At 42.9% G+C, this 136,646-nt stretch overlaps 1 protein-coding gene across 1 annotated transcript; it reads left to right on the top strand.

Moving 5' to 3' along the window:
* The first annotated feature begins 16,779 nt into the window (after nucleotides 1–16,779).
* tjp1a (tight junction protein 1a) lies at nucleotides 16,780–118,390 on the top strand. The gene is made up of 31 exons (XM_071525742.1): nucleotides 16,780–16,934; nucleotides 30,220–30,433; nucleotides 84,961–85,017; nucleotides 86,177–86,301; nucleotides 86,534–86,636; nucleotides 86,882–87,209; nucleotides 87,961–88,064; nucleotides 88,833–89,001; nucleotides 89,195–89,330; nucleotides 93,841–93,980; nucleotides 94,649–94,754; nucleotides 95,161–95,311; nucleotides 96,841–96,949; nucleotides 97,094–97,313; nucleotides 99,156–99,340; nucleotides 100,038–100,133; nucleotides 101,621–101,647; nucleotides 104,613–104,695; nucleotides 105,526–105,736; nucleotides 106,977–107,077; nucleotides 107,307–107,657; nucleotides 108,606–108,863; nucleotides 110,145–110,993; nucleotides 111,213–111,295; nucleotides 111,571–111,747; nucleotides 112,159–112,268; nucleotides 112,444–112,703; nucleotides 113,292–113,446; nucleotides 113,540–113,757; nucleotides 114,385–114,528; nucleotides 117,314–118,390. Exons 1-31 carry the CDS (start codon nucleotides 16,780–16,782, stop codon nucleotides 117,406–117,408), a joined length of 5,520 nt encoding a protein of 1,839 aa, XP_071381843.1. The 3' UTR covers nucleotides 117,409–118,390.
* Nucleotides 118,391–136,646: the final 18,256 nt, after the last annotated feature.

Raw genomic sequence — 136,646 nt, 5'->3', positions numbered from 1 at the left:
TTGACCTTTAACCCCAGTTGGGTCAACAGGGTGTGTTGGTGTGCTGAGGAGGGACAGGAGGGTACATTGCTCCCCAGACCGTTAAGAAGCCATGTAGGGAACAGCTGAGCAGCGTCTGACAGTGGGGTCAGAGGAAACGTCACAGGCTCCACAGGCTTACCTTGAGGGGAACAGGCTGACTCTAAGGACAGGAGTAGGAGGACGCAAAGCATATAGACTCATACATGCGTCACATTCGCAGTGCAAGCACAAACGTGCATACACATGCAGTGTTTATACATGTGCAGGGCCAGACAGAAGTATTGGGAAGACAACAGAACGGACAAAAGAAGTATTTCAACATTGGACACTTGAGAGAGACAGAAACTTTGTCATCAGAGTAAAAGTTTTGACCACTAATTTCAGCTAAATTTGCATCTCACAGAGGACTGTCATGCTGATATACCAGACCATGTGTGAATGCTATTTGCCCTCTTAGTTAATTGGCTCCACAATGACTCATCGCTTTGAGTAGGAAGATGGCATCACTAAGGAATGGCCACTTCCTGGGGTTAACGCCCTGCTGAGCAGCAGCCATTTAGATTAATGGACTGACTGCTGCAGCCCACTTTTCAGTTTCCCTCCCTCGTCTTCTCAGACTGTTTCAGTTCTCTCTCTGTTTACATTTTGCCACCTGAATGGAATAATACTTTTAATCCTTCACAACTGAGGGCATGTGAAAATTATCTTTATCTTTTTATTATGTTTAAGATGACAGTCTAACATTCAGATCTTCATATCAGTCACTCCGGTTGTTCTGACTTTTACCCTTTAAGCGTAATTGCATCCGGTGGGTTATAAGCAAGAGACCAGACACCATTATCCATGACTGATAGCCTTTTAAAGGCTTGAAAAGTGCTCTTCTTAACTTAACATAGCCTACATACAACATGACTGAAACGGAGACTTCATATGGAGTGTCAGGTTTTTCCATTTATTATGGACTAATGTAAACAGAAGACATGGCTGAAGAATTTACAGAATATTATTGGATGTCTGGCTTCTCTCTTACTCTCCTGTGTTGCTGTGTTTCTGAGGCCTGTTCCTCTTCGTTTCACCAGCACAGGATGCCCCTGTCTAAACACAGGCCACGTTCTTTTCTCATAACACACACACACACACACACACACACACACACACACACACACACAAACACACACAATTTGTGTTTTGGCATTGGCTCTCAAACGTATACTACATCTCTGTTTTCTGTAACTTACTGTCACAGACAGAACAAGCTTAAACGGTGTCAAACTTAAAGTCACTGAAATGAAAAATGACGTTTTCGCCTTTTTAGCTCATTCTAGCCATCATACAAAAATGAGAGTTAAAGCACAGGTGCAGTCTTGAAATCACTTCTAGTGCTCAGTGGGAAAAGTTAAATTATACAAAGTTAACATGAACAATAAGCTTAAACTTATATTCTAGTTCATCTTTATATAAGGTTACATAGTTTGTGAGTTTTCTCTTGCTTGCCGAGGCCAAATAGGGGGAGGGCCGAGGCTATGATTATTGTGGCAAATTCTAAACTGTTAAGACTAAACTGCCAGTTTGCGTTACTGTTGTAGCTCTCCCCCAAGAGGTAACAAGAGGAGGGGACAGGCTGACTGGAGTTTTACACAGAGGAGCTCCATTCGGCTAAAGTGTTCCTGACTGTTGCTGTGTGCTCTGTGTGCTTCCGTAGGGCAGGAGCATGCAATGTGAGTCAGACCGCAGTCAAAAACCCGGACAGAAATGGCCCACAAATTTACCTAGGGTCATTTATGATTGCATCAGCAACCTGTCACTCAAAAACTTTAACTTTCTGCTCATGACCTTGGTGGTGATAAAAAAGCTGGTGCCCTCTAGTAAGGTCCTGGTGTCCCCAACTCCTCCAACTGTGACGGCTCTACTGTGGAGAAACTTAAACTAGTATAAGGCCTAAATGGTTCTAAATGGGACAGTAGAAACCTGGACAGAGCTACAGCTTGAAGCACCCCACTGACTTAATTTGCCATTTTGTCTTCTCTGTTTTATTTGAACTGTTGCAGTTTATAGGAATCTGAGGTCTGAATCTGAGTTTTGTTTAAATACCAAGCCTTGGTGGCTCAGTTGGCTGCCATATATCACAACGCTCTGGGGCTAAATCTGACCTGGGACCCTTGTTGTATGTCAGCCCCCTCTCTCTCCATATGTTCCCTGTGTCTATCCACTGTGACTATCACATAAAGGCAAAAATGCTCCCCCCATCCCCCCAAAAAAATCCTGATGTAGAAACTTGGAGCTAGTAGTAATGTGGTTGATAAGATGAACTTTTTCGATCATTGTTGTAACAATCACTTCTGGACACAAACAGACTCAGTGTAAATTTAAATTATTTGCCGACATTTACCAACCAACTAGTCACATCATTTGAGCATGGAGCGAGTATGATTGGTGGAGCAAGAGCTCAAAACCCTCCTTGCTAGACAGACATGTTACAGTTTGCTGAAAGGAAGCTCTTGCTGAGCCACGTCCAACATCGCAAAAGATGTTTGGGTCAGTGCTTCACTCTCTGCTTCCACACATGCTGTCTCCCTTCTGTTGGCTCCTCAAAGCTCTCTTGGATCCTTTCACTGTAATAACAACACTTAATAGAGCCAGTTCATCAAAGCTGTGCTGTCAGCTATGTTACTTGTAGCCTCAGCTTATAGATGTTAACTTGTAACTGTACCAGATAAAAGCACATAAATCTGACTCTTTGATGACAGCAGAGCCTGACAGTAATATGCTGTTCTGCAGGATGCACCGCCCCGAATGATGCTATTACTTTACACACAGGTAATGCTATTAAGTTATCTAATAGGCTTAGTTCTGTGCGGGGTAAATTGATAGGTGTGAGAGATTTAGAAAGCCTTAAAAGCTGTTACACTGCAGTAATGAAAGCAAAAAAAACAACAAAAAAAAACAGGGACAGAGCCACAGCGAATCTACGAAGCCAATACCTGCAGGGCCATTTCAGAACCAGGGACAGCTCCTCAGGTTTAGGCTGGGTGAGGCACTTGAAGCGAGGTGCGATCCAGTCCAAGTGCTGCAGCCAGTTGGCACGTGGACCTGGACACACCTGAGGTAAATCAACTAATCAGTGCAGCCTCAAATCACCCAGCTTGCTGACAGGACAGTTGGTCAGTTGGGAAAGAGAAAGCCAAGCAGACAACAGCTCTAACACACACGAAGGGACTGGTAAAGGATTGCTGAGAGTGCAGTCGAAACTTTTGTGTTGTTGGGATGTCGTAGGTCCTCCTGGTGTTTTGTGGCTCACCTGGTCTTTCTCTCTCTCTCTCCTCCGCCTAGGAAGGACAAGACCAACAACCAGGGCTGGTGGGGGACAAGCTGGGCCCCTATGTCTACGTGTATATAAAGGCTCACCACTCTCTCTGCTCTCCTCTGCAGGCAGAGAGGAGCCTGTCAAATCAATGCTCCAGGATGGTTGGAGTGGCGGACATTTTTGTGTGTCATTGGGCTAGCTTCCATATAAACCTCGGCAGGAGGTACAAGGACCAGCTGAAGACTTCACTGAGGAAGTGCAACGTCAGACCCGAGGACCTGGAGGTTGCTGCTGCTGACCGCGACTCCTGGCGGCAGTGCTGCCTAGATGGAACTCGCAGGCTGGAGGAGGAGAGGACTGCCAGAAGACAGCAACAGAGACTCAGGAGGAACACACCCATGGTTGCCAGTACTACCACCACCACTACAATTTACACATGCCCCACCTGCAATAAAATATGTGGTTCCAGGATTGGACTCTTCAGCCATCAAAGAACCCACCGTTACAGGACATAAGTGGACGTTGTCATCGGATTCGATGGACAACCATAAGCAAGCAAGCAAGCGTGTGTGTGTGTACAGGTTCTTGTAAATTACCTCATGAGTTGGACACTGTACAGTACTGTAATAAAGAGCTTTATGGTATTGATGCTTCACGAGGAGCCTGTAAAATGACAATCAGTGGGTTTTATTATGATTATCTCACCTGTGAGTTAATTAACATGGTAATTAATTACAATGGGAAGAAGGCACCATTTTGCACAAATGCAAATACAGGACACATGAATTAAACCCTGCAACATGGAAAGCATGAGAAGCTGAAGGCAAATTAATCATCTCAAACACAAAGAAAACAAACCACTGCATCATTAAGACAGTCCAACCTCATTTCACATCCTTAGTATCTGCAATAAAACCATTATCTGTGGATAGAATGCTGTTCAAAAATTATCATTCAAACCTGCATATGTTTTCTCAGATCTCTATTCACACCAGCACAAGCGCACAGATTTTTCATTTCACACGCAGGCTGGAGAGTGTGAGAGCTCTCTTCCGTTGCAGTTGTTGGTTCAGGTTACCTCTGCCGCTGGCGGGAAGTAAACCTGCTGTGACCTTGACCTTGGCCCTGCAGATCTGCTCAGTGCAGCAGAATCCCACTCCTCCTCCCTGCATCACTCCCTCTCTCTCTCTCTCTCTCTCTCTGACACACACAAAAACACTAAGTCACCCACTCCTTCACTCCCTCCCTCATTGTGGGTGTCAATATTTTAGCATATCATAACGCTTCTTTAGTGTCCCTCACGCAATGAGAAACAGGGGGAAGGGGTGAACCTTTTCTGCATGTTTGATGTATGTCATTGTGGACACAAGGACAGACCCCAGATTGGTGCACAGTCGCAACAGAATCCAAAGGAGTAAAAAAAAAAACAGCAAATGGACGACAAAAGCCTCATTGTTGCCATCTCTGGCCATCCATGTCTCTATCAAAACCAAAATGCAATAGTAAACATTTTGGAGGCACGATAACCAAGTGGTTAAAAAAAGCAAAAGAATTCTCCCTCATGTAATCCAATTCTAAGGGAAAATGTTGGAAAAAATATTAACATTTGTTTAGCCCACAAAATACAACTTCTGGCCAACCTTAGGGATGATGGAGCAGTTGAAGATTTGCACTCATCCGATCCTTCATTGTGTATGCAACTTCATTATTGCGTTAATCTCGCCGTCAAATTTGTCGCCCATATGAATGACTTGCCGTATCGTTAGCTAACGTTGCGAAAAGATGTGAACGAGGCGTCAGGCTGTGTCCAACTGTTTGACAGCAAATATTATAGTATCTCAGTTGACATCTCAGACAACACTGGTCTAATTTTGACAAAACTTGGAGGGATGAAGCATCTTTGCACTGTGTTACAGCATTTTAAAAATTATACTGACTGTCCTAATAAAGCTATAATTAAAGGTCACAATGCCCTAACTGAATGGCCCATGAGTTGCCTGCATCATGCTTCACTTGTTTTCTTATTGTTAAGATCAAGACTTGGTTGCCAAAGACTCCACATCCACCGTTATCCCCCTACAGCTGTAGCGAAGTAATAAGACTCTCTGACATCCCAGTGTCAGGTTGCTGATATAATAGGCGAGCTACTGTACATTTTTGTTCGCCTGCTGCCTTGTTGCATGTCATGGCCTGAGAAGCTTCTTGCTAGAGGTGTGTGTTGCTCTCTAATGCACACCAGGAAGTGCGGGCAGCTGTGTGCATGGGGGAGTAAGGTTGAAAGGCACTCGCTGAAGTGTATGTGTTGTTATATAAGAATTGCTCCACAGCAATAGGAGGTAATGCACTCCATGATGCACACACATAGAGACGTATACACCGTAAGGCTTGCACGCTCCTGTCCAACAGACTTTCATAGGACTGTCTCATCTCTCCCTCTTTGTGTTTCTTTTTTGACATGCAGTCTGACTCGCTTAGCTGCAGCTTGGTAAGATTTGGCCGTTCACTCCATTAATTAGCTGGCTAACCACAAAACATCACAACTTGAAAATATCAAGCACATCTTGGGTACTTAGAATCAACATTAAGTTTCAGCACTGGAGCAAGACAACAACATAACAAATAAACAAACATTTTATTTGTCCCCCAATTGCTTATTTTTCTTAACAGCTAACTATTAAAACAATGTATTTTTGGCAATATACAGGAAATATTCATTTGAGAAAATAACCTTTATGCATTTATGTTGTAGATAATGGCCAGTTTTGGCCGGGTGAAACACGGCTTGCTGAGCTTCAGTCCAGCCAAGTAGGGACAGGCTCTAAAATCAGAGATGTTTACTGTGAGCCAGCCAAGCCACAGCAACAACTAAACATTGGCCAGTAGAGACAAGTCATTATTCATAGAGCCTATTACAGTAGTTAATGCTAATAAACAACCAACTAACCCTGCTATATAATTGTAGAAAGTGGATTGGTATGATCATGTTTGCAGCTCGCTCTCTGACCAATAGTAGAGCCTAATGATTCATCAGCAGACCATCTTAGTGAGGGACAAGCTTAATTTGTGTGTGTGTGTGTGTGTGTGCGTGTGTGTGTGCGTGTGTGTGTGTAGTTTGCTCATGTAGCTCAGTGTCGAGAGGAGGGCTCCTGCTTTATGACCCTACAGTATTTCCAAACATCTTATTCAGACTCTTCACCAATATAAACCTGCTCTGCCCTCATTCTGTATGATCTTTGCCCACTCAGAACTATTCTTTATTGTTAAAGTTAGGCTAAAATTTTATTTGAACTATGCTATTCAAGGATAGAGTGTTGTAGCCTAACTGTATTTTAAACAAAATTGGAAAGTAACTAAATACTGTTAATTAAACATTCTACTTAAGAACAATTCAATATTTCCTTTTTAGGGAAATTAAGGGGCAGCAGAGTGGAGTACAGAGTAGAGAGACTGGCAGCAGTCTCAAATATCCCAGTTTTTACTCAGCCACATTTAAGCTATCTAATGCATCTAGTTTATAATTACCTGATGGAATAAATAATGCAATTTTGACTATGAGCCAGCCATCTTTAAGAGGGAGCAATCAATGTGTGCAAATAGACTTTAATATTTTGAAGATGGAAAGCTTCCTAGCACTGAAGTACAATGATGTTATATTGAACACATGCTTTGGCATTTGATACCCAAGTGCATGTTATATCAATGTACAGTAATATCAAATTCAATACTTTTGCTCATGGATACTCTTTTACCAGATTGGTATTACACCATAGTATTTCTACTTTTACTTAAGCAACCAAATTGTATCGTCAAATTGGGAAATAATCTGTGTAACCAGTAGCTTTGTTACACCGGTTAAATTTGGCACATTTCAAATTCACACTGTATGACACAAAGTAAACAAACTCTTCCACAGAAGCATAAGGTCACCACCATTTAGTTCAAAGATGAACTAGAAGTAGAGATGACTATTCACTTACAGTTGAAACAGTACAGCACATTAAGCAGATTGCCCCTCTATACGTGCCTTGTGCCATACATAGATGTGGGCACACACAGATGGTGTAATATTCTGTCTTCACTCTTCACTGAGATGGGCTGATGAGATGCAGAGTGACAGCCTACACGGCACACACATGTAAAGCCACATGGCACATACAGCACTCTACTGTGGGCAAACACACAGCCAACTGCATGCATGATGTGTGGAAGAAAAAAAATCTAAATTCATTTTCGTTTGAGGATTTAAATTCGAGTCAGTTAATTTTTGCCAGTGACAGAAACAAAATAGATATAATGGGGATGATTGAAAATGCAGTGCCTAATGTTTTTCCCAACAAACCTCTCAAAGAAGGAGTGGTGATCTGAGATTGTCTTATTCCCTCTAGGATGAAATGGAAGATTTATGCTACAAGAGCTCTCTTACTCTGAGACGCCTGATACATCCCAGCCCTCATCTAGAAAAACTGTATCTGACTACAGTCTGTGTCTGGAGACTGTGGTTTTACTGGGCAACTCCCAGGTGTCAAGGTCTGCAACTGTGTGAATGTCAAGCGGGGCGGCGGTGGAAAAGGGCATGCATGCTCAGTCAACCTTCGCTGAATGAATAAAAAAACAAAAGATTAAAAAGTCTCTTATGCCAGTCATTCAGCAGATTCCTCATGAGTTTTAATTTAAACGTACAGCTGAAGGGGTTTTTGACTGAAGACTGAGGAGCTTAACCGATAACGTGTTCCATAACCTGTCCTCGTCTCTCTTCAGGTCTTTTCCCACTGGTGCTGCCTAGATCTTCCGGCTGCGGCTCCCCAGAGCGCCACACAGATTTCTAAATGAGGAGCTTTCACCAGCCCGGGCTTTCATGGACTTTACCCCAGCCGTACCCTCTAGGTCAGGGATTGATTTCTCTCCCTTTGTGATTCTACTTCCTATGGGAGCTGCAGAGCATCCTCACATTTTTGTATCCTTTCACAAGGTATTAGGATCTAAATTGGCAGGAAGCAATGAGAAAATTTAATCTTTTCAAATTTAATTAGGCTAGCTTGGTCTTAACCAATTATGTCACCCTCTGATCCCATAGCTGTGCATTCATTTGCTGCTAGAACATTTACAGAAAACCGTGTCTAACCTTTGGATGGCAAACTTAAAGCAATATTCCATTTTTAACATTGTCTGGGAGGTTATTTGGCACTTGATTGCCATGAAAACCATAATATAATCTAGTAACCAAGACCAGATGCAGCTGGGACGAGTTTGTAGCATTCAAAGTTTTACTCCCCATTCATTTGAATGAGGCCACAAAAATAGCCTGAAAATTTACATTTAACACGTTCATGAACAGATTCAACAACAGATCCTGCTTTTAAGACAACAAAGCAGTCCTGGGTCCGTCGTCATTTTGTTGGACCCACAGTCAGTTGAAAATCACAACAGTGGGATCTGTTTTTGAATCTGTTCACCAACGTGTTAAATGTCAGTTTTCAGGCTACTTTCGTCACCTCATTCAAATGAATGGGAAGTAAAAATCTGAATGCTACAAACTTGTCCAGCTGCATCCAATCTTGTTGAGTTTTTTATATTCTGGTTTTCATGGCGTTCAAGTGCCAAATAACGCCCATGTCAAAACTAAGTGGAATATTGCTTTAAGCCATGTTGTATCACGCCAGTCATGGACGACGACAACAGACTGGCCCTCCCTACACTCCAGTACATGGTAGTGTGGTGGGCAGGCTACACTGCTACTGCGTGTTACCTATAAAGAGGGTTTTTGACAGCAGGGAGAACTGCTCCCTCCCACAGGCTCTTAGTGCCTCTGTTCATCACTACCTCAGCAGATCTGTAGCTACAGTGGGACACTTAGGGGAGAAAGTCTCCACCTGGCAGGCTGTTAATAAAGGTGACAGTGGGAGCAGAGGAGAGGAGGAGGCTGCTGGTGTTGAGCCCCGCTGACTGGAGGCAGAGGAGCACAAAGCTTTGCCTTCTGTCCAGTGACACTCTCTGCCTACTGTATATACAGCATATATAAACACAGACGCAGATATATAGATAGCATGTATACTCTTGTGTTTCTGTCTGACTATAACTGTCAGTCCGTGCGTCACAGTATATCGATCTACCTGTACATTCCTCTTCATACAGAACCGCCCTTGTTTTCTTTCCCTACACCCTCTGTTCTCCCCTGTTGCTGAGCCATAAATCACTGTCCAAGCAGCAACAGCAGTCATTTTGTATCCAGGACTGCTGCTGTTTATTTCTCTCTCTCTCTCTCTCCCTCCCTCTCTCTCTCTATTTGTCTTCCCCAACCCCCCACCCCACGATGCTAGTGCCATTACCCAATAACTATAAGATGCTCAGTATTTTAAAAGTCTGCTGGCTCACCCGTTACTTAGCAACAGCCATGGAGAATGACTCTGGAGCTAACATGGCTGCCACTGAAAACTGCATGGATCCATCTGTTTTCATCTGCAGCTCTGCCCCCCTCTCAGTGGCTTTGACCTGAGGTAAAGCCCAGGCTCCCAAGTGGAGAGAGTAGGAGGAGAGGTGGGGTTAGTGAAAAATAGTGCAGTGTCTGTGTATTTGTTTTCAGGGAGTCGTTTTTCGTGTGTGTTTCACATGCGGTTTTTGTAGAAACAACAGCAGACACATTCACTCAACCACTGTTTCATTTACATATTGCATTACCCTTGGTTGGATTCATATGCTTCATGTATCCTCTGCAGCTTCCATGTCTGGCGGTCCATGTGTGCCTTCTTATCACATCATTGCTCTCTGGCAAGTCTCACACACGGCACAAACGGGTTTTATCATGCAGATACTATTGTGGGTTATTGCTCTTTTCCACTGCAGAGTGCAGCGCAGACCTGGACTCTACCTACGGCATCCTAGCATCAACAATTCCTTTTTTACATTTCCCATTCTCACACAGATATAAAGGTTAACCATTACTGCTAGAATTATCCATTTTACTGGCACAGCATACCTAAATTATATTATAAGATGGTCTTGTATTTCAAATTAACTTGCAATCGCAGCCAATCCCATCTTGGCTCTAATTTTTGGTTGCCATATAAAATCCAAAGTAAAAATGCATGCAATCCATTTAGCTGCTGTCATCTTATATTATTTAATTCATATGATGTTGCTATTTTAGGAGTGCTTCCATGTACATGTAATGCTGTTGCATCTTCCAAGTTATGCTAAATCAAATGCAAACTAAATTTAGAAGTTCTAACCTGATTATAAACACCATTTGATTTCAATTAAATTGAGCATCTTACATTCAAACTGGCACTCACACTTGTGCCCCTAATTGTTTTTTTCCCAAGCCACATGTTTTTAATTTTGAGGAGTGTGTGAAAGCAAAATGCTTGCATTGTTGAACCTGTTCAGCTCTTTTCAGTGCTGTTTTGCTCTTGAGTGTGAAAACATATCTTGTGTCAGCGCCATTCCAGCCAAGCCCAGAGCCAATGTTGCCGTGGTGATGCAAGGTCTGGCAGTGTGAAATCAAAGCGCTGCAGTAGTGTTGAGTTACAGGATGTACAGCAACCATGTTGCACCGAGATGGAGAGCTGTGCAGACCATGAACACCGCAACCACACCATGGGTTGTGACGACTGTACTAGTGACAGATAACAGGTGGACACTGACACACACTGGCAACTCAGTGACTAATTTTTATGCTGACACAGAGATAGGTGTGATTTGTGTGTGTGTGTGTTACCATATGCTGATGTTGTGAATGTGTCTGCTTTTGCTCTGTGCTTCTTGATTATTTGTATGCCTTATGCATGATTGAGAGTGAGTGAGCAAGAGAGAGAGACAGAGAGAGAGAGAGAGAGAGAGAGGGAGAGAGAGGGGACAACAGTCCAAGGCTACAGATTTAATCTGGCTGCTGTGGTCATGTGATTAATCGTGGCCAGGGGCCAGTGGATAGTGTAATTTATGGTAGGGGGGGGGATCAACACATTTGGATGGTTGCTGCTCCTCAGGGAAATCTCACTCTTAAACCAATCCAGTATTCTTCTCCCTCTCTCTGTGACCCGCCATAATATGACAACTGTGACAATTGTGTTTTGGGCAAGCTAGCCAGTTGTTATGAGTCTGACTGAAGCAGCTATATAGGTGTTGAAATATGGTACCAATGTAGCTCTATTAAGAAGATGAGGTAAAGATACTATAGGACATTTTCTGAGACATTTGCCCATGGCTGCTATACTTCATGAATGCAAATGAAGGATCAAACCACTCAGCGATTCTTATGTTTGAGGGCAGGCAAGGGACACAGATTTGAATAGTGAAAGAAGTGGGCACCTTAAACACTTTTAATATTATTGTTTTTAATGTTATTTCATTGTCTTGGGAAATCTATTTGGCCTACAGTGTGATGAGAGTTGGAGTAGTACGTGGTTGTTGAGGTATGAGGACGGAGCAGAGTTTAGAGAGGATGTAGCCAGTGTAATTCTCCTTTCCACATCAGAATCAGTATCACCAAGACCCAGTAAATTACATTGACCAAGATGTGGTGGTGTCATATTGAGAGCCTGCTGAGGACTGTGCGTCATTCACAGTGTCCACTGTCCTTTTGGCGAAAGACCATTTCACTCCTGCTGTGGTGACCTCTCCATCCTCGGTCTCCTTCAGGCCACTGGTGTGTGGGTGTTTGTGTGTGTTTTTGTGTATCTTTGTGTGTGTGTGTGTTTGTTTAATCCTCTTTCCAACCCAAGAACTGTAAATAAACTTGAGAGGAGTCAGAGGAAGGAGAGGTCGGAGGTGTTGGAGATTTTTGGTGAATTTTCTGTTGTTGTCATAGCCGCCAATATCAAGCGGTGCTGATAGCAGCAGTTTCCCACTGACCTTCCCCACCAGCTGCTCACCAGCTTGCCCCATCCAGCAGGAGTTACCTGGCTTCTGCACTGGCTGTCTGCCTTTCTCCTTGGCAATTTATTGTGGTGTTATTCGTTCCTGATAGAGTTTATGTCTAGATTTACTTTCCAGTAGATGGGCCGTCTCAACAGCTCCGTGGTTTATATGCTGCAGTTCTCACTTGTTTGGGTTTGTTTATTAATCTTACCAAATATGTAAATATCATGACAGTGATGTGCTGTCTCACCTCATGTTTTGCATAGCTACATAGTACAAAATGGTGGATGCTCTGCAGCTCCCACTCTAACTGCAAATACGTGTGTCGCGATGTTGCTGTTTTGCTGTTATGTTTATTGTATTGAGATGAATTAGACCGAGACTTGGTTAATGTTTAAAGGATAAGGCTGGTGTTTTTTAATGCATTGCTTACCATCCTATATTAACAAATCCTATGAAAATAACAAAATCAGCAATGATTTTGTTTGGCCAACAAGTCTCGTCCATGTAGCCGGTGTCCAATGAAGCCATGTCCCAGCAGCCATAGAACTCCCTTGTATTAAAAAAACGATTAAAACACATCAAGGAGCCATGCCATTGCTCTGGGCAGCATATTTCATCATCACGATGCACCGGGCCAGCCGACTTTTTCCTCAAACAACTTAATAAGCCGGCTGTAAACACTTTGCGATCTCAGGAAAGTAGTTCCGTAGCACCGAAAATAGTCCCCAGCGTAATGAAGAATTTGTTTCCATTTGAATTTGATTTGGTAGTAACTACAACAGCCTGACTTTTCGTGGTAACAGTTAACGATTTTTAAAATTGAAACTATGTCTTTGTGAGTTGTATTTCAAGGTTTTTAGCTGACAGTTGGAGCCAATTACTTCCGGGTTGACGGCTAAAAACGGTACGTGGGAAGTCAGAAAGTAACGGGAGTAGAGCAAACGCATTGTTGATTTTGTTATTTTCATAGGATTTGTTGACGGTAAGCAATGCATTAAAAAACACCGGCCTTATTCTTTAAGGGTTGATGCCCATTTGGGTTTATAGGAGTCTGTGAACAGTCCTCATGGTTAGATTATTAAACACAAGCAGAATGCAGGAGGCATTTGAACACCAATCTTGTGCTCCTCTGATATCCTCTCTGCCCTTGAGGACTCAGTAAAGACTCATGTTTACTGGGGCTTTAAATTTGACACTGAATCAATAATTGAATTGATTGGCATCTTCACAGAGATTCTGTGACCTGTCAATCCCTGACAATCCAATAAAAGTAACCTGACTCTGTGGGGTATCAGTAAGTGATAGATCGAAAAGAATAAAAAGACATATCAATGAAAGATGTGCATATTCTCATTGTACAGACTTTCGTGTTTTCTCTTTCCACCAAGATGGAGTGGAAACAATATTAAAATTAGAAGGGCACTCAGAGAGCGCAGACCTCCGCCAAGGTTCGTGCTATTATTCAGGGTTCCTACACCTTTCCAAAGTCAAATTCAAGCACTTTTCAAGCATTTTCAAGGTGCATTTTCAAGCTTTTCCAGCACCTTACAGCTGTGGTAAATTACATATTTATATACATATATATACTCAAAATGATTATTTCACTTCTTCATCACATTAAATCAGATGTTATTGTGCTATAAACAACCAAAATTATGTTTCATGACAGCAATGCTGTAACGATTATGTAGTGACCATTAATACCAGAGATAGTATTAGTGGAAATAAACGGGATGTTTTTCTTAACAAATATTGCTACTCCCCTGGCTCTCACATTAAATTTAGAATGATATATTTGGGTTATCCAGTTCTTCTTAAGTTTGTAACGCTTTTTTGTGAAGGTGTGTTTCTTATAGGAATATAATATCTGATTTAAAGGTTTGGAGCTGTAACCAATCAGTTGGTGATAATACGTCTCATGAAATAAAATAAGTGCTAATATGATGATTGGGGTGATCTCAGGTTGGGCTGGAGCTGCATTACGAACAATGGGAGAGGGATTTAAAAAGAAGTGGGCATTTAGGAGGCAGGAGGGTCTACTGAAAGATAATATGGAGCATTACGGAGTACAACACCACCACTAACTATGACCTCAATCAGGGATGCAAACTCATGGAGAGTGAAAAAGGTGACAGATACCAGGGCAGACACATAACTACTCAGAAATCATTCACCTTAAGTGCCCTATAGGTCACTAGTTTGCATCCCTGCTCAATGCTAAACATATAATTGAATTAACACCTCTATGACAGTGTCAAAAAACTGAACATTATAGGCATCATAAAAGTAAACTTTATGGCAGAACAGTTGTATTGGATTGTAGTAGAGTAGTAAGAGATGATGACGGGACAACAAGGGGGGAAATGAAGCGGAGTCTGTAACTTAGTTTACATTTCAAACTACATTACAGTTAACATTAATAGCTATGTCATTTAAAGGTAATGTTAGCTGTTACGTTGCATATTCCATAAAGGAACGTGCCGTAATTGACATGCAATACTAGTACTACTATATTGTATCACCCTCGATCCCTCCTGAAAATCGACTATCATTTGTATTTTTAGTTTTCAAGCCAACGCTCATTGAAACGGCAACCTCCCGGCATGTCGTCTGTTAGCCTCCCACTCACTGTCCCATCAGAGGGCACACATCAAAAAAGACTGACACACATGCGCAGAGTGGCAAGTCGAGCAGAGTCATCTTCATTTTGTGCGAAAGTCAAAAGCAATTAGGCTCTCTCTCTCCGACTTATTTTATTTCTTTATCTAAAAATCGAACTTTTCATTTAGATAGCGATTTATTATGAAAGTAATGCAATTAATGTGACAATTTCAAGCAGTTTCAAGCACTTTATTCAAAATCTAAGCACTTTTCAAACCTTGAAAACACAGCATTAAAATTCAAGTGTTTTCAAGGATTTCCAGCACCCGTAGAAACCCTGTATTATTGCTTGTTTGTGAGTCGGATCCGGATCCGCTTTAATGGGTTGGGTCATGTCTTCCTTGGCCCATGCTACACCCTTCCACGAAGTTTCATGAAAATCGGGCCAGTAGTTTTTCCGTAATCTTGCTAACAGACAAACAAACAAACAAACAAACAGACAAACAAACAAATGGCACCGAAAACATACCCTCCTTGGCGGAGGTAAAAATGTGGAGAGGTGCAGTAAGCCTAGTAATCTCTCAATCCACTTTAAAATTCCTAATCATGCATAATCTGGTTGTAGCTTGTAATTAACCAGCCAGTGAACTTGCTCATGTATTGATGGTGCTGTGCATAATTAGCAAATATAAATCACAGCAATGAGACAACTGAACGACACAATTAAGATTTTCTTTTAATAAGTCACTTTTGTCTTTTTTCAGAGCCGTTTCTCCATTAGCTTTGTGGTTTAGCTCAGTTTCACTGAGCCACTGATGGGATCACGTTGACTGGCCTGGTCGATCAGTCAAACCTGCAGAGCAGAGCTGCATGGCTGCTTAAAGAGATTGAGAGTAAAGCAACAAGGTCCTGTTGTTCTTATTCCCTGGAGTGATGTGTTATTTCTCTGGCTTTAGACTCTCCGGTCAGGGCTTCTGTTTGGAGCATACATACTAAAGTGTGTGCAAACCTGACCAGTCTAATTTGGCTTGCTGAGAGTGTAGACAATCACAGCAATGCTATTAACAAATGGTGCATACATAAAGATTACTGTTATACTGATGATGGATTGATATCTGTCACTATGAAAAATTGTTAACATACAGTCATTGGCTTGACATCTTTAACTCTGCCTGACCTTAGAATTGGTATATCCATTTTAAACACTTTCCTTAATGAAGTTGCATATTATTTTTCCATTTGTACTGGCTGTTTATTATTAAACACCACTGTGGTTTCTGTCCTCCTTTCCATCCTACTTCCCCCTCCCCCTTTCCTCTTCTCATGAGGTCTACACTCCAGTCTTATCACATTATCTATGTTCTCATAATACCCTGGTGTTTTTTATTATGCCTCACGTGTCAGTGCCGAGAAGAGACACAAAAACAATTTCTTTGCCTCCAATTTGCGCTACTGAGATTTATTCAGCAGACAAGTAGGCTACCCCCTCTCAGGCCATTACAGTACATCGCTCCCTCTTCCTCCTCCTCCTCCTCCTCTCCCTCCACCCCCTGTCACTCCCCTGCGCTCTTGCTCTCTCTCTCTCTCTCTCTCTCTCGTTCAACACACGCACCCTCTCCTTCCTACCTCACAGACGTTTGGGTGCCGCCGCCGCCGCCGCCGCTGCTGCTCCTGCAGCCTCTGACTGGGTTTTTTTTTCCCTCTCTCTCTTTCTCTCTCTGTCTGCCTCTTTCCTCCACTGAAAAGTACCACTATAGGCCGAACCAAAACAATGACCCGGTCCTGACTAAAATTGAATGGATTAGCCAATCTATTCTGAGCTCTAATGAGATTAGAGAGTCAGTGCAGACATGGGTTACGGCGGCGTGGTACCTTTTGTTGAGCTCCTTGGGGAACGTTTTCCCTGTCAGTCCTCCAGACGTGGAAATGGCGTTTTGATGCTGAAGCGAGAGCTGCCGGCAGTGGATGCCAGGGGACAATAACAGACATTTGAATGAATGCTCACCTATGCCGCTTTTGTGGCGCGCGGATTCCTACAAGTAGAAGTAGTGGTGGACAAAATGAAGTACCAGAAATATATAACGGTGATGCAGATGGCCATGGGAGTGACAGCCTCCAACAAAGACTGCCTCCCTACTAAGAGACAGCTGTGGTGAGTAGGAGGAGGAGGAAACGTGCAGCGTGTCTCTGCGTGTGAGCGCGCGCGTGTGTGTTTGTGTGTATGAGTGAGTGGCTTTAGAATGGAAAGGTAGTGTGTGTTTTTTTTTCTTCTTTTTTTTCAGTTTACTGCCTAATGTCAGGACAAAGAGAGAGGGACAGGGAAGAACCGTGTAGCCATTGTGTTTGGTCAATAAACATAGCTTAAAAATAGCTTGTTAGCTTTGTTGTCATGGAAAGGGATCTCTCTCTCTCTCTCTCTCTCTCTCTCTCTCTCTCTCTCGTGTTGAGTTAGGCTGAGCAGCTGTTTGCGGAAATCGGCTCCCTCCATCTCTCTTTCCTTTAGCAACTGTCTAATTTCAGACTGGTGGTACCCAAGGCAATTGGGCAGGGAGGAGGTGTTGTGTATCCGCGCGCGTGCGTGCGTAGTGTGTGCATGTGTGCGTGCGCTGATACAAAGCTTTTATCCCCCCTCCTGTTTTCTCTTTGTGGACTGTGTTATGGTCCGTTAGTGAGGGTGAGTTTCAGATGGAGAGGTAGGCTGAGCAAACAATCACGGAGCAGATGTGTATTCACAACAATGCAAAGCATCTGTAACACAATACTGAAGCTTTTCATTGTCATCTGATGACGGGCTGATTTCACATTATTCCATTTTCACCTGGCGTAGCCCTCAGTGCATCTGGGTTTGCGTCTATTCTTTTAATTCCACTACATTTGCCTTCCACACAGTCCATTTATTCCTTCTCATACCAGTTATGATTTATTAACACCCTGTGTTTGAAATGTTAACAGCAACGTGGAAAACACAATCTTCTTTTATAGGACAAGTCTAATTTTGGTGATTTGTAGTGGTATTTTGTCAGTAGCTCCCACTATTCTCAGATCTATTTTGAGATCTCATGTATTGAAAAATGCTGGCTGATGTCTCCACTCTCATCACTTATTCAATAGCTTCATGCTGCAAGCATTTAGACCACAATGTGTAGGAGTAATGCTAAGTGGTTGACTCATTGGTACAGCTCATATTGCATCTGTGTGTGTGTGTGTGTGTGTGTGTGTGTGTGTGTGTGTGTTTACATATCAAGCTTTCCACCTAATTTCATCTATACTGAAGTCTGATCTCATTAACCATCCATACATTTTTCACCAGGCTCCCAGCTGCATCCACCAAACTTACCACCTGCTCCCTATTTTCGTCATAGCCTGCCACCATTATTTCACTTTCACTGTTTACATCAACTACCATCAATTAGTCTTTACTCTAGCCTGCACTTTACTGTGCTATTATCTGGTTATGTTTTTGTGTGTGTATATATTTTGTAAATGAGTTGGTTAATAACACAGAATTACAGATAATATGTCCATACTTGGCTCTTGATAACATGATAGAGATTGTTGCCTTACATCCTTCCATTCTGATTACGCTACCGATTATAAAGTGAACTGGGGTTTTTCTCTAATTAGCTGATTGACAACATGACCTTTTAAAAAGGGACAATAAAAAAAATAGATGACAGTGCAGATTAGCATTCAATCCAAGGATATGTTGTCATCATACAATGGGCACATGCAATGCTTCCTCTTCTATAATCCACATAGATAACATTAAGCATGTGGCATAATCCTCCCAGATTGGCATTACTTTACTGCTAGAAAACAAACATCAGTTTATTGGTTTATTGTATTGAATGGCCAAGCTGATTTCTGTGAATATATATATATTGGACCGGCTTTCTGTATGAGTTTATATGCAGAGTCAGAAATCCTCAGACAGAGAAAAGGAATGAATTTTGCTCTTCTCAGCATGTGTGAATGCTGTCAATTGTGTTGCATGGGACACAACAGCGACTAGGTTTTGACACTTCTCCCTTAAGAGAGGCGCGGCGGTGTGTCCGGGGTCATCACATCATGGTGGGGGAAGGGGCACGGCCATTAAAACAAGATTACTGTATCGCCTCTGACAGACACGTTAACGAAAGGAAGCTGAGCCAGGGCGTGCGTGCATGTGCGTGTCACGGAGTCACCCCATGCGTTTACTTGCATGCTGTGTCTATCTCTATTCTTATGGAGTCAGCTCTAAGTGTAAAAAGGCCCTGACCCTGTATTTCAAGTTGTCTCCGAATGCTTTTATACAGTGTACAGTCCTAGTGTTTTGAAACAAACACCAGGATCCCATTCAGAAGCACAAAACAAGGAAAACACACTGAAATTATACACAATATGCGGTGTGTTTATAACTAATGCACTGTAATTAGCTGGAGACTGTCCATAAATAATAAGTTAGCCTGATGGTGTGTGTTTAAACCGGTCGGAGCTCTTCCTGCAGTGTGTGGGTGTATCGTCCTGTATTGTGTTGCCAGATGTCTGGTCTGCTCCACTCTGCACAGTGACAGCTCCGCCTGGTGTTCTCAATCCACCTGGTTAATGATGCATAAAGTCAGCGTCCCTCTGTCCCAGCTACACCCCCCCCCCCCCCCCCCCCCCCCCCCCCACACACACACACACACACATCTACCCCGACAAACACACACACACACACACACACAAACAGACCCCCGGCCCTGACTCTAACTGCCCTTCTGCCCCCTGATTTTGCCTCTCCACACATCCTCCCTCCCAGCTTCGGGCAAACACACACACAAACACAAACACACACCCTCACACACACACACAGAGAAACACACACTCACTCAGAAACTCTTGTCCCACGCCCTCCACCCTTCCAGTTGCACTCATGGAGCCATGATGCGTAATCTCACCCAAACTGACAATGCCGCGCATTAGTTACCTCAGCAGGAGCCAGAGACCAGGGCTGAGCCTGTCATGATAATCAGTACTCCTCTGAAAAACATGCAGGAATACTCTCTCTCTCTCTCTCTCTCTCTCTCTCTCTCTCTGTCTGTCTCTTTCTGTCTCTCTCTCTCTCCCTAAAGTCAAAAGCCTATTTGTATTAAAGTCAAGAAGTCTGATCTTGAAACATGAGTTATGAATTGACAATCTTGGAACACACAACACTTCATAGTTCTCTGTAGATAGTCTGCGTATCTGCCTATATGTGTGTGTGTGTGTGTGTGTGTGTTTGTATTCGGTGTTTCTGTCCATTAGGAACTTGCATGTTCTTACTTTGGCAGAACGGTTGTAATCTCCTCTCAGATGGTTTATGCCACTAAAGGGAACAGATTACACAGGGTTTATTGACTCGTGGCTCACCCCCTTACCCCACCCGCTCTCCGAGCATCCTGTGGGTGTGTGTGTGTGTCAGTGTGGATGTGTGGGGTGTCTGTGCCAGTGTGGGTGTGTCTGTGTGTGAATATTAGAGTCTAATATCATTGCCAATAATTGGCAAGGAAAATTAACTATATCCAATATCTTTCAGTAAAGATTTTCTTCGGTTATTGTGTGACAGGTAGATGTCTCCTTGGAATATAATATGGATGGTAATCAATAGAGACCTCACAATTCAATTCAGTTTCTATTCAAAGGGCAGCCGTTCAATTCTAAAACAATTTGCATGGCAGTTTTTGGACCAATTCAATACTTTGCTGTTCTCGTTGTTTTGTACAATTTGACCTTGTTAGGCTAAGAGTATATTTGTTACACTTCACTACAGTTTTATAGTTTAGACTAGGGACTTACTGGGCTGTTGTTGTTTGTAAAACATTTTGTAACATTTCCCTTGAAAAATATACAATGATAATATACATATTATCATTTTTTTTGCCATGATAGCAATACAGCATAGAAGGATGCAGCTAAGAAGGATGTAAACAGGTGTGATGCTTTCGTTCAGGCAGAAGTTTGTTGTTATCATTGCATTAAGTAAGTGTATACTGCATGTGTGGGTGTAGAAAGGAGCACTTGAATCAGGCACCATGAAATTACAGTCCCTTCTGGGGTATAGACGGGTAAGGCCTGATGTGAAGCGAGTACTGCTTTATCAACTGATTGAGCAGGACTGGACACTCATACGGCTTTAATTGATTGATTGATGATTGCTGCTTGTCTGTTCTCAGAATCAAAGCGTCCATGAAACATTCAGACAAGCCGCATTTACAACACTTCAGGCCTCCAAGATGTCTTTCTCCTTCAGTGCCTTCCACTTCCATGACACCCCCCCCCCCTCCCTTTTTACTCTCTCAGTAGTCAAGTAACACCAGTGGTATAAAACTTTGACACTCAAGCAGAGTCCTCGCTTAGTCTCACTGCTGTTCCCACACAATGTGGGTCTGGATTCGTGTAGCACTGAGTCTAACTAAGGGCCGGGTAATGGCTGCTTAAAGAGCTTGTTGGCGGCCCTGATGCTAACAGAGGCCTATCAGACACTCATCCCCGCCAGTCAGAGCCAGACGCGGAGCAGCAATGACTTTTAGAATCTGTGAGTCACACGCTCTCGGCCCCCGGTGACTCACGACTGTCGAGATGGCTCACAGGGGGCTGACAAGAAGGAATCCATCACCACCGCCCCGCAAATAGAGGAGGACACGGCAGACGGGATCCACTTTTGTCTCACAGATAACCCGATTCATCCTATTCTTTTCCTCCACGCGGCGATTCTCCATCCATCTGAGATCATTCATGTTTTTGAATCTTCTTTTTTTCAAATACGACAAACCACATTTTATAGCATTATAGTGTAGCAGAAAGTGACAGAAAATGGGAAAGAGATTGACTGCTACTGAAAGTGACTTAAGTCGAAAGTCGGAGCCAGACTCGCAGCTTTGCATTTATATGGTGTGTGCCTTAGCCCACTGGAGCAACACAGTGATTTTGCCTTTTTTATTAAAGGTTCCATATTTTACTAGCAATTTAACACCTTTCCCTCAAGAGGCAAAACTCTTGCCAGGCCGTCCATGTAAATAACAATTTGTTCTTAAGTGACCTGCCTGGTAAAATAAAGGTTAAATTGAATAAAAAAGCAGTTCCTTGTGGTCTTTAAAACACCTTTGTGAAGTGTATAGCAAAACAAAACATCCAGCTTTAGTCTGTTCCAGCCTCTCAGTGTCTCCATAGTAAAGAACAGGCTGTTTTCTGTGGGCGTTGACTTTATGCTAATGAAGCACTGCTCTGATTGGTCGCCTCATCGGAGGGTTGGGCTTTTGGCTCTGAGGAGAAAAGCTAGAAATTGAGACTCGGTGAGTGGGAGTGGCTATTCACCTTGGGGTGGTCGAATGCATGTTTGTTCTTTGTTTTGGTGCGTGCAAAATGGGAGGAGTTTCAGATTTCAGATTTTCTCGACTATAAGATGACAAAATGCGTACATATGGAAAGGCAAGGAACAGCTTTGTACAATATGGGACCTTTAAGTCCAACATGTCAATGTGATGGAAACTGACTGACTAATGAAATGGAGTAGACCACACTGTAAACATTGTCATACTGGAATAGGTTAAAATCCAAGCCCATGCTGTTCACCACAATGGCTTCTGCATCTATAGTCTCATCCTTTGGCTTCCTTTGAGAGAAAATAAAGACAAATAGAGATAACAGAAGTCTGGTGCTTGTAGTTAATGTTCCCATTCAGTGAAATTGCCTGGCAGCTCTTCTCCACATTTGGGTTAGAGTATGGTGTCCGTGGATCTCAAGCAGATGCGGAGCAGATGTTCTTGCCTTGCTGTGTAGCCTCCACCACCCCCAAACCCAACACCGGCAGATATGAGGGTGAACTTTGACTCATTAACTTAACAGTCCATTACCACAGCTAAAGTGTCTGTACCCCTTTCTGGGTTTGTTTATGTATCTTTTAGGACTCCCCCTCCGGGTAATGGGCAGTTACCTTATTAAAATTAATTGTAAATAACCTCAAGTAGAAAAGGTGATTGCTTTGTTTTTTTAGATGCTTTGTTTTTTTTTTTTTTTTTTTACATTTATTGGGACAGTAGGTTTGGTATACAGTAGGGATGGGACAATGTATCGAAATTCAATATATCGCAATACAAAAATGTGACAATAGGTATCGTAAGGCAGAAAAATGAATCGCAATATTAGCTACATTTTATTCTGCTGTAGTCATCACAAATGAGACGGCTTGCCCACCACAATTGCACAACCTCTCCATCGAAATTATATTATTTGCACTTTGTAATGACATTTTTAAATTGTTGTTTTTATGTTCCAGCAAGCCAATGCCACTGCTAGAAAGATTTGTGGCACAGAAATAAACATAATTCTGCACAGTCATACTTTGTTGTCATTAAACTTTTATTTATTACATCATATTGTATCTAGCATAGAGCATCATCTCAGGCTACTTTCCCCATTTGCTTTAGCCTATAGCCTATATCCCCTGTATTCAAAGGATGATCTCTGCTTATACATGTGGGTTTGATATGCTACAAAGTTGTTTGCGTGTTTGATTTCATGTGTGTATGTGTGTGTCACCAGTGTTTTTTGGAACCAGTGTGTGACCCAGTTGTTGCCCTGCCTGTTTCCCCCCCTCTCCACGGGGGTCAGACAGCATTCGGACATGACCGTTGGCCTGCCTTGTTTGATACACGTCTATATGCCTAATCTGGTCTGTCCATCTGTCAGGCCTGTCTGGTCCACCTAATCAGAGACGTGATCCCGCCACAGCTTTCCTGTCCTATCCTCCTCTGCCCAGGTGGCGTTCAAAGGGCTTACAGGCTCCCTCCCTTTTTTTTCTCCTTCTTTTTCAAGGATGTTTTTAGCCAACCAACATGTTAGTCATTTGTTTTGTGCTTCTTATATGGAGAGTTAGTAAGGGTATCTCAATGTTAATGCTAGATAAAAATGGGATGTGTCATGTACCTCTTGTCATCCCTTGTCCCCTGGAGTGGGAGTGGGGGTGGGGGTGGGGGTGGGGGGGGTCGGCCCGTGAGCAGAATGATGCATGTTCAGAGGATGTCATCACTTCTGGCTGAGTGGTCAAGCATTACGAAGCAGTCAGGAGGACCTCCAAGCCATATGCTGACAGTGTCCCTCTGTCCTTTGTCCCCCTGTGTTATGGTCTGTCTCCTTCTATCTCTCTCTGTCTCTCTCGGTTCCTCAGCTCCGTCCATTTCCGCTACGCCTCCACCTCTCCCTCTCCGCCCCATGTCTACATTCTCCTGTCTCCCTTAGTTTCTACTCCTTTGCCTTTCCGCCAGAGGTGGAAGGGTCGAGTCACGTGACCTGGACTCAAGTCAGACTCAAGTCAATTTTAATTGCTTGAGACTTGACTTGATGCATGAAGACAATATTGACTTGACTTGGCTTGGGCTCTGGGGACTTGACTTTGACTTGTACTTTGATGACTTGAAACGGTTTCTTGACAAAAGATCTTGTGTATTTGTGAATTACGTAGATTGAAAGTTATGAGATTTGGTCCACCAGATGACTGAATTTATATTCTGTTTTCTGAATTTGTATGAATTTATTGAAGTTGAAACTGATTAAAGAAATCAAACTCACGATGCACTTACCAAGTTTTTATCCTATTAAAATGATATTGCTTTGAAAAGTCCAAGATATTTTGTTTTCTTTAAGATATTAAATTGATTCATTTGCTTTGACTTGACTTGATGTTCTACATTTAGACTTGAGACTGACTTGGTCACACCTCTGCTTTCCACTCTGATTTATATATATCACACCTGTGCATGGTCACCCTGATTAGTGTGTTTATAAGAAATAAAAAAACAAGTAAATAAACTTATTGGCTGGCTAAAAAAATCCTTGCAAAAAAAATCCTTGCAAAAGTCTGCGAAAAATAAATGAAAAAATGAAACCCAAATTAAAGCATTATTTACCGGTGGGAATCAGTGGGAGCCTGTAAGCCCTTTGAAAGCCACCTGTGGAGAGGAGGATTGGACAGAAAATCTGTGGAGGGATCACATCACTGATGTGTGTGTGTGTGTGTGTGTGTGTATGTGTGTATGAAATGTGTGCCTGGTGTGTGTCCCCTCCAGGAGCCTTGCTGCCTGGGTAGAGAGGTGTCAGGATGGGCGATGAGACACACCTGCTTTTGCCCCTGTAGTCCTCTCTAAGTGGAACGCATTGTTCTGCAAAGTGCGCGCTGTCTGAGGAACTGTCATAACAAAATACCTCTGGAAGATGTAGCCTGGTACTGATGCCCCCCCCCCGCTTCCCCTTAACACACAGAGACAGACAGTATTTTACAGCTTCGAACCTGAATATATTTTTACATCTAAAAGCTTAATGTACCTGACCGTTCTCTGGGTGAAATTAATGTTTGAGTCTGATTCCCTGGTAACATATCACACTTTGATTGCAAATCTACCTGTGCCATGTGATGGAGAAGTTAGAGGGTTGATCAATGCCTGGAAAAACACAGAAACAAATTGTTGAGACGTTTCTTAAGGGCTGTTTTTCACTCTGGGACACAAATGAAAAAGCTGAACAAAATAGATTATTGCTCTTGTCATGTTGGGACCCAGCAGGACTCCTTGGCAAAGTATAAGAACAGGAGACGTTAGGCTTTTGGCTATCCTGGAATTGTTTGGGTGTAATTTAGTAAGTGAAAAACACCAATATGTAATAGCATGGCAGTAAAGTCAAGCTGAAGGACATGCTATGAGGGATCGGTTTTCACTGACTGCTCAGATCGGTCATGTTCACACCGTAGATGAGACATAAAGCTTTTGAAAACCTCCAATTACAGCAGCATGTCACATCTAAGCAGCTTCACTGTTTTGATAGTTTGTTTGTAATTAATTAGATTAAGATAAAATTATCTGTCAGAGGGCATTGGCATTGTTATTGTGCACTGATAGTATTCCACAGTTTTTTGTTTTTTTTAAAGAAACATGCCAGATGTTGCCTAGGAATAATAAAGATCTTAATATTGTTTGTTACCGTTCAAGACAAAAATGTGTTGGGTTCGGTTTATGTGTCATGCTAAGCTGTAACATGTATACAGTGCTGGGATGAGGTAATCAGTAAAGCTTTGCTGCTGACCTCTTTAATCCAGGGTAGAGGGAGATTCTCTATTTTGGGCCAAAGTCTCATGTAATATTCATAAATTTCACCTCTCACTACAGTTAATGCCCAATATTTCTTGTTCTTTCTTTATTTTTGTGCTGTTAGTTTGAGGCATTGTTTGTTGTTTGCACTCATGGGGTCACTTGGGGTGCACAATGTGAGTGCTGCACTCCATCCTGTCTGAGAATTTCACCATATTTCTCCAGAGGCAATGAAAAGTGAAAGTAGTGTCTATCTGCACAGACAGCAAGTTTGTGTCTAATTCACTGGCTTGCATGGCTCCATATATCTTTCTAAAATCCTGCGCTGATGTTAAATCATTGATGGGATCCCAGCAAGTGAGCAGTCATACTTCTCCCTGCTCCTGCTGGCATTCTGTATATTTTTGATGTTTATTACTTTTTTTTCCCAGTGCAAGTTTACTGTGCTTGCCTGAATCAGACTGAAGAACAACACTGAAACTATTCCATGTTCTCGTCTCACTGTGTTCATACCTGGCTCCAGTCATATTTGTTGTAATTCTGTTTGTATCCAGGAGATTTAAAGAAAAGACACTGCAGGATACTGAAAAAATAATCGTCCATCCACCAACAACCATCAAGTCATTTGGTCTAGTTTTGTGTTCTAAAATCTTATTAAGTAAAAAAAAATTTGGCTGATGGGCAGATTATCATCTGCCAAAGATAAATTCACTTTCCATTCACATTTCCATTGCAAATGAACTTGTTTCAAGAATTTTCTCTAATCAGCTGACATGTTGATCCTATTGGAGTGGTCTGCCTTATTTCAAGACATTGTCTCTTGATTCTAGAAAATTCAAACTGCATTAGGAACTTATCTAAGTAAGTACATCTTAATTTATATCGCTCCTTTCAAAACCACCGTTTCAAAAGTTCTTCACAGAACAAAAGGAGCAGCAACAATAAGAGAAACTTAATGGAATAAAATCAGAAACAAACAAAAAACAGAAGTAAAGGGGAAAAAACAGTGGAGTGAATTATCATATTCCATTTGGAGATTTTTTTCCCACTTGTTCTAAGGAAAAGATTTAAAGACTTGAGACTAGACTAAATGACTTGTTAAGATAATTTGGACATTTTTTGCAGTCAACTGAATTCACAGTATTATACAGGGGAACAAAAGGTATAATCATACTCCAGGAGGTTGAGCCAATGATTAGTTTTCATGGCAGAGCAGCATATTGTAGTAGCTAAAACATGCAGCGTGATGCAAGTATTATAAAGTGCTTGAGTCAGATAGTCCATCTCAGTCTCAGTTTCTCTGTATTGATGTGTCTGTTAACATAGGATTGGCATAGAGTGAGGTTGTAAACCCTCCTTGTTTAAGTCACACAAATAAGAGAAACAGTGTTTTTGTCAGTGTCATTCTTAGAAACCGTGTTGTTAAAACCCAGAGAGCTTCATAAGCTGCTGCTGGATGTGTGAATGGAATCCCCTTGCAAAAGCAACACTGAGATTACAGTGACAGAGGCTGGGCTCCTCCAGATAGTGTGTTTATGTGTGTGTGTGTGTGTATATGCATGTGTGGGACTGCTGCCGTCCTGGCTGTAAGTGTAAATCCAAACATGCGTGGGCATTGCGCATAGGTCATGGGAGAGGAGCCCAGCCTGGGTGCCACAGGGCAGAGTGGCTGCCTCTATCCCCGGCTCTGAAAGCTTTTCCATGGGAACATCCCCCAGCACCAGTGCCAGAGTTGGCAGCAGATCAGCATGCATGTGTATTTTGAATCAAAGTGTCTGTTATGAATCAAACAAGATACGAAACAGATCTCCAGGCATATTCCTCTGAAGTGAGAAGTATATTCTGCTGAGACACGTAGTGCAGAAGTACAGCAGCGCTAAGAGGCTCCGTTCTCACACAAGACAGGCTGCGCCGCTATTGATCTGCCTCGTGTTTGGTTGCTCTTTCACATCAAAACATAGTTTAAGTGGTATAAAGAAAAGGAAAAAGGTCAAAAACTAAAAATATGTTTAGGTAAAAGAAATCTATTTTCAGGCCAGTGGAATACTAGGACAAAGACCCACAAATTCAGGCTTAGGTAAGATAGTAGTTACAGTCTCAGGTTCGACTGTTTCAGGTTTGATGCCCACAACAGCTGTGGATCCAGTCTTGGAGCAAGACCTTGAACCGTTACCAGCTCACGCATTGCATCAGCTGAATGCCTAAAATGTAAAATGTTTGCTGTCGAAATCCTGTCCCTATTGTTTTTATTGAACCACCTCTCTATAGACACATTTTCCAATCCATACCCTTTACTGACCATAAAAAGCAAAGGGAACATGTATTGATGCAGCCTGAGGTCTAAGTGCTTACCATACATACCGTGACAATACCTGAATAAGTAATCACTACCTGAAGGGACAGGTAGTCAGCACTATTGTATTACAGTAATGTCACTAAAGTACTCTGCACTTCACAGCATTAGATCATTGCTACAGAAAGGTGCTTGGAAGCCTGTCAAACAGCATTATAGACAAGCATTAGAGCAAGCCTAGACAGCATGTAGTGATAAATCTCAGGATGCCAGTGCTGCATATATTCTCTTTGTTTTTGTTAGGCACTCACATGTTGAGTAGGGTAAACAAGAGCCACATGCATAGTATTTCCATCCAGGTTTTTCCCAGTCTTACATGAATAAATTAAGAGCTTTTTATGAATAGCTAAAGGAAAGTACCTGATATTCATAGTATTCCTGTGATGTCACATGCATTTCCTACCAATGGCGCTTTACAATACACACAGCTCATTGGCTGTGTTTGTCATTTGATTGTAATCACCTGTTAATATATTACAATCACCTGTTATTTTCCTACCAAGATGGCCGTGTGGTGATGTAACAGAATATTATGAATAGTTTGTATCTTTTGCCAGAGCAAAGCCTGCGAATGAATTCCAGCCTTTTCCATTGTGAGGAAGAAATGGAAAAGTACCTTTATTAAGCAACATTCCTATATGCTCACTTAATATGTAACCTTTGACCCATATTTACACCTTAAGTGTCTAAAACCCAAGAATACTGAATCTGCTTCACCATTATAAGATTCAACTCTAAAAGTAACGTCTTGTGTGTTTCTCACAGAATTGGGAGCTTGGAATGTGCATCTCATAGATAATACTGACAAAGTGGACTTGACAAAATAATAACTTGTTGTCTTCTAGAAGAAGGTGAAGGCTTATTACGCATCTCCTTAAAGTGCTACAACTACAATTATCATTGGTTGTTCAGTCTTGTTCATATGACCTTATTCTTTTTGACCAATAGCTTTATTATATTCTATCTGTATTAACATAATCATGAATATTCAACACTATACAACTCTGTGATCATCTGTGTAATCTGTGAAAAAACTGTCATCAGATCCAGATTTTGAGTTCCTTGGCTCCCACTGCAACTGCAGATTTAGTAAACCTGTCAAACTGCCACTCTCTGGTCCTGAGGTTTCTTCCACCACCATGTCCCGGGCTGCTGACTGCCTGTCAATAGCCTTCTCTTTGCTGCTGAACTCCCTGTCCCAGTCTGTTTATAACACTTTTGTACAAGCCAGGGAACCGACTGACGACGCTGTCACATCATGTCACTTTTTAAGCACAAGACATAGCCCATCTTTTCTTTCATAGCCTTTCATGCTATATTTGGAAGGCTGAGCTGAGCTGGTTCCATTGAGTATCATTATGCCTATACTTAATGCATATGTGGCTTTTTGTCTGAATGTCCAGCCCAGGCTGTTTTTAAATCACGTGTAGGAAGCATAGCAGCTTCATTCTGGCTTAATAATAGAAGACAAGTGGATGCTCCATACCTACTCTCCATCCGCAGGCTACACGCTGACATTCAACCCAATTACTCACACTTGCCTTGAATGCCACTACACCCGACAGGGGAGGGTGTCCTTTAAAAAGTAAAGAAAGCGAGAGGAAAGTTATGTCCCTTTTTTTCCTCCAGCCATCTTTATGTTTATCTTTATCCTCCTCTTTGGATATGCAGTAGTGCGCTGTGTGCATCGCTCTTTGGAGAAGGAGTGGTCGTTGTGGATGTTGTGGTATTTAATGGATGTGTGGTTATGTCAGGCAAGTTATGCGAAAACAGAAACAAGGTTCAAGACATACCCAGAAGTCTCAGCCATTTTTGCATCGCCATTGGTCATCACTGTGGTATTTCAGTTACTGTATACTGTATATTTCATTATGTCACTATACAACATAAAGAATAATGAAATGTAACAGGCTAGATCTTTCCGTTACTGTGTAATTATGCATCATTCTTCTTTGTTCACCCACACTGATGTAGTCTTTGTTCCTCTGCCCATCTCTATGTCGCAGGGTGACCCCGGCAGATGGAGACACGACCTCCTCAGGTGCTCCCGGGGATTCAGATGGGCCTATAGGTGCTACTGGTGGCGCTGGTGCTATGGCAATGGCTGCCACCTCCACCCTCTCGTTGCCCATGAGCCAGGGTAAACCGTCTCTGCGCCGCATCAAAGGCCGCATTCACCGCAGCAAGAGCCTGGACAGTATCGACCTGCTGGACTCCAATGTAAGATCCACTCACAAAGATTGTTTAGTTTCGTTTATTACATGATTATTGACATGTAGCTAGTTGAATTCAGAGTTCAGAACGATTAAGTGATCACGCTGACATAACATTCAAATGCAATCACTTAATATGCCATGCACTGAAACTGATATTTTTGAATATTTTTAAAGACGGGTATGATTACATGTGTGGAACAGAAACGGATGGAAATGGATGTAAGATATAATTATAGAAATCTGACTCATTGATGTTTTCCTCCTTAGTTTTCCTAGTTCCTAGTTAAATTTGGGTGTACAGTCTCATAATTGCTATTTAGTGACAAGAAAGTTTCATTAGTTTAGTCTTTGGCTGTACTTAAAAAGAATTATGAATTGTACTACAGTCTTAGGGGGAAGTGCTGGAAGGGAAAACAAATCCACATCCCTGACTAACAGCATTGTTTGGCTTCTTGCAGCAATTAGTATTTTCCATTGTTGTGTGAAAGAGAAGCTGTGATTTCAGTTGCCATATACAGTATGTGAGACAGAAGCTGAACTTGTCAAACATTTTTTACAGGCAGACGAGATTCAAATACATTGAAACAAATTTTCCCTGATAATGGTTTCATCCAAACTCAGTATTTGAACAAAGTGATAACAGCCCTAACACATGTATGCACACTTGCATGTGCACACACACACACACACACACACACACACACACACGCACGCATACAGGATGACCTTTGGTTATGCAATGTTTCTTTGGTTTTCAGATGGGCACAGTTTAACACATTCCATATGTCTCTCTCTATGAGTGGTTTATTCTCATGAAAAGTATTAATCTGATAAATGATTGGATAAGCTGCTTGGACCTAAAAATCCTTGCTAACTCTGGGATTGTCCATTGAGCTGAGAACTGCGTTTGGCCCTCTCTCTCCACCAGTCAACTCATGTGTACATGTGTGTGTGTGTGTGTGTGTGTGTTTATGACTGCTGTGGGTTTGGCTTTTGGGAGAGCAACCAGCGGTTTATGATGTAAAAGCATGCCAGCTTGCTACTAATGCATGGTAAGGCTGTTTTTTGTGGCATGGGACCACAGAGGACACACAGATACAGATAAATCTCTCTCCTGCACAGCATCATGTCTCTCTCTCTCTCTCTCACACTCTCTCTCTCTCTCCCCCCCCCCCCTCTGTTTGTCTCTTTCCTCTCCCCTATGACCTTCTTTATCTCTTGACCCTCTGTACAAGTCTCCTTTGATAAATGTTCACAGTGTGATGTCTCCTCTTCTGCCCTCATCCTTCCTCCCCATGGTGACAGTCTGCGGTGTGTGTGTGTGTGTGTGTGTGTGTGTGTGTGTGTATGTGTGTGTGCATGCTTGTTGAGTGTTCAGTATTTTAGCTGGCCTTAATTGGGAGCTGCCTGGTGCGTCTCTGCAGAGAGTCATTATTCTTCCCCTCCGCGGCGGCCGGCCTGTCGTCTGAGCAGGAGAGCGACTCGTCATGATTACATTTAGAAAAGGCAGCATTTGCAGTTCACACAAGTTAATCCATTATTGATGTGAAGGAGAGTAGAAGGTGGACAGGAGAGAAGTCGCGGGGTGGGGTGACAGTCAGGGACATGCTCAGAGATGACACAGCACGGCCTGGCCAACCTGAGTGCTGCGACACGTACACACACGCGCGCGCACACGCACACACATGCACGCACATGCACTCACGCACATCCAGTCTACCCGAGTTTGTCAGTTTGATTGACTGCTGGCATGAAGTTTCCTGTCAGTTTCTAATTTTGAGACAGAGGCGAAAATATCTCAGATTTTCGAAACAACCTTGAGCCTTCCAGTACATAATATTTTGTGGTGAGCTGTCTAGCCTGAATCAGTGATTTTTCCTTACAGACATGATTGAAACTAGAGCGGAGGTACAGCAGTCATACAGGCAGATGGTAAATGGAAGGTGGGTGTGACTTAGCTGTGGTATCATCTACAATTTACAATTTCCCATTTGGCAGACGCTTTTATCCAAAGCGACGTACACATGAGATTTTAATACAACACAAGCAAGGTTCTAGTCAGGAGAGATCAACAAGAGTAAGTGCCATAAAGCTAAGTAGTTCTGGTCCAACAGGACATAGGTGCTACGAGGCAGTGCTACGAGGCAGTGCATAGAGTGCATAGAGTGCATAGAGGCAAATAATTTTGGTTACACAGTCCATCAGGTGAGAAGGTGTTCACTAAAGAGCTGAGTCTTTAGCCTTTTCTTAAAGATTGAGAGGGAGTCTGCGGAGCGAATGGAGTTTGGTAACTCGTTCCACCACCGGGGAACCACAGAAGAGAAGAGTCTGGCTAGAGACTTAGGGCCTTGTTGTGGTGGCAGCACCAGGCGCCGCTCCTTGGCAGAGCGTAGTGAGCGGGAGGGAGTGTAGACCTGAATGAGGGAGTTCAGGTAGGTCGGGGCCGTTTTGGTTGCTGCTTTGTAGGCGAGCATCAAGGACTTGATCTTGATGCGGGCAGCAACTGGGAGCCAGTGGAGGGATATGAACAGCCGAATGACATGTGCTCTTTTGGGTTGGTTGAAGACCAGACGCGCCGCTGCGTTCTGGATCATCTGCAGAGGTTTGAGCGTACATGCCAGGAGCCCTGCCAGTACGGAGTTGCAGTATTCAAGGCGTGATATTACAAGAGCCTAGGAGGAGAACTAGGAGTTGTGCTGCATGCTCAGACAGGTAGAGTCTGATCTTCCTGATGTTGTACAGGGCAAATCGGTATGACCGAGCAACAGAAGCCACATGCTCCTTAAAGGTTACTTGGTCATCAATCATGACACCCAAGTTTCTGGTAGACTTTGTGGGAATGAGCTGAGCTGATTCGAGCTGGATACTGATCTGTTGTTGTACAAAGGGATTGGCTGGGATGACAAGGAGCTCAGTCTTTGACAGGTTAAGCTGAAGGTGGCGTTCCTTCATCCATGCCGAGATATCGGCGAGGCATGCCGATATCCGTGCCGAGACTGTGGGGTCGTCTGGCGGGAACAATAGGAGGAGCTGGGTATCGTCAGCATATGAATGGTATGAGAAGCCATGTGAGCGGATGACTGCACCGAGTGAGGTGGTGTATATTGAAAAGAGAAGGGGTCCAAGCACTGACCCTTGAGGTACCCCTTGTGGACAAGCAGTGGGATTTAGACACTTCCCCTCTCCAAGACACTCTAAAGGATCTCCCTGAGAGGTAGGACTCAAACCAGCAGAGAGCAGATCCTGAGAAGCCAAGCTCAGGGAGTGTGGAGAGGAGGATTTGGTCGTTAACCGTGTCAAAGGCAACTGATAGGTCAAGCAACATTAAAACAGAGGACTGACCTGCAGCTCTAGCTGATCGCAGTGTTTCCAGTACAGACAAGAGCGCAGTCTCGGTAGAGTGTCCGCATTTGAAGCCAGACTGGTTAGGATCATACAGGTTGTTTTCAGAAAGGAATTCATGACTTGACTTGATTAAAGACTGTACGCTCAAGTGTCTTGGAAAGGAAGGTGAGGAGTGAAACCGGCCTGTAATTTTCAACCTGACATGGGTTGAGTGTAGGTTTCTTTAGCAGCGGGGTAACCTGGGCTTGCTTAAAAGCAGTGGGGAACACACCCGTTGTAAGTGAGGAGTTGATGATGTGCGTGACTGCAGGGATAAGTGTGGGCGAAATGGCCTGCAGGAGGTTGGAGGGTATGGGGTCCAACGGACAGGTAGTGGGACGAGAGTCATTTGGAGACTTGCTCCTCTGTGACATGGGAAAATGAGAGGAGGGGGGCCCTGTTAGCTGGCAGCAGCATACTGAGTTGGTCAGGCTCAGAGAACTGATTACTGATGGTAGAAACCTTATCAGTAAAGAAAGATGCGAAGAGGTCAGCAGTGAGCAAAGTTGAAGGTGGAGGTGGTGGAAGGTTGAGGAGTGAGTTAAAAGCTGAAAATAATTTCTGAGCGTCTTTGCCGCTGCTGAATTTCTCCTGATAATAAGTGGTCTTAGCACTTTTTAGATGGGAGGAGAATGCAGATAGGAGAGTCTGATAGTCACTGAGGTCAGTGGGATCTCTAGATTTGTGCCATTTTCTCTCAGCTGCTCTGAGCCCCGCCCGTTGCTCTCTGATGACACCGGTGAACCATGGACTAGTGGGGGCTTTACGAGCAGGTTTGGATGAGAGTGGGCAGAGATTGTTTAGAGAGATGGCAGATTTGCTGTGGAGCAGTTTCGAGTCACAATCAGATCGAGTGTATTGCCCGCTTTGTGTGTGGGAGTGGTGGAGACCTGTTTGAGGTCAAATGAGGACAGAAGTGAAAGGAAGTCAATCACTTGGGGTTTGTCAAGATGGATATTCATGTCCCCCATGACAATTAGTGGGGTGCCATCTTCAGGAATGGCTGAGAGTAGCATGTCCAGTTCAACTACAAAGTGCCCCAGTAGCCCTGGTGGGCGATATATGACAACCACAAATAGTTTGACAGGAGCGGTAACCATGATTGCATGGTATTCAAAGGATGAGTTATTGCTTAGAGGAGAAAGCTTAGTGAATTTCCAGTCTTTGGAAATGAGGGCACCCGTGCCACCTCCACGCCCAACGGAACGAGGTGTGTGGGAGAAAGTACAGTCAGCTGAAAGCACAGCTGGAGTGGCTGTGTTTTCTGGACGGATCCAGGTTTCGGTCAGGGCTAGTATCTGAATGTCAGATAGGTTTGCAAGTGCTTGGATAAATTCTGTTTTATTTACAGCAGACTGACAATTCCATAAGCCAAAAGAAAAAGCGGCGGAAGTAGCTGAGGCTTTTCTGAGAGAGTAGTGGTTCTCAGGATTGCGCTGTCTTTTATGACAGATGCGTTTTTTTCGGTTGCCCTGGATGACAGGGATATATTGGTAGCACATAGTGAGTGAGAAGGCAGGCCAAGAGAGTAAATAAGAGTAGCTTATCTGTGTCCTTGCTCAGTGGACTCGCACAGGTAGACTTGAAGGTCTTTACCCAATTAGGTCTTCACACAAGAAGGACTGACATACAAGGGCTGACGCGTCCGCTGACGCTACAGCACCGCTTACATGTTTAAATACCAGGAAATGCCACAGCAGTGCCCAGTCACAGCTCGTTACCAGGACTGAACCCGCCCCTTTCATTTCCACAACAAAGCAACAGATAGAGGGCGTGACCCGTGTCAGCTGACCCACCTATCAAAACTCAAAGAGTGAAACCAGGGAGTGCTCAGCCACAACAAAGCCTGACAACAGCCTAAGTCCAAATCTAACCCAGAAACAAAGATTCAAAACACTTACTGACCGACTGCTATCTCCTATGTCCTAGATCCGAGCTTGTTCTACACAAACAACATCTTTTAGGACTAATGGTACAGTTTTGGCTGGAGTGGGTGATACCTTGTCCAAATATAACCCCCCTGTTTTTGGGGCTTTTAAGAGCCATTTTTGGCTGGAGTGGGTGATACCTTGTCCAAATATAACCCCCCTGTTTTTGGGGCTTTTAAGAGCCTCCCAAATAGGGCTGGGCATTGATTGAAAACCAGTACCGGCACCTTAAATTCGATACTGGTACCAAAATGGCACCCTTTTCGATACCTGTGTTGACTAAAAGCTCATTGATATTGAGTAATTTTTGCCATTAGTTTTCCAAAACTAAAAGTAATAACATTTGAACTCTTAAGTGTGAATTTTTTCTTTCTTATCAACAAAGTATTTGTTTGTTTATTTTACAATTTTACAGTATAAAAGAAAATCACACTTTGGTTTCATCAAAACTAAATATCAGATTCACAACCTTATTATAACTGTCAAAACTATTTAATAGCTTAACTTTTAAATGTTTAGAACTCTGCCAACAATATTTCAAATTTAGAGCTATTTCAAGAATATCGTGCTAGTAAATTATCTATGTATTTATGTAAAATACAGTTTAACATATATATATATATTTTTTTTTTTAAAAAGCAACTTTTGTCACCATTTTTACCTGCAGCCAAACATTAGGTTTGAGGTGTTGCTGGAAGCTATTTTCTTGAAACAAGTATGGCACCATGTGCTGTCACCATCAATTTTAGTCAAATGTACAGATCTTGGACTATTTTGCGACACTGTGGCTTAGTATGAGCAAATGGAGAGCTTGTTTTTCCTGTGTGTGTCAAGTAGTTACCTTGCGAGCCAATCAGCAGTCACTTTGGGTTTTGGAACAGGTATGGTGATTGGATAAAATATGATGTACGATTTACCATTAAAGTAGTAAACTTTGGCACCAAATGTTTTAACATATTTCGGTTGTCAGTTGTACCAACGTGTCAAAGAAACATCTTTCTCTAACCTTACAATTCTTGTTCCCTTCCTATGTATGAGATGCAAAAACAATTTGAAGAAGGCGAAGGGGGGATGGTGTTTTTGTCAGCTCAGACTTTCAACGAAGGGATTCTATCCCCGGGCTTCTTCAGCTGCTATCTGCACTGGCACAAGCCTTGCTTGTCAGCAAACATTGAATATGGATCATGCATTGAAGTGAACACTGCAGCAAATATGCCACGCTTCACTGTAGACTAGCCAGAGTTAGGAGGAGGAGTCTGAATCACGGTGATGCTCCGTGGTTTTATCTTTAAAGACCATCCATCAATAAGGATCCTCTTCAAAGACAGCCTCAAGAGAAGATACTCACCAGTGAATTCCTTCAGACGTAGATCTCCCTTCTTCCCTCCATCATTTCATCCTTTATCTCTGTCCCTTCTAGAGCGTGGAATAACAAGAGTACGTGTAATGCTTAGCTTATTTCCATGCAGATTTAATAAATTTTTTGGACTATACCATGAGTTCCACTGTGCCTGACAGTGTCGGTGAACCTCAGTGCAAGTGCAGCACGTTGTATCCCACATAATCGATACACACTATTCAACTGAGGCCAAAGTATGTGACTCTCCACCATTCATTCTCAGTGACCCCTCTCCTTTTCTATCATCAAGGATATGAGAGGTGCAGGCACAAAAAAGCCCTAGTATCCATTTCACCTCTGTGTGCTCTCAGTCGATGCATTAGTATCAGATGCTCGGAGCATTTTATCCAAATACATTAGCTTTCCTTCCCTCGCACCGGGCTGGACCATCACAGGATGTCCATGAGTGTAAGTCTGAAGCATGAATAATAGATGGAAGAAATGATCTACTTCATAATGCAGTGGGTGTTTTTTTTTTTCTTGCCATTGCTGCTATTTTTGTACAATAAAAAAACATCTCCACAGTGAAGGCTATGGAGAGGGGAATCTGAAGAGTCGGTGGTTGAACTGAGAGAACTCACCTGGGATTGTGGCTATTAATTATTCAATACAGACCGATGGCTCCTCTATTTGTCTTCTAATGCAAAGCAGCTGCCAATGTGCGCTTCACTCTGGAGTGAAGGGATCGATTCCCTAGAACAATGTCAACGGGTAGATGTGTGTGTGTGTGTGTGTGTATATGCATATGTGTGTGTGTGTGTGAAGTGTGAAATGTAAACAGTTTTTAATGTGCAGTCCTTGAGCTGTACTGTGCTCCCTCTACTACAATCCAATCCATACATAACCTCCTCAGCGCCAAAAATAGAGCTCATATCTACTTTATGTAGATTTCAGGCATCTGGAGCAAACATTAACAAATAGAATGGCAGATGTCTGTTTGATTGAAATATCCCCATCCAAGTTCTGCAAGAGAGATAATTTCAGAAAAAACACACAATGTATTGAGGAAAAGGCCCTATACCACCGTATTTGTACTGTGTTTTTGTCAGACGGCAGGGGCATTGTGTGTAGTTATTAAAGGTATCTAATTATACAGTCTGTGGTGGGACAGACCTCTCATTTCTCTGCTGTATAGATGCGGAGACAGCAACCACTCAAACACTTGCTGAGAAAGAGAGAGAGAGAGAGATTACAGGACCGAGTGATAAATGATAGGGAGGAGTGGAGGTTGTGACATGGATGGGCCGTATGAGGGATGAGAGAATGGTGTGACAGTGGGGTGCAGAGTGTTCAGATTAGATGAATATATTTCCCCTCCATCGACAGGAGGGTCTGCAGGCACCTTATAACTCATTCTCTTCATGCCTTGTTCTCGGGCCACAACAGGACAAAATTGCATTCCACATACAAGTCGTTCATCTTACCTGAGATGAAGCCGGCCTCTGAAAATTGTCTGCAGCCTCCGTGGTTGTGTGTATGTGTTTGTGTGTGTGTGTTCTTGTGTTCATGTGTGCTTATTTCTGAACAAACTATTAAACCCAATGGCGCTAAGCTTCTGGGATCACACTCATCACCAGGATGGGGAAATTAACACCAGCCATCAGCCAAATGCTGCTAAATTTGTGACATTTGAGTTGGTCTACCAGCCACTTTGGCAGATAACCAACCACACTCTTTCTGTTGTAAAAAAAAACATTTTATGTGTAAAACGTGGAATCCAACAGACATTGCTGGTTTGATGCTTCCAGTTAAGTCACTAGAGCCTGAACATGTGCGAGTGTTACTGCCTGTCTTTGGTGGTTTGTTTGATGCTGTCGTGTGAGAGCGAGGCCCAACTTTCAAGCAGTCAGGACTGGTGTCTTGACTGCAGGGTGGTACTGTAACCTCCAGCACACACAGACACACACACACACACACACACACACACACACACACACACACACACACTCACACACACAGACACACAGTGGGGCTATGTGAGTATACATGACTCCTGTGCCTATATGACACAATATGACACAATATGAGGAAAGCTGCACATGGAGTCTGACCAGCTGCCCTGCTCTGTCCCTACCTGCCTCTAGTGGCAGCACTAACGCACAGATTAATGTCAGTGATAGAAAACCAGGGACAAGCATGTTTCTGTGTGGAACAAAGAGTGACAAAACCTCAGAGTAACAAAAAAAGTAGAAAAAGTAACGACATCCACAATAATGATAATACTAAAAATATACTACTACTACTAATATATTAGTGAATAAGTATATTGTTTATGATTAATTTATTATGAAGATTATTATTGTTGTTGTTGTTTTGGTCAAAATATTTAAACAGATTAATAAACTCTGCCTGCATAATTTACTCTGCCAAATAAAAACCCTTTCATATCAAAAAGAAAATCAACTTTTGAATATCTCCACCGGAGGATTCCCTAATCACAGTATGATAATGGATGTGGCCCCGCCCTTGTGTCCACAATGGATACTTATCTCTCCTAAAAGGATTCAGACATGATGAGGTGCCACCAGTCTGCTGCACAGCCATGGATCTACTCTTAACTACATTTCCCTACAGTATATTCCCTATCAGATTCAATTCTGCTGCAAAACAAAATGCTGCTGTTTGAGATTCCCAGTAGGACCATCATTAACCATTGCCCAACAATAGCTTTGATATGTTGCTATACTACTGCTACTACTACAGCTACAACTGCCACTACTACTCATTTAAACCTTATGAATATAACACTTATAAAAAAAGGCAAAAAAAAACAAGGAATAGCATTAAAAATATTAAAGAATAGTAAAAAATAGTCTTGTGTCTTTGACTAGGAGCATGCTTCCATGCACTTTATTATTTTATATTACATTTTCAAGTCATGGACTTTGATCACTTCAGCTGGTTGTGGATTCATGATTATATGCCCTCCATCAAAGACAGCCTATGAAGTTTCTCTTTAATTGCATCTGCCATTAACCAGAAGAAAATCTATAGGCTAGGGCTTTGAGTTTCCCTATGGCTTTAATTCTGATTGGAGCGATTCATTAGCTGTTAAAAGACACCACCATCTCTCACAGGGCTTCCGCATAATGGCGTGCTCCCTGGCCTTCGTGTTCGCTCGTCCCGCGGCGCTATGCATTTGTAATGTCATGAAGGAAGGGCAGGCAGGATCAATGCCGCTTCTATAGATAGATGGAGCGCTGATCTATGATATCCACAACAGCAGCCTGTAAGTGAGAAGGCCTTATTTAACGCAGGGTCATATGGAACAGTCCACGTGAAATTATATAATCAATCATACTGGGATTTCAGTGTGTGTGTGTGTGTACTGTATGTGTGAGACGCTGGGAGGAGGGGTGAAGGGACGCCTGGCCGCATACATTACGGACGTGTGTCTTCATATTAGTATGTCAGGCAGTCTTCTGTCCTCTGTGAGGTATTGATTGGTCACATTAGGGAGTCTGCGGGTCAGCATTTCTCCAGCAGGGACAGGAGGATGGAGGAGGGCAAGAGATGAGGCATGGAGGGAATTACTGGAGGGCAGGAGGAGAAAGGACGAGTGGGGGGAAAGAGGGGAACGCCATGGAGAGATGGGCGAGAAGAAAATTAAAAAAAGGGAGCAGAATGAGGGAAAGATTGATTGAAGAAAAGCGGCAATATTGATGTTGTTTTTCTCGTATGGCCACAAGCTCAGCCCCACCCTGCTCTGTATTGATTTAGTGTGCTACAGCTGGTTAGAGTTGACCTATTGTTCTCACCTTGATGCGCTTTGTGTACATGTTTTCCCATGATTATTTGCGTTCTTCCACATATGTTTTGTTCAAGACAGCGTAGGATACTGGCAATATCCAAGAAATAACATTCAGTGCAGCGCTTGCCCTGCAGTGTTTACTTAACGGACCAGCGGAATTAATTGTATTGATCAAAACAGACCAGCTGACCCCACAGCCATCCCAACAGGCGAGAAGCCCCGTGTTGTAACAAGGGCTCGTGATTTCTCTCCCATGGGAAGCCACTGTTGCGCTTCTGTTTGGTTAGCTATGCCAGATGAGCATTAATGAAACCACAGTGAATTTAACCAAGTTTGAGCATCAGACGAGCCCAAGAAGGAAGATGTAACATAAAATGCATAGCTTGGACATACAATAGACAATTTCAGCCTCAGAGATTGTTTTTTTTATTACACAATGGCTGAGATGTACGGAAGCGTAATGCATTCACTTGACAAAAAAAAAATTGCCCTGTTTTTCTGAATTAATGAGATAATTATCTCAGAATTCTGAGAAAAGTTTTCATGAAAAAAAAAAAATTCTGCTCTGTTTTTCTGAATTAAAGAGATTCCTCAATCCCAAGAGAAGCTCTCATTCCTACTTGAGAGCTCGATTTCATGGAAGCGAACATGTCCCGCCTGTATTTGTATTTGTATTTGTATACTTTATTATGCCCAGGGGGAAATTTGTCCTCTGCATTTGACCCATCCTATACACACACTAGGAACAGTGGGCAGCCGCAGTACAGCGCCCGGGGACCAACTCCAGTTCATTTGCCAGTGCCTTGGTCAGGGGCACTGACAGGAGTATTAACCCTAACATACATGTCTTTGTCTGTTTAGTTTAATCCAGTTTTATTTTGAATGGGCTTTCCGTCTGAACAACCACACAGTCCTGAGGTACCTGCGCAAAGTCGACAAACTAATAACAATACCATCTATATTACTTAAAGACACAAGTATCTCCCAATGTTTCAAACCAAAAGCAAAATAAAACTGGATTAAACTAAACAGGCGGGACATGTTTGCTTCCATGAAATCGAGCTCTCAAGTAGGAATGAGAGCTTCTCTTGGGATTTTGAGGTATCTCGTTAATTCAGAAAAACAGAATTTTTTTTTTTTTCATTAAAACTTCTCAGAATTCTGAGATAATTATCTCGTTAATTCAGAAAAACAGGGCATTTTTTTTTTCTCAAGTGAATGCATTATGCTTCCGTAGAGATGCAGTGATTCCTCTGTGATTTTCTGTAGCAGTGGTGTTTTGAAGTAATTTTAGTTTCGATTTCACAATCCCTGTTTTGGTCCAAGCTCTACTTCTAGTGCAGCGCTAAAAACGGATTTCTTTGAATAATTTAGCACACTAAAAACCAATTCCAACCATTAGGAATGCAACACTCTGTGGTTTTGAGTTAGATTAGGCTAAATGATATTGCTGTTTTTAATTTCCCATTTTCTGAAACAGTTTTTTTGCTGGGGTTTGCGCACCGCTGCTAAATGATTACAGAGGAAACCCTGAGATGTCACTTTGAACATAATTGGGTCATGACTAAGGTGTGTTGGATTGTGAAAAAGGCGATCAGGCTAATTTATTACTTTAACAGGTTCTACCTCTCTTAGCCGTGGCAGCTGTGTCTAACTAGATGGGATGGATTCTCGGCTCGGGATTTAGGCCTTCTCCTCTGTTTCCATGGCAACACCATTTCTTGCCCAGAGAGTGGGAGGTTGGGGTGATAATATGCATAGGTTAAAGGTAATCTGGATGGGCAGCTTGTAAAATGAGAGGGCAGAGCAAGCAAGCAGGTTGTAGGGTGCAGTTGTATTGGATTTTTATTAGCATTATTATTAGATTAGTATTCCTATTTTAGTGAATCTGTTGGAGAAACGTCTCACTGTAATTTATTCTAGCTCCAAAACGGGTGATTTGCCTGCTGTTCCATCCATGCCAAGCTCTAACTTCATGCCGCCTTTGTATCAAGGAATGACTAATGACTAATAAGTGTAACATTGAATTTCTATCATCTGTTATTTAGCCAGTGTGCTATGCTTACATGGCTAAATTTTGAGAATGCTCTTTCATCTGCCACTTTTGGGATTAACGTCAGGATTAGTGTTATGATTGTGAATGATGCCTGATTGCATGACTTCCTCACAATATTTATGGCTGGCCATCTCAACACGATGTCAGCACAATAAGACGGAGAGTCATAGTGTTTTCCATATCTTATCCAATATTCTCATCCATCGCTTCTCAACATTTAATGGTGCGTCATAGCAACCAAATTACCAAATAAATTTTCGTTCAGTTAATTTTTATCCTCACCCGCTAGTGAAGCAGCTTTTTCAGATTCACTTCATTATAACAAAATTTTAGACATAACTAAGACATAATGAATTAGTTAGACATAGCTAATTCTTGATGACAACTAGACAGATCGAACTACAAAGACTGACTCGACTAAAATGATTTTGCGTTTTTGTCATGCTAACATTTATTAGAGGACTAATGGGCATTCTGTTTAATGAAGCTGTTATGGTCATATGTTTCCCTTTAGAGGGAGAACATGAATGAATATTGTCCGCTTCTCACTATCTCTTTTACCTCTCACACACATACATACATGTCCCATGAAGCACAGAGAGATTCTGAAAACTGTTTAAAACTTTGAACAACATCTACTCTACTCTATATGCTGCAGGTTTGAACGGGCCTGTTACAGCCAACATAGACATTATACAAATGAAAGAGGGTGAAAAAATGACAATAGCCAAATCATACATCAGTCAACAAAAAACGAATAATTCATTAAATAAGTAGAATGTGACTAAAATTAGTGCAAAAATGAACACTATTATAACTGTGAAACCCCCTCCCTCTCTCTCTCCCATACACACGCACACGCACACACACACACGCACACACACACACACACACATAATGTACACACTCACTCCCCATTTCTGACATGTACTGTAGTCTTCCCTTGCTATGATAGCTGAAATTTACACCAAGCAGAGAAAATATACCATATAATAATACCAATAAGTAGGTATTTTCTATGATTATATGAATAATTTTCTGTACTGTAGCATTTTACCACACTGTGCTGGAAGAACAGTTTGTTTGGCTAAGTCAGGTACATTAGGCAGATGATAAATAATGAGATATGGTCCTTTTTTAAAAATAAATATAATTTGTACCCATGGGATGTCTGTGTCAAGTCCATGGCAGTGTCTGCCTAGTACACAAAGTATCATCTGCTTCCTCATACTGCGTTTTTGCCTGTGCTATGTTGCCCTCTCTAAGCAATGTCAATCTACTCAACAGAAAGGTATCTCTTGTGTATGTGCCCGCCCGTCTGCCTGTGTACCTTTCCCTCCATGCAGGCACCTCCAGGGGCTCTCATTTCACATTTGACTTTTACTTTCCCTCTGAACTAAATTGACCACCAGAAATGTGAAACTTTGTAAAGTGAGACGCCCCTGGGGAAGTCCTGATGCCCTGCGACCCGGCTTTGTGGTGTCTGTCTGCAGAGAAGAGTAAAGCAAGAGAAGGAAAAACTGAGAAAGAAAAACAAGGGGAAATGGGTTAATCAGAGCCGACGGGTGCATGGAGATGTGTGTGTGTGTGTGTGTGTGTGTGTATGTGTCTTTCTGTCTGTCACTGTGTGTGTGTCTGTGTCCACGTCTTTGTGTGTGTGCGTGCCTCAGGAGGACGACTTGCCCGGGGACAGGGGGGCTCTCAGGATGAATTCATCAGCAGCCAGGGGCTGTGCTGTGCACCATTAGGATCAAGGTTGCTATTTCAGGATGCTACCTACTGAGGGATGTACTCAGCTCACAGTTTTGCTCGGCTGTGATGGCCCCTCCGCCCAAGTCCATTAAACCAGGGAGAGATTGCCTGTGCCTCTCCCTGACTGAACATTTTCATCATTTAAGGCTGAGGAACCAGAGGACAGGACCTATATTCACAAACTGACCAGTTGGATGCTAAGTCTTATTTTGATTCAGATATCAAGGAGTTAATGGACATTAATGGGCCCCATGTTATTTCTCTTCATTTTTAAATTGAGGGAAAATACTGAATGATTGCAGTTTTTCATCTTATTTATACCGATAGATCTACGTTAGATCAGCAACACCCATTTGATATAATTTTGTCCCAAAGAACTCATCTGTGATGTTTGTTGTTAGATGTGACCTTTTACAGAATTATATAACTGTCTATACAGTAGGTGGGGCGATAACAGTGGGGAGACAGAAACTTGATGACACATCATTTATACATTACATCATTGTGCTAATGTTTAGTGAGTGAGATAAATCTATTGCTCATTTTGCTGTGGACCCCCTAGAACCTGCTCAAGGACTCCTGGGGGTCCCCAGACAAGTGTATTTTTTTCCTTGAGGAGAATGAGTCAGCATTATGTGCCAATTGACTTCCACAGCACAGGGACACAAAGTGACCGCTGGGGTCAAAGCTGTGGGGTTAAAGGTCACATCCAACTGTCAATTACCTGAAGATTTATAAGACATAAATTTAAGAAGGCATAAACCTGTTTGAATAATTGCTGTCAGTTATTTGAATATCTTATTTATGGGAAAGATTTAAGATTTATGCATTTATGCTAGATAAATTCCATTATATAAATGTATGAATAAGTAATAAGTACATAAAATAAATTTACCCTTTATTCAATTTTTTGCACCAACGGAGATGTTTTTCAATTTTGTTTTGATTTGTTAAAACACAGAAAACATATTTGACTATTTTTGAACAGTTACACTCATGCAACCATTACACTCTGCTATGTCCCAGTATCATACTGCAATTAACCATCACAAACCACCTCAAAGTTAAGCTTAACATCATTTATTTATTGATTATTGTTTATTTGGGAAGCTTTAATGTATAGGCTTTGTGTTATTGAGGTTCATAACTGTCTTATACTCTTAGCACATTCACTCCAGGACTCAAAAAAGGAACATAAGGTCTTGGAACAAATATCTACCAGTACTCTCTCTTTATCTTTAGATAACAAATATACCTAGGCTACAACACATGAACTATTTACCCTTTTTCTTAAATTTTGTGCAGTACACCAGCCTGGCCACTACTTGTGCCTCTGCTACACTGAAAAGATTTGCAGAGCGCTGAAGATCTTCAGTCAGCCCTTACTGAAAAACAAATCACTGAGAGTCTTTGTCCTGCAGATGGCAGAGTTTCACCACCAAAGATCCTAACATCGCCGAGGAGAGGACAACTGACCCACTCAGCGCTCATCTCCATTTTAACTGCCCCAATGGGAGAGCGTGCTTTTACTCTTCATAATAAGTGGAAATGTGTCATACCTTACATTTCTCTCTCTAAAGTGTTTCTCTTGAAAATGTTTGAAGCCCTTTCAAAATGATTGTCTGGGAAGTGACTGTTCAGATGGGGAGAGAGAGAGTGTGAGAGAGAGAGAGAGAGAGAGAGAGAGAGAGAGAGGTACAGAATGATCAGAGAGTCGACACGAAACAAGATGAATTCATTCGTTTTGATGGACGCTTTTACATGCATAGTAGTATATTGTGCATTATTACAGTCATACTGAATTTAAATAAGCCACAGCAGGAATTTCAGTGGCTGGCTTGGCTAAAATATGTAAATCATACTTGTACTTAAACTTCCTTCAGGTCTTGTGTTGACGCCTACGCCAATTGTGGCTCCCTCTGGGATTTCGTGGGCAAAGCAGATGCCAGAAGATTTAATTAACTGAAATCGACAGTCCAAAAAGTGCCACAGGGGATCTCGCTGCCAAGCAGAGTGGTATCTGTGTAGCATCAGAGAGAGAGAGAGTGGAAAAGAGAGAGAGCTAGAGCGAAAGAAAGTGTGAAAGAGAGAGAGAGATGGGCACACAGACAGAGCTTGCCCAGAAATCAGTAGTGCCAAATACATTCGTCTGGACCTTGGCAATATTGACAAATATTTGCCAATATACATTTTTTTTTGGCTCTTATCTACTGATTATCTCAGGTTGCAAATTGCCATAAATCCACAATTAAATTTACAAATTACGATTTTAATTGATATTCAAATGGAAAGACATCAGCCATCAGAGCTGGCCATGCTTTTTTTTTTTTTTTTTTAGCTGAAAGGTATATAGGAGTGAGTGGTGCAAGGAAATGTCAGTTTTTCTCCACACTATACCAAAAAAAATAAAAAAAATATTGGCAGGTGAATTCGGAATGTTGCTGCTGGAGCCAAAAATCAGCCAAACCCTTGAAATGAGAGTGTAAGGTTGTTCAGAGATGTTTGTTGAAGCGAGCTGTGGGAGTTTGGACAAAAAAGAACAAAATGTTCTGATGTTTTTGCTCTGATAGAACAGAAAAGGGAGATATGAATTCCCCAGTGTGTGCCTGCTCATATTTATGAGGCAGTGTCACATCTTAGCTAGGAGACATTTTATTAAAGAGAGGGGGAGAGAGAGAGAGGAGGAGATTGCAGGAGGGGGAGCAGAGGGGGGATGAGTGATCAGTCAGGTGATAGGGCTTTGTCATCCATGGGTCAGTGCCTCTCACTTCTCCTGGAGCCTGCCAGCAGGCTGCAAGAAACTGACAAAAGCAATGCTCTATTCTATTCTATTCTATTCTATTCCATTCTATTCTATTCTATTCTATTTCCCATGTAAGCTGGGCTTCCCCCTGCCTCCCATTGTTTTCTCCTCCCTCCTTAACATCCTGAACATGGTCTACCTTGTGCCAGCTGTATTGAGTTGTCAGTGCAGCGGCGATGCAAAGAATAAAGATGGCGTTTGTGTATTTCTTCACAATCCGCCCCGCTTTGAGCAGAGAGAACAGCCAGACGGGTTCTGTACAGTTAAGTCACCCATAGACAGTATATATTTCTGGCTTGTTTTCAGTGGAAGCTCCCACAGACAGAGCCTCAGTGGGGCTGCCAGCGGATTAACTGTCCTCATATCCTTGCATCCAGCCTTGTTTTCTTTTAATAAAGCTGCCCGGGCCTCCTTAGTCCTGAAGCAGGCTGGCTGACGTACAGACAGACGGGCAGACAGACAGACAGGCAGGCGAGGTGGGTAGACATAACAGGTAGGGAATAGAAGGGAGACATACAACCGCCAAGACAAGCTGGGCAGAGAGGACGACACAGAGAGCGGTACTGAACGAGGTCGACAGAGAGGTCACAAGACCGCAGTGAAGTCACAGGTGCAGGAAATGTGACTTCACCACTCTGTGACGTTTTGGATCCTCTCCTCTCTGCGTGAGGAGTCGCAATCTTGGAGGGACGTCAGGAGGACTGTCAGTCAGTCACACACACTCATGCATGTCCTTGCACACAAACACACACACACACACACACACACTGATAGTCATCCGTTTTGTCAGTAGCAAAACTGTGTGGAGGAGGAAACATCCCCTGCTTGCTTACCGCTCCCTCAATACCAAATCAATCCCCTGGTCGCTATCTTGGAGATAAAAGTGAAGCTGTTTAAGCCTATGGAGAGATTTTGATCCAATACGTGAACAAGATGCAGCTACAGTTACTAATAAATGAGCGCAAGGGGCTAACGCTTTCAAACCATGCAGGCTATTCATCACCCTGCTGGACAGTGCCTTGTACCCCCTGCATCCCAAAATACCCCTTTGTCACCCATCTATTAGTAACTGTAGCTGCATCTTGTTCAATTATTGGATCAAAATCTCTCTGTAGCCTTAAACAGCTCTCATTATTTTCACTTTAATCTCCAAGATAGAGAGCAGGGGATTGATTAGGTATTGAGGGAGCGGTAAGCAAGCAGGGGATGTTTCCTTTTCCACACAATTTTGTTACTGACAAAATGGATGACTATCAGTGTGTCCCTTTGGACACCCCCTGCATCCAAAAATAAATTTGTAGCGTGGATTCTTAAATGCTGTTGCTTATTTGGTCTCAGGGGAGGCAGCTGGATGTATTGGTGACCACCCCCCCCCCACCCCCCCACCCCACGCACACACACACACACACACACACACACACACCCCAGCTCCACCTCTCTGTAACAGCAGCTCAGTCATCATAGCCGCTGATGGTTTATCCCTAATGGTGACCCATAAATAAAGCAGCAACCGATGGAGAGAATTGATTTCCAGAAGTATGGAGGAGTGGTGGAGATTTATGGTCCCAGTCTGACTCCGCTGCAGTGCAGTATATCACTCTGTCTGATTTGTTTTGCCCTTCATCTTTTTTTTCCACCCCTCACTCTGCTTCTTGCTGTAATGCCCGGAGCTGAGCGTTCCTTCTCTTTTGAGATCGTAATTTTGCCCAATCTCTCTGTTTTTGATCTTCACATGGTTTGTCTTTTTTTCATCATGTGGTTTGTATCATCATGTCCCGTGACAACTTCTATTTCTCTCTGTCTCTTGTCTGTCTTTCTGTCTGTCTCTCTCTCTCTCTCTCTCGCTCTCTCTCTCACACCCTCTCACCATGGGAAGTTGACCAGACTCTTAATACCCCGGCCTCTGACTTTCTGGAATTTGCTCATTTCGCTCATTTTCTGTTTGAGTGGCTGAGGGTGATAGATAGAGATCAGGATAGTCTTACAGTCAAAGTAGAGATTAAAAACGTAAGGCTATGCAGGCATCCAAAACCACGGTGCAGGTACAGTACGTCACAGAAGAGGTCATATATCAAATAAAAGAAAGACTATGATAAGTTTGTAAGTAAAATTTTGAATTTATTCATACCAACTCTCGTATCTGTGTGTAGTTGTTACTGCCTGCCTCCGTGATTCCTCGACATTTGTTTTTTTTTGAGTAATTTGTTGTTGAATTGGGATTGTAGCAGTACATTGATCAGGCCTTGTCTGATCTTCCTGTTCAAGAAATCCCATCATCTCCTGTAATCCAGCTCTCTGATTCACTTACATGGTTAATCCAACTACACAGCTACATATGGATAGGCTTGCTCCAGTTTTGCACATTGTATGGCAGATGTGCTGTGCTTGCGTGCGTGTGTGTGTGTGTGCATGTGTGTTAGCCCATCCTGCTGCAGGCCTGCAGGTGCTTCAACCACCAGCAGCCATAACAGAACTCAGCTTCTTAATGTCGTTCATTTCCTCTCGTCCGTTCCCCTCTGACCGCCTGGCTGCTCCGCTCTCCAGTCCAACATTCCACACACTCCACTGGAATTAAGGGAGAGGCTTGCGGCGAGGTAGGGAATGAGCTCAGGAATGTCTCTGTTATCACAGGGAGAGAGGACGGAGGGAAGAAGGGAAGGGAAGGTCAGGCCAGGGGGCCCCCGCTGTTGTTAGGTCGACTTCATTCGGGGCTATTAGAGTGGGGGGTGTCCATCATCAAAGCTTTGATCATTACAGAGCGTCCTGCCCACGGGCTTAGATTACCAGAGAGGTGCATGCCTCTGGCCCAAACAGAATGCACAGGAATCTAATTTTAGAGCTGCTGCTTTTTAAATCAATATCTCCGCTCCTATCAGTGGCAGTGTCATGTAGATTATCTCACGGCCTTCATAGATGTCACACCAGGTTTGCTCTGCTCTCAGTCCACAGCGTGTGCTGCTGAGGCTCGACACTCACATACTCACACAGGCGGACGCACTGAGCCGCATACTGCTCGTGCGTGCTGCGGAGGGACACATACACAGGGCAAACCAAACGCACCACTCTGGGTTTACCATAGTTGGAGTCAAACTGTGTGCAGGCATACATGCACACATGTCTGGTGAGTGTGTGTGCATGCATGCTAGTGTGAATGTTCAGGTGTATGGTGAGAGAAGATGAGATATTGAGTAAATAGCACAGGGCTAAGCAAATGTCTTTTTTTTTTTTTTTTTAAAGTTACAGCTTGGCAGACTGGTTTTATTTTGTTGGGTTATTTGATGTTTTAGCTGTGGATGTTTGCTGTGTAATTCATACTGGGCATGTGTAAATGTTATTGTCTGCTGGAGAAAGAGGAAAGTAGCTAGATGTTTTTTGAAGGTAGGTGTTTATTGTAAGACCAAAGGACATGTATTTTTGTTGATCCTCCTGTGCAGTACTTGACATGTAGCACAAGTGGGAGACAGTAAATGTACTGTAGTCTATAGTTTGAACTCAGAAAAATCACATTAGTTCAGTGTTTTGATGATAAGCGAATACTTATATCTGTGATCTGGCTGATTTACATCCATCTTACAGATTGTGCCTGTGTGCTGTAGGTTATGGGATGGTGACAGTAGATTATGAGTGGAGAAAGAGAGCATGGATGAAGTTTAGAGTTTTTACACATATAAAACTGATAAATGTGAAGAGAAAAAATGCAGATTGTGCAGTTGAGGTAAAACAAACAAAAAAACATCAGACTTTACCCAGGGGGGGAAAAAAACAGAATGACAGAGGACAATGACAGAGGACAATAAACATACAGAAAGTTATGGATCATTCTTTTTTTTTAATTTCTGGATTTTTATACGACATTAGTCCAACCAAAGAAATGTTTAATGTCATTACCAGAAAAAGAGGACTAGCAAGATGTAACTTAACAGTTGCACATTGGAGCTTTGCCAGTGAAATATTCACAAATACAGTATTTCTTTCTTGCACTCTTTTAAGGTGCTAGAAAAAAATGCATCTATTTGCATAAAGATAATACATAATGGCCAGTCTTTCTTTAGGCGGAACCACACAGGCAGCTCAGTCCAACAAAGCTTCTATCTAGAGTATACAGTGTGAACTTGCCACTGAAAGGATTTCAGTGTGAAATTCGCCATTTAATCTCGTCCATGCATAATGTCCTGTAGCCTATATAGAAATAAAAAGAGGATTATTTTCATCCTTTTTCTATTCCTGTTGTGGATGCTTTGGGACAAGGCTTACTCTATAAAATATAATGTATTTTGAGACACTTGAATATTATCTGCAACCTGAATTTTCTTCAAATTGGATTGAATTTTGTAAATGTGGCTTAACTTACTACTAAACAATGTATTCAGCCATCGCCGCTATTTGTGTCGAAGTGTAGGTGAACATGATGACTGAAGTCGCATCAAACCAGTACAATAGCTAGAGGTTGTTCTTTCTGTATTTACTTGAGAGGCAACATACAGCTCATCTCTTTCTCTCTCTCTCTATCTAGCCATCCCTCCCTCCATCCGTCAGTCCCTCTAGTCTCTGACTCCAGGGTTAACTACTATGATTCATGCAGATTCTGGTATAAAACGTTGTTGTCCTGCAGAGTCCCAGTGTGTCACACAGTCTGACCTTCCCGCGGGACTGCTGCTCTTGCACATTTACACACTGACTAACAGCATGACAAAAGAACTAATCACAGCCTTGTAGCTGTGGTCTGCATAATGTTCCCTCTGATACACTCTGTAATTAAAGATATGCATGTTTCATTAGCTGCACGCAGTGGATGGACAGCGATGAGGCCATATGCTTGTTTTTCGGTCTCACCATACGCCTTAAGCCAAACTTGACAGATTTTTTTTTTACCCCTTGGTTTTAGATCAGACAAGTACATTTTTGTCTTGGAAAATCAAGTTCATAGCAGAATCAGAATAACTTTTATTCAGCAAGTACGATGGGTGCACAAGGGATTTGACTTGGCTAATAGGTACTGATAGTTTTACAACACGTGCAAGGTGTATGTTCACACACACACACACACACACACACACACACACACACACACTCACACACACTAGGTGCAAGGTGTGTGTTCATATAGCTGTTTTTTTCCAGAAACCATCTTTTGTGTACAGTATTCTTACTCCATTTGCATCCATTTGTGTCTCTGGTACCTCCATAGAACTGTCCTGCTGTGGTGAACCCACAGTATACCTTCCCATGGTTTTCAACATTGCTCTAACCCACACATCTTCAGCTTTGTCCTGTGTGGTTGACTTTGGTTTGGCTTAGCAGCTCAAGTGCTAGTAGTTTTATTTGACTCTGTGTCAAGCCTCTGGTGTTGTTTTCTCCCAGCAGTGCCGTTTCCATATGCTGTTTACTGTACATGTCACATGGTTAGGTGCTTGTTTAACACTGGAGGCCCCAGGTGATACTAGAGCTGCAGGCAAACAGAAGCAGATAACATCTCTACACAAACTATGTAGACTAATGGCAGTACAGCAAAGCCATACACCTAGACTGTCTATATCAAGTGTTGTATGATTTTTCTTTCTTTCATTTTTTGTCTTTACTAGTCAGTTGACAGTAGCGAGAGACAGGAAAGATTAGGTGAAAGAGCGGGGGATGACATATGACAAAAGTCCCGGGCCAGATTTTAACCTAGGACATTGCGGTTACATGGTATACGTCTAAGCCAATTGAGGCATCAGGAAAACCCGTGCGTATGAATTTTTGATGCCACGATTATATGATAATATCCAGAGTGAGAGAAAGAGTCATTTAACAAATAGATGGAGCAACAGAAAGACCTATTCACCTATTATCGGTCAAAAGCAATTTTGTTTTTGCCCTCTTAGTGGATGGATTAGTATTATGCAACCTGAAATTTGTCTGCTATCGAGTGAATAAATACTGTGATTGCATTATTCCTCTAGTCCATCACATCTCTCTGTCTGGCATGCCGGGAAAGGGCCGGATGTGCATTTTTTATCTCTCTCCACATATGAGGACACAGGAACTGTATCTGGGATAGGGCACTGTAAATCCCTGCACCACACGCATGCACGTCCTGCCCACCTCCCGGCTCAGCCCTGACCCAACCCCAGCCGTCCCCCCGCCCTCCCCTCCCTCCCCCCCGGTGCCCACCCCGAGATAGGTGGCTTAGACTGGCTTTCAGGGCGGCTCCTTTTCTGCTGAGTTCATCAGGCTGGCCCTTTGAGCAGGGAGCCGACCCACTGCCTTGTGGCTCTTTCTCTCTTTTCAGGCGACAAATGTGCTAAAACAGCACTCCGTAATCACTTGGCATTAGGGGCCGTTGTGTTGGGCATTAGTGGTTAGAATTGACCGGTGGGACGTTATAAAAATGAGTCTGACAAGAGAACACCAAAGCTGATGAGTCTGGATCCTGGCACTGGACGGCTAGAGGATTAGTTAGCTAACACACTGGCTGGGGCTTCTGCAGGGTCGAGGTCCCATCGCATCTCGTCACTGCCGGGCCTGGAGCCGCCCCTGTGGCTGCCGGCTCCATCATCCTCCTCTCTAGTGGCTGGCTGGCTGTGGCTTCGCATCCTCCGCCGCCTCTCCTGTCTCTCCTTTCCACCAAAAACACAACATCCTCTTCTTATTGGGTCGTGTCTTCGTGGGAGGAGCATATGATGTCACACGCATACGAGTGTGTCAAGTGGCAGCGGAGAGGCATATTTCAGTGGAGTTCAATTGTCACACAGAAAAAGGGAGAGAGTGAGAGAGAGAGAATCAGAGTCATAGAGATGCTAAAGAGAGAGAGAGGAAGAGAGATGCCAAAGCTTTTTGTTAAATGAACTGCCTTAAAATGCAAGATGCTGGAGCATTTTACTCACTGAGGGAGAGAGAGAGAGACAGACAGAGAGAGATCGAGAGAGAGAATCAGAGTCAGAGAGATGCTAATGCAACAAAGCTTTTTTCAAATGAACTGCCTTAAAATGCAAGATGCTGGTGCATTTTTCTCACTGAGGGGAGAGAGTGAGAGAGAGAGAGAGGGATTTGAATTTGAAGTCAGGCTTTATTGAAGGCTATTTTAGTTATTACAGGTCAGAGCTTGTACATATATCCTACTCAATATATCAACCAAACACTTAGAATACATCATACTGCCTCACTCTCATAAAGAACAGATAACAGCAAACAAGAAATTAGAAGGAGAGCGACAGTAAATGAGATAAAGGCTGCTGTTGGCTGTATGCCCCGCTCTCTCTATTCTCGTTTTCCCTGATTGACCCCATCAATGATATTATCCGCCAATAACCATCGCGAGAGTTTACCGGAAATCACATTATCTGTCGTTATCGCCCCAAACCATTAAATCACATTTACTGCTCGGCACCAAGCCGCCGCTTTCCCTTCGGAGTTAACTCGATTGAGTTTACAGAATTACAGCCACTTTTCCTCTGACAGGCACTTTCCTACGTGAAAGGGTTTAACCTTTCCCAGAGCGTGGAGCGCCTGTGCCCGTTTTCTGTGGAAGGTCCTCCTCTTTCCACTCCTTTGCCCAGTGTGAGCGGCCTCATGGTGTTGGAATGTAGCGGTAACAGGCAGTACCATGGGAAGAGTCACCGCCGGGGGTTGAGATGCACGTTGGCCTTTATTCAGGCCAACAAGGCGTTCAGCGGACTTAAAACATTCTGTCATTCAGTGTAGAGTTCCTTTGTGGTTCCTTTGAGTATCAGCTCAGCTCAACCCCTCTTTCTCTCCCTCTTCTTCTCTTCTCTCCTCCTGTCCTCTCCCTTCTTGCCATCTCCTTGTTTCTTTTCTCTTATCATCTGCTTTCCTCTCCCCCTTCACCTCTCCACCTCTCTCTTTTCTCCTCTCCTCCTCTTTTTCTTTCCTACTCTCTCATCTTCCCCTTTCTTTTCATTTCCTTTGCCCTTGCAAAATATGCCTCTTGCCCTTCATCTCTCCTCCACTCTTTTACCCTTTTCTCCTCTTCTCTCCTCTCTCCCCTCCCCCTTTCCTTTCCTCTCATCTTTCCTTTCCTTTCCTCCTCTCCTCTCTTCCACTCTCTTTTACTCTTTTCTCCTCTCCTCGTCTCTCCTCTCCCTTTGTCTCATCTCTGATTTCCTCTCCCCCCTTGCCCTTTCCTTTCCTCTCCTCTCCTCTCCTCTCCTCTCCTCTCCTCTCCTCTCTATCTCTTCAGCATTTGCTACATTATTCACTACATGCTCGATAAAGTTTTGGTGGCACAGCCTGTCTGTAATAATGTCTGCCGTGAAGAGCTGTTGTCATCTCAGTGCCTCAGACAGACCACAGTAGAGTTTCCCACGGTTCTGTGTTGTGGAGGATGTCGGCCAGCGACCTCCTCAGCCCTACATCTGCATCCTCTGGGTTTTTAGGCCCGCTCTGAGCCGCTGCTGTCGCTCAAACATTTTATTCAGAATAAAATCTGTTCAATGCCGCATGGGTATCTAATGATCACTGGGCTGAAATGATGACACGTTGGAAGCCATGTGCACTAGCTTTGGGTCTCGTTATCAAAGTGGACCAGTCTGTACTCAACTATCTCAACTGGAATTCTCCACAGTAATATGAAACATTTAACAGTCTGTGAAACTGATTGAGTCTACTGTCACCACAGTTTCATGACTGTAACGGTGCGTTCAGATTACGGGCTCCAAAGCAACAGCAAGTCATTCATTTTCAATGGAAGCCCGCAACACAAAGTGTGTAAAGTGTTGCTGTGTGTCAGGCGTGTGCAGCTAGAAATTGAAGATCAGCTTCAACTGTTTTCCGATGACACTGTGAAGCACGAACCAGCCAGAGAAGAGGGAACAGTAGGGTAGTTATATTTACTTTATTAATATTTTCTTGATTAATTATTTCAATTAACAAGAACAATTATTTGACAAATAAAATAAAAACGAGACAAAAACAAAGTTATGACAGTATGCCATTTTATTTGGTGTACGCAACCTGATGATGACATGAAACACCAACGACTACCTGGCCTACACTTTGCTTCTCCGTTGGCAACAATGTAGCTTAGTATGCCAGACCGTTTTTGTAGCTTTTGTAGCCCGTAATGTGAACGCACAGTGAGAAAATTCTCTCTGTGGTTTCAAGTAACAAAATCAGAACAAAACGCACTCAAACTGGAAGACTGTTTGTTCCTTTTTGTATCTAGGTTAGATTTGTAACTAGCAACTGGTGTTGCTAGTACAATAACTTGTGTTATTGTACTTTAAATGGAGTCAGTTTGAAATGTTTTTGTCCTAATGTCCATGAAAGGAGATTGAAGTGTCCATTAGGCCTAACTAATAAAATCAATTAAATCAATGTTAGCAACATTAAAAATTTTTTTTTGGTGTGCCTCATTGATTTGGAACATTTGGACTGAGACTTCAGACACACACACACACACACACAAACTATAGTGAATGCCCTTGTTCATCGCAGTGACCTTGTCCTTCCTAGATCCGCCCTTCCCCCTCACCTTTGAAGTAAGTACACATATGACTCTCTGAACCCTTTGCGTTTCTCTCCAGGTGAAAATAAAGATTAACTACAGCAGACCCTCAGACAGTTGCTAAATTACAGTCAGTACAAGGTGGAATGAGCCTTATCCCTTCTAAGATAAACGCTTTTAGATAGCGGTTTTCTTATCGTGTCCAGGCAAAAGCGTTTTGTTTTAGGTCGAGATGTGTGGCTGGCTGCGCTGCTGGAGCGGGTGCAGAATAAATCTTCAGTGACACAAGTTAATTGTCTTCCCAGAATGTGGCAGCCTGAAATCCACAGTTCCTCCCTGCATTAGACTTGTAAATCTTCACTCCTCGCTGAAATTCAATTACATGCCACTTATGTGTCAAATGTCACTTTAACGCCTGCTGTTCGCTGTCGACACTGTAACTTGAGCTGCAGCTGTTCGAGTGACCAGGACATAATTCTGTCTCTCAATGTCAGCCTGGCAGCTCTGGAGCCAGGCAGCATCTGTACAGTATTCACTAAGCCCTAGACTCAAGCTATGCACGGACATTCACACATGTAGACCCAGACGCAGACATGCTAGCACTTGCACACACACACAACTGCCGATACCCTGTAAGGAATAAGTGTAGAGTGACTCTATAATCCCCTCCCTGGTTTGAGCCAACCCCTCTAGCATATATCTGTTTATGTCCACAGCTATGGATTATAGTGTGAGGTTGTGATTCATAGTGTTTTGGTGCAGAGAGAGCAGATTATCCACCTAAGCTGTAAGGTCCCATCAGCAAAACTTGTAACAATTGTATTTCTACACTGTTATTATAGTCTGAAGTGGACAGCTACTGTACAGTAAGTGCTGCCCAGACAGTTTGACTGCTGCTTTTATTACACCCTCTCTTACTCTGTCTCATGTGACAGATAAAACTGTTATTAAGTTGCAGTGCAGCTTCATTGCTGTGCATGTGCATGTGCTGCATGAGTTTGTATTATGCTAATGTGGATATGCTGATGTGTAATTGATAATGTGCCACTGGTAGTAATGTTTTTTATGTCTGTTTCTGTGTGTTAGGCCCATGTGAAAAAACAGACAACACCCCATGTATTTCAATGAGCCCGATGACATGGATTAATGTAGTGTAGTGCATGAAAATAGCGCAAGTCGGTACATCAGAAAAGTTTAAACTAGTTGAAATTTTGAGGGAGCGCAGGTAAAGGTCAGCCGCTAACTGAATTCATCAGCCAATGACATTTGTACAGACTGCTTCAAAAGGCCAACAACAAAGCAACCTAGGTGGTTCCAACGCATACTTGTCTGTGAATTTAAGCAAGGCCAAATGTCCATGTGAATGCTGCCTCACTGTGCCATTTGCTGATTCCCTAGCAGCGGCAGCATGTTATTCTGGAAGGACCCACACACCCATGAGGATTGAGAAAAGAAAAGTCCTTTTTCACAGAAGACAAATCCTCCTAGTTACTTTGGTGTTTTTTGTGGCTTCCAGAAAACCGAAGGCTAGGAGCTCAGTTTTCTTCTTTTATTTATGAAAGGTCTGTACAGAAATACAGTATGTGGTTAAATGGGGGTTTTCCTGTTTTAGCACCCCACACATCATCTCTGCTGAGGCTGCAGTGCCAAGCAGAATAGAGTAGGTGGAAGATGAGGTAGACCACAAGGATTGCAGTGTGTGTGTGTGTGTGTGTGTGTGTGTGTGTGTGTGCATGCGTGTTTATCTGCACCTATAAATGTGTGTGCAAGCATGCGTGTCTGTGAGGGGAAGCTTTCAGGAGCAGCCTGCTGTGGAGTGGTGTGCATCATATGCTTGCCACATCGTTGGTTTGAGTGCAGCTCAGAACCTGTGTCAGGTGCTGTTCCCTCCCTCCTTTCCTACCTCTCCTTTCCTATCTTCCTACTCTCTCAACTGCTGTCTAGCCATACAGCTACAAAAGGAAATTCCCTCATTTGGTGTTCCCCACCATCATCATTTATGATGTTACGCATGCATTGTTCACCTGATCATAGAGAGGCAGCAAACCATTGTGTACACTCGTCAATTTCAAATGCAAACTAAGCTGTATTATCCCTACATTTGAATTTTCCAAGATTCACCCCTACTACTCAAACTTCTTGCCTCAAAGGAACAAGGAGTCGCCAATGTAATCAAAGGCCAATATTTGCATGTACACACCTGTCATTTAAGTCATATTTAAATGTAACTTGGGTCCATGTTATTTGACACATATCTGCAACAACAAAAACACGCATTGTTTTTTTTTCATTTACACGTAAAATCTCTCTCTCTGACTTTGTGTCCCTAAACTGGAATTCATTTAAATGAATCATTTTCCAGGCCTGTTTTTGCCGGCTTGCTAGATAATAGTAATCAGTCTGAGAGAGTGGACCGTTATCACAGAATAGAAGAGAACATGATTATGCCCAGAGTGTGATATGAAACGTTGAAGAACAGTCTGTCCCACCCCTCTGTGTTGTGAACTGCACTGGCACAGCACAGACACATTGTAATAACTTGGCTAAATTTATCCTTATAAATGAATGAGACTGGCACTAACTTAAGTTCCATTAGCATTGTCTCCAAATATCACAACAACAACGAGGGAAAAGGTTGCATTGTTTTTCATCAAGTATTTACTGCCTCCTCCCCTCCACTAGATTCAGTAATGTGTCTTGGGATTTGCACTGTTTTCAATTTGCTCTCTCATTCTGTAGCAAACAATGGGGTCACAGCGTCACGTGGCTGAATGGCAGAGTTAACTGGAGAGACGACCAGGTTTTCCTCTCCACTCTTCTTCTCTTGATTTATACAGTATATTGACTCTACCTGGGTGTGCGTCTCATGCACAGAAAAACCCAGAAAAAAGATTCAAGTTGGCTCTGTAAAGTAGAATAGCTGCCAGAACAGTTTTCTTTATTGAGAAAGTAATCATAGAGGGAAGAAAGTAGTGGGATTTGAAGTAGACCTGCTTGGGTTCTCTGCAACTTGGGCCATTACTTGTTAAGCTACTTGTGCCACTGAGAGGCAGAATGGAGTTCAGTCAGGTTCACCGCAGTATAGTCTCTGGTGCCTGGCTATAAAAGGCTCTGTAAACCTTGTCCATTGAGAAGAGATAGAGGAGAAAAAGGGAAAGAGAGAGAAAGAGAGGGAGGGAGAATTTTTTGGGGGGTTGGTTGATCACAGGCTGCCACTTGGAGTTAATGCTTTCAGAAGATGAAAAGTAGCCCGGTTCACTATCAGTGATTAAAGACCAACCATGGTAAATGTAGTCGTACAAAAGCCTGAAGTTCTCTTCATCACCAGAACTAAGTGGAACTAAGAGTTCCTCTTCAAATAAGAGCACTTCAGACTTTTCTAATTTCTCAGACGAAAGTTGATCTGCGGTCATTTTTGCCTTGAATCTACAAAGTCATCGACAAACTCATTTACTGCTTTGGTTGTTCTTTAACTTTTCTTGAACAGCACATTTCAGCAGTCACTTGAACAGAAGCAAAGAGCAGTGAGAGGGAACAAATTAACTGGGTAAGAACTGACAATAGCTGGATGACTGACTCCAATAATGAGAGACTTTTAATTGTGTGAAAACCACATTTTTATACTACTTTTTAAAAAGTGCTGTTTTCCGGAGCGTTCACAGAAATATGCGCTTTGGTATGCTTGCAATTAACTACAGCTGCTTTATGATGGCAATGCATTTTTGATGCCATTTTGTCTTTCAATTGAAGGCAAGGCTAACTAATCAGCGTGCTCTATTTCATAACAGCTAATCCTTTTATCTGTCTAAACCTCTTTATTGCACTGATCAATATGTGGCCATACTGTAGCTGTCAGTTTAGGCAGAGACAAAAACATCTGCTGCTGTAAACCAGTGGTGCGCTTATGGTCTGGTAGGAAGTGATTGATGAATCGGCTGTGCAATTACTGGATGTGGAACAGAGGAACCGCACGACTGGAAACGGTTGACAGGTTTAGTGGAACATCAGGTTTAGAGGCGCTCTCACAGGATGGAGACCTAAGTTATTATAAGAAGGATATGCGTGTACACCCCTCGCCCTGTCAGTCTTATTTGCACCTTGTGAAAAGCCCAGGCAGCAGTCAGGGAGTATGTTTACACAGCTGATATTTAAGCTGATATGGCGAAGGTAAAGCAGAGGTTAAAAGCTTTGGCCATGTCTGAGGCTTATTAAAGTCCATGTTTCTTGAAATCCCCGAAACCAGATTTGTGTTTTCTATTTGAGTCTCCGCAAGCCTGAACAATGACCTGTAAGGTAGGGGCTAAATTTGAGAGATGCTTACTAATCCTGTCATATGATACTAATCTGGTCACAAACAGTTGGCCTCTTAAGCAGAGATGTGAGACATTTGTTTAGTGATGATTAGCGGGTTACACCACAACCCTTCATGGCTTTCACTGAATAGATTAACATTCCCCGTGTGAATGTTTCTCATGGTGAAATCCTGATGAAAATTATTTTTTTATTTTATTTTTAATTATTTTCCTCTATTGTATGTAGTATTATTCCAAACTGATAAAACAACAGCTACAAAAATAGTTTTTACCCACGCTCCAAAAAGTAGATTACCTCCAGATGAACGACTTCTGGGTCTAGCCTTACTGTACACACAGAAAAATAAAGGTGCGAACTGGAACCGGATATGGTTCTTCGGAGTGATACCATAGACTTCTGGTTCCACAAAGAACCTTTCAAGACCATTTTATTAAAAGGTTCTTAATTCTTAGTTATTGGATGGTGGGTGATGGCATAAATGTGGAAAATAACCAAACTCCTCCATAATATATATTGTGCAATTGCAAATGAGGGCAGATAAACAAAAACACAATGCAAGTGTCTAAGCAAAGGAGTGCAGAACTTGTTCTTTAAAGAACCTACGTCTGAAAGGTTCTTTGTGGAACCAGAAATAGTTTGTCCATGGCATCACTCCGAAGAACCATTGTCGGTTCAAGTTCGCACCTTTATTTTTCTGTGTGTACCTGTCCTGCAGTAATGTGATAAGGACTGTTAGAAGAACTCCCCGCTGGTTTGATCCCTGCGTCTTCAGACGGTTCTCGTTAGCTGTGGAAACAAAGAGTCAGTCCTCTGCTGGAGCTGCGGGGCAGGAATGCCCTGAGTCAACAACAGAGCCCAGGGAGGATCACACAGGCTATCGCAGACGCCAAACTCAGGACAGATGAAGACAGGGAAACAGCATCCACCTATGAACTTCCACCAATGAGAAACAGTTGTGTCAGATCACCCTCGAATTCTTCTCTAATCACGATCATGTGATTGTGTGTGTGTGTTTTTATTTATGTGTGTGTCCCTATGCGGATTCTCAGTGAGCTTTACATTTTCAGGATGTGCGCTTTATGCTGTTTCACTGTACATTAGTCTTTTCTCTGCAGGGGAATCGGGGGTGACTGACCCCTGTGATGTGCTCTTACCAAACATGGGCCTGTATATTCACCTATGTTTTCCATGTGCCTGCTCTTCCATGAGCGCACCTGAGGTCTGAAGCTGTCTGTTGCCCTAAAGAGGTGTGTGTGTGTGTGTGTGTGTGTGCGTTTGTCTGTCCGTTGGTGTGTGAAGCGCACAGGACAAAGATAGCTTCGATCACGCTGGAGTGTCACTAATGCGGCGCTCTTCTCTGTTAGAGCATCAGAGATGCCATCACAGGTCTGGATGAGGCTGAGGAGCGGGCAGCAGGACAAAGCTTCTCTTTATTGTGTCTTTTAACGGTGATTAGCTGTATTTTTTTTAGCTCCAATTTGATTATTTGGATTGCAAATTAGCATCTGCTGACACTTGAGCGAGCATGTTGAACATCCTGATATCCTCACTGGTGGATCCTGACAGGAGTTTAAGGAGCTTCAGAAGGGGCGAGCGCTTTGCATCTATACTCGTACGTAATCATTCATCTTTATAGCATGTTTCATACTGGTTAGTCTTGGGTTTCTTTGCTCTGTTTTGTGTACTCAACTGCACTGCATTTTTCCCATGCATTTTTATTTCAAGAGATTGTGGTGAACCCCTGTGGTGAACCCTAACCCTAACCCTTCCAGTCAATGTCTTCTTTTTTTTTTTTTTTTTTTTTTTTTAAAAAGGATACACGGTCCAAGCAGGGACATGGGTGTATGTCTCCCCAGCTGAAGCACGGCTGTAGGTTTTAGAGTTGTTCATCTGTGTTGATCCTCTTCTAAGAGCGACCTAGCTCTTCTGGAGGTCATCCTCTGCTTGCAACCTTCAAGCCCTGTCTGCTTCTCCTGACTGGCTGTATTTTCGCCTCGCAGGATTATGTCTGGTGGGAATTAACCCTAGGACCACCTACAGGGCTGCCACGCCCCTCCAGCCCGCAGTTGTACAAGAAGGACAAAAAGGAAGGAATCATTAGAGAGCTGCTTTGATTGGAAAAGATAGGGTGTAACCGTGCATTCAGAGTTACCTAATTAACTGCTCACATGAACATATGGACACTACATAGAGGGCTGCATGTCACATGGTTTCATCATTTTGTGCGTTACTCCTATGGCCCACTTTTCTGTTGCATGTCATGTTTGCTGCTCCATGCAAGAAACAGAAGTTGTTAACTTTGAAACAATACAAGCTCAGATTGTTGCATCCTGTGGGTGGGGTTTGGTTTGGGAAGTCATAGGAAGTTGACTGAATGGCATGAGTGGTTTCCTGTGAGGTGGCTTATCAACCGCAACCACTTTGCCGATTTAAATTGCTTAGAGCCTTTATATAAAGAAATACAAATTCCAGAGCTATCTGGTTTGTTCATTCCCTCTTTTTTCCCCTAAATTACAAGATGCACTACCGCAAAAACAACCTGGACCTGCACAAACAGTGAGGGAAGGAAAATTGGCTAAAAAATTAACTAAAAACCATCTCCCTAAATCAATATTCTCTTCACTTTGTTTTATTCTTAAGCCAGGCTTCATTCACTTTTAATAATACACACTTCCCCCCCTTTGCATTGGATTTTGTACAGGACAGTCAAAACATCTTAGCAGAATATAAGCTGTGATTTTTTCCCCCTCTATGTTCAGACTTGAATATTATATTATATTGTAGCAAGGCTACTTGCGTACACCAGCATACCAACACAACACAGCCCATCATCACACGGTGAAAGTGAGCATTCAGCATCAGTAGGGACAGTGGCATCGCCTCTCCGCTCTATACAATTGTATCCCGGACAGTTTATTTCCCCGGAAAACAGGGGCGCCCACTTTTTTTAGCCATCGTAAAAATAGATATAGAGGAGGGAGTGAATAAATTGATTAATAACCAAATGCAACAATCGTGATATCTATTATAGTCGTTAATTCCGAGGGGTTTTATGGGGGCATATTAGCAATGCCCCCGTTTTTACCAAGTCGTCCACCCCTATATAGGTGCAATGGTCCGCTCCGGACAGACACGGCCGTTGCTCCGAGAGGCGAGAACAGGGAGAGGTTTACAAAGCCTGCCATTGCAGTTTACTGGATCTACCAACCAAGTGATGCCTACTCTTCCCAACTTTTCACCAAGCAGTTAGAGGAAACACTACTACAAGGCGTTTTGGTCGCTTATTTCAACTTGAACACCTTCCATGACTCGCTATGTATCTGGAGTAACGTTTCATCCGCTGAAGATAAGATAATGAACTTTGGACTTTCTACACGCCTTTTCGTGTCATGTTTCCCGTCGTCCTGGATAGAATAAAATAACAACGCAGCCCGGCGTGGCGGCAGCTGGGCGAAATTCAAGAGGAAAGAAATTAGCGCACTCATCTCAAGAGATAATTCAAAAAACATTTCTTTTTTAACTTGACACTTTTGAAGCGGAGCAGGAGTGTAACATGTCTGCGAAAGCTTCAAACAAGGTGGGTAGCTAGCTGGCGGAGCGAAATACAAGTGAAAGTGTTTTGTTCTCTCTATTGCTGCTGGCCAGTATGGGATATGCCTATGTAAATTTAGCTAAATTAGGAGATGTGATGAGTTAAACCCATAGGATAGGCTGTATAACTTTGTAGACTATTGCACTGCCATTGGTGGTGGTGGTGGTGTGTGTGTGTGTGTGTGTGGAGGGGGGGGGGGGGGGGGGGGGGGGGGGTGTATTCTGAATCAGTAATGTGGCCTATAGCAAGTCAGGCTGTTTGCTCTGTATAAGGCTTTAAAATAAGCAGTTTGGCGTATTCTGGTTGTTATTATTGACAAGTAGTAGGTGATAGTAGAGTAAGTCACCCTAGCATGCTATAAGCTCAGAGCGCACCCCAGATAGAGCAGACAACCTGTTGATATCGGGGGTCACAATCTTGTGAGTTTATTGCAGCAGTGGTTGGAAGTCCCTATGAATCGCAAATATTTTTGGGTTTGTAATGCAAAGACTCTGCCATATCCTAATGCAAGGGATCCCAAACTTTTTTTTTCATGTCAAAGACCCCCAAATAGATATGCATTAGACCACGGATCCCCATTTGATCAGATTTTGTCCTGTGGAATCCCATATTATTGAAATATCCCAAGTTTTTTTTTTTGTAAGTTATTATTTGGCAGGAAAAAGTATTAGTATTGGTAGGATGATAACAATGGAGCAAGTGCAACCTGTAATCAAAACATCCTTACACACTCTGTCATTGTGCCAACTTTAAAGTGAATGGGACGATATTGAAATTAAATTATTTCTCATTTTGCCGGACCCCCTGGGACACCTATCAAGTACCCCCTTAAGGTCCCCGGATCCTAGTTTGGGAACCACTGGCCTAATGTACCTGATATTAGCTGTCATCGTCCGCAGCATTGTAACAGCTGTCCTTGTTTACTGTTCACTCAGGTTTACTGCACTAGCGTCTGTCAAGTATTGCGCAGTTTCTAGCTTTTCTTTTCTAGTTTTTCTTTCTTTCTTTCTTTTTTTGCATAGTGGGTATTATTGCACGCCACCAATGAAGCAGTCCTTGCAACATAAGCCTGCAGAATTTAGAGAAAACTGGGTCAGGTCAGGTGTAGACTGGCAGCAGAAAGGTCGGCAGCATATACTGTAGGCACATGAGTTAGTGACCTCTAACATGCAGCATGTGGCAACGATACTTTGTTATTTGCATTAACTTTGATAATAGCTGATGTCTCAGTACAAGCAGAGTAACAGCGGATACTCCAGGGAGTGTTTTAACTGGGTCAATCCTCATATTAGAGCCACAATAGCCGAAATATTTTCATGCGGCACGTCCAGGACAGTCACTTCCTATGGCGAGGCTTTTTCCTGTTTGACAAGTGAGGAATGCGTTGTGTTTATTTAACTGAGGCGGTGATATTCAGGTTTGGTCGGTTGTTCCTGTTTAAACGAAACCATCTCTGCCATGTCAGCTGGTGACGTTATGCTGCATGTGCTTTGGTGATGCTGTGAGGAAAACTTTTTGGTTACTGTAGTCTGTAGTTGATAATAGATCATTTTATATGCTTTTTATTGTTTTAAGACATTTTTGTTATACTGTTCAGCTAATGTATTGCTGTCTCTTATGCAACTCATCATTTTTCAGCGATAGAAAGGCTACTACTGTCAGTTAATATCCAACCTTTCACACTAGGATTTGACCAATATGGATTTTTGAAGGCCCAATATTTTATACTGAAGTTGCTGATAGCTGATATTTTGTGCTGTGCTGATATTCAGTATCATTAATTGTGATCATTTATGTGAGAGAAATTACAGGTATTCAGTGTTTCCCCCATAATTTTATTCATAGCAGGGTGTAAACGCCTCCGAAACAGGATTTAGACCATGTGTCACTAATACTTTACATTGAAACCCATAATAATGAAATTCTTTTAGGTGGCTTAGCAGCTCTTTAAGGCAGGGTGACCCACTGCACCTATTCAGTGGCAGCATATATTGGTGTAGCCTAACCCTAATACACCCACCTATTTTCGAAGTGGCATTTCTTTTATATAGAAACTTAGCATTAACATTTTAGTATTTTTACTGCAGCTCTGATCCAGAGCAAGCAGGTAGAAATTCAGTGTCTTGCTCAAGGACACCTCGGCAGAACACATAGGCCTAACTGTTGATAGACACATTTGCTGTTACAAGGATTGAATCTGTGGCCTGGTTACAAGACGGTCTCTCCAACGATGAGGCCAACATGTATAACTGCCTCTAAACTCCTCTGGTGTCAACATTGCCCCGGCCTCTGGTTGAATTAATCAATTTTCTTGACCAGCATTAATGATCAGCCTACACTTTAGTTATGGGACAGATATAGCCTGGTAGAGCTGTGTTCACCTTTCACACATAAGACTTAGTGGCTGTTATTCAGGGGTCACTGCATGATTAGCTAACAGCTCAGAGACAGAGGCCACATTAAGCATCCTAGTCTTCCCCTGCCTCTAACCGGCCATCCAGAGCCGCCCTAACTAGATGCTGCGGTAATAGACTCCGTCATGCATGCAACTTTGCTATGGGTAATGTCAGAAATAATCTGTGAAAACGCATACCACTTGCCTACCAGTGCGTTAGTGCACTCTCTGCGTTTTGACTCTCATTGCCCATGTAATAACTCCCACCTGATGAGCTGTGATAAATACACATACCAGCAATATGAGTCACATACTAAGTAAAACTGCGGAGAATGATAGATGGTAATAAAGGGTGTTTCAGTAAGTGTTGTGATGCTGTCTGTCAGGAATAGAGGAACATCTGGGTATGTTGACCTCATGTGTCAGAGGTCAAAAATGCTGTTATTGCAGAATACTATACTACTAATATACTGTGACTCATACTATGCCATTGGGTTAGTGTTACAGTCAGTATGAGGCTGCCATGTAATATCATTTGGCAGAAACAAAAAATGGGAACTGAATGAAATAACTTTTTTCTAACCTAATCTAAGTTATTGCTTGCCCTTAAGTTTTTTATGATAAAACTACACTACAAAATAATAGTTTAGGGACCTTGCTTGTTTATTGCTATTTGGAGGCGGAAGTGTTGCTGTGAGCAGATCTTTCTGCTTTTGCTTGAACACCAAGGAGGAGGAAAGAAGTCTTGCTGGTTGCCAACGTTTCCAAAGTGGTTTGAAAACCACATTAATCCACTGAATGCCTCTTGCATTAAAATGAGGACATTAACTCTTCTTCACTACATTAAATTCTGTCCTCATTCCTCCTCTGTGGCCTTCATTCTCTCCTGCTTGTTCTTGTGAATGCAACACAAAGAAGAAAACATAATTTAGAGCATCAGCACTCCCTGTAGCCTTTAGACGTGTGTTTTGAGAAGGCAGACTGAAATAAGTGAAAAACGTATTTGTGCTCATGCAGTTCCTCCATGCCTGCTCCCCTAATTGTGGATGGAGAAGGTTCTATTAATTGGAGCTGCGCAGCGGGCCCGGGACGGCTTCTGTTTTGCTTTGATGATTACACATCTCCATTTACATCAGTGAAGGAGGGAAATGCAATTAGAAGACCAAGTGCTAGAGAGAGGAGGGGAGAGGTGGTGTTTTTGTTCTCTGTGTCCTTGGCTGCCTGTCCATGTCCTTTTTCGAGACTCATTGCTGATGTGGCTCCTGATAAACGGAGAGCACCATGGAGCAGTTGAGGTCTTGGAGTCACTGTAGCAGGCCTCAAAGTAGGTCTCCAATCCTCTGTAATAGCCTATATATTCTTTTCGATATCTCCTCATGTGGTGGTGAGACGTAATCACAGTCTCAAAGGGCTTCGTATGCCCACATTTTAACGCAATAAATGTAAAACAGAAAACAACACCCGCCATCTTTGAAACTTGAATGAGAACAAGGAAAAACTCCCACAAAAACCTCTTTAGCACAAAAAAATGGAAGAAACCATAGGAAGGGCTTCACAGAGACGGATCCCCCTTCCAGGACAGTCAGGCATGCAATATCTGCCGAGAGTGGGCAGACAATGATTAAATATTGATAACAAATGGAACATAAATAAAATAGACAGAGTAAACAGAATATGAACACTGGGGTGGACATCTACAACTGGCGCCGGGACATCAACACCGTCTCAGTCACCATTGTCATTGTCGTCGTCATGAGAACGACACACAGCGAAGGGACATCAACGCTGTGTGGGTCACCATAGGCCGAAGCTACCGCCAGACACAAGGAGGGAGGAAGAGTCAGGGGAGGAAGAGTCAGGGCCCAAAAAGGATGCTGACACTGCCCAGCCACAGCCACAACCTGAAATGAAAAGGGATAGGAGACGCACTCATACACCCAGCAGCAGACACACTCCGTCGCTTACACCCTCTCACACCAACAGACCGGTCTTTGATTGTAGGTCTTTGATTCAGAGGAAGACCTCCCAGCCCTTGAGGAGAGCAGGTGTAAGCTGACCTCTCTGTGTATAAGCTGAGAGGGTTGCCAGTTGCTCCATATGGACAACAGCAGCCTGAGGCCTTTTGGTTCAGCTGGGCTCCAGAATTTCATTTACTTTATCTGGGTCCCTGGCACAAGACCGCCTGCATCCGGGCCCTGCTCCACTCTGTGTCAAGTACCATTCAGAGAATACATTTAAGTACTTAAATCCATGTATATTTATTTTATGCTTCCGTGTGATCTAATATTTATTCTGTTTAACCATATCCATCATAGAGGGAAATGTAAATAATAGTCCTCTTTCCACTGTTGGCAACACCCCCGGAGCTGTCCAACTGCCCAGGACGTCGAGCCTGGAACTGAACCACAAGGGCTACTACAGACCTTGATTTGTTTTGCCTGTGGATCCTGGAGGATGAATTGGGCAAGATGGCTATTAATGGAGACTGGCTCAGAGTGGCTCACGTGGCTCAGAATGGCTGTGCTTATCTTGCTAGATAAAAGAAAAACTGGGAAGACTCTGGTGTGTCACCCCCCTCCCATATAACCCCCCCCCCATTCTTCCTGCTCTGATGCACTTCTCCTGTACTGCAGTGGACTTGATTAAGATTTCCCAAACCAACTCTCTGAACATTGTTAGAGTCTGTCTGTGCTAAACAGAATGGGACATCACTCTTTTTTTTTTTTTTTTTTTTAGGAAGATGCAACTGCCCGATGCCATATTTCAGCTTCACACAAGTATGCGTTCATGCAAGTTACTTGATTAAAATCAATATTTTAGGCCTAGCATCTGCCGTAACAGCTATCAGAGGGTGGTGGAGCATGTAATGTAATGGTGTATTGGATTGTAACACACACACACACACGCCACAAACACATACACACACACAGTGAGCTCAACATAAAAATATGATTATGCCCATAAGCCCAGATTCAATACACCTGTCTCTTAACAGGAGGAAGCCAACTTCAATTGTTTATGGGCTTCTAAAAAGAGAAGTCAACAGACTGTGATAGTGAAACTGAGCTCCTTGTTATTGAAACATAGTATTTTTTCAGAGTAGAGAAAAAAAGTTGAGGGAAAACAGCTGTTTGGGTTGTGTTGTTTTGGTGCTATCAGTGGAAACCGAAGGGCGTCAGCTATCAAGGATATCTGACCTGCTTATCCTTTCATCTCTGGAGGGAAATCCAGGGCAGGAACGCACAGCAGGAGGCAGGTGGATAGAGCAGGGAGAAAGAGAGGGAAAATAGAAAATGCCTTTTGAACGGGGAGAGGGAGGAGGTGGTGTGAGTGAGTGTGTGTGTGTGTTGGAGGGGTGAAATGGAGAAAGGAAGGAGTGGGAGGGAGGGAGAGATGCACTGGCTATAATCTGAGTCACATGGCAGATCTTAAAAAGACTGCCTCTCTCACCCATAATCACGGCATTATAGCTCTTGGGCTTTTGCACTTTACATAGCACAGAAGCCTTTTTATTTTCGATTTCATTCAAAGGCAAAGAACAGAAGAGAGTGGAGTAAATTCCCTTAGTCTAGCCAGGATGTCCCCCACTCCCTTGTCCTGTCATCTGTGTGGCTGGACTCTGGTATGGAGCTGGATGAGTCTAGAGCTGTACCTTGGCGCTACCTCAGGAGGACCAGACCTGGCGTAGCCCCGTTACTATAAGCTTGATTCACACTTTTGTTTGCAATGGCATATTAGAGGTGGACTGATGGAGTCTAATGATCCACCATCTTTCACTCACCTTTGATGTTTTTGATTGTTTAATGGAGACGTCTGACCCTGCGTGTTGTCTTGACTAGTCCCTTGTTCCCCATCAAGCAGCCAGGATAGGCCAAGCCAGCCTTCCATCCTTTTTGGCAGGGCAGGGCAGGTCTCTGCAGGGATTTATCATCCCCACTACAGGCACAAGGGATTTACACAGGGTGATTTGTGTGTGTGTGTGAGAGAGAGAGAGAGAGAGGAAAGGAAAGGAAAGGAGAGAGAGAGGGAAAAAGGGGGGAGAGAGAGCACGAGAGTGAGTGCATGTGGCAGCCGTGGCTCAGCTGGTTAGGGTAGAGAGAAAGAGGCTGGAACAGATTCATCCCAAGGCTTGTTGCCCTACATGCCTTCACACACTGCCTCTCTTTTCTCTCCCTCTCTCTCTCTTGGTCTCTCTCTCTCTCTGTTCATTGGCATGAGGAGGTTAATTTTCAGGATGACAAAAAGATGCAAAAAAAAGAAGAAGAAAAACAGACAGAAAAACATCTTATAGGGCAACATAAAACAGCTTATAGATCATACTATGTAGGCATGTAAATAGTATTGAACCATGAAGAGGAACCCAGTAAAATAAACATAAGGAACGGTTCATCATTTTTTGTCACTAGCTGTCCTTGTTATGAGGATAGGCTAGATTTTGTTTTCCCACTAGCAAAGAGCAATCTACTAAATGTTCTCATCTAATAGCTATCGCAGTTTGTATTCTTCTGTTGAGGTTTCAGATTTATGATATTTGCTGGTCATATAAAAGAGAATGCTGTTTGTTTATTTCCTGATCCCTCATGGCGTCAGAATGCAGCTCTGTCTCTTGCTCTCAGGGAACAGAGAGTTACTGCCCTGTGGCAGACTGTGTCTACTGCTGGAGTAGAAATGAGGATTAATCACCACCGACACTTTGACGTTACATATAGAGCAGAGCATATTGCATGGGTGTGTAAATCGGCCACATATCTGAATTCCTCTTGAAAAGTGAATTCGCTCCTTTCATCGCCCATTGGGATGAAGTCAGTATCTTCTAGGGCTGATCTCCATGCGTGTTTTTCCTTTTCCAAATCATCATCCTTTCCTGTGTGCATGTGCGCACGTTCAAATCGGTCTTGCCTCTCCACATCACACTGGATCAGCCTCAGCTGTTGCTGCTGTTCCCTTCCTTTACTACAGTCACTCCCTCCTGTGACCGTGCTGTGTTGCTTTGGTGTGTGTGCATGAGCGTTCATATGTGTGGGGTGTGGTGCTGTGGTTTCTGTCCCCTCAAGCCACTCTGACATGTACTACCCCCTGCCACCCCCTCTTTGGAAAAGATAGCCGAGTCATTTGATAATTGTCTCTTCCATAAACAACTCTGACTGTAGTTTATGTGTTATTCCTTATCTTCTTTCCCTGTTACTGCCCATTCTCTCTGTTTATCTCTACAGCTCCCTATCTCTCCCCCTCTCTCCTTCTCTTTCTCTCTCTCTTGTAGTGTAGAGGAAAGGCAACCCATTGCGTAAACCCCTGAGAGTCAAAGCTGTGTTGTTTACAGTGCTCTCATGAGAACTGTCATCACTGCAAATCCTAAACCTGCTATTTTCTGCTTTGCAAGCTGGTTAGCTCTAGCCCTTTTTTTAAATGTTATGGAGACCAATGATCTCATAAGCAATAACAATATATAATGGCATAAGTATGTGCATACATTTTTAATGTAGGCTAATGGTATTCCCCAATGGAAAGAGTCCAGAACATTGGCCTTTGGCGTTTTGTTACCTACACTATCTTGTTTATACAATCCAGGAATCTCACTGTCAACAATGACCCACAGTACATGCAGTTAGTATAAAGAATCAAACATTGCCTTCCTGTCACTGATAACGCTCTCTGTCACACACACACACACACACACACACACACACACACACACACACACTCACACACTCACTCACTCACTCACTCACTCACTCACTCACTCACTCACTCACCCTCTCTGTCTCCTCTCAACATCCGACTTTAGTATGGATGCGTTTCTTTCTTTGCTCTAGCCTAAAGTTTCCAGCCCTCTGAAAGGAGAGCAATGGTGTTCATTCACGTACATACTGTACACTACTGAATAACAAGACTGATCAGGCCTCATTACAGATTTGCAACAACTTTCCATTCCTCTCCACATTGTAATTAGTTCATTAACCGCACTGGAGGGTCTAAGCTTCCTCTCTAGGCAGGGCTGGTGACGAGTTCTTTGGTGCTAATGACATAGATGTCATTAGAAATCATTTATGTAATATCTTTCTATGCTTGTGCATCTCGATGAAGTATGCATGCACCCTCCCCACCCTGTCTCTCATCTCTCTGGGAATGGTAATTGTGTTGCCAGTTAAGTGCTGGGAAAATGGTTGCTCCAACAGTAACTCATTAATTCACTATAGATGCTGGCCCACAACATGCCTATTGTAGCAAAGTCCTCAGAAGGCTTGGGAATGCCGTTGAGTGGGCTTGGCCTCTTGTTTTAGTGGCACCATGTGAGTCGGCAGACTATGAGTTGTGGTTCAGCATTGCGTAGTTTGAGTTATGTTGTGCAGCTTGAAGTTTGAAAAGACATGGTGTTGTTACTGTTGTGTTAAAGTCCAACCGCCTGCCCCAAGTTCATGTTGTAACACTCAAATATTTAGGATGCTAGTGCTGCTTTCATCATCGTCATATTTAATGCTTTTGGTTGCAATGTGACTGACCAAACTCTCTACATTTGTCCTTGTTGGTCGTGGCTGCTTTTGGTTATCCTGTGTGTACTGTGGAGGTAGGCAAACATGAACAGCCTCAAGGACCCCCGGCTGAATGTCCCCTTTGTTTTAATATCTGTATGTTTACGTGGGTGTGTGTGTATATACGACTGTGCCCACCTGCCCATGTGGTTCAATGTGTTTCGTTACTTGCTACATGGAGCTCTTTAGCTAGAAACACTGTTTACATTTAGTTTCTCAATGTATACCAGCACCAGCACGCCTGCAACACTTTGAACTTGGTGTTATAAGGTTTACCTCCTCTTAACAGCCTCTTCATGCTCACTTGCTAAATTGTAATCGAAGTTGGACTTCCAGGGCCAGTTCATTATAGCTTTACCAATAAGTGTTTTACACTCATTGATACTTCTTGTGGTTTTTGGTTCTCTGATTGAATTGAAACTGCTCCAGTCACATAGCAATTCAGCTATGCTGGTCTGTGGCCTTGCTTTCATTATGTGCTCATTGCTTTTTCAGATAGGAGGAGACAGAGGGGAAAAAGGAGACAAGCCGCAATATAGAAACCGAGATAAACAGAGAGGGAGATTGAGACAGAGAGAGAGAGAGAGACCTGGAGGGTAGAGAGAGAGAGAGAGAGAGAGAGCGAAGGGAACTGTTTGGAATGAGAAACAGGCAGAGAGTGAGAGAGTTGGGCCGTGCCTCCTTATCTGCACATTCCTTTAGTGTGTGTGTGTGTGTGTGTGTGTGTGTGTGTGTGTTGGGAGGGGTAGAGTGTGAATACTGATAGTTGTGTGTGCAGTGATTGGCTGAATCCAAAGGTTCCTGTGGTGGGTCTGGTTATCGTCCTCACTGTCCTGGCCTGCACTTTGTTGCCAAAGACACAAAAACAAAGCGCAAGCGGCGGAAGAGGGTGTGTGTGTGTGTGTGTGTGTGTGTGTGTGTGTGTGTTTGTTTGTATGACTGTGTGCTTGTGTGTATTTGTATGCATGTGTGCAAATATAGCCAAGCTGAGAGAAGAATGAAAAACAACAAAGGTGTATAACCTATGTGTCTTTATAGCATAGGTCTATTAGGTGTACCTTTTCAGAGTTATGAAATCTAGATATAGAGGCATGTTTTGTGTAAATAAGTATTACTGAACTCTATTTGTATTTTATATAGAAAGGTTTTAATTTATGCTTTCCTGAGCACCCTAGAGATGTGTTTCTCAACCTTTTTTGCCCTTTACCCCTTAAAATTAAGCAATTTCTTCTTCTAATGTGGATGCGACATCAACCAAATCTGACCCTTTTTATGTTATTGAAGTTAATTAATTATTACAGGAACAAGGAAAATATTCATTGTTTCAAAGGAAGAAAAAATTAATTAATTAAGATTAAAGACATAATATATTCATACATTATAAATATGTTCTTTCACTGTCTGTAAATCATCTTGCGGCCCCAAAAAATCATCTCATGATCCCCTGAGGGGGTCCCGAGGTTGAGAACCGCTGTCCTAGAGGCTGTTTGAAGCTTTGAACTTGGTGAGAAACAAACAGCTTAGGCTGAACCGGAGGGGAAGGATGGTAGAGAGTGGAAAGTCAGAATCCCACCAGAAGTTACCACTCTCCTCTGTGACCTCGACACTCTGCTTGTCTCTCTAGGCAGAAGACGGTTAGTGTGGGTGAGTTGGGATGACTTTGCTGCTGGATAAGCTCTGCATGAGATGCTAGCCTAGCCTAGCTGTGTGTCTGGGTCTGTGGATGGCAGTGGACAGCCCGCTGCACATCAGCTGCACTGTGCTTAGTGGAAATAATCCTCATTTTTCCAGGGCCAGCACCTGACCCAAAGGCCCCAGTGAAGCTCTTATTCCACTCAACTGATAATACATTTACTTTATGGTTATGTCTAACCTTTATTTATCCAGGTATTCCCATTGAGATCAAAAATCTCTTTTTTTTTTACCAGTATATAAAAGCAGAATACAGTACAATCAAGTGCAATTTTCTGTATTTGCACTCGAACAGGCAGTAATCCAATATAAAACCAGCAGGAGCATGGGTCAAACCTATTTAAATCTTAACTAAACAAACCATAGACAGCCCCTTATTATGTCTGCCAGAGCATACATAAACATGAAACTTACCAGGAGAGACCGGCTCATAATTTTCCAGTGAGTTTCATGAAGAGGGAGCAGAATATATAAAGCATTTTTGCCTAATTCTAATTTTGTAGAGATATAAGAGCACAAATCAGCCGTTCTGCAGACCCAGAACGGCCTTATAGATAAAAATACACCCTCGAATAAATCTATGAGGATTATATAGAGAACAGTAGGTTAGAGTCCGCAGAGGAGGCTATGATTTTATTAATGTTTAATTTATTTTACAGGGTTGATTTTGTGCGTAGGCGTCACAGGCATTACAGAAGTCTGACAGGCTGCCGTATCATCTCGAGCAAATGAAACAGAATCATTAAATTGTGCCACATGGACCAAGTAACGAGTTGGCAGTGGTCATACTGTAGCAGCAAGACGGACTGTTAGAAGCATGTGTTCATGGATGTTCCCAGCACAACCATGCTGGCTGACTTGACAGTCTTTTCCAGTTCACCCATCCCTCCGTCCCTCCATCCATCTATCCATCCATCCATCCATCCGTCCATCTATCCCGGCCGTCTGCTTTCATGAGACAGCAGCAATGGACTTCCGAGGGAAACATGGTTCAGATTAACGTTTTAATCCAAAAGCCAGGATTATAGGTTTTGTATTTTATTCCTACCCTCACTATTATAGCAGTGACTCTGTGTCAGATAGTTTTCAGAGTTAGAGGTGTTTGTGTGTGTGTGTGTGTGCGTGTGTTTATGTGTGTGTTTATGTTGCGTCCTGTATGTCGTGTTGAGTGTTGTGTCGTGAGCGAGGGGGTTCTCAGGGTGCTGTATGACAGAATAGAGCTGCTGTTTGAGACTAATTAACTTAAGCATTTTTGAGTGTGTCAGCACAAAAGCACATCATTGCTGACTGAGGCTCTGCATCATCATTATCATCATCATCATCATCATCATCTGCCTATTGGCTAGTTGCCCTCATCTCCACGCTCACATGTGCGTACACACACATGCAGTCCTCTCTCCTCCCATCGCAGTCACAACCTGCTACAGCTGGAGTCATCTGCTGAACCCTAAAGGTGATGCCAGATATTTTGTTGTGTTTGTTTACGTACACCACACAGGATAGTACAGCACATGCTGATTTGGAAGACAGAATGTAAAAGCTTGCATGAGCTGCTTTCATGCATTTTTGCCAATGAGTGCTTGCCCTCCAGACACAGCGTGTATGTGTGTGTCTAATTATGTGTTTTTTGAGTGTACTGCTGCACTCTTCCTCTGGGATCCAGGAAGAGGGGAGATATGGTTACTATGGATACAATTACCCCAGTGACAGGGAGAGCTGCTGGTGTAGGGTGGTGATACTGTGGGTGTTGCTAGTCTCAGTGTTGATCCTTTCTAATTGGTTAGTCTTATATTGGTCCTTGGTGTGATCTGACCTCTGCTCTACTCTTCTCTTCTCTTCTTTTCTCTTCTCTTCTCTTCTCTTCTCTTCTCTTCTCTTCTCTTCTCTTCTCTTCTCTTCTCTTCTCTTCTCTCCTCCAATCAGAGGGCATTCTATTAATGGACTGATGGCCATGAACCGCTTAACCGAAATAAATATCTTTCAATACAGTTTTTTTATTCCTCCTCCTCCCTTATCTTTTTTCAAGCATCATAGCACATGCTTTCAGACTGAGATGATGATGAAACGTGACAGGTCATTTTAATTTGGTCAAAATGAAAGATTGTAATTTTTTTATTTTTTATTTAACCTTTATTTAACCAGGCAGGTCAATTAAGAACAAATTCTTAAATTTGTGTGCCTGATCAGAAAAGAGAGGAAAGCCGAGCATCATCACTGTATTGTTGAGCTGATAGAATTGACTGCTCAGAAAAAAATGGCCATCATATAGACTGCTGTTCTGCTTCAGAGCCCCTCTGCTTTCAGTCTGCCATAGTTTCATCCTCTCCATCTTCACTGAGTCTTCTATGTCCCCTCATGACTCTTCTCCAGTCCCCATGCTTGGGGTCAAAAATGCTCTACTGGAATCTGCTAAAGGCTCAAGATTTATCCTCTCTCCCATCTCCCTGGAGCATGTGTAATTCCAGCAGCATTGACCTATAAGGCATTTGGGATATCTAGTTTGTTTGTGTATGTGTTTGTGTATGCGTATGCATGTGTCTGTAAAAAAGCACAGCTGTCCCAGGTGTTTTGCTGCAGTGGTTTGACCCCTCTATAGTTCACCAGAGAGAGTCATGGGAGCTGCCAGTTGTAGCAATGTAGTGCTGCTGGAGCAAGAGCTCACCGCTCCTCTGAACCCACTGTTCAAGGATTAGTGTGTTTAAGATGGCTTTGTGTGTGTGTGTGTGTGTGTCAGTGTGTGTGAGCAAGAGTTGAGTTTTTACCCCTCACTATTGTGAGTATTTCTGACTGAGGGAGTGAATCAGTGAGTGTGCATGTGTTTGTGTGTCTGTGTATTGTTGTGTATTTCTGTGTGTATGTATGTTTACAGGAATGCCTGATGACTATGGAGAAAAAAAACAAGGGATCATTTTGACCTTAGTGTATTTGAGTGAAATCACAGTGAAATAAATAATCTTTCTAACATTTAAGATCACATCTACTTTAATGCTGAGGCCACATGCCCTCTAAATCTGGTGTGTGTGTGTGTGTGTGTGTGTGTGTGTGTGTGTGTGTGTGTGTGTGTGTGTGTGTGTGTGTGTGTGTGTGTGTGTGTGTGTGTGTGTGTGTGTGTGTGTGTGTGTGTGTGTGTGTGTGTGTGTGTGTGTGTGTGTGTGTGTGTGAGCTTCTTTTGGTTGGAGGCTGTAAGATGAGGTAAGCTATAGCCTACTAGTCAGGAATTTTCAATACGCTGCACAGGGATTTCTGTGGAAGCTGAAGCTATTTCCTGCAAACAGGAAGCGGAGTGTTTTCCTGTGGCGGCTCTTGCTTACTTCCTGCCTGGGGCTATCAGAGCGAAGCAGACACACTGACCTAAAGCTCTGTGAGGGTTTCACCTCATACAAGCTGTCGTATAGGCACATGTTGCTGGTCTATTGCTGAGTGTTTCTTTTTTTTTTTTACCTCACATTAACCTGAAGTGAATTGTGAATTGCTGGCACCTGATGGCAGAAATGTCAGCTCTGACCTATTCCTCCCTCCTTTCTTCTGCTCCCCCTTTTTCCACGTCTATTTTTCTCAAGTCCTGCACTCTAGCTTTTGTGTGTGTTTGATACGCCCACTGTATGAAACATTCCTGTGGAATGCCTGTGTTAGATGATGGGAGGAGGTGAGTAATGGACTGTTGGACTACAGGTCATCACTGATACACTGACCAACAGAAAGCTTGTATTGTACTCCCTCTTTTACCCTTCCTGTCAGCTCATGACATCAGTCATCACAGGATGATCATTGTCACCTGTTGGTTTGGTGCTTTCCTTTGATTTTTTTTTTGCTTTAGTTCATTCTGTTTGATGAAAAAAAATAAACTAGAGGTAGTTATGTGTGTGTGTGTGTGTGTGTGTTTCTGTGTGTCTGTCTGTCTGTCTGTCTGTGTGTGTGTGCATGTGCGCGTGCGCACACACACACTGCTATTCAAATTGGCCACTCTGTCGCCCAGCTTCAGTAGTTTGGGGGCGGTCAGGATCGTCCCAGCTGTAGCTTTGAACTGGTCTCATGCGGCTACGAAAGTTTGTCAAGATAAATAAACAAATCTTAACAGAATGAATTCTTGAATATTAAAGTAAAATATGAAAACATTCACATACAAATGTGCAACGACTTTGTTTTGGCCCTGATGAAATTTAACTGGCTGTTCCGCCAGAGAACACAAACTTTCTAACATTTGAAAATGAATGACTCCAACAAAAGACACTATTGTTCTCTGCACATTGTTTTTCATGAGTTTATATCTCTAGTCTTTCCAGTTGAAATTTCAAAGCATGTGGAAAGTTAGCCTTGGATAGCTAAAATCAACATTTCATCTGTTTTGTCGAGGCGGGTCGAATATTTATTTCACAGAACTGTTTTGATTGGATGGGGAACAAGGAGGCACAAAAATCTGATTGGCTTTAAACGGCCGATATCTCCCAAAAGTTCAGTGGTGCTCCATCAGCCAAGTTTCATTTGGTTGCAAAATGGATGGACTTCCACTTCCCAGATGCTTGAGTTGATGGCAGTGTGTACACAGTTTGTATCGCTTCTAGGTGAATATTGTAGATGAGACAGAGAGTATGAGAGGCACGCACAGAAGACTATCTGACCTGACCCTATTTATCATAGCTTTCTGCAGCAGGTTATTATTGTCCATTTAGTTAGTAATTTTGCCAGTCTGTCCGTCGGTATGCCCTGAAGAACCGGACTGGTCTTAGCCTTTGAAGGGCCTGAGTGAGCTGTTATCATCTGTACTGGACTGTGTGCTATGATGGGCTGAGCTGGGTCGAGCCAGGCTGGCTGCAGCTTGAACAAAGAGGCCCTGTAGTGTCAGATCATGGCTGTGTGTGTGTGTGTGTGTGTGTGTGTGCGTGCACGTGTACACGCATGTGTGTTTCGATGCCTGCTCTTTTGTTTCCCAGCCCAGGGCCTTGCTGGCCAGAGCTCAAGCCTGACTAATGTGAATGTATAAATACACTAGGCTGCCGTCAGTTCGTGCAACATCAAGCACACCATTGTTTTACACAACTCTGTGACTTAATAGATAACCCTCATTTTTTGTGCTCTTTTGTCCCCGTGTTTTTTTTTCCTCTAGAAAACGAGACGGACACTTGTGTTCTCCTGGTGATGCTTGCTTTGGCCCCAAATGTTCTGTGATCTTTGTTTTTGTACGATCTGGAATGTTCCTGTAACACAGTACATGAGATAGCTGTGTTGCCACTGGACACTGAGCTACAGTGGGTAAGATCTGTTCTGCACAGTCGACTGAGATATTCCACTGTATGGATTTCCACTTGTGGAAGATGAGACTACAACAATGGTTTTCATTCATCCACGCCACAGAACCACACTCATTAAGGAGCAGTGGGAAATCACTCTATAAAAGTGGTTGATATTGCTCTGATATCTCTTATAGGCCTTATATCCCAGTGGCATAGTGTCCCGGTCAATGACCTGTTTGTTTCCGCAGAACTAGAGCTTGCAGATGCCTTGCTCTCCGTAGTTGTTTTTTTTTTTTTTTTATTATCCTCATGTCTGGTTCAATAAAGTCAGCAGGCTAAGACCTGACTTCTGCTCTCTCGCTGTCCGTTCTCTACCCTGCTCATACCTCACACTCACTCAGCCAGCCTGTTAATCGCTGCTCCACATCGCGGTGATTAATTACTATCATAATCTCATCTGAGAGACGGAGCTTTAGTCCCAGCAGAGTAAACATTCTCGCCAGCTGAAGAAACAGACAGGCACTCTCTCCTTACCCTTCTTTGACAGTCACCGATCTACCTGAGATGCTACACACTGCTATCTGTCTTAAGCCCTATAGCCTCTATATGTAGATTCATAAAAAAAACAACCTGTGTGGATTCATAGCATACCTCGGTCACAACCGTCCTTACTGTTTCTCTGTCATTCACTTGAAACTTTTAACACCATAACCCTCACAGGCATGCCTTACAGTAGGGCTTTCACTCCTGTTTCTTTCCTCCCTTTCACCTTTTCACCATTGAAATCAGCCATGAGTGTGATATTGTTATGTTCAAATGTTTAATTTATTAAAATTAAACCAAGCAACAATGGGATTAATAAAATAAATGCCTGTCAACCCTTTTAATCTGATGGAAATTGCCACCAGCATGCGTGGTATACAGCACATTTGAAGGGAAACCACACTTTCAAACACATAATTGCACATGCAAATGTTTCTAATTCTAATTTGAAACAATATATTAGTCTCCAGTCTCCTATCTCTGTTATGACTCATACCTCACCTATGGCCTATTGCTGGTGCAATCTGGCCTACACCCACATGGCTCATACACCCTGCACATAAACCCTCCCTAGCAAGGCCAAAGAGAAGCTGATAATGGATGATGTGTGTGTGTAGTGTGTGTGTGTGTGTGTGTGTGTGTGTGTGTGTGTGTGTGAGTGTGCATGCATGCATTTGCATGGGCAACATCTGGGCCCACAGCTGGACGTCCGTGTGCATGTTTTCCAAGGGCTGGGATTTGGTGGAGTGAAATGTGTATTTTTACAGAAAAGGTTTACAATTCCTGTTCATTGTCTCAGCTTGCTTTTGAAAGGGTCTAGGCATTTGGTTTAATGGTTAACATTGATCTTGTATGTGTGTGTGTGTGTGTGTGTGTTTGTGGATGAGAATGAAAGAGACAGAGGAGTAGAGAAAAAGGGAACATATCAAGGTCTTTAACATGTCATCTGCCACAGTTTTATGTATCCTGTCCCATGGTATATGTAGCCTATGTAAGGCACTCACGGCCTTGCTCTCTTCCTCCTCCCCGCCTCTCAACGTCACCCCATAGTTCAAGGACAAGGCCACCTGCCTGCCGGACCGCCTGGTCACATGACCCCAACATGCTGTTGTTTCTCATGGCTTACCCCCCTCTGTCTGCCTGGACTGTTGGATGAATGAATGGATGAACGGATGGATGAATGTATGACCCTCATCCTGACAAAACGCTCTAGAGGAATGTATGTGTTTGGGAAGAGAGTGAAGGAGGCGGGGGGGGGGTGGGGAGGATAGCAGTAGTTAAATGGGTCAGGTCCCCTCACACAATAGTGGCATGACTGTGGGAGTTGAAGGGGCAGACAGGGGAGGGGAGAGGGGGACACACAAGCCCTCTGTGCCAATTATGGACATAAATAACATCCACACAGAGCTGCCATGGAAATCAGGGTCAAAGGGTTAACTGTGTGTGCTTTATAGAGCTGGAGGTTCAGGCCAACTGATTCATTGTCACACAGCGCATAGGAATGAAAGGAGAAAACAACTGTCTTGATGAATCAAAAGCTTCGGATTTAGAGACCTGTGGAGTGCAGTTTAGGCTACAGGGCCATGGGCCGGTATTTCAGGCTATGCAGTGTCACTTATTAATAACACCACTACTGTCCACACCCTGCTTCTCAACTGTCTCTCTCTAAAACTCCACTCATGGTGTCTCCACACTTTGCTGCTATGGTATCCCATGCTGAATGTCAGTTGTCATCTGCCAATTCAAAGGGACTTGTTGACTTATTTGAAAATCATTTAAGCACATTGGCTCTTTTAATTCTTTTTAGATAAATGTAAGGATCTAGGAAAAGAAGGAACCCTCTTTGCGGCCAATCAGCTCTCCATTCCCAGCAGTCCCATTCTGTGTCTGGGCATGTCGGCAAACAGCAGACACACTATCACTATCAGCTGTCTGTGGGTCTGTCTCCTCACCATAGACGGTCAGCAATACTGCAATATGAACCTACCATGAACTGTATATTTAGGAAAAGGGAAGATGATGACAATAATGATCGTGATGGTGCTGAAGATGACAGGTGAGATGGTTTGGAGGGTAAGGATGATGATTAAGGGGCGAGAGAGGGAGATTATAATGATGATGATGACGGGGTGAACTGATGGCATGGTGTATTATTTTAAAAAGCTGATTATAGAAGGTCTGGTGGATGAGCACTCTGCTGCGTGTTTAGTGTTTATGTGTCTTTCTTCCCCTCCCACATTGGGCTGTGCTCAGCACTCTGCAGTGGACAGCTGTACCATTACTCCCCGAAGGCAGGCAGACAGGGCAGCAGCGTTGCTTCATCAGCTGGAGGGACGCAGAGTAGAGCTGTAATTTTAAAGCTGGGGACCAAGTTTGGTCGTGAGAAGAAGGGGAAGCGGGGAGAGATTGCTGCTTTATTATGCCGTGGTGCTTTCCTCTACAATGCTGAATGTTTTTTGTTTTAATTTACATTCTATTGATCCCCGAAGGAGAAATTCTCTTTTTGCTTGCCCCAATTTGCTGACTCCCAATTGCAGGACAGGCTCCCTACTTGCTATGCCACCCTGCTGTTCATTGTATTTCCATATAGTGAAAGACCATATAGTATGAAATGAATCAATGTTCTTGAAAATTAAAACAGTGGTCTGTGAAATTGTGATGAAGTCGTAAAGACCTTGTGAATTTATTTTATCCTAATGGGCTTGTTTCTGGTTTTTATAGCACACGACTGAAAAAGAAAAACAGAATAATGAATTGAAATATATGGCAAAGCTCTTAAAAATAAGGAAATTATTATATTGTGATCATATCATACTGGGAGTTCTCTGGTGATTCCCCCAACTAGTGTGGAGTAGGCAGCACTGGTGAGTAAAAGATAGAGATTGGCAGACTGGAAGATACACTGATTAAAAGAAGAAAGTCTGCACCAAAAGATAAATCTTGTGTAAAGAGAAACCTGGGCCAAGTTGGACATAGAGTGGAGGCAGAAGAAGCCTGCTTAGCATTAGCTTAATCCAGTGTGGCAGGTCAGAGGAGCAGGTAGATGTCTTCTGTGCTCTGGCTTATGAACTTCTCCAGCCCTCTCAGATGACCCAGCTTTTTATAGGAATGTTCACTCACTCTTGGAAACCACAGTTAATCTCTGCTGGCCTTTTACTCACGTGCAGCTGGCATTCATAATGTTTGCACATGTGGAGTTTTGGGACACCGGGACTCACAGTTGTGCAAATGAGCAATTTTAGGATCTACCTCATAGATAACCGCGCAGCAATTCTGTCATGTTGGCACAAGCTGAAACTGAGCTGGATATGGAGACACTTACTTTACATGTGACATTTCAGGCTGGCAATCTTATCCAGAGCTTATAATGAATGTTTTGTTGTGCGGAATTTTAGTAGACTGTGATCTGAAGTAATTTGTGTATGCGTACAAATTCAAGCATGTACCTAATATTGCGTGCTGCAGGAGAGCCTGTTTTCAACCAATCAGATTGGTTGAGTCAAGTTCAGAGCAGTTTTTATAGCTGCAGTAAAATACCTGATAAACACTTCCTAGCTGACATAATACAACTGTAACCCATGGCCTCTCACATATTATCCTGCATAGCAACATGATGTATTTCATAGGCTGTTCACCCTCTGTGTAAATACTGTACCTTGTAAAATAGTGTTGCCTTATGATACTGACCCTTTGCCTCCTGCTGTCTTGTGTTGCAGAGTGCCGCGATGGAGGAAACCGTCATATGGGAACAGCACACAGTGACCCTTCACAGGGTGAGTGTTTACAACTTTCTTTAATCCACTTTCCCCCTTCTTCTCTCTTTTGTCTTTTCCCTCTCTGTCTGTCTCTCTCACATCCTAATCCTACAATATGTCCTGTGCGCCTCTCTCTCTCTCTCTCTTTCCTCCCTGCTCCCTCCTCTCCTCTCCTCGGCCCATCCCTCTCTCTCCCTCTCTGTGTTGGGAGGGCCAGCTGCAGCAGCAGGATGTGTGGTACTGGAACAATAGTCAGGGAACCCAGATGGCAGGAAACTAGGCTGAAGACAGAAATCAGCGTCCACGTCCTCTCTACTTCTTTCCACTTCCTTCCTGTTGGCAACCTACTCTTTTCCTTTACACAACTCTAGGGAAAGAGGAGAATGATAGTTTTGTCCTCATGCTTTTTGCCCTGTATAATCACGTGTAATTGTAAGAGAGATTGCATGTCCCATCCTCAATGGCTATGGATTAAGGAAGGTGTAATCCACTGATTGCCTCTTCTGATCATTAGGTTAACGATCATTGCACCTATATTCCCCCTAAAGACAGCTGAAATGAATAGTCATTAGCTTACTTGTCGATACATTGACTTTCTCAGTATTCTTCAGCCCTGAATCAGAGTAAACTGTGGTGGGTTGGTGTTCTTGTGCTATGGGATTGTGTAGAGTACCTGTCTAGACTGGCCTGCTTGCTGTAATCTAATTAGTAGCGGCTTTATTGAGGCTGAAGTAGCGGCCCAGTGTGGGCTGCGGTTCTCAGCCTCGCTGCTCTGCTGCGTTGCTGTGGTTGTAAGATTAGCCACTTGCATCACATGGCTGGCTCCCCTGCTGTCTACACAAAAACACAACAACCTTCACCATGGAAACCTCCTGGCACTTACAGTATGGCGAGACTAGCAGTACTCAAAATGAGGAAAATAACCTGCAAGTGGTTTGCTTTGTTATTGGATGATCCTCTATTGTCAATAGTACATGTAGTCTAGTCTTTCATGCCCTTCTTTCTTTAACACATTACACTGCTACACAAGTTTCTCTTATAACTCTGCAGTGAAGGTGCTATTAGGCTGTTTTTGTTTACAGTAACACTTGAGTCAAAGACAGACCTAGTCTACTAATGTTTCTGCCAATTATGTTAAGTCAGTCTGCTGTTTGTGTGTGTGTGTGTGTGTGTGTAGGCTCCAGGGTTTGGCTTTGGCATTGCCATCTCAGGTGGGCGAGACAACCCTCATTTCCAGAGTGGAGAGACGTCCATTGTGATCTCTGATGTGTTGAAAGGAGGACCTGCAGAAGGCCTGCTACAGTAAGTCTCTGACACATATAAGTGTCTTCATAAAACTAGTTAAAATAGGCTCCTATGTAATATTTTCCCCTGGTTCCATTTTATTCTCTGTTTGCAATCGGCATAAATGTTAATGTTTTAATATTTATTGTCATGAGTACGTGATTATATGCATCTGCCATACTGCTATGTGTTTCATAGCTTCACATAGATTTTGACAATAGCTTACCCATTGTGAATCCTTTTCTTTCAGAGAAAATGACCGTGTGGTGATGGTCAATGCCGTCTCTATGGACAATGTAGAGCACGCATACGCTGTGCAGCAGCTCCGCAAGAGTGGCAAAAATGCAAAGATAGTAAGTTTCACACTGGAGTTAATAACCAAGCCTGAATTTGTGTGAATGGGATACACAGTGAAACCTGATGCTACCGAGCATGATCTCAGGCTCAATATTCAGTTGCTTCAGGATAGTAGGATAGTGTCTTTGCTCAATATGCCGCTTTGGGCTAATTTGTGCTCCATTATTGATACTGTTGTGTATAGATCATGCAAAAAGAAGTTTTGCCCCTTTAATACTCTAACCTCCCTCTCTGTTTGCAGACTATCCGTAGGAAAAGGAAAGTGCAGATCCCTGTTTCCCGGCCAGGGGACAGGGAGACTATGTCGGAGCACGAGGAAGAGGACAGTGATGAGGACGACGGCTATGACCAGCACAGTGGCCACGGCGGCCAAAGTGCCTGTGGCGGAGCGAGCGGAGGCACGGGCACCGGCAGGCGTCACGAACGCGAGCGGAGCAACAGCGGCAGGCGGGATCACAGTGCCTCGCGGGAGAGGAGCATCTCACCGCGCTCCGATCGCCGCTCACAAGCCTCCTCTGCCCCACCCAGGCCTGCTAAGGTCACCCTCGTCAAGTCCCGCAAGAATGAAGGTGGGCACCACAATGTCCGAGCACTGATTTGACTATGCGTATTACAGTTAGCACCATTTCAAGAGAAAATATGCTGCGTTTCTTGCAGAATAATATTCACTTGGTGTTATTTGAAATACCACATGCAATAAATATCCACGGCTTGCAGTGACGTTACTGTTCTGTTGATGCTACCATATTGAATCCCAAATTGACTGTCATGCCTACCATAACTATTTTAAATCGTGTTAGGATGGAAATTACATTGTTCTCCCACTGATAAAGAGAGATGTGACATAGTGCCAACAGTTTATAAACATAACATTATCTTAACTGCCTGGTAATCAGGAACAACTTTTTCTCTTGAAGATTAAGTGCTTTTGGATAGTTCACCCACCCTGAAGTGAAATACCAAAATGCACTGAAACTTTTGTACGCCTTCAGGCTTTCACCCTAATACGGAGAGGGATTGTGAAAAGGATATACAGTATGTAGCCTATATATCATGAAATGACAGATTGGGGAGTTTACTTTTTCACTTTTTCCATTAGCTTGTTCATGCTCGCTTGTTGTACGGTGTGTGGTTATAATGGAATGCTGTTTTTGTCAATATGGAGACATCAACAAAACACTGACGTCACTACAAGTTATGGATTTACTTAAGATGAGAGTTGCACTTGTCTGACTGTCTAATTTGTAGTGAACCAAAGGGTCGGTAATTTGATTTGCCCTGTTAAAATTGCTTTGTTGTTCTTATCAACTCTGAAAGCAGAATATGGGCTGCGGTTGGCCAGCCACATCTTCGTGAAGGACATCTCCCCCGAGAGCCTTGCCGCTAGGGATGGAAACATCCAGGAGGGAGACGTCGTACTCAAGGTGAGAGAGGAGTGAGAGAAGAGTGTTTACATGTGGCTGTCTGTGGGTGATGCAGGGGTTAGTAAAGTGGGTGGAAGAAAGTCAAGGGGAAATGAATTGGTGAGATAAAGTTGCAAAGAAATAGCTGGAGAGAAAGGATTGGAAGGAGGAAGTGGGGGTGGAAGAGAAGGGAGAGTTATGAATACCTTTTACTAAATTTCATCAGTCCGCTGTGGTAATCTGTGTGCTGCTGAAAGTGTCTTGCAGAGTGAGGTCACAGTTCATTAGTATGCCGGCCCACCGGCAGGAATACCACACATTCCATTATTCCTTTGTTCCTGGCCACTCAGTCACCGATGGGGAAAAACTCTCCTCCACCTCAAGGAAATACACTCAAAATTCATTTCTGAAGAGAGGAAGTACCATTTTCTAGTTGAAATGTGATTGCAGGACAGAGACCAACAAAAATAAATATATGAATGAGGATAGATGGCTTTACTTATACAATATATATGATACATCTAAGCTCTCTCTGTCTCTGACAGCACTAAAAGCATTGTAAAACATGTGCGGAATTATATTATACATTTTTAAACTTCTTTATAACGTCTACTACTTTTCTGCAAGACATCATTATTGTTAATGTGAGAGAGGGAGAACCAGGCCAGTCGCAATTCCTCTTTGCTTTGCCGTGATCCCAAAAGCATGCACCATGCTCAGCAAGTGTGCAGTGATGATAGCATGTGTCTGTTTAATTCTTGCGCTGACCCACTCTCCTTCCTCCACCAGATCAATGGCACTGTTACAGAGAACCTATCACTGATAGATGCTAAGAAGCTGATTGAGAGGTCAAAGGGCAAGTTGAAGATGGTGGTGCAGAGAGACGAGCGAGCCACACTGCTCAACATTCCTGACCTGGATGACAGCATCCCATCCGCCAATAACTCCGACAGAGATGGTGAGATAACAGACTTTCAGCGTTGCCTTGTAGGACGGGGCAGGCGTTTGTTTACATGATTGCATGTCTGTTTTTTAGTGCTGAGTAGAGATTATTTTAATCATAGTGAAAATTGATTTTCTTGTAATTTTGGCGCCATCTCAATTTTCATCATTGACCAAATGCCATAACTTAATCAACTTCAATTTCACAGACATTTCAGAAATACATTCACTGACATCAGACCATTCCAATCGATCCCACGGGCGAGGCAGTCGATCACGTTCGCCTGACAGGCCCGAGACGTCGGACCTTCTCCGTCACTCGCCTCGTCAGATCAGTAATGGCAGGTAAGTGAAGTACACATACGCACATCTCATCACAAATCTGGTGATGGCGCTTGGCTGTCATATGTGCCACAGTCATACATCCTTACTCCCACCACTGCAGCTTCATACATCTTCTTCAAACCCCCATGTGCTGAGTAAGTACTCTGCTCTCCTAATGCATAAATCAATAGATAAAGACACAGCATGCATAAACCATCATGCTCCCTCTGGAGCCATCACTGAGTTCCAATAATGCCTTGCTCTGGGAGAGGAGGGGAGAGGGGCGAGGACATTGATCCATCTCCAGTTGGACAAAGGTCTTGTTTAGAAGGGATACTAGTTCATTTACCCATTTTCTGTACAGTAACATAGAGAAACACTATAAGGCTCTATAAGGCTGCATGTCCACCCTTAAGCGCTCAGGGAGTGCAGCGCTAGATGTTAAAAATATTAAATTTTTAAGCAAAGGAACGCCATGCTTCAAACTGGTTTTCTGTAGTCGCATAGCAACAGCAGGAGTCACGACTAGAAATTCCCATGGGCATCAGTTTGGTACTACTTGCATAAAAAGAGCTGCCTGGTGGATGCGGGTAGATCATCACCACTGGAAAAAAACTCTATATTTTATAATGCATATGGATGAATGTAATGTACTTTTGATAGCTATTATCTGCTGTAAATACTCTAGACAGTGTACTTTTCTTTCATTTCATGCTAATTCCCATGCTGTCTCTCTTTCTCCCCCTCTTTCTTATTTTTTTCTTACTATTTTTTCCTCTTTACCAGCTGGAGATTACAGTAAGTTAGCTTCCTTGCAGCTGCAAGACAATTTGAGTTTGTAGTAGTTTAGCGGCTGCATAGCTTCCTGTAGCTGACAGACAGATAGATGGCACAAGAAGAGCTAGACAAGACGTATTAAATGAGGTGCCCTGACAGCTCAGACTGGGCGGAGCTGGGGCGCTGTAAGCTTGCTGGGCAGGAATGAGAGACTGAGCTGATTGAATGGGGCTAGATGACTAGTGGATGACAGGACAGCTCTTGGGGACCTGAAGCCAGGTGAACAGGATTGGGGAGTGAGACAGGCTTGTCAGTTTTGGGGACAGGCTGTTATTGGCTGCGTTGACACCAGTGAGAGAGAGCGAGGGCTGCTGGTTTCTGATCACAGTAACTAGTTAGGCTGGATACTGTGAGGTACGGAGGATGGGAACAGTGACTTGTGACTCAGATCCACCTATGGGGCTTGGTGCCTTCCAGCACCTGTTCTGGTGTCAAGAGTTGGAGCTGACAGTGCAAAATGTCTCACTGTAACTGAGTTTTTCAGCTGTGGTATCAGGTACTGTAACCCACATTTAGCTGAAATGTGGGTTTTGCCTAGACCCCGTCCTTCCATCATCCCCCGTAGATGCTGAATGTTAGTTCAGTGCGCTGTTGCTAGTTTAGCTGTCTAGCTTCCTAGTTGCTTGCCTGTCATGATACGGATTAAGCTTCAGTACTGCCATTCATCAGACCAACAGCATTATGTCGCAAACTGTGGAGTAACCATACTTGTCTCAATGCAGGATGAAGGCAGGTTCACTCTTGCACAGATTACTTTCAATGTAAGTGACTGTATTCCTCTGATAAACTGGCAGTATGTTTGTGTTTTGAGCATCTATCAGTGTAGTATTTTAGTTCTCTCTTTCCATTTCTGCTTCATCTCCCTCTGTCATCCCTCTGTTGATTTGGGTGTTGAATCGCTGAGTTCCTTGTGTGTGTATCTGTCTGGATGTGAAAATAACAAGTGTAACAAGTCTGGTAAGTCTGGTAAGCACATGAGTTGTCAGGAAAGTAGTCATAGCTAATATTTGTGTGGTTCTGGCCTTAGCAATAACCGAGGAGGTAGCAGTCGGCCCGGCCCTATACTATCATGTAAGAGAATGCATTTACTATCTTCCAATTTAGGAGGGGAAGAAGGAATTTGACATACTTCCCACAGAGCTTTGCCCTGAGCCAGATGGTTCTCACAACCTGATTGGCTGCAGGACTTAGTGGCATTCTTTCCCCCCGTCCCCAGGACACGACACTGTTCCATGTTTTTGAATGCACTAGGTCATCAAAAACGCCCTTCATCCAAAGTGTCTCCCAGTGAGCACACTTACTGCATGGGCAAAAGACTGTCTATGTTGTCTTTCAGGGAATTAAACTCACAATCCTCTTACTAAGCGTCATGGTCCAACTAACAGAGACATTTGTGTGAGTAATTTATTTTTGTGTCTTTTTAAAAGGGTTGTTAATTTGCAGATTTTCTCTTTTATTTATGGCGTCTATAACTGTTAGATGTCTGTAAGAGATTAGAATTTTACATCTGGACATTTTTTCTTTGCTTTTTCCTATTTTTAGTTTGCAAGAGATGTTGGTATATCTAGTCAGTTTTGTGAAGTCAATTTAGTTCTGTGGTTAAATGGTAATAGTTTGAGATATTGCAGTGTGTATAACACTAATAAAGAGATGCAATTATAGGGCATGGGACTGTTACATGGTGTTTTTATACAATCCCTGTACATAGGGATAGCTGGTGAGGTAGAACTATCTTTTGCATCAGTTTTGTATCTCTTTGCAGCCACATGTTTCTTGCTCTCACGCTATCTCTCTCTCTCTCTTGCTCTCACTCTCTCCTGCGCATACGCACACTGTAAGAATGTCTTAAAAAGCGAGGGGATTGAACAAAGGGGTCTGTCAAATGGTGTTTGTCAGTGTGTAGCCTTTTTTTAGCACCATTCTGTCCTGAGCAAGCCACAACAGATTTAGGCCACAACACGCTAGCTCTCTCTCTCACTCTGCCCCTCTCTCCCTCTCTCTCTGCCCCTCTCTGCTCTCTCTCCCTCTCTCTCTGCCCCTCTCTCTCTCACTCTCTCTACTGCTCTACCCCTTTGCCTCTCTCTCTCTCTCTCTCTCTCTCCCTATCTCTCTCTCTCTTTCTCTCTCTCTCTCTCTCTCTTTCGTATTAGAATTCTGTTGTTATTCATCCTCAGGCTGCAGCTCTCATTATCCCTCCCTCCACAACAAACTCTCAAACAGGCCACTCTGCTGCTGACCCTGCTGATGTTGTACAAAATTGCACAGATCAACTCCATGTGTGCCACTGAATTATAGTTCAGAGTTGTGGGATAAATTGAGGAGCTTTTAGGAAAGGCCATCCTGTGGTGGAGTTTAAACAAGGTCAGCAGCTGCACAACTAACAAGTTTAACCTCAAGTGTCAGGTTGTCATTTTGGGACGTGCAAGCTATCCATTTGCTGTGCATGTGCGTGTGTGTTTTACTGTGCGAATATGGGTGCTGACAAAAAAAAAATCCACGCACTGTATCTTTCCATGCACAAGAATAAGAGAACGGGCGTGAGAGAAGTTGCCTAGTCTGGTCTGAGAGCAAGATGGTGGCACAGGCTGCACCTTCACATTCTTTTACAAAAGCTTCTGAATACAGCTCAAGTACTGTGCCAGCAGGCGGTCATGTGACCAGACTGGAATTCAACCATTGTTTTAAGCAGCAGAACAGAGCGTTTTTTACACTGTTAGACACACACACACACACCATCTATTCCTTGTTTATTTTATCCAGGTTAAACAGGAACTTGGACTGAAAAGTATCCTAAATGAAGAGTTTATGTTGGGAGACTTGGTCTCATTTTCAGCTTTTTTTTTTTCTTTCCATATCCAGAAACCCTTTCCATTTGTGTGCTTTTCTTGGACATGTTGCTCTATGGTTAAGCAAATGTAAAGCTGAATCAGTCTTAAAGAAGAATGTGAATTTGATAATCAAAACATTTATAAACCCTGTCTGCTACAATAGAATTTGATATCAGTTTCTGGTCAGGAGTGTGGTTTGCCGCTGACATACTGTATATATTGTGTAGACCACACAATTTAAAAAACTCCACCACAATAGAGGTGAAAAGGCCAATGAGTTCTAAACTGGTAGGTAGTGCGCCTGGTCTTTTTGACAGAGCCACACATCCTCCTTTTAACTGCTTATTGTTTTCCCATCCAATTTTCTGCCCCTGTGCCCTTATCACGCATTCCGTGGCCCATACTATTTCCCCTTGGGTTCTTTTTAGCATCTGCGTCTTCCTGATGATGTCAATTGAAGATACTGTAGGTCTTGCATTGGCAGACACCCACACACAGACACTTACAGTCCACACACATACATTACTGCATTCTTTGTCCTTTGTCCTTTCCATTCTCACACACGTATCACAGTGGAGTGGACACAGCAGGAGGTGATTCTTATGCACAGTGAAGTCAGCGCTATTGCTGGAGCCCTTTTAAGGAATGCATTGTTTTGGTATTGTAACAATATTTAGACTTTTGTGCATTCAGTTATCCTTCTTATAGCAGCAATTAACATAACTGAAAACACCACTGGTTGCCCTGTTGAGAGGCAAAAAAAACCATGTGCACCCTCTCTTTCTCCTAGTTTTAAATTGTCCTTGCGGATAGCGTCTACTGTACATCCATACTGAATTTTCTTGTGTGATATTTATTTATTTCAGCCATAGAAGTCGGGATGAGGATCGCCTGTCCAAGCCGGGGGGCATGTCCACACCAGTCAAAGGCTCAGACGATGGCATCTTGTCACAGGCCAGTGACCAGGCCAGCTCCAGAGACGACAAACAGTTACCCCCGCTGCCTGGTATGCAACCCTCTGCACTTCAACACATCAGGCCTCACCTCTAGGGATTACTGTGTTCTTTTCCCCTTGTCTCTGTGCTCAGCACCCTTGATACTTTCTCCATCTCAGTCACCTCGGTACAGTGGGAACAGTGTAGGTCTCATAGCCAAGAGATTTTGGCTAAGCCTCGGTCTGTATACCAGTTTTATTCACAGTGTACTTGTTCTAGTCTTTCTTCCCACTGTGCTGTTGCTACATGCTGAGGGCGTTAAAAGACAAACTCTATCAGTCAGTCAGGGGTGAGACACTTTACTCCTTTATACCTATGTGCTGTCAAACTTCATCACGGTTTATTGCACTTGAAAACATATTTTCTTTTTTACAAATCATGTTTGTTGTTTATTGAGCAGTATCTAATTAATAATTGGAACTTAATGTTCTATTGTTGAGAAAATTAACTGCAATTCTTTTTTTTTTCACACAATACTAGTCTGCTGGCTATGTCTTTTACTGCTCGTGTCAATATCTGAGGGATACTAGTGTATACTATTACAAAATAAATATCTGCCAACCAGTAGAACTGCTAGAGCTTGCAAAATTACAAAAGCGATGTGGTACTGTACAGAATCTGTACTTGTTCCCTTGTGTGCACTATGAGTGTGTGACTTTTGTGTTTGTATTGGTGACAGAACCAAAGCCAGTTTATGCCCAGCCCGGTCAGCCTGACGTGGACCTACCAGTCAGCCCCTCTGACGCTCCTGTGCCCAGTGCCGCTCATGATGACAGCATCCTCAGGTACACATGAGTGCACACACACACACCATGGCTCCAGCGGGAATCAGACTCCAAACCTAGCAGTGTCAGTGCCATAGAGCAGCTAGTTCTCATATTAGTAGGATTATGATGCTACCTTTGTAAGTGACAGTAGATGAATATGTGTTGGTCTTTCTGTCTGTGTGCATTGAGATAAATCTAAACTGTAATGATCAGTGGTGGAAAATGGGTCCTTGAAGCAGCAAGTAGTAGGAAAATACAACAAAGAAAAATAAACATAAATAGGAACATAACAAATGGGAGTTATATAAACACACTCAACAGACACGCTGCTTGCTTGAATGCCAGTCTCTCTTTTTCTCTCTCAGAATCTTTGTCTTTGATAAATCTGATTTGATTCAATCTGTCGATCTGTGTTCTCCTCCAGGCCGAGTATGAAGCTGGTGAAGTTTAAGAAGGGAGAGAGTGTCGGCCTACGGCTGGCAGGAGGGAACGACGTGGGCATTTTTGTGGCAGGAGTTTTGGAGGACAGCCCTGCGGCCAAGGAGGGGCTAGAGGAGGGAGACCAGATTCTCAGGGTATTCAACACTCCATGACTCCTCTAAACATTTAGATTTACTGTGGCTAAAGCTGATCACTTCATTTGAATGCCTTGGAATTGCAGTGTATTGTTCTTATATTATATCTAGCTTCTCAGCTGTTAATATTTATGCACTTGTTTTTCCGTCGAAGGTCATTCAGGCTTTCTGTTTCTTGAAAATTTGTGCACCATTTGTGCTTTTTTCCATATCTTTATTATTTTTTTTTTTAACACATGTATGAAAGTGGGAAGAACATCTGGTGTTATTGTCAAAATAGACAAGCCATAGCTGCCCACACTATCTTGGATAATCTATTGTGAAACTATGTGATCCCTTAGCCATGTGTGGTCACAATAGTTTTATTGCTGTAATGAGATCTTGGGAATGGAGTACAATGTATCTGTCAGTCTATGAGTCATTCCCAAGCCCTGCCTAGTGTCAAACCTCCCCTTGTTTCCATGCAAACACACAATGGAGGTCATTCTTGCACCCTAACCTCGCACAGTTGCGTCTCTGTTTCACTGGACACTAGAGTAACATTGTTGATGGAAACCCTCTTGATGTCAGGCTTGGATCCATTCTGACGTGTTTATATAACAATCAAGTATTACACCTGCAGTGTTTAATGCTGTAACCCAGTGTCCTCCGCTGAAGCAAAGGGATAGCTTGATGTTCAGTGGGTAACAGAGGCTGTGCAACTAACAAAGAGGCTGTGTTTTCCCATGTGACATTAACATTTATTACACCACATTTATCCGATTAATGAAGCCCTCCATTCCCTTCTGTCCTTCCCTTAATGAGGATACGAAGTCTAAAGTCTTCCTCCCGCTCCACAGCGAGGGTCACAGTGTTATGTGAGGACTTCTTTGTGCCTGTGCCTGTGTCCTCCCCACTGTACAAACACACCTCGAGACTTCCAGGACATTGTTTTCCATCTTTAGGTTGTTTCCTGTTGGTCATGGTGTGCTAGTGGAGATAAAGACGTCAAGCCCTCTAGTTTCTGGGAAGGATAAAGGTGTCTTTCTGAGGTTCAATGATTCAGACCATGTGTTTCTGGTTCCCCTGCTGCCCCTCAAGCAGAGTCAATAAACAGTGGTTATTGTGTTTGGGACAGCAGCAGGAGAGGAGGAGGTAATGGGGTGGGGGGGGGAGTAGACTCGCCTGCTTCTGTTGAGGGAGAAATTTCTGTTCCTCTCATTATCTGAGAAATAAAATAGGTGGTAGCTTCTGCAGTTTTTAGTGTTCTCCAATAAGTAGCTTAGTAAACAAGCAGTTTTGCATCAAATTAGATTTCACATCAGAGCTCACTGCATGTAAACATGGAGAAACGTTTGATCTCAGAACGTATTAATAGGCTACTTTACCGCCCATTTCTGCATTGCTACACAATGGTGATTACACTGTAGTTCTGAATTCCTCTGTTTCTCATGTTATCTATACATAGCCAAACGTTTGATCACAGTGCTTTATTAATAAGGCATGTAACCGTCCTGACTCCTTCTGTCTCCCTTGTTCTGCATCTGTAGGTGAACAATGTGGACTTTGCTAACATCATTCGGGAGGAGGCGGTGCTGTTTCTGCTGGATCTCCCCAGAGGAGAGGAGGTTACCATCCTGGCTCAGAAGAAGAAGGATGGTGAGAGATGATATTTGACTTATTGCACAGTGACGTGTCCATCAGTAGCGCACATCAAAGATCCTGAATGCCAGCAAATGCACTGATGCTAGGAGGTTGTCATCATCTCATTCGTGTCATCATCTTGTGCTCCTTTATCTCCAGTGTACCGGAGGATAGTGGAATCGGATGTGGGCGACTCCTTCTACATTCGGACCCATTTCGAATATGAGAAAGAGTCACCGTACGGGCTGAGCTTTAACAAGGGCGAGGTGTTCCGCGTGGTAGACACACTCTACAACGGCAAACTAGGCTCCTGGTTGGCAATCCGCATCGGCAAGAACCATCAGGAGGTGGAGAGGGGCATCATCCCCAACAAGAACAGGTAAAATAGTCTCAGTTTGCACCAATACAGCTTGTTCTGGCGCTTTGTGAATGTGCAAGAGTGGAGGGTTGGATCAGAGAGTAGCAAGGGAGGCTTATAGGGCAAATTGCTTCCATTCTACTCATTAATTTAATCGACTTTATTTTACACACCTTTTTTGCATTAAAATCTGTTATTTCTAAAGAAAAGACTGTTGTCAGGATAAATTCTATACAGACACGATAAACTGGTAGGCTGTATAAACTAGGGTATGTTTAGCTCATCCCAGGCTTCAGCTACACACTAGCGTTAAAAGGCATCTACTGTATGAAGCCTGTGAGGACTTGGCAAAAAAAACAATAGCCCAGCCTGTCTGTCTGAGGATATGTATTATACAGCATGATCTAGCCTACAGCCATGTGCTATCTAGGCCTGTCTCTACTGCCTTCAGCAGCCTCTGGCAATGTTTACAGAGAGATTCCTCACCGTGCTGCTGACAGAAAAGACATCGCCTCATAACACTCATAACATACCAGCCTTCCACATGCCACATGCGTTTTTATCACACACTTTAACGTCGTTGTGAAATATACCACAAGTCAGTTCTTCTGCCAGGTTAAACCTCTGGCTTTGCCAAGGCATCTGTTCATAGGCAAAGCATCATATATCCCATGAAATCACACTCAGAAACCAACAATAATACATTTAAAAAAAATATTTATCAAATATTATGCCCAGCCCCATTGCCTCCTTGCTGTTGCTAATCCCCATTAGTGTTGTTCAGGAAGCTTTGTTAAGTTTTGTAGGCATTCTATTAGTTCTATTCTATTTTATTAGCAGTGCACAAATGTTTGGATATCTTATTGTTTGTGCACACTGCTCGCTACATGGTTTTCATTCATACCCTTCAAAGCCTATTCAATACATACATATTTTCTCACATACTTATGTTACACCTGTGTTTGCTCTCCTTTATGTTTTCTGTTAAATGCAAGACAGTGTAACTGAACAGATGTGGCTGTCCCTGGTGGGGAAAAGGAGATTCTCTGCTTTCCCTCGCTATAAAATAATAAGTCTCCCAAAATTGGTAAAATAATGGGCCATATTAAACACGGAATCTAATTGCATGAATTTTTAGACAGCAGCTCAACAAAAGGCACAACCTTTTCACAGATTTTCGCGGTGTGCACAATTGAAATGGTGGTAACTTAAGCATGTCAGTCTTGCCTAAATAAACCTGTCATTTCACTTTCAAGTCTCACCCTCGTCTCTGTTATTAATGCCCACTAGAACGTCTGTGAAATATGTTTATCAATGCAACCCCAATTGTCAGTATCGTGTGGAAAAAAATGATTTGAAGTCTTTGGTTTCTGGCTACCCAAATGCTGACACCACTATTTTCCTAAGGGGAGATAAGCTTTTAGTTCACTGAAAGAGATCAATTAATTGGGATGTAACGATTAGGAAGGAATGATGAATGAATGATGGGCTATAAATTAAATTATACTAGTCTTCAAGACAACATTTTAGCCTAAACATAAATTTTAATCCATGTAAAATTGCTTGATGGCATCATCAGCTTCCTGTCAATAAGTGATGGCAAGTATTCCACAATCCAGTTGGCCAAGCCTAACAGCCAGCAGAGTGCAAAGGCCTTACAATACATTACATTGGCTTTCTGTTCCAAAACACTTTTACAAACACTGCTTCTAACTACACTGTTGTACGAGCCATGCTGACTGCCTGAGCTACACTGAGTGGTGTCAAATTCTGTCACACAACTGCTTACCGAAGAAGTGGCCGTGCTTGCAGTTTTGATTGAAGTCCAGACAGCTGACCTCCCTCCTCCCCTCTCTGTCCCAGAGCCGAGCAGCTATCCAGTGTGCAGTACACCCTCCCCAAAACGCCAGGCGGCGACAGGGCGGACTTCTGGAGATTCCGCGGCTTGCGCAGCTCCAAGAGGAACTTACGGAAGAGCAGGGAGGACCTGTCAGCCCAGCCGGTTCAGACCAAGTTCCCCGCCTATGAGAGGGTGGTGCTGAGGGAAGGTAGGAGCACACAGGCCATCAACTGGAGACTCTCACAAACCTTTATACTATTGTTGGTCAAGATTTTACCAAATAGTAGACAGCCTTCAACCATATAGCCAATAGATACACAAGGTCCTTCCCAGTACTTGCACTAACTGGCTAGTGTTCCTTCCAGCTTTTCTTTATGCCGATAAGCATTAAACAGTTACAAATTCATACAATTGTGAAATCCATTTACAAGGACATGGTCATGTTTAGATTGACATCATGACAGACAAAAATTCAAAATACACTAGTAGTCAAAAATAGGCATCAACTTCACTATTTATATGTCTAAGAAACAAATTTGAAGCATCAAAATTGCTTTAAGGTAATGAAAAACATAATGCATTCAATGAGGTATGTCCAAACTTTTGACTGGTAGTGTAGATGTTAAGATTTTGTGGATGGAATCTGTGAGCAGTGTGTATTCCACTGGTGAGTTTGTCTGACTTTGCCCCACCTCTCTGTGTCTATCTATGCTTTGTGGTGTGTGTGTGGCTGTGCCATTTAATGCAACTGTGTCGATCTTATGCAGTTAAAGTTGCTGCTACGATTGTTTTTTGTAATTTATAAAATAATATGATAATATATAGACTAATTAATGTCGTGTTTGGAAGTTTTTAATATGTCTAGTGTTTGTTAACCTCCGTGACATGGTCTTGTTGGTGAACAGCTGGGTTCCTGAGGCCTGTGGTCATCTTTGGGCCCATAGCAGACGTGGCCAGAGAGAAACTGGCCAGGGAGGAGCCAGACGTTTTTGAACTTGCAAGTGAGTAGTAAAGTACCAGTCTCCCTCTGTCCCCATGTGTTCATTTTTTGTGTCCTGAGTCATGGATTCGTAGCAGACTGGTGAGTAACATTTTCAGCTCTTGTTCATTTGTCACTTTCTCTCTAACTGTATATATAGCAGCCGGGTGTGATTTGCATTTGAGTTCTGATGATGGTGGTGGTGGTGGTGGTGGTGGTGGTGGTGGGGGATGCCATTGTTTTTTTATAAAAATCTATAGCTGACATGGACATGGTTTATTTGCCAAGGTGAGGGTTGTTGGACTGCTCAGCTTCCATCAATATTCTCTGTAGTGGCCAGTAGCCAATAGATGGTGAACTCACTGATGGATCAGTGCTTCCATTTTGTAACCTACATTTTCAGACGCTGAATGTAACTCTACAGGTTTGTGCGCAACCTGATCATGTCAGAAATGTACTTTTCTACTGTACTTGTAGCTTAAGTTGCAGGGAAAGTCATGAGTGGAGGGAGGTCACAGCTATGAGAATGATATTATTAGCTTGGCTACTAATTTGACTGGCTTGTCACAGAAAGTCAGTTTTGATACATGGTTTACTATCCAACTTCTCTCATTGTTGATTAAAAATGATGTGAAAATCTTATTTAAATCTATGGAATTAAAATCCTAAATCATGAGAAATTCAACGCTGTCCTGTACTATCAAGTCGCTATTGTCTTCATCTGCCATATGTATGTATGCATTGAAGAATATGCATGCATTTTATTATTTTATTTATTTTATTGGCGTTATTATTTACACATTTGGAAAAACATGCAGGTTTGTGAAATTTTTAATCTAGACTATAGGATACAAGACTCTCCATTACACAGGACAAGACACGAAATTAACACATTGTTATAAGAGGCTATGTACGGTTAGTGTATCTTGGTAGTTTCAGTTCTTTCTCTTCCTCTGAAAATAGACAAATAGCTTAAATTGCACACCATCGTTTAGCTTAAAGCCCAGCAAATACCAATCTTCCATTTGATGCTGAGCAATCTCTCCACCCTCACTGAAAAAATATCTTCCCATGAAAGTTTTTTTTTTTCTTTTAAACCAAATCACATCCTGCTTAGCTGCAAAATGCTACTACACATTCCCAATTTTTTTTCATATTAAATCAGTTTTAGAGTTAGTCAGATTGTGCCCATAATTTCCTCTCCATCTAAACTCCTACCGTCTCTCTCGTTTTTCTCTCTTTATATCTCTCTCTATTTCACATTTTAAGCACAGCTACACAGTACTTTTGATTTTATCCTAAGAGTACTCATCTCCCTCCTCCTACTTCAAGGAATTAAGAGCTTCTTTGATACGTACTGTTCATCTTAACACCCAGTATTGAATTTCAATTATCTTAAGTGCACAGACACACACACACACACACACACACACATATGAAGTAATTCCATTCCTTGATGTTTATTTACGTACCTCCAATGATGTCTGTATAACTGTATTTTCTTTTCAGAAACACAGCAACAACAAGGAGGGGAAAGTATGTCACCTAGTGCATCAACTTTTTTTTTGTTTTGTTTTAATTCAGTCAGTGAATGACAGATAATCAATCAATAAGCTAGTGTTGGCTGGTTTGGTGGCCTAATCTGTAGATGTGTTTAAACAGTATCTATTGCCTCGTTCTAGCTTAAAGGGGAATAGCACTCAATTTAAGAAGACATTTGCCATTATAATGGCCTGCAACAGTCCTATCAGTATATTTAAACATGACAACAGCTCTTCCAAAACTAGACACCAGAGACCTACGACTGTGATAATATACTGCTGCACAGCTAGTGCTCCATAGTATTTGAACATCCATGTAAGCTTTATTATGGTTATGCTATTACAGTTTTCATTTACACACCATTTCTTGATGAAGATGTTTCTTAAATTTGGTAATAATTGACTAAAATGGCATATGACTTTGGTAAACAAAAAAAACATGATCAGCGAAAATGCATCTACTGCAGCAGCTCCTGTGCATCACTCTATTAATATAGATTACATTTGCAACATTCAGAGATTTCCTAGTTTATCTCTGGGAGCTGCACACATTCAAAAGTGGACAAATGTGAAGGTGGACAAATGACTGTTACACTATAAGACAATGCATGTCTGTGATTCAATAATATTAACTTTTTTTTGTTTGTTTTTTTGTTTAGTTATGATGATCATCTCCCATATCTTCTCATTTTTACCACACAATTCATTCTCTAAGGAGCTGTGCATCAGTGTGATATCACGTATCACAGTATCACATTAGGGGACAGGACAAACTCTTCTCTTGTTCCTAGCTATGGAAGAGAGTAGTGGATGTTGATTAATATAGACCGACCCTTCCTGGGCACAGGAATAATTTGATGAATTTGGTGATGTTGAATTCAGTGGTATTCCCCTCTTGAAAGGAGGCTGCATCATGTAGAACGACAGCTGGGCAGCATGTGCACCTGCGCAGTCACTATGCCATTGAAATTGAGTTGCGTGAATTTTTTAGATTGTTTCCCAAGTCCTTTGTCCATTCAATTTGGAAAACCATAAGGAGCTCATTACAGACCTCTTATTTATGGTAGGAACAAGTAATGAAAATATATGGACTGGGAATGCTGAAATTAGTAGGGCTTCAATGGGTAAAATGGTTTAAATGCATTTTTCCACCCAATTTGTTTTCCCAATTGGCCATGAGATGCCACTTTCTAAAAAACTATAGAGAAGGTGGCAGCACAACAATGACATTAACTGGCCAGCTGGAGGCCCTGTAATCAAAGATCAAAGTTCAGCAGTTTATAAGGCTTTATCTCGCACAAATTGCCATATGATCCTGATGCTTGTTGCACCCATCCAGTTATTCTTACTCTATAAAATTCTGACCCTCAAAGATGGATTTTTTTACACCATTGATTTTTTTTGAGAAAACATTATTTCCCCAAGGCTTTTTATTTATTTATTTATTTTTTTAAATGTTAACCTACCAACACCAGACTTGGCACATAGCACTCATGAACTGAGATGAAACAGTCAGCCATATGTTAACCCAATCAGTGACTGCTGTTAACCATGAACTTATGGAGTGCCCTTGGCCTATTATAAAACTGACTATATTGTGCGTCTTACGGCATTTTTAAATTTATCTGTACAGGGTGTCAAAATTGTCACCAAATGTTTAGAAATTGGGTTCAAGCAAGCGCTGGGTCAAAAATTAATCAGTGTATGAAATTTAGTTGTGATTGGTTTGTGTGGCCTGTCACATAAAGGCTTTTCATTCAGAGTGGGATTGCAGTACCACTATGACACTTAGTATACAACTTGGATGCCAAATTTCAATCAAAGCTTTTGTGTGTGTGTGTGTGTGTGTGTGTGTGTGTGTGTGTGTGTGTGTGTGTGTGTGTGTGTGTGTGTGTGTGTGTGTGTGTGTGTGTGTGTGTGTGTGTGTGTGTGTGTGTGTGTGTGTGTGTGTGTGTGTGTGTGTGTGTGTGTGTGTGTGTGTGTGTGTGTGTGTGTGTGTGTGTGTGTGTATATGTATGTGTGTGTGTTCACGGGCATTGAACAATGGCACTTTGTGTTCAGCCATTCCTAATAACGTCAATGCTAAAATGGATGTATAAAGGTCATAAGTGTCACAATCTCATGGATGGATGTCCCTATCACTATCAAACTCTGTGTTTCAAGTTCCATAGTGACTGGGACAGTATTGAATGACAGCATTGAATCTTTAACATTGCTGCATAAGCTTGAACCCCTGAATTGTCGCATGGCTATAATTATCTGCTCTTTTTAAAACTGGTAATTTCTGATTGTTATGGATATTAGCATTAGTATGTTATTATTAGTAGTAGCAGTAGTAGTATGTTATAAATGATGATAAATGATGTTGATGCCTGGCCCTATGATGTGTTTGAGGCATTAGTATACATAATAACCTGGTGAGATGGCTGCCCTCCCTTGTACCTTGTGTTTCTAGGCAGAGAATCATTGCCTATCTTTGTGTGAATCATGAACCCCTCTACACATCCTTGCTTAAATCCCTGAGGTTTACAGTGACCCTGTATTCTCATAATCTCAAATGACCCCCCTGCTCTTGAATGTGCATAATATTTCATGTCAATGCTTCACATGTAACACATTTCCTGCACTACAATTATACTGTTACTGTGTTATATGCAGTTGCACGTGCACATTCATTATACACTTGTATTTCATTTTCCCTAAACTTCCCCAAATTACTTAATGGCTATTGCATGAATTGGCTAGAATCTCCATTTTGTCTTTATTATCTACCCTGTTCTTTATAAACGTACACTTGTTCTCTCCTGTACATAGATTATAATCCTGTACTTATAACTCTATTTATGGGAGTTGACAACTGCACACTACAAGGATGTCTATATGGGGCACAGACTGTGTTTAGTGTTGAATGTCTCTTGTGTTGACATGACGCAGTAACGCTGTCCATTGGTTTTCTGTAGAGAGTGAACCCAGGGATGCAGGAACCGACCAGAAAAGCTCTGGCATCATACGCCTGCACACCATCAAACAGATCATTGACCGCGTGAGTGAAGCTGGACACACACACACATGCGCGCACACACACACACACACACACACACACACACACTCACCTACATGCGCAACAGACAGAGATAAAAACATCTACTGACAGATTTGTTATGGACAAGAAAACATGGCAGTGAGCCACAATGGTTTGTACAGCTCACTGCTGCCCCCTAGTGCACAGTCTTCATTAATGCTAGTAGGAGCATAAACCTCAGCAAAGTGGTGAAGGGCAGATTGTACTGTCACATTTTCACTTGATTATACTACCAGTCAAAGTTTGGACACACCTGATTGAATGTACTATGTTTTTCATTATCTTAAAGACATTTTGATTTAAGGCTTATGCTTAAATGCTTGAAATTCATTTTTTTAGACAAATATAAATAGTGAAGTTGATGCCTATGTATGAATTTCTTCCCAAAGCCTTTGCCTCTCCATCAAGGCAAAGGGTGGCTATGTTAAATCTACTTTGAATCTAACATATAAGATATATTTGATTTGTTTAACACTTTTTTGGTCACTGCATAATTCCATTTGTGTTATTTCATAGTTTTGATGTCTTTACTATTATTCTATAATGTGGAAAATAGTAAATATAAAGAAAAATACGGTGCGTCCAAACTGACTGGTAGTGTACCTCTTGCAAGGGTTCAATCTCTACTGTATACAATATGTGAAAACGCTGTTGGTTATGCTACATTGCTTTACACTTGATGGTCCTTGGCTTCCACGGCAGCAAAAACTCTGTATGCACCATACATGGAACGCAAACATGCTACAAATGCGCATCCATGTTAAAATGTTTTCTATTTTCTTTGTGCGAAGGACAAGCATGCAGTGCTGGACATCACTCCTAACGCGGTGGACCGTCTGAACTACGCCCAGTGGTATCCGATTGTGGTGTTCCTCAATCCAGACACCAAGCAGGGCGTCAAGAACATGAGGACCCGCCTCTGCCCTGAGTCCAGGAAGAGTGCCAGGAAGCTCTATGAACGAGCCCTCAAACTGAGGAAGAACAATCACCACCTCTTCACCAGTGAGTCCAGTGGGAGGGAGGGGCGAGATGGGAGGGAGAAGAGTGGGAGAGATTTCACACAGGGGGCAAAGAGAGATTTCAAACCACAGGCAGTTGACAGTTGAGTGCTGCAGTGTCGGAGGCTGCGGCTAGAGTAGCCTCGTTGCGCCTGGCCCTGTTCTGTCAGACTCCTTAAAAAAGCTTGTTTGGCGCTGGCCCTCCCACAGGGGCACCCTCCCACACCCACACCCACATTTAGACATTCCCAGCACGTTCTGTTCCAGTGAGGGGACGTGGTGTGGCATGACCCTGCTTTAAGAGCCTCTATTAGCGATAAAGACATTAGAGCAGCCCCAGAGAGCATTCTGCTCTGCACACATCCACTCTTCCCAGAATACACAAACTCTTCACAAAAACTTCCACACAACCGCCACTCCTCAAATCCCAAAGAGCTGCATCTGTACCTCTCTAGTTCTGCATTTCTGTCCACTGTTATTTGCTATGTGTCTTCCACCTAGTATCCATTCTACTTTTCCATAGCTTTCCATTTTTCCAATTTAACCATCCATTGTTCTGGTGTGAGCCTTTCACACCTTGCCTCTATTTGTCTTCTGTATGTGTTGGATCCCTGCATAGCTCTATTCTAATCCGTCCTACAGTGGAAAAGGGTTTTGTGCACAGCATGCCAGAGGGGGAAATATTACCTGTGTGTGAGGTCAATCAGGCGAACATAATTTTGTGTGTGGGCACCTGTGTGTGTTAATTTCCCTCCAGTCACAACGGAGAGAAGACTCTTGTCACTTGTCACGGTAAATTTTAAGTGTTGGTCAGTGACAGTTGATACACCAACTTGTCGCACTCGTCTCAGCAGGTTTTCCTTGTCTCTTCTTTCCTTTCAGTGGCTTTACTCTCGATTTAATGAATTTTGATTAATGATAGTAATAATATGTTGACGGTGAGTAATAATATTAATATAATGTTATCTTTCTTTACATTTCAAAGCTTTTAGCAAAATAAGACCACATATTGTAGTGTTAAAAGTATTATTTTTAGAACTGGAAAAAATGGTACTTGATGCTCCTGTAGTCTGAAAGGTAGTTTCATCAAGAAACTAATGCCTTGTTTTTACGGTTATCCTTAATTATGGTGCTGTGTTAGTAGTTAATTGTTTATTGAATAATTAATGTGTTCCTTTGTGGTTCTTTGCATTGATTAGAGAGATGTTATTTTTCTGTTCTGCCACCCTTCTCTGTGTGTTCAGCAACTATTAACATGAACAACATGAACGATGGTTGGTATGGAGCGCTGAAGGAGATCATCCAGCAGCAGCAGAATCAGCTGGTGTGGGTTTCAGAGGGCAAGGTAAAGTAGACATACGTAGACACACACACACACACACACACACCGATACACAGTCAAGATGTATCGGATTGTATTCCAGAATCCAGAATAGTGATCGATCTCTCTTTCTCTTTCTCTTTCTCTCTCTCTCGCTCGCTCTCTCTGTCTTTCTCTCTCTCTCTCTCTCTCTCTCACTCTCTCTCTCCCCCTTCCTCTTCCCCCCCACCCATTTCTTCTCCCCCCCCCCCAGGCTGACGGGGCTCCTGAGGACGACCTGGACATCCACGACGACCGCCTGTCCTACCTGTCGGCGCCGGGCAGCGAGTACTCCATGTACAGCACCGACAGCCGCCACACCTCCGACTACGAGGACACAGACACGGAGGGCGGAGCCTACACCGACCAGGAGCTGGACGAAACGCTGAACGACGACGTGGGTCCGCCCTCGGAACCTGCCATCACCCGCTCCTCTGAGCCCGTGCGCGAGGACCCGCCCGTCATCCAGGAGCCGCCCGGCTACGCTGGCTACCAGCACACGGTGCAGCCGGACCCCCTGAACCGCATCGATCCGGCTGGGTTCAAGGCACCAGCGCCGCAGCAGGTAGCGTTTCTGAGAGCTGTACGTCTGCCCTGTTGTCTGGAGGCCGTGGTTTGCGTTAGAAGGGTTTTCTGGAGGCGCTATTGAAACCACCTTTTTTTTTAAAACAGTTATTGTTCTGTCTATCTACTATTGCAAAATCAACGACACCAGTGGGAAAGTGGAAACTTGTGTTGCCAAGTATTTATCGGAATATATATATTATATATATATATATATAATCTATATTTATTATATTTATTTATTTATTTGTTTGTTTGCCTATATCTGTTTGTTGATTGATGTCTGTGAGCGTGTGTGTTTTTTTATTTTTGAAAAGGAGAAGAACTTGATAATAAGCTTGACTGTTACTATTGTACTCCGTATTACCACAAGCTGTCTTATTGGTGTGACTGTTGCTGCTGTTCTCACTGGGAGAAGAAACTTATATGTTTGTCTAAGTGTCTGTACCAATACTCACCTATGTGCACTTCCTAGTTACCGTTGTTTCACCTGTGATTGGGACTGATGATGTGACACCAGAAAGTATTATGTGCATGTTGGAAATGCCAGTGTTAATCCAGTATTCCTGTAATATGTATTTATCAAAACTCGATTGGCCATCGTGATATCCAAACCTAAAAGTTTGTCTTCTGATGATGTGTTAATGAACAAAAGCAAAAAAAAAAAAGCAAATCACTGTATTGCAACCCTAGAATTAAAATCAAGTCAGTATAAACTAACAATGAAAACTTGTCATGCTACTAATTCCTAACCATCACATGCCATTGGTTGATCCACATCTACTGCTTAAGTATGGAGGCGGGTGATTGGTTGTTTTATTCAGTGTAACCTGTAGGCACAAGAGAGGAGCAGAACATTGCAGAGGGGCTGTGAAGGTAGTAGCACTTGTTAGCACTGCACCCTAGTGTGTCAGCGCGTGTTATTAAACGTTTCTGAACCACTTCACAGAAAGCAGAGGCCGCTGCCATCCCTAGCATCCCCCAGCAGCCTGAGCCCCTGGCTGAGACAGCGCCCCCTGCTGTCGACGTCACTGTAAACACTGTAGGGGGTTTGAGCCCTGAGGAGGCTCCCGCAGCTCCCCACAGCCAGCCAAGCCCCAGCCCCAGCCCCGAGGCTGGCTCACTTAGGAGGCCCACCCCTGAGCTAGCCCCTCAGAGCGTCACACCAGAACCTCTACAGTCCGGACTGCCCAGTTCAGAACCAAAGGTATCCATCTGACCGTCACCGGACCCTCCGTGACCTGGCCCAGTTCAGTTCAGCTCGGTCTGACCTGGCTGATCTCCTGTGCTGCTGCCGCTGCCTGTCTACCTACCTACCTCCTGCTGCCACGCTTCTCTCTCTCTCCTTCCGCCCTGCATGTCTGCTGACCACAATGCTGCCCTAAAGAGACAGAGATGTGTGTGCGCGAGTGTGTGCGCGAGTGTGTGTGTGCACGTGCCAGAGTGCGAGCAAACGCCGGTAAACAACAGTGGGCTTGGAGGTGATGGCTGTCTTGGTATGCCTACATGTAGAAGAGCAGTGGAGATCCTGAGGCTCTCTCTCACTGTTGCTTACCCTCTTTGCATGGCTGCAACATGTTTGACTCGTCGTCTGTTAACCACTAGAAGTAGATCTGTTTGTGATGTATCGGTTAAAGCGGACTGAATGGACCATTTTCTTTCAAAAGCAGCTGTTACGTTTTCTGCCATTTTATCTACGTTTATTCCTGCATTTGAAATGTAGCCATGTAACCAAGAACAGATAAACAGAAACGTTCTTCAAATTTGGATGGATAACTAATGGTTACTTCTCAAATATCAGGATTTTAAATATGGTTTAGTTTGTACAATGGATATGTGCTTGTAAAGTTAAATATTATTGCAGATATTTAAGTTGTCATATAATTGCACCAAGACAGTGGGTGACATTTTCTTTGTCAATCAACATGCAGTGGTGCACAGATATGAATGAATACAAAGTCACAAGGAACAAGGGTGACTTGCAGTATTAAAAAGATACTCTAAATTATTGATACACCTTGTGTATGTAATTTAACAGTACTGTTTGCTATACAATTTCCACATAGCATGTGTGAATTGAGGCAAGAAAAATGGATCCCATTGTTTTGTTTAGTTTTATTCTATTTATTTTATCAACTTTGTTAATCTTTTTTTATTTTTTTTATTTGAGTGTTAAAGTTCAAGTGGTATGTTGTGATGTGTACTAAGCTCCAATGTGCGTTTGGCTGTTGCTGAGGTTGCTGTTTTTTCTTGTATACAATCTGACCAGTAACCCCTCCCTCTCAGTTTCTCTATTTCAGGTCTTTCCCTTCTCTTTTCCTCTTCTGCAATTAATTTCACGGACTCGTTTTAATATTCTCCTTTTGCCATCCTTTACCTGATTTTGTATGTCCAGTTATTTTATATTACATTTAATGTCTGTACAGTATGTTGGTGGATCCTACCTAGTTGTTAACCTTCCTCTTCTATGTTTTTTTTTTTTCGTTAGATGTTTCAGAAGGATCCATACAGCACGGACAGCGCAGGGAGAATCAGTCATGGCATGAAGCCTGTGACTTACGACCCGCAGCCAGCGTACCTCCCCGACCAGCAGCCATACAGAGATTACGACCACCCACCCAGTCGCTATGACGTCAGCAGCAGCGGTGTCAGCAGTGGAGGCGGCTACCTGGAACCAAAGTACCGCAACTATGACTCTCACCTGCCCTATGAGAACAGCGTGCCTCACTACGACCAGCAGCAGTGGAACCCCTACAATCAGCCTCCCTCTACTGCCGCCCCCCAGGGATACGACCCCCGCCTGCCCTACAGCGACGGCCCCGACCGCCAGTACAGCCCTCCTCAGCGCTACGACGAACCCCCACCTCAGCAGGGCTTCGACGGACGGCCTCGTTACGGTAAACCGGCAGGTCCCGCGCCCGTTCGTTACGACGAGCCCCCGCCTCCTGGTCCGGGTTACGACCTGCGACCGCGCTATGACCAGGAGCCTCTCCCGGCCGCCTACCCCCCAGCCACCCGCTCCCCGGAACCCGCTGCCCAGCGGCCCGCCTACAACCAGGGACCTCCACCGCAACACAGAGGCTACAAACCCCAGCAGTATGACACCACTCCTGTAAACTCTGAGCCCAGCCACACACCGCCTCCCAAAGCAGAGGCTCCCTCACCTTCCCCTGGCGACGCCCCCAAGCCTCTCCCAGCTCCGGCCAGAGAGGAGCAGCAGGAGGACGACCCGGCCATGCGGCCGCAGTCGGTCCTGACCCGGGTCAAGATGTTTGAGAACAAGCGCTCTGTGTCTGTGGACCGAGCCAGAGAGGCCGGGGATGCATCAGGGAACAGGGTAAATGACTTGGCTCTGCAGACATTTATAATTGATGCTGAATGCTTCCAGGGTCGCCTACTCAATTACAGCAGTTACTACTTGATTAACTTTTACATGAGTTTACCTAGCAATGACTTAACCACATAGAGAAAGGGGGCACTTTAGAAATACACATTCAGGTCAGTCAGGGCTTCTTTTTCTCCTACTGATAATGTCTACTGTGTTTTGTTTCTATAGGCAGCTGATTTGCCTGTGAAGCCAGGTGGAGGAATCCCCAAAGCTAACTCTCTGAGCAACCTGGATCAGGAGAAGACCTTCAGGTAAGCCACCGGTTCTACTGCTGTTACCGAAGTCCCCCTGACATCTCAGAGTACAACTATCTGTACACTGTAACTAGTCACTGTAACTGTAATTGTCACACAATTACCCATTGTGCTTAAGCCCATTCATTTTGGCCATATCAATTTCATGTCATTACAAACTCCAAATGTATAATTTTTCTCCTGTTCGGGTCTGCTCTTGCCACCTCCACCTTAGTTTTTGACCTTTCTGACTTTGTCTTTCTTTCCCTCCTGCCCCGTCACTCCCACCCCAGAGCCCCGGAGCCGCAGAAGCCTCAGCCCAAGGTGGCCGATGACATTGTGCGTTCCAACCATTACGATCCTGATGAGGATGAGGAGTACTACAGGAAACAGCTGTCTTACTTCGACAGGCTCCAGACTGGCCCCAACAAACCACAGCCACAAGCACAGCCTGGATACAACTACCCCAGGTAAAAGTTCATGACACACACACACATACACACTTGCATGTGGGTGCACTTCAGTGTGCATCTGTTAAACTATGTCCATACTGTTTTGCTGCATTATTAATTATAATTATATGAAACCATTTACCTGTAAATCCTCTGGGCATTATGATAAATTGCTTCTTGGCATTGAAAACTGAAAATATATTCAATTAGAGTGGATTTTGGGGAAGACATTATGTATGCATAGTATGAATGTCAATTAGCTTTCTGGAAACTTCTTTGGCTCTTTCCCCTAAGAATGTACAGTGTGAGAATATTAAGTGTCATTTTGAATACAAAACTTTTAATGCTTTTTATGTTCATTTGTTAAGTCATTTATACAATTTGAGTTTATGCAAAATGGTCTGTGACGGCTTTGGTCTCATGCTACAGGACGGAATCAATGGAGAAAGTAAGTCCAGTGGAGAAGAGATACGAACCGATTCCCCAGGTGACCCCTCCTCTCCCACCAGCCACACTGCCCAAACCCACCTCACCTGAAGGTAAGGTTAATGTCCTTGCATCAAAAAAGGTTATGGTCAGGATTAAATATTTCTTGTGTACTGATAATTCACTCTCTCAGCTGTGTACACCAACATTAATGTATATATTTTAACACACGACAAACACTCACCAACACATTGAGTTCATTGGCTGATCCTCATGGTTCTCCCAAAGCCAAGCCTCCGGCACGAGAGGACACTGTCCAGACCAACTTCCTGCCTCACAAGAGTTTCCCTGAGAAGTCTCCGGTGAACGGCACCAGCGAGCAGCCTCCCAAGACGACCGGTGGTACCGGAGCCCCGCCAGCCTCCAGCTACAACCGCTACGTCCCCAAGCCCTACACCACCTCTGCCAGGCCTTTCGAGCGCAAGTTCGACAGTCCCAAATTCAACCACAACCTGCTGCCCAATGACAAACCAGAGTTGGCTCCAAAGGTAGGCAGCCTTGCGGTTAACATTGACTGGAATTTTGCCAGCAGTCATTTTAGTGCAGCTGTTTAAAGAGACTCAAATGAATAAGGTGGCAGCCACACTGATCCGTTGTGTCTGTCAGTGTACGTTCATTTCAATTAATTTTCAAGAGCTGTCCGTGGTCGGGACAGGGCTGATGACGCGTCCGTCTCCAACCCAGTTGAACCTTTCTGGAGGGACGAATTAGTCACCATCCCTTCAGCCAATTTAGAGGCGTTCTTATGTTTTGTTTTGAAAAAAATAGTGGCAAACACAGAGACAACGGTACAAATAAAAAAAGATAAAACCCAGAAAGCCGGGTATAACATTGGGATGATTATAGGTTTTCCATTTAATTTATACTATTGTCTTTTTCTACTTTTTTCTATGAAGTAGCACCATAATGAGCAAAGCCTTACTGTACCTACTGTATAATTCTGTCCATTTTCTGATGGATCAGTATGGCTGCTGCCTAAGGGGATGAGGACAGTGGTTGCTGAGAGCAAAGCAGAGATAAATTCCTGTCACAATATGCATACAGACTAATGGCTAACTGCGTTGTGATTGGAACAGGGTCCGAGCCCCAGCCCAGTGAAGCCTCAGGTCCCCCCACAGCCCCAGAACACGGACCAGGACAGCGGTCTGGACACTTTCACTCGCACTATGGACCACCGCTCCAAATACCAGCACAACAACATCAACGCGGTGCCTAAGGCCATTCCTGTGAGGTAACAACACAGCCACAGCTCTCACTCTGACCACAGAAATTAAACCCCAGGTCTTCCGTGGAATACTTGACTGTAACGGTCTCTGTCTCCCAGCCCCAGTGCCCTGGACGATGACGATGATGACGAAGGCCATACAGTGGTGGCAACCGCGCGAGGGATCTTCAACTGTAACGGGGGCGTGCTGAGCTCCATCGAGACAGGTGTCAGCATTATCATCCCGCAGGGCGCCATCCCCGATGGCGTGGAGCAGGAGATCTACTTCAAGGTCTGCCGAGACAACAGCATCCTGCCGCCGCTTGACAAAGAGAAAGGTAACATGTCAAGGGATGGAGTGAATGGAGAAACCAGCAGATTCGTTGGATCAGGGTTCCCATGGGCCGTGAAAGTTTGTGGATTTGAGAAAAATAAAATAAGGCCTTAAATATTTTTGAAAATGAATAGATGGGCTTGAAAGTACATGTTTTTTTTATTAAAATATAACACCCAAATTCATCAGTATGCCTCGGCTCTCTGGATCAATGCTTCTATTTCCTGAGGAAAACCCTGTTATGTATGTCTGCAGTTTAAAAATGAAGGATTTCATAAGGATTTCATCAGCATTGACTTGACTTGAGTCTGTATGAGGTCTACTTCTGACGAATGTCATGTCTTACCCCGAAACACCCCAAGAGCTCAAGAGCTCAAAATGAGCTCTTGAATTTCTCCAAACAGGACTATGAAAAGTCCTTGAATTGTCGAAGTGAGTCTGGGAACCCTGTTGGATCCTTATAAAGTCACATTAAACAGTCTGTTTTCTCACTGTTTGTTTCTTTTAGCTTTTGTTTTACTAATAAGACTTTAGTGTTTCAGTGTATTTAACGCCTGCTTGTATGGGTGATTTTATGCATCCTTGAATGAGTGTACAACTGTCACTCTGTCCTGTGCTCATGTGTTTTCAGGAGAGACTCTGCTCAGCCCCCTGGTGATGTGTGGACCTCACGGCCTCAAGTTCCTGAAGCCTGTGGAGCTGCGCTTACCTCACTGTGCGTCAATGACCCCTGATGGTTGGTCTTTTGCTCTAAAATCCTCCGACTCCTCGTCGGGTATGCTGTCCTCTCTCTGTTCTTTTGGGGTCTTTTGGGCTGGCTGTGTGACAAATTGAGGGTTGTGGGTCGCTGTTTAATCAGTTTTTCCCCTAGTTTTGGTTTGTTCCCCTAATGAGAGTCTCAGCTGACAAATATGAGGACTTGATATTTTGATCACTTTGCTCTCTGTCTGAAAATCAATCTAGGGGAAAATCTGTCTTTTTCATTCATATGATTTTGGTTTGATTCATTTTCATCATTCATTTATACTTATTAACTCACCTACCTATTTTCTCATCTTCCACTGGTTTACTTTATGTGGTGTTCAGATCAAAGTCTCTCCTCATGGCTTTTACATGCTGAAATTGCAGTATTTCTCTCTTGTTTTTCCACTTCTGAGTCACTTCAACACGTTTAAGTGATTTCATTAAACTTGCATGCCCCAGCTGCTTGGCTGTACAATGGTGTCATTCCATCAAGTAGAACTCATAGTGCATGCTCCTCTGCTACAAGTGATTTTTCTCACATAGCCACCCAAACCTTGACCTGAAGAACAGATTTTATAGATCCTCCTGACAGTGGGACGCTGTCATAATCGATACTGTCTTTCCTTATTCTGCAAATGAAACGGAAAACAAGGTAATGTTATTTGTTAACAAGACAAAAAATAGTGATCTAAATTTAGCTACCTTGTTAAAAATGCATTATTTCTTCTTTCAAAGTAGCTTTGAGGTGACAAGAAAATTAGTTTTGTCCCTGGTCTTAGTAGTTTGTTTACAGGAAAAATGAGTGTGGTTGTGAAATTGGATACCCATCTCCGCTCTGAACAACAGTGGAGCAGAAGTATGCAAATGAGCAAACCATTGACACCTCTCAAAGGCTGGAGGGGCTCTTGGCAGAGAGTGCAGGGAAATCTCTTCAAAATACTATCACTCCACTGTCAGTAAATATTCACTTTGCTGACTACAGTTAATCGGTTACTCCGAATTTTTGACCTGATAATCCGGAAAACTCGATCTTGACTAAATAATGCCTTAAAGGAAGACTGTGTAGGGATTTTCTCTCCTTTTGTTATTGCCATAAAGTGGAATAACAACCACTGGTGCCATTTTCTATTTTCTGCCCCTGTGAGTTACTTCGTATTTCATTTCCCCCTCACCTGCTGCTTTTGAGGTGAGACTTGCCAGGTATACCAGAAGAGAGTTCAAGCAGTTAGTGACCGATTGAAGTAGTTTCCACAAAGGACCAAGCAAAACCACAAAGCAGAATACTGGGACTACTGCTTGACAGTCACTTTATTATTTCACATTCGAATCCATCATCAAGACCACTTCCATGGCAATATATTAAAGACAAAATCCTATAGGTAGCATCTTAATAGAAATCAAAACAAGCAAAAGGCATAGCTACTACCTTTTCCTTTTCAATCCTGAACAAAAACATTTAATCGATAATTTTATTGGGCCAAGCAAACTGTAGCATTAGAGGAAGAGCCTCGGCTGATAAAGAAGTCTTCCACAGAATTTATCAAATGTATCTCTCTCTTTCCCCTTTTCTCTTTCTTAATACTGTCCCTCTCACTCCCTCTCTCCTTAAACAGTGGTAATTTTGGCAGTGGTCAGGATTAGCTGTTAATTAGCCTCATTTTAAGGATGAGACTTGAAGGGCTGAAAGAGATGGCAGCCCAGTCTGTTGTCCTGCTGAATTGTGGGAGGATTATCAGGCTGCGTCGTAATCCTCTTATTGTCAAACAAGGCCACTCTCCAGCTTCCTCCTGTCCCTTCTGCGGTTCTCCTCTCCCTTCACTTCTCTCCTCCTTCCCCCCCGCCTCTACATCTCTCCTCTCATCTTATTGCCTCTCTTCCATCTGTTTTGAGGTAGATATGAATGTTCTGTAGATAAGTGTGTTAATGTATAGGCTGAGGTTAGAGCCACTGATACAATTCAGCTCACTGGGAAGACTACCAGTTCTGTTAAGACTGTAAAGAACTCTTGAATTTTTCTACAGAATTTGATCTGAAAATCACATAAAACTGCTCAGATGTTGGATGATGCGTTTGCTGTATCTTAAGGCTATGTGAATATCATATATCAAATTACACTGTATCTCTTGATGAGATGTCCATGTTCCCAACTGTTTCCCATATCAAAATTAAGGATTTGGGATTTCAGATATTGACACTGAACTTCAGTGAGGAGGCTGTTAAAATGTTGTAATATACAGTTTCCATCGAGGACCACTTTGGAAATAAGTGTTTTTAGTAATGCTTTTAAGTGCTATCCTCTGGGATTTTGTGTCATGATACTCTTTTGAGTTGTTGTGCTTTTAAATTCCTAATAAAATCAGTCAATCAATCAGTAATATAGTCAATCAGAGATACTCCTTGCTGGAACTTTCCTCTTGGTACAGGCCTGTAAATTTCTAATTGCAATTAAACTCAGTCCTCGCAGTGAAGAGAGGTTTAATTTACAATCAACAAGAGGCCAGGGAGATGTAATAAAAATATGAAATTGTTTTTACCAGTCTCTATATTATGATGCTTGGATATGGGCCATAATCACACAGTATATGGCTTGTAGACAAAGATATGATCCTGGGGTCATTGCCATTTTCAAATGAGAGTAATAGTTCATGTCTTACTAGTACAATAGATTTTAATGTAGATTTAGTAGTCAACCCACAGTGTAGTTTATGGAGACTGGCAATTAAAAGTGCATATAAAACGCGTTGCAGCTTTGCCTTTTACACAGAATGCTTTGCGCTGCATGCTGTTATCACTCACAGTCCTCTGTCTGTCCCCAGGTGACCCAAAAAGCTGGCAGAACAAGTCTCTCCCCGGGGATCCCAACTACCTGGTGGGAGCCAACTGTGTTTCTGTGCTCATTGACCACTTTTAAGGACAGGGCAGCAGGTGTGATGTTACTGAATGTCAAACCATGGGGGATAAAATGAAGAGGATGGACTCCTCCACCTGCACACACATGTACACACACCATACACACACTCACAAATACACCCAAACACACATACACACATACACACCACACAATGAAATATGAAGAAGATTCAGCCAGCGCTGTTTACTGCACCCATGGAAGAAGGCAAGACACTGATGATGCTTCTCGTTGCAAGGTGTCCCTTTTAAACTCTTCCCCCCTTTTGAAGTTTTGACATAAAATCGAACACTTAAAAACTCTCTAACCATTGATGGAATTCATGCCCTATGCCACTGAGGAATGATCACACGATATTATATGCCAACGTTTATTAACGTCATCTTTACATCAATATAAATGGATGGATGGGTTTTGAGGCTGTACCATGGAAGTACATTACCTAAAATTCATGTAGGTGTATTTATGCTATATATGCATACAGTATATATAGTAGTATAGATATAATTTTCAATTTACTGAAATTTTAACTATGAATCAAATTACCAGTCTACATCTGTTATGTTACAGTTCTGACTGACTGACCATAACTGTATATCGTCACATTGTTCCACATTACTTTTCATTGAGGGAATTTTCATGAAGGTTTGAGACAGAGGTGAGGCAGACTGCGATGATGGTCGGTAAAGATTAAAGATTTAACCAATGACGGTAATGTTTGTTAAGTATCCGTTGCAGATATGTTGCTATGAAGGTGTTGGCATAACGTGAGCTGGATATGAAGCCAAGCAGCACGCTTCTAGAATGGTTCTTCCTTCCTTCCTTCTATCCTTGCTTCCTTCCTTCTATCTTTCCTTCCCTCCCTCCTTCCCTACAGCAATATCCTGTAGGTTTATTTCTTACTGAGTACCACGACTCTCCTTCCAGCCTGAGGGAGATCTATGCATGTGCTTTACTCAGGTCCAGAAACCTGCTCAGTTCCTTCCTCACACTCTCTCTCTCTCTCTCTCTCTCTCTCTCTCTCTCTCTCTCTCTCTCTCTCTCTCTCTCTCTCTCTCTCTCTCTCTCTCTCTCTCTCTCTCTCTCTCTCTCTCTCTCTCTCTCTCTCTCTCTCTCTCTCTCTCTGTCTCTCTCTCTCTCTCTCTCTGTGCACTCTTGCACTCTCACAACACAAATAAGCAGTGATGCCTTATCTGCAGATTATTCACTTTTTCAGTAAGAAAAAAAAATCTAAGTTATGATAAATTATGGTAAAATGAAGTTTGTTTTCTTTTGCCATTTTGTGAACCCACTGTATAAATGAACTTGGGTTTAGCACACAAGAACAGTTGATAAAGGATAAGTATGCTCTCTTTATCTGCTATGCATATTACTTCAGAAAAAAAAGAAAAACAAAAAGAAGTGGCTGTAAATAAAGCTAGCATATTGCCTTGGTTCTTTGTTTGTAAATGAACTTTTTGTATGTCTTTGTTTTTTGTATAAAACTTAGAGAAAACATGTTTTAAAAAGTGGAAGAAAGTGAACATGGTTATCTTTGTATTCTGGATATACCCTCGAGCCTTGGAACTTGTAACCTAGCAGTAATATATCCACCTTTTCTACCAATATATTCACACTATATAATGGTCACAAAAGGTCTTTTTATGGTTATTTACTGAACAGGAAAGTGCTTGGGTTAAATACATTTAAAACATGTTCTTTTAAAAGGGTGTGCTCTGAAAGTGTCCCCCTTATTGATTTGTGATACTGGATGCTGTATTGTGTGCCCTTAAATGTATTTTTGTACTAATAGACAATATATTATGTATGGCACACCAGTACTATTTTATTTTTAGATATAACACTGCTTTAATTGGATATTAGCTCTTCACGTGTGGCTGACTTTTTTTTCTCCTCTGCGACACAATTTTAAGTATACCACTGTATTAATGAATAAAATCATTTTTAAAGTAAAGGCTGTTCGTCTACATTAAGGAAGTTTTATTTCCTCAGAGAGTGAACTGTGCTGTCATTTGTCTTGTTGTAAATGGGGGAGCTGTGGGTGTTTGTTTGGACTGTGAGCTAGAATACTATTTCCTTTGGTTCCTCTCCTTTATCTCCATTCCTTTATCACAAATTCCCTTTAGTCCCCCCCCCAAAAAAAGAAAAGAAATGACTGTACAATTCATTTTATTTGGGGACACCGCAGCATCAAGTACCAGTTTCCACCGCTAGGCGGCGCAGGTGAGCCCTAAATCTGCACAAGGTCAGAAATGCAAAAGTCCTTCAGCAGTGATTTTCATAGTGGGCTCGTGCTCGTTGACAAGGCCAGAAAATCACCATAACAGGCTACTATAATATTTTTGATATGGACTGATAGTGTAGGCCTATCTGGTCGGCTACTCAGTTTATTTTTAACCTCTTCTTAACCTGGCAAGTAAATTAAGAGCAAATACCTATTTACAATGACTGCCTGGCAAGTGGCAAAATGGTTCTTGATGGGGAAAGAGGAGAAAATTTTGAATATAGCCTACTAAAGTAATGATAACTCACTAGTGGAATTGCAGTGATATTCCTGTAGGAACTTATAGGTTTGTTGTTATTTCTGTATAATGAGCCTTTAAAATGTATTACAAGACTACAGTCCTTCGCAGGGGAAAACGTAAGACAAAATAGTTTTATTGTTAATACGGGTGGTCATCAAAATGTAAGACAGGCTGCAGACTATAGCCTAACTATTCTACACTAAAGCAAATCTAAAGATGCCCAGATCGGCTATTCCCTGATAAAGAAGCCCTGGGCCAAATCTAATTATCGGGAGCTCCTCAGGCAAATGGACCTCAACTACTTTTATGGAACTAGGCTACTTTTACTACTATGGACTGTTAACTAGAGGTGCATTCAACTTAGTCCGTGGAGGTCAAATTAGTAGCAGTGTTGCAGAGCCCATATGCCTAATGACGAAGAGACGCATGCACTCGGTGTTGAGGTGCTGCATGCTGCTGCGGCTGAGGCTTCCCCAGCTGTCTAACGATCGGAACGAGTTCAGGGTTAGTTAAATCTACAGTAGCCTAATTGCTCTTTTTAGTATTCTGTTGGCACGCTCAGCCTAAATGAGCGATGTGGCAGAGGGTCGGCCTGCCTCATCTCAGTTTACCCCCCTTTTAACTGCGGAATGGATTTTATCCACTTTATTAGGCTGACAGAAATCTTGACACAAATTCATAGTGTAAAGCTAGAACACATTGAGTATCAAACTGATGTAAGTTTTAAGAAGAAAGAAAAAGCATAAATTCACGCTTTTATGAAACGATAATTGATTTGTGAGTGTATTTGTTTGCCTTATGATGATCCTCGACTGGAGGTCATAGTTTCCCCCACGTTTCCAGTTACCACCACATCACTGGCGGTAACAAATCGCATGCACAGCAGCTCTTTGATGTTTCCTATCAGTAATCTAGGGATAGTAAGTGCCCACCTCCCCTCATGGCTCTGTGCGCCATCGTAGTAAAAGAAGCCCAGCCACAGCCGCCATAGACGCGCTGAGTGGCACATCTCCAATACGCAGTGTGCATCTCCCCCACAGGAGAGCCTGGCTAATGTGTCCATGCAGGCTGCTAGATCTGCTGTCGTCTGTGAAAACCCCAGTTGGTGCCTCTGAAAGAAAGGATAGCCACTGAGACTGTGGATATTCAGACACTGAGGCTGCAGGACTCAGGTTAATTTCAGCCGTTTGGACGTTTGCTCTTAGTTTTCTTCAAGGAACAGGCTTCACCTAACCTAAGACACACGCGTCTAACAGCCTACGCAAGCTCTCCCAGGCATCATCTCTCGACTTGAGTTGTTTGAAAAGCCTGCAGAGGCAAAGCATGACAATGGTGCAAGACTGGATGACAGCGGGATGATGCGTTTTTTTTCTCTCTCTCTCTCTCTCGCCTTGACTTTTGAGGAATGGGTCGTTTTCTGGAGATTTCACCGAGAACTCGAATATCTTCTGTTCATTTCGACTTGAACATATGTGCGCTTTGCTTTGTGGATCTGCTATGGTAAATATTCAGTGCCTCGTCCAGTCCATTCTCTCCTCACCTTTCTTCTCACCTCTGCAGCAGCAAGCCCGATGGTTACGCATCTCCAATTGAAGACACTGTACGGATCTTAATTGATGGGGACTCTTCTGCGGAACATTCACACCGGACAGTGACCCGAATTAAATCGCTTTATAGGCTACGTGCGCGCTGCGGGCTGCAACGCACCTCCATCACTCTGATTCTGCTTTTTGGATGTTATTGCTCTTCTTTATCAGCAGTTGCTTTTGTCATTCGTCCGGTTGGTAACACCCTTGAGTGGCGATGCCGGTGAACGCTTTGCCCCGCGGTGGCCCCGGGTCCCTGAGCCCGGCGTCGCTGTCCCGCAGCCTGTCCAGACTGAGGGAGTTCAGGACCCGGACCAGGATCATGCTGGCCCTGGGAGTCTCTCAGATGGTCCTGGGAAGTCTCATCCTGGCCGTCAGCTTCGCAGCTCTCGCTCTCACTACATCACCCCGAGTCAGGCACTCCTGTCCCTTCTGGGCAGGTTTCTCTGTGAGTATATGCCCGATTCAATATTATTGCTGGCACGAATCAGTTTTATCTCAGTATTCACCCCCTAAAGAAAAATTGTATAACATAAGACAGTATATAAACATAAGTAGGCTCCCGCTGGGAATATTATAGGAACATAGGAATGTTGTAGTGATGCCGTATGAAATAGAAAAATACCATCAAGTACGATTAGTTCGCTATAAACAAACTACTGAGTAGGCTACCATAGACTCAACAGAACTCCCTATAGGAATATTATAGCGTTTTTCCATGCAGAATAATAGTTGCGTTTGCGTTCAAACAAGATCCACTCGTGCCTTTATTTGTCTCTGCAAGCAGAGATAAGGCAATTGGCGTGAGATTGCGAGAAGAAGAAATGTGTTTTTTCTTTTCAGATTCAATATCTTTCAATATATTTTCATAACTGCCACAATTTTAGTGGAGACAGGCCAATCTCAGGCTGCACGTTGAATTAGTTGTGGGATGCCAGAGCCAGTGGTGCCCGGATGGATGGTGGGAACACCACATGTACTGTAATGCTGATCACAGTGACACACACACACACGCACACACACACACACACACACACACAGAGAGAGAGAGAGAGAGAGAGAGAGAGAGAGAGAGAGAGAGAGAGAGAGAGAGAGAGAGTAAGAGAGTAGGGATGTGTGTTAAATATATAAATATACAACGCTCCCCTTTGTACAGTACTATACTGGAGAAAATAAAATCATCTTTGAGACATGGTGTTTTTCTAGACGTGAAATTTTCATGGTGGTAGCCGTAAATATTTATGAGTGCACACTTCCTTGATTTGCTGCCAGAGACCCAGTCAGTGCATGGAGCAGGGCTGGTCCATTAATTATAGAGGCACTGGGGCAGAGTGCAGGGGTGATGGGAGGTCTTTGGCACAAGGGCCATCTGTGTGTGTGTGTGTTTAGGTGCATCTGTGTGTGTGTGTGTGTGTGTGTGTGTGTGTGTGTGTGTGTGTGTGTGTGTGTGGGAGAGAGAGGGAGAGAGAGAGAGAGAGAGAGTGTTTGTGTGGGAGTGTAGTTCCAGGGCAATAGTAAATAACGGCAGGGTGAAAGTTCATAGGTCAAAACACATTCTTGATCAATGCCTAAGGCTAATTTAACATACTAGCTATACTCTAGTTTTTCACTGCACATTTTTAATATGATCTTTTGTGTCCCAAATGTATTTTGATTGTGTAGGATAAACTAACAGCATGTGCCTTGTTTTAAGGCTACCAACCCTCTAGCCTGTTGTATTTTATTCTTATTCTTTATATACCTTATGTGAGTTGGGAGAGCAACAAACACGATGCAACTTAATGCCCTGAGTCTGACCCAGACATTGGGAAGCATTACTGTTATTGCACATCAGGTCTGACAGATGTAGATGTGTGTTCTGGTTTATTGCTCTTTGGTGTAGGTTTACCCAGAAATTGAAATATGCCTTCATTGCTATTTGAGATGGATTATTATTATGTGCCAAATCTGGGAAGACAATATTTTTTGGAGGGGCAAACAATGCTGCTGAACAGAGGTTTTGTAGTTTGAGCCAGGCTGAATCAGGTGCTGAAAACAAAGTGCTTGCCAGCAGCTGGGAACCATCAGTTACAGTGGTGCCAAAACCCAGGTAATGCAGTTGAGGCCGGTTCTCCATCTGGGGACTCACAGTGTTTGGAGTGAGCTGCCCACCAGCAAACAGACAGTGGAAATCGCTATTTGTAGAGTTGAGAACACTGAAACACTCTGAACTCTGTTGAATGAGTTTAACCTCTACAAAATTAGCAATCAAGCATTGTTGTACGACATGTGAACTGCGAAAAATTGTGATTTTCGAAAAGTGCTCTTCATACTTCTGACACCGGAGTCCTGTTTTAAATTTGGTTTGGAGTGTCAGCTTATAAATGTACCATTTTTAGTTATTGAAAAGGTATTTAGCAGTTGATTTGATTGGAGAACTATCCTCTATGACAGGCTACACTGTGCTGTGTCTGTGTTGTGTCAAACAGACTGAATTTGGGATGTTTTTTTCATGTATCAGCAAGCAAAACAGCAGTGTTGGGGTTGGATTTATGCTGAATAAAATAACTGAGAAGTTGTTTTAGGGGCAGTTTTAAAATAATGATGATGTTTCTTGCATAATATTTATATGTAAAAGACAATATGTGTCCCATGGCTGGTTGAATAGACGGTGTAAAGATTTGATGACAAGTAGAAATCAGTAATCACACACAACCCCTAGCTATTGCATTGATATATCTGCATTTGCCAGGGTAAAGAGTTTCTAGTTTATAAAATGTACATTTTCCAGCTTTATTAATTAAACGAGGGTTGGCATATCTGCTGTGAAGGAACAGGCATTATTACAGCCTGAACGGAGAGCACAAGTAATGTGCAAAAAAGGCAATTTTCGATGAGAGCGGGCCTCCAATAGAAATTAGATGAGTACTTGCACAATGTACTTGCAAAATGCACAATGTGCTATCAGATTTGGAGGATTAAGTGTTAGAAGCCCTTCCCTCTTAGTGTTCCTTCATTTCTCCCCTTTCTCCTGTCTGTGACAATTTCTGTAAATGGCTATATTACAAGAAAGGTGAAAGGTTGATAATGATATGATGAAACATTCTGACTTCTACGTTCACATATAGTCCAATGCCATTCCCAGTTGAAAGACTAAAATTTTTTAAACCGTGTTGTTTACATAGGATACAGTATGTAGAATGTAGTTGACTGCTTTGTCAACTTTATGGCTGGGTTATCAATAACAGCTTTAAAGCTACACAGTCCAGCTTTCTATGAATGGAGCGCTTGCTCAATGCTGTTTAGGATTTCGTGCTTAAGTTTTGATTCACCATTTCCGGTGGGTGGAGAAGTGAACATACCCAACATTTCTCTGTAGCCCTGTAGCTTTGTGATTTAGGTGGATAAGATGGGTGTATTTTTTACATAAAAAGCTCTGTAGAACCAACATATCACTTATTTCGGAGACTGAAAGTGTTCTCTCCCTTGCTCTGTGTGTGTGTGTGTGTGTGTGTGTGAGTGAGTGAGTGAGTGAGTGAGTGAGAGAGAGAGAGAGAGAGAAAGAGAGAGAGAGAGCGTTTGATAGTTGTTGTCTTGATGGTATCTTGCCTGCCGTCACTCCCTCTCAAATTTGTAGTCAAGGTGTGGAGATTTACATTTATAATGTTAAAAGCAAAAAAAACATACCCCAAGTCACAGCGAAGAATCCTTTCACTATGCTGAATATCTGTTGTAAAAGTTGAATCACTGTGTCTCAATATTTACATGTGGATGAGGCCCATGCTGTGTGTGTTGATGTGTTGTGTCTTTACTTATTCATACACAGTGGTTGTAATGTAGTACTGCTGGAGGTTTTATTTTTGCCAATCCCCAAATCACTAGTCTCTTCTTTTCTTCCACATCCATCTCCACTAGGCACAGACACAAGACGCGCACACACACACACACACACACACACACACAGTGATGGTCCTCTGCCCCGTCAGCATCCAAACACAAAGAGCTTGGACCACAGCAGGCTGCAGAGCGGGGGTCTTGGGTGTGTGTGTGTGTGTGTGCATGCAGGTTGTGGATATGACATCATGAACCGCATTCTGACAGCCACATTACAAAACCAACTGACAGTGGCTTTGTTTACATGCCAGGAGTAAGCCAATAAAACCGGCTAATTCTCTGTGCATGTAAACGTAGCCAGTGTTACCTGCCATGGGGGTAAACTAAGCTGACAACAACCCCTCCTCCTGCCTGCCTACGTGTGTGTGTGTATGTGTCTGTGTGCATACTCTTTTCATGTGTGTGTGAGTGTGTGGTCGCAGTATGAAGTCATTAAAGATCTCCGTTTGATGACGGGCATTGTGGGAGCTCATCACGGTCGCTGAGAAAGAAGGCGTAATCTTTACTTCCTACATAGAGCAATCACGTCTGAGCTCTGCCTGGGCTTCCCTCCTACACACACACACACACATACACACACACACACACACACGCAGACAGATATGTCCCACCTCAATCTTGCGCATATCAATCGTTCTGTCTCTCTCATCCCAATTCTCCACAGTCCAAACAGACATTTTTTCCCAGCTTTGATGTTCAGAGTCATGTGTTCGACAGCATATTAATTTATCACACGCACGCACACACACACACACACACACACACACATAAATGCACTAGGCCGACAGAGACTAATCTTATGTATCTCTTGCTCTCTCTCACACCCAAACCAAAGCTCGTATCCATCCCACACCCGTGCTGTAGCTCTTCAGCTTGGCTAACACGCAGAGAGCCGTAATCGCATCCTGCAGATATAAGACTGGTGACAAAAGATGAGGTGGAGCTGCGCTGAGGGACTGACGATGATGTTCAGACCCACAGGCTGAATGAGGCAAATCACAGCTTCTTCTCTGCTGTCTTGGACGGGTTTACCTGCTTGCCGTGGGGCTCGGTGCCGGGGCCAGGAGGTGTGTGTGTGTGTGTGTGTGTGTGTGTGTGTGTGTGAATCATGCCGCCGTGCTGGGTTTGGTGAATAAATGAGGCTACGTGGCCGACTGAGCCAAAGGGCCGCTGCAGCTGTCAGCAGCTGACATGCAGAACAAATTACCGTCCACCTCCCATCTCCATGAATTAAGCTCGGAACGGATCCAAGCATCCAACCGGACACACACACACACACACATACATACAAGCACGCACATGCAAAAACACGCACACTCACAGACACACACACACTCTCTCTCCCTCTCTGTCTCTCTCCCTCACCCTCTCTCTCTCTCTCTTCATTCTCTCATACAGAATGAAGACTTATATTAGGAATATGTAAATCCTTCAAAAGGAGCTGGTGCTGACATCATCTAGAAATTCAAACTATGTTCTTTCTCTTTTTCTCATTGTATCTCAGCAGAATCACCCTTTATACCTCAAACTGCACCAGAGAGGATGCAAAGCTTCATTTCATCCTCTCTCCCTGTCTCCTCTCCTCTCCTCTCCTCTCCTCTCCTCTCCTCTCCTCGAAGAGCATTAATTAGACACAGGCTCTGGAGACTAGAGAGCTCTAGAGCAGGATTTGCCCCCCCTCCCCACCCCCCTCCCCCTCTCCCTACTCTTCTGGTTGTGGGGAAGATGAGGAGCGTTGAGAATTTCATGTTTAGGGTCTCAAGTAGTACTCCAATACCCCAAGTCCACAGACTGTGCTGTAGCGAAGATGGCTTAAGACGGTATTCTTGCGGGTTTGTTGTGAGGCTGCTCTCTCTGCCGCATTTCGAGCGTCAGCCGTCAGCAGATTCTACACTAATCTCCCCTAGTGTGCATGTGTGCGTGTGTGTGCATGTGTGTTTGAATTGTAGAAGGCTCAAAAGCAGTTTGGTTGGGGGGCTTGTGGTGGCGTTGGAGTATATTGGGAGGAGCCCTCAAGCTCTCTCTGTCTAGGTCTGTACATATGGTGGGTTTGTGTGTGTGTGTGTGTGTGTGTGTGTGTGTGTGTGTGTTTGTTTATGAGTGTAAGTGCGTGTGTAAAGGGAGGGGTATTGATGGGAATGTCATGTATTGGGTCCTGCTGGGTATTGGCCAGACATCTGCATGGGCTCTACTTACTGCTCCTTTGGGGATGAGCAGGCCAGCAGAGAGCAGCGCCTGGTGCTAGACTGGGACTGTCACTGCAGTGTGTTCACCTGGGCATGCAAGTGGGGGGGGGGGGGGGGGGGGCTTGATTCCACATTTCTGACTAGACACTTGATTCTTCACACAGACACTTGGAGGAACTTAAGTGTTTCCCTGGCCAAGGCCAAGTTTTTAGACAGCACTAAAGAGCTAAATAGAATAACTGAGAATAATCTTTGCTCTATGAATATGTGAGCATGGCCCTCTGGAGACTGGAAGCATAGTGATGAGTTAGGACCTTACAGAAGGGGAGGGGGTCCACAGATCAGCAGAACCCCCTCCTTTTTTTTTTTTATGTCATCCAGTGCCTCTAGAAAATGGTATTTGACTTCTCACAATAAATGATTTTGGTTGAAATATTTTGCCTCTGGACCCTCAATATGCTATAATACTTTTAAAGATGCTACAGTCACCACATAGTGCAGAGAGCAGCTCCTACATGCTGCAGTAAAATGTTTTGTCTTGATATTTGTGCAAGAAGTAAAAAAAATAATTCATGCTGCATTTACACCATGGGATGATTGGTCACTACTTTATTTGTCTCCTCCCAAAATATGGAGATCGGCAGACAAAACATTTCAATGTCGTAATTGCTATATATGAACAATAATCTGAAAAATAGGCTTTTTCATTAATTAATTTCAATTCATTTAAACCAGTTCTGTTGATGGTCTTTGATTTTCAAATTGGTTGCGGCTTGTATCGTCCCCAGTGTTTAGTTGCTGGGTGATGACTTTTATTTATTTTTTGTGGCAGAGGATTATAAATGATGATTACGAATGAGCATTAATTAATTGGCTTAGAAAGCGATTATATAGTAACCTGGCAACAGGCCTTATACTGCAGAGCTGTCAAGAAATATGACGATTTCTTGACTTCTCTATAATCACACACACACACGCACACACATTTATCATTTACATACTTCACAGTGTAGTCTGCCACTGTTGGTTTGGATAACGTCATCATTTTGATGAAAGTGCATTTTATCTGTTGAATATGAATGAATTGAATATAGATGCGGTTGTTGTTCTCAGAGGCACACTGAAGGGCTTTTCTATCAAGATTTCCTGCCTGTGTATGAGCCAATTATGACTAAGAGCCAATCATGACTCATATAATTACGAAAGCGAATAGAGAAACTTTAGTGTTAACTTTATTACATTGAATCAACAATCTTTTTCTGCCTTCAGAATGAACTTTGTCTACAGTTAAGAGTCCATCAAGTTTTGCCCGTCACCCCAGTGTCAAGTGGCTGTGAAGCAGATTTCTAGGAAGCAATTTTAGTACGATCTTACAAAAAGAATGAAAAAAGCAGTAATTTCAGGACCAATGAAACAGATAGTAATTTCTAAATAATGCATGAACAGCCTTACATCATTTCAGCTTTTTATTGTTAAATAAAAGTGTTCAATCTGAATGCTATAAGTTATTGTAATATGATACTTTGTTGCACTGAAATGGATTGAATATTGCAAATGAACGTCTTTTAGAGCTTGGATACACATTGATTTATATTTGAATTAAGTAATTCCAGTCCCTTGGGTGGCAGACTATGGGTGCCACCCATGGAAGTTTGCATGAGCCTTTCCTTTGGATTTAATTTTCTGCATACTAATTGGAAAATTACCCATGCTGGGCTCTCTCAGGCTGGGCTCACATAAAATTCATTCAGTCAGTGTGCTGAGATGTGGCTTTTGATACCAGAGGGCTTGGGAGATAGTATGGCTGGTACAATCTGTGAGATGAAAATACTAGTACTGCAGTTTTTAGCATAGGCTGCTGTTTTCAGAGGGAGAATCTACAATGTTAAGTGTGGGAGCAAATGTATGATTTTATTCTATAAAATCTGTGTAAAGAGCTACTGCATTAATATACCTTCTTTGGTAAAGATCCAAAGCCTAACCAGGGATATAGGTTGGAAATTAGCATTAGCTAGAAACCTGGCATGCAGTGCATCTGTTTCATGTTTTCTAACCTGTAACAATGAAAAGCTGCATTGTCCCTGCCAAATAAACCAATAAATAAAATATAATAATACAAGAAATACAGAGGTAATCCTCCTCTCACATTCTATTTGACACCCAGTAAAGAAAACTAGTCTTTAGATTTTATGATATGACATTCAAGTTACAGCAACATTACACAATGTCATTATTAATCTGTCAAACAGCTACAGTATCTTATCATGTGTTGTTCCTGTCAGTATGACCCATTAAGGTACACAGAGGTTCATTCCTATGTTCCAAAACGCCGATAAGTCGTATAAGTATAGAGATTTGTTGCTACACTGGAGTATTATTCTTATTTACCTATTTTTATCTTTCTTTCTTTCGTCATTTTACCAGACAAATTCTGTCTTACTCTTGCTTGTATTTATGATTTTGTCCATTTATTTTATGTAAAGCACTTTGAGTTGCATTCTATGTATGAATGGTGCTATAAAAATCAAGTTATTATTATCATTTATTGGCCATCCAGTTCTAAGCAAGGGGACACAGGATTAATCTTGGACTCAACACATGTTGAGTGTTGTGGGCTCAGCTCAACCTGGCTTTTTGTTCTTTATGCAGCCATTTATTCCTTGCTGCCAATAAAGGATGTGGCTCCTCAGCCAGTTTACTCATTTAGTCTGCTCAGATTAAATGGGGAGCGTGGTCAGCAGACAGGCTCTCAGACCACTCACGGCCGGACCAGCCTGTTTTAAATCTGATATTGATCCGCTAATTAGATGGATTCCCATCAATCATTAGACCTCTGTTTACTTTCATTTTTATTTGACCTGCCGCTGGTTTAGCATTGGCCATGCTGATCAATCATCAACACAGTGACCTCACTTTTGTCTTGTCTTTAAAGCAGGTCCTCGATGTGATGATGTCATGTAGATTCAGAGCCGGGTCTGTCCCCAGGTGTCATTGAACAGTAGTAATTCACTTTCCTGCTGCACCTTCCCATAATAAGTAAGTAGGCACTCAGCCTGCTGCTAGTCATTACTTCGAGGACCCTCCAGTGTGTCCTGCCCCCACTATAGTGCTACCAGTGAGTGCCATAATGGTGGAAAGAACAGTTTGTCCTTGCTACCACTTCACTCCACACACAGGCACACCAGTGTTACAGAGAGCCTCTAATATTTCAACTTGTCAACTTGAGTCAATTCCCTTTCTAGATGTGCCTTGCTGTTACATCCAGACCCTCTGTCTTGCCTGCTCCTCTATTTCCTCCATCCACTTGTAGTCTCTCTGATATTCATGGGGTGCTCATTCCTAATTTCTCCCGTCACATTGATCTACCCGCTAGGCTGTTCAACACTGGAAACAGGATGATCCGAGCCTCTTTGGTGTATGCCGTGTTCTTGTAGCGCCATGGGTTCAACTCCTTCTGTTGCATGCCTTCCCCTCTGTCCTGTCACTCTCCACTACATTCTGCCTAATAAAGCAAAAATGCTGTGAAAATAATCTTAAAAACCCCAGAATGATCAAACACCTATTCCTGCCCGCGTGCACACACACACACACACACACACACACACACACACACACACACACACATGCACACACAAACTGCTTCCATTATGCATCATCTTGGTCTTTGAAGAGCCTGATGTGTGATGAAAGCAGAGTATTTACCCTCTTTTTGGATGCAATTTCACACCAGAGCTGACTCTTTACTGCTGTGGCTGAGGCTTCTGCTCTGTGGAATTGCACTTGGGAGAAGAGGGAGAGAAAGAGAGACCGAAACCGCATCGTTGTTTATGTACACGTGTTTGGGGAAATTGTCATATATTTGGAATACATGACATACTGTATGTGCATACATCCAAATCTCTCCTGTAAATACTCCTTTTCTTTGCGACGTCTGGTGTCGCTTGTAGCGTGCCTGTGTGTTATTGTGACCCTCAGCCCTGGATAACGCCAGGCTGTGTCTGACAGAATGCTTGATGCTGCACTTCTTTACAAACAGCCTCGACCAGGCCGCCAGCGGGTCTGCCTGCAGAATCCTGAATAGAAAAGGCCAGCAGGGTTGAACTGAGCTCATGGGAAGAGAGGACACCAGCGCAGACAGATCACAGAAGAGAATGAGATAGTGTGGGGGCGGAGGCCAGAGGCGACTCATTGTTATGAGAATTTGATATTTTTATTGTAGACAGTGTGTTGCATTGACATAGATACACGCACATGCTTGCATAAAGACACGCTCGCCAACACCTGTGTTTACATTTTTCATTCAACTTTGTTCACGTCAAATCCTAGAGGAAAGGGAGGCTTTACGATGTGGACTCATCTGTTCTCTGGACTGAATGGAGAGTTTTCCTCTCCAGTGAAGTGACAGACACCCACTCCCTCGTCCTGGCGGTGGCTGTGGCGAGGATGTTTACAGAGATTTTAGAAACAGAGAACTTAAATGACATGCTGGAACACGGCGATAGGTGTAATCACCAGGCTGGCTGAGTGAAGGCTTGATACCAGTGTCCGGTGTTCACAAACAGACAGATGGAGCTTTATTGATGCGTTTGGCTTCTATACTGAACCTGCTATTGAGCTGTAACTTCCTCCTGATGTAACAAAGCTGACTGTTGTCCCTCCCTGCTGCCTACTATGGCAGATCAATGGAAACGCCTGCTGACTGGAACCTCCCTTTGTACTATGATTAGCAACTGGGATGTGTTGGATGGTGCTTTTATGTGTGTGTGTGTGTGTGTGTGTGTGTGTGTGTGTGTGTGTGTGTGTGTGTGTGTGTGTGCAGTTTGGTAGGCTAGGGAGGGTGTGTACCTATGCCTATGGAGGAGTGTATGTTGGAGTTCACATTGCTCTCATGTTGCTGTTGAGTGTGTCTTCAAAATATCAATTTTTTTCAGGAACTAAGAAAAGCAGCTTTGTTTTGATCTTGATAACAATGTATTTTGACATTGTTCAGTGGGTTTTGAAAGGGTTTCATAAGCCCAAGAGACTGGAAAATGTTCTCAACCCACAGAGAAGCATGTAATCCTTCAGTTGAAGTGAAAACATAAAAATCGTTTAAATGAGGAATTACAAGGTTTTCACATGACTACAGCGATAAGCTTGTATGTTTGAGACATGGAGGTTGGTAGTTTACTGTACATCCCGTTCTCTATCTGTTTGAAAACAGACCGCAAGATACAGACAGACACACAGGTGTAGATATACAGGTGAGCGCTCATTATAGGGAGTTAAGCTGTCTCTGTTCCCTCTGTCAGCCCGCTCCACTAAACTCTTACCGCTGCTCTTCAGAGAGGCACAGTGCTACATCCTCTGAACTCAAGGCCACAGGTACACCTCTTTGACAAAAGGAAGGCAAACAAGAAAGAACATGTAGCATCACTTCTTTGCTCTGAAAGAATTTCTTTTTAAATCTTGTTCTCTGCTCTTCTCCCCCACTCCCTCTGAAAGCAGCCGACCAGCGCGCTGAAAGTGGTTTAGGATGTTAGTCGGGCCGCAAGAAGGAAAAACAAAGAGCTCAAGAAGCCCTGAGAGGTGTTTTAGCTCTTATATAAACACTGTGTGCTGCTGGAATCTTAACACAGCAATGCAGTTTCTGGTCTTCTATTTGTGTTTATTATAAATACAGTGAGAAATACCACAGGGTACAAAATATAATGAGAATAAACCCATTTTCTGACAGTAACAGAGGCTAACAAGGTAAAATCTTGCCGGTTGGAAAAAATGAGCCTTAGGACAAATTCTCCGGGTCGTAGGTCAAGCCTTTAACAGCAGTTAATGGTGTGCAGAAGGTCACCGTGTCAGAGGCAGTGATGCTTATTGAGTACAGACAACACACACACACACACACACACACACATACATACACACACACACACACACACAATGTAATGCCAAAGAGTGTCCAAATTTGTCACCCGGTAATGTAGTCCCCATTCGCTCTCAGTGGAATCCAACAGGATAATCTTAAAGTCATTTTTCATTGATAATAGCCTGAATGATGTATTTCCTTGTGGGTTCCTGATATACCTGTTATTTAATCAATGCAGATGGGATTGGTAACAGGGAGACAAGCCATATAGTTCATCTCTGTCTGTACTGGAAGTTTTCCAAAGGCTTTGTGGGTGTATGTGTGTGTGTTTGTGTGAGAGAAAGAGAGAGTCGGGATGGTGGAGTGGGGGAGAAGAAAGAACAGAACTGATTGATCTGACAGTGTAACATATCTGCCTTTTAGAGGAACCTTGGCGGGAGTTTAATGAGAGCAAAGCCTCGGGAAGAGGCAAGACTGGAGCGCTTATTTTCTCCATACAGTTTAGGTTGGATTCCTCTGTGTAGCATTGGCCTGTCTGCTTTTTCTCTTTTGCTTCCACTTCTCTGTCTTTCTCCCATCTCTGTCGGTCTCTGTCTCATTCTCCCTTTCCTGGCACATCTCCTTTGTAGTTTTTGAGTCCCTCCCACTCCTCGGGACATCCTGGACAATACCATTAGCCTGTCACAATGCATTACTCGCACTGACACCACAGAATAATTGCAGTTTTCAGAAAATTACCCGTAGTAGCCTTGAAATCGCCCTGACAGTGACAAAATCTTAATTTAAAGGGGAATAACACTCAATTCTTGAATTTACATAAGTTATTCATATGGCCTTTGATAGTCCAGTTGGTGTATGAGAACATAGCCATGGTTCTGATCTGTGATGTTATATCCATGTGCAGCCAGGATTGACCTTCACTTTATGTCATTATTACATAATATATAGTGCTTACAGTGCTGCTACAATCTGTTCAGAACAAGAAAATGTACGTATATCCTTAGAAAAATCACTTTAGGTCACAGTTTTGTCATAGTCACCTTTTGCATCTTTCTTTATCTATTCTCTCTGCAGGTGTGCATTAGTATGTATGGCATCACAGATTTTGGGGAAAGACAAATCCTTTTTTTCCCTGTTTCTTGGCTAAGGTGGACATTACCGAATGCTTATTTATCCTAAACTGTCTTGGGGCCTAGGAATAATATATTTGAATTGTGGCATTCAATGGTTTCCCTTAATTCAGAAGTCTTTACTAAATTTTTTAAGTCTTTTTGTAATCTTTTGTAATTTAAAAAAAATATGTTTTAAGAGAAAGCGAAGGAGGACATGCTCAGACTGATAAAAAGTGAGCGCTGAAGGGAGAAGAAGAAGGAGAGGATGAAAAGGATTTGTGCTGAAAAAAGGAGAGAGGAGACGGAGAGAGGGACGGTCCTGCTGATCTCCGTCCTGGGCTGCAGGAGGGTGGAGGCATCTGTCTCTGTTTGCTTAGTGTGGGGGCAGCAGGCTTCTCTGCAGCTCCCCGGCCCCCGGCTCCACCCTGAGGTTGATATTTCAGCTCCGTGCTGCGCTCCAACTCTCACTGTTTCTCTTGGCATTGCTTCAGCTTGGTTAGCAACCCCCCCCCCCCCGCTCCTCTCTCTCATAATCCACACTCTTTTTGATTCGACTCACTGCCTGTCCCTGTCCCTGGAGTGTGCATCTCTGTAGGATCCTGTGTTTCAGGCATCGCTTTAGGAGTCTGCATGCTTGTGGCAGTGCCCTTTTGGATTTCAGCAGAGTGCACATGTCTGTCATGACCATAGAGGAACGATTTATGATTTGTCCTCCTCGAAGGACCTTAGCAGTGGTAAAGGATAAACAGAAACATATTTCGAAGAAGTCTTGTGTGCATGTCCCATCCTATCTCCTTCATACATAACAAAATAAGAAATAAAAACCTGTTAAAGTTGCGAGTGTTTGTTGGCTTGCTACACTTTAGACATAATAAGCCATCCATTTAACAGTGATCCATTATGGTTATTGATATATTGTCTGATTCTGAATTTGAACCCCGGAGCATATACAAATTAATACAACACAGGTTGCAGCACATTTTTTCAATCATGTTGGCGTTAACAAGACTTAAGCCTGTCCGGATGGGATTAGTATTACAGGACAACGTGGGTAATCCTTTACATTGCACATCCCTCATTTCAGTGAATGAGCCACATAAAATAAATCTATTATACTTGCGTTTCCCAAAATTGCTTAGGAATACGTGTTTGGTTTTCAGAAATACGACACACTACCTCTGCGTACTACTTCTCAACATAGATAAAACATTGTCAGAATACACAACTCACCATTTTTTTTGTGATCAGATTCTGAATGCTCCACAAAGCCAAGAATGGTAGGTATTAAAAAAAAATAAAAAATCACAAAGTTATTTGTAATTTGCATTAAATATAGACTATAGATGGTAATAGAACTGACAGAGAATATGTGCTGCTACAAAACATAAAGTTAGTTGTCCTGTAACTATTACCGCTACTTTCTTGTCCTGTAATAATCAAAATGAACTTTGTTCAGCACTGGAGTAAAAATCGCTGAATTACGCCAGTGAAAATTACATTAGCTGACCTCCTCCAGTAAAACTAATCCTGTCTGGACAAGGCTTTAGTATTAAAATGGCTTGTTCACTCCATGCTTTGATGAACTAATTAAAGTGCATATTCCTTTTAGAAACCTTTATCCTCAATAAAACTCTTGTGTACTCTTTTGCTCCTTGGGGCTCCTCAGGCGCTGAACAGAACCACACCGCCTAACTCTTTCTACTTTTCAAACTCTTTTGGAATCCATTCCAAACATGCAGGTCTCCATCACTACCATAGCGCTAAAATGCTAATACTAAAAATATGCTGTATATGTGCTTTTTTGTGGACTGATCAATATCCACCTAATGTGAGTAGTATTGGAGGACCAGAGCCAGAGAGCCCTCTGCATAAAAACTGCAGCCATCTGTGTGTATGTGTGTGTGCACCAATGCATGCATGGTTGTGTGCATGTGTCTGTGTATGAATATGAAATACAATATATATGTTGTATATGTAGTCTGAGTCTTATATCAGAGATGGCATTTTAGGTTTTGCTATAGTCTCATTCTTTCATTCTTTTTGGCAGCTCTATGGCAGTAGAGTTCGCACTGTGGGAAGGCCCTGCCTCCCTCAAGAGCCTCCATCTTGGCCGT

This window comes from Centroberyx affinis, unplaced genomic scaffold (genome assembly GCF_046629955.1).
Source record: "Centroberyx affinis isolate AG114_WGS23_722 - 3 ecotype Tasmania unplaced genomic scaffold, CSIRO-AGI_Caff_v1 ptg001333l_1, whole genome shotgun sequence".
Lineage (NCBI taxonomy): Eukaryota > Metazoa > Chordata > Actinopteri > Beryciformes > Berycidae > Centroberyx > Centroberyx affinis.
Note: the sequence above shows the minus strand (reverse complement) of the source record. Positions and strands in the feature narration are given on the sequence as shown.

What these genes read in the sequence shown, in the direction of transcription:
- tjp1a (XM_071525742.1), top strand. Translation starts at nt 16,780, where the DNA reads ATGCTCACCTATGCCGCTTTTGTGGCGCGCGGATTCCTACAAGTAGAA. An exon ending in ATCATCCCCAACAAGAACAG is followed by an intron (nt 97,314 to 99,155) that starts GTAAAATAGTCT and finishes TCTCTGTCCCAG; the next exon opens with AGCCGAGCAGCTATCCAGTG. An exon ending in GCAACAACAAGGAGGGGAAA is followed by an intron (nt 101,648 to 104,612) that starts GTATGTCACCTA and finishes GGTTTTCTGTAG; the next exon opens with AGAGTGAACCCAGGGATGCA.